We start from the raw sequence: 144,179 nt of genomic DNA on the forward strand, positions 1-144,179 counted from the left end.
TAGAGTCGGTTAGAGTGTAAGGCCGACATAAAGTAAATAACAAGACAGGTTTTTATGGATGTTCGAAGATAAAACTCCTACGTCACCCCTTCCCCTCGAAACCGCGAGAAGGATATTCACTAATGAATACACAAAAATACAATCCGATCGAGACTTATTTTCTGCTCGATAACACCCGTACAATTTTAACCGAAATTGTAATCTTACTTCAAATAAACACTTGAGCTCTTTTTGACCTTAGAGAGATAAACTTGTAATAACTCTTAAAGCTTGTGGTTGGTGGAACTTAGTAACTCTTGTAACTTGTTGCTCGAACTCTTTTTCTAGGACTACATTTATTCCTCTTTAACTTCTTCTTTTATAGGTGAAATGTGTCAACGGTCACATTTCATCACCTTGAATCTGATTGGTTTAGCAGAGGTTCAGTGATTTAGACCTGACGGTCTAGACTTCCAGTGTATAGGTCAAACCAGCTAGGTTTGTCTTTTACTTAGTATGGCAACTGTCGGTTGGACAGTTACTTGTACATGGAGGATTGCGTCTCTGATTTATCCCGGAGTGGAAAGATCCTGTCGGACGATCTTCTGCAGCCTGCAGATTGTTCTCAGACTTGTATGAATATGACAATACTAAGATCTGTCCTTTGGTATCATCTTTGACAGATACTCAAAGTATCTATTTGCACCGATAGGTTGTTTAGGTTAACCGGATGACTTCCGGTTTTGGTCTTTTCTTCTGACCGGTCTTGTCTTCCTGATCGGTTAGGTTTTTGGTCGGTTGAGTTACTTGACCGGTTGAATTATTTGACCGGTTGGATTCTTTAACCGTTCCTGCACAGGAAGTTTGTTTTTGTTAAGTTCTATTTAACCGGTCTAATTTTATCTAACAATTTATCCCTTTTTGATTATTTTACTTGAAATATTCAAAACCATGTAAGAATTAAAATGTAGGCCGGTTGTTTTACAAGTTTATTTGGCCGGATTTTTGGAAAATGATTTAGAAGAATTTTTCGAAAAATTTTGAAAAATTTTGAGAAAGAGAAATTTTTTATATTTTATCTTATCAATTTCTCCCTTTTTGATTATTTTATTTAAAATATTCAAAACCATGTAAGAATGCAAATGTAGACCGGTTTCCAAAAATACTTGATATATATATATATAATTATACTAAGGTAAACATAGGTAATATAAGTAAAGAAAGCCTCTATTTCTTCTTTTTGGGAAAGTATTTTTCCAGCATTTCTGCAGTCATCGTTCTCGTGCCCGGATTGCGAGGATCGACGCCAGGTCTGGAGGATGATCCTTGACCGCCTGAAGTGCCGGTGAAAGGTGACCGCCTGCAACTTTGAAATTGCCGCCCTCTTGGTAGGAGCCTTTCTTTTTCTTGTAGTCGGTCCGGAAGGGGAAGCAACAACTTTGGACTTCTTATGAGCCTCGGCGAACTCATTGTATGCTGACTGTTGGCCGATTAGTCGAGTCGCATCTTCATTTTGCTGAACCGCTATGGCCGGTGCAATGTTTTCTATTGTTTGCATATGTCCGACCAGGTTCGCATCCGCCTCTACCGTTTCCTTTTGAAGCTGGGCTTGTTCGTCCAAGGCATCTTGAATCTTCTGAACCGCAAGCGCATTTGCTTCCTCAAGTGCTTTGTCGGCTGCCAGCTTTGCCGCTATCATCTTCGCCAGCTATTCGGTGACCGCCTTTAGATCGGCCTCGGTCTTGGCATGCTTCTCCTCAAGCATTGCCACTCTCTCAAGTGTAGAACCGGCCTAGATACCGGATTGAGACAGGTCCCCTTCAATTTTGTTTAGCCTTTGATCGGTTGTTATTTGGTTTAATTCTTCCAAACCGACTTTTTGGCTGGTAAGAGCGAGATCGGCCTCCAACTTCTTAGTTACGGTCTCCAATGCCTTAGTTCTGTCAGTTGTGTCACTGAACAAAAGGTCGGTAAGGCCGTATTTGTCTTCAATGGACGTGATCCGTCCAACCGCGGTTTCCAGCTGTTTGTTGGTGGACTCAATCATCTCGATGGATTTAGTCGCGGTTTCTTTTATCTTCTTTTGCCACGGTAGAATAGCGGCATTGACAAATTCCTCGATTAGATCCTTTACTCTTTCTTCTGTTACAGCCGCTACTGATTCATTATCGGTTTGAAGAGATACGTGTTGATCTGTGGGAGGTGTACCCGTCCCGAGTTCGGTATCGTTGATTACGGGTTCCTGTTCAAGGGAGATATGCTCGGTTTCAGCCGGATTCGGACCGCCATCATCCTCTGGTGGAGATTTGGAGAAGTGCGACGCCTCCTGGTGCTCGGGTTCCGCTTCCAACCGTGCCATCTCATCGGTTAGTTCCCGTTATTTGAACGCTAGCATATCCAACACCAAGAGATCGAACTGAGATTCCGCTGTCCTAGGGATGTGCTTTTCTCGAAGAAGTTGGATATGTTCGGTGAGCCCCAGTAACCGGGCATGCGGTTCGACCATCTTACTTCTTCGAAGAGCGGTCAAGACGCTCTGAGCCTTTGTGAGGTTGATGACTTCCGCTTCCATCTCAACCAGTTTTTCGTATCTTTGGTCAGCGGGATGTTCCGGTAGCATGTTGGTGTAGAAGATTTCCTCCCGGTTCAGGGCACATTGAAAGTAGACGTCGCTTGCAGCGTGAGCCTGAATGTGAATTTCATTCATGATTTGTTTGACGAGGTCCTCGCCCATTTGCCGAATGCTTTCATCCGCGGTTTCTGGTTGCCCAGTCGGACCGGATTCCACATTGTCAGTTCTGGCCGATTGTTCTTCGACCACCAGCTCTTTCCCTTTGCGAGTTCGATTCTCCTTAGTGTGGTGTGAAATAGTCCGGCAAGAGCTAGAGGCCGAATTTTCCGTATGGATGGTGTCGGACTATGGATTAGCCGATCCGGTCGGTTGCTGATCTGCCTTGCTTCCGGATTTTTCTTTGGCCGAAGCCTTTTTCTTTCTAGCTTGTGTCTTCTTTCGGCCGCTCGTATTTCCGGAGACCTTCTTTTTGCCATGTTTCTCTTCCGGTCTAATAAATTGATGGGATTTTATGATTTTGCTGGGCGGAAGAAAAACATCGGGGCCGGTGTCAGCGTTGAAATGACGCATCAGCTTACCGAGTGGGACGGCGTATCCCCATGACCGTTTGGATGTCGGATCCACCATCTCACATAAGTTGGAGAAGATTACCTTTGCCCAGTTAACTTTAGTGACGTTGACTAAACCGGCAATCATATCGATCTTCATTCGGGTGAGGCTATCATAGTTGCCTCCCCGTGCTTGAACCGACTTAGATAGAATTTCGCATAGCAGTCTAAGTTTCGGTTTGAGTGAAGTTTTCTTACCGGATACTTCTATTGGTACCACAATATCCGAAACATCCCGGTAAACTGCTTGGAATGTAACCTCGTCTGTAACCACCGAGAAGTCGCTCCCCTCGGTTGGTAGATGGAGTACCTCAGCAACCGACTCCTTGATGAGTTTGAACGGTTTTCCGCCTACTTTTGCGGTTATCGTTCCTTCGGTGAGTGCGGCGGTTTGAAAGAACTCGGTAACCGCCTCTTGATACAAGATGAACGGTCCGTTCAAGAAGTGTTCAAGACCGGACTCAAAGATTTGGGTTAACACCCGTTTTGCTTCCGCCGATCCATTTGCCCGAATTTCATCGAAGTCGACTTGGACGATGTGATTGAAAAGCACAGATTCGCGACCCATTGTAGGTTGAAGAGACCGAAAGATCGAGAGGTTGATAGATTTGAGAGATTTAAGAGAGTTGAAATCTAGAGAGAGAAAGTCGTTTCGCGTAAGAATGAAAGAAAATGACTAAGGACCATATTTATAGTCGCGGGTTGGAATTTCAACCGCCGCGAACTGTCACGTCAAGTTTGGGCGGGAATTTTCCCTCCAAAAGGCTTTGGGCGGCAAACGATAGGCGGGAAGTTTGAGCGGGCTTTTGGTGCGGTTATTTAACCGGCGATGAAGCGGTTATATAATGTAAATGTTTTGTTCATGAGACGGTTATTTAACTGGGATGACTCGGTTTACGATTAACCGGTTGAACTTTTAGACGGATTATCAATTTTGCGATTCGGAACCGAATTTTGATTTTATCGAATTTTGAACTCATTGGTTTAAATAATCATTTGATTAAAAAGAAAGGACATAATAGATACCGATACACGATCGGTTTATAGTACACAAGATAACAGAATTATAAATTATGTAACGATCATTTTAGAGAGTCTGTCCTTCACCATTTCCTCGTGGAGAACACTTGAGAAGCACACCGGGGTACCCGGTCCAAGATTTGGATGATGTGTACGAAGGAGCCGGCTAATACGAGGGGCATAGCCGAAACCTTTCTTTGTCTCGATCATTGTCTTTAGGTTATTGAAGATGACCGATGACCAGTTGATGGAGGTGTTGCTGATGATGTAGGTCATCATGTCGAAGACTTTCTTAGAATAGTGTTGGTTTCGAGATTGGCAGATGATAGATCGGTTGACGATCTCGTGAAGAAGTTGGATGTGACGGGCGAGGCGAGTTTTTAGACCGTAGTTCTCAACCGGCACTTGGGTTCCGGAGAATAGTTCTGCATAGTCGACCGCTGCACTCCCCACTCGGGATGGGAAATCGGAGAACCCTTCGCGAAATTCGGAAATTCGCTTTCGCGAAGAACAAAGTGGTGATTTTTCACAATGGAAGTAATGGCATCACCGGATATGGCTGCATTATTGAAGAATTCCATTACCTCTGGAATGAAGACAGGTCCAACTTCTCCGAGAAAGACACTAAGGCCGGTGTCGATGAGGGATTCGAAGAGGAGTTCCTTTACTTCAATATCCTCAATCTGGAGGACGGAGTTGAAATCGATGCATAGATAATTTCTTAGTGTACGGTTAGACATTCTTTCAAATCTAAGAGAGAGAGAGAGTTTAAAAAATTAAAAGTTGTTTGGATGTATACTCAATGGATGAAGGGGATTCCTTATATATATATTTGAGATTGGAGGGAAAATATGGGCATTTAATGTTGATATTCCGTTTTGTCTTATTAGTGTTGAGAATATTTATGTTTCCAAAACTCCTTGGGAAGGAGTTACTTTTGAACGGTTGCGAAGCTCGAGGTGGAGGGTCTAGTTAGAAAGTAACTAAGTTTGTGTAATTTCCCATGTAGTTGGAAATTAAAAGTTACTTTTCATTAATGAAGATGGGGTTACAACAAACCGAAAGAAACACAAAGATAAACCGAAAAGATCATAATGGAGTAGGATGACAATATAACCGATATGTACAGCAAGATGACCAGTTGTAGGAAGGAGTGACTTAATTGCCGGAGGAGTTAAGGTGTCGGTTCTTCCTTTTCCAGGCCTTCTCGAACCGCTCATAGAATGAGTCGGCAACTTCCTTGGTGATGACCTGGGCCTGATTCAGTCATTCGCCCGGACAGAGTGGAATCCCGAGTTCCATGAGTAGGCAGCTGATCTGGGGGATGAGGCCGGTTTGGCGAATGGTGATCATCCAGATCAGGACATCGAATAACACCCCAGACTAGTTGACCGGCGTATCTGTTGTGATAGCGGTCATCATATTGAAAATTGTAGCACAATAGGTATTGGTCACATCCTTACCTAGGATGCCCCTACCGATGATATCATTGAGAAGCTAATATTTAGCCCTCAATGATGACCTAGCACCGTGGTCACTGACCGGATGATTAGACCGAGAGAAGCTCAAGGAAATTTTGGCCTATAGTCCGGTCGGGACGTTCAGATCAGTGATCCCTTGCTTTGGAAGATCGAAGCATCTGGCGAAGTCACTCTCCGAGAAATCAAACACGGTCCCTCCGACCCTAGATTGAATGAGGGTGTCGAAATGAGGGGTACCCCGGAAAACCCTGGCGTTATAGAAGAACTCTAGGACGGTTTCAAGGAAGATGACATGTTTGTCATCTAGAAAGGATTTTAGACTGGTGTCTTCAAGCGACTTGATCATTTTGAAGATTTCATAATGCTCTGTACTTTGAGCTGAGTCGAAATCAACTTGGAGGATGTTTGGAAACTGAGACATTTTTGTCTTAGTGAGAGGATAATCTGATGCTTGTGAATGTTTTGTCTGATGTTTGCCTAACTTATATATTAGTGGAGGGATGATTGTATTATCCAGTGAATAGAAGGTGATCGGATCTATTAACCATAAGATAAAACATATTGCATGAAATAAGCATGTCTACAACCTAGGATGTGAGTCATAGGCCTGGACGTTGAGAGATATCATATCTTCACGTCTTTTGAGGTATGACCATTTTGCTTTGAAAAGGTATCTTTTCAGAACAGATACATTTAAACACAGATAATTGTTCCACTTTTGTTCGGAAGCCAAATAATCCGGAGTACATTATTTCCAAACCAGTCGGTTTTCAGTCATTGGTCCCGATGCGGTTAATTAGTGTAAGCACTAAGTAACCGGTCGGTTTACTGTAACTGATAGACAAATCGGTTCTTCAATAGGTACCTTGGTGAATTCGGTTTCCAACAATTTAGGAAGAACTACCGGTTTTGTCTATTCGAACCGATTTTCCTTTTAGACATTTTAAGAGATGAGTTGATTAATATCGGTTAAACCGAGTATGTTTCTGAAGTAAGAAAACTTAGCTTCCTGTAGAGGCTTTGTGAATATATCGGCTACTTGTTGTTCTGTTGATACGTATTCCAACCGGATATGCTTCAGCATAACATGTTCTCGGATAAAGTGGTGTCTTATGTCGATGTGCTTGGTTCTAGAGTGTAAGACCGGATTGTATGTGATTGCTATGGTACTTGTGTTATCACAGAATATGGGAGACTCTTCGGCTGTGATACCGAAATCCTTCAGTTGTTGTTGGATCCACAGGAGTTGTGAACATCAACTTCCAGCTTCCAGATATTCAGCTTCTGCGGTTGATGTGGCAACCGATGTCTGTTTCTTGCTGTGCCATGAAACAAGCCGATCATCTAGGAATTGGCATGTTCCGCTGGTACTTCTTCTGTCAACTTTGCAACCTGCATAATCTGCATCCGAGTAACTTGTGAGGTTAAAGGATGAGTCCTTTGGATACCATAGACCGACTTCAGGGGTTCCCTTTAGGTATTTCAAGATTCGCTTTGCGACTGTGTAGTGAGACTGTTTTGGATTAGCTTGGAATCTTACACACACACCGACCGCAAATAGTATATCCGGTCTACTTGCTATCAGGTATAAGAGAGAACCGATGATTCCTCGGTAGGCTGTCAGGTCTACTGCCTGTCCAATTTGTGTATTTAGGTTGACTGATGAAAGTTCCTCCTTCGAGTTGCTTAACCTGAAGGCTAGGAAGAAGCTTAACTCTCCCATCATACTCATTTCAAATTTGTTAGTCATCAATGTTGAGAATTTATCACATAACTTAGGATCGGTTGATCCGAAAATGATATCGTTCACATATATTTGAAAAAGTAGGATGTGTCCCTTTTTCTCAAATTTAAATAGTGTTTTGTCCACTGAACCTATGGTGAAATCATATTTTAACAGAAATGCAGTTAGTGTATCATACCAAGCTCTATGAGCTTGCTTTAGACCGTACAGTGCTTTGTTTAAGCGGTATACATGATTAGGTAGGTCAGCATTTTTAAATCCGGGTGGTTGCTCACCATATACTTCCTCACGTAGGTCACCATTCAAAAATGCACTTTTAACATCCATTTGAAAAACCTTAAAGTTTTTTAAAGCACCAAAGGCTAGAAAAATCCTAATAGCTTCAATCCTAGTTATAGGGGCAAATAATTCTTCAAAATCAATACCTTCTTCCTGTTTGTATCCTTATGCCACTAATCTGGCTTTGTTCCTCATGACCAAACCGTCTTCATTGAGTTTATTTCTAAATACCCATCTTGTTCCTATGACCGGTTGATCTTTCGGTCTAGGGACTAGGTACCAGACTTTATTACTCTCAAATTGGTTTAACTCTTCTTGCATTTCCAAGATCCAATCCGGATCTGACAGTGCTTCATCCACTCTTTTCGGCTCAATCTGGGATATAAAAGCGGAATTAAAGTATTCCTCTAGAATTTGTCGCCTAGTTCGAACGGGTTTTGAAGGATCACCTATAATTAGCTCAGGAGGATGATTTGTGTTCCTTTTGAGAATCGGTTCAGGAGTGTCTACCAAATCACCGTTTACTTGATCAAGGCTAGACATATCGGTAGGTTGAACAATGATGTCAGACCGACCGATTTCCTCACTTTGAACCGAGGTGTCAGCTTCCTGCTGTGTGACAGCTTGATCCGGCTGGGTTTCATCATCACCCATTTGGTCATGGAAAAACCGTCTGAAAACCGGAATCTCGTTTTCACTATCAGAGTGGATATTATTGTTTTCCAATCTGTTGTGTAGATCAAAGGATGATGCAGTGTTACTTTTAACCGATTCATCGAATACAACATGAAGAGATTCCTCCACGGTTAAAGTTCTAGTGTTATACACTCTATATGCTTTACTAACTGCTGAGTAACCTAGCATGATCCCAATGTCGGATTTTACATCAAAAGCAGATAGGTAATTTTTGCCATTTATATAAATGTAACATTTACAACCAAAAATTTTAAGATACCTAATGTTGGGATTCCTATCAAAGTATATTTCATACGGTGTTTTGTTGTGAAACTTGTTGATCAAAGACCGGTTTTGCATGTAAAATGTAGTACTAATAGCTTCAGCCCAGAATTTTTGAGCAACACCCGAATCAGCTATCATGGACCTTACGGCTTCCTTGAGAGTTTGGTTTCTTCTCTCGGCCAGGCCGTTCTGTTGAGGAGTCCTAGCACTAGACAACTTGTGTCTAATACCGTATTCATCAAGGAATGCATTTAGAGTATTATTTGTAAATTCGGTTCCTCTATCACTCCTAATGTTGTTGATGCGTGTTGATTTTTCATTTTGTAAACGTTTAAGCAATGTAATTAAATTTGATGCGGTTTCACGTTTGGATGCCAAAAATATTACCCATGTATACCTAGAATAATCATCAACAACTACCATAGTGTAGAGCATGCCACCTAGGCTGACGACCCTAATCGGTCCAAATAAATCCATGTGTAGGAGATCTAAGCATCGGTTAGACTGAATGTGTCCTTTACTCTTAAAGGTTGACTTAGTTTGTTTACCCATTTGACATGCTGAACAGACCTTATCCTTATTGAATACTATATCAGGAATTCCTTCAACCAACTTTTTACCACGGATATAGTTTAAAGTTTTCAGGTTTAGATGATTTAGCCTTTTATGCCATAGCCAGGTTTGATCGGTTTTAGCTACCATGCAAACAGGGTGTTCTACTTTATTTTTTCAATCTACCTTGTATATGTTTCCTAACCTATTTCCGGTTAGTAGTATGTTTCCCTGGGAGTTTTTAACTAAGCATGCATGTTTCAGAAATTCTACAGTGTATCCAGCATCACACATTTGGCTAATGCTCAGCAAGTTAAAGTGTAGGTTTTCAACTAAAAGTACATTATCAATTGTTAAATTACCATGGACAATCTTACCCTTCCCCACAGTTCTACCTCTTGAATTATCACCGAAGACAATCATTGCACCGGTTTCTATTCTGATGTCGGTTAGAAGGTTGTTGTTTCCAGTCATGTGTCTGGAACAACCGTTGTCCAGGTACCATTCATAGTTTCCTAGCCGTTTCTTCATGTCCTGCAAAATATACATATTTACAACTATTTGGTACCCACATTTACTTGGGTATACAAGTGATTAGTCCCTTAGGTATCCAGACTTTAATAAGTCGGACAACTTTCCCGGTTATCATTCTAACTAGTTTTCCTGTACTCGGTTTGGCGTCTTTCTGTTTTCCTAAGAGTGCCTTACTCGGAGGTGGCGTTTGATCTATTCTATGTGGTTGTGGATCAGCTTGCTTACCTTTGGGCCGGTTGGCTTTCCTTTTCTCAGGATGAAGCCATTTTCCGGAATCAGTTGGACCTACATAGGTTAGTTCGTTTTCCGAATATGAGGCACTTTGTTCCTCATTGTCGGTTGAGGAGCTCTTGATAAAACTTACAAAGGGAAGGTTATCTTTTGTAAGCTTCACTTTGTCGGAATGGTTCCGGTTGCTGGATCTGTTGTTTTTGTATCCAAGCCCAAACATGCATTTGGGATGTCTATTGTATCTAGATAATCGGTTCACCATTTCCCTAGATCTCTTCCATGCGGCTATTCGATACTGGGTTCGGGCATCTTCCTCCTTGGTCAACTCTTGAACTGACTCCTTGAGCTGTTCGGTCTCAGAGGATAGTTCAGGTGCTGCCTTGGTTTCTAAGATTTTGTTAGATTGAGTATTATTGGTGTTAGGTTCGAACAGGGCTGGTTCTATGGGGTCGGTTCTAAAGTTGAGTTGGGTTGGTATTAGTGTTAATAGGTTCTTATATTCTACTACCATATCATTTAGTGCATTAAATAACTCATCTTTAGTAAATTCTTCACAAGGAGAGTCAAATACATGTTCCTCGTTTGCCATGAGACATGTGATTTCATCATCACTGTCACTGTGTGCCCATAAGCTTCCTCCATCATCGGCTATCAGTACTTTCTGAACTTCACTTCCTTCACCAGTTTGTGGATAGTTATTTCGGTGGTTCTGATCGTCCGGTTTCCGGTCATCCCACCTCGGTTTCTACATTCCCACCTGAAATGTCCCAAACACTTGCAATTATAACATCTAACATTAGATTTATCACCGTAGTTATAGTTTTTGTTGATTGTCGGTTGGCTTCTCTTCATGAATCTACCAAAATTCTATGCAAGCATTGCCATGGCATCCTCGGTAAACTGTTCAGCGGTTCTGATCGGTGCAGGAGCAACCGGTTCTATGGATGTGACTAGTGCTTTTGTGGAGGTTGAGGCGGAAACTTCATCTTCAATCCTAGATCTCATTTCAAACTCACATGCCTTAAGATCTTCGAACACATCGTGTAACTTCATCTTGCTTAGACAGTTTGATTCCCTCATCACCATTGTCTTTATATCCCATGCACTTGGGAGAGATCTTAGCGCTTTCATGATGATTTTCTTGTTGTCATACTTCTTTCCAAGAGTTGATAGCTCATCTATCACATCTGTGAACCGGTCACTGTACTCCCTCATTGTTTCTCCCGGTTTCATCTCAATGTTTTCGAACTTCTGGGTAGCCACCATGATCTTGTTTTCCTTGGTTCTTTCGTTTCCCTCATGAATTTGAATCACCATATCCCATATTTCCTTTACGGTTTTGCAATCTCTGACCTTGCAAAAAGTGTTCCTGTCCAAGACGTTGATGATACGGCCTCTAGCATGATTGTCCAGATTGTTTCTTCTCCTATCATCAGTTGTCCAATCTTTTGTCTTTATCAATCTTTACCGGTCCTTCAGTCAGAATGAACTGCATCTCGCCATCCATGGTAATTAGGTGCAGGTGCATGCGTACCTTCTAGTTGGCGAAATCGTCACCTTTTAGTATTGGGGGCCTATCAAAAGACATGCTTGCTTGAGTATTGAAACGAACTGCTCTGATACCAATTGTTAGGATCTAGGTTGGGGATGGCGGACCGGGGTCTGGCCGGTTAGCGCATTTCACTCAACGGTTAGTGTTTAATCCGGCTAGAGATTAACACCGAGGTTTCAATACTACATAAACTGTCACAAACCCTTGAACCGAGTTCAAGTGCGGTAGTGGTTTGTTTCAGGTTGAAGCAGCACACACACAGGATGGACAGAACCGGATTTGGATGAGGTCGATTTGAAGTATGGTGGGTCGATTTGGGATTCAGTAAGTCAGTTTAAGTAGAGTCGGTTAGAGTGTAAGGCCGACAGAAAGTAAATAACAAGACAGGTTTTTATGGATGTTCGGAGATAAAACTCCTACGTCACCCTTTCCTCTCGAAACCGCGAGAAGGATATTCACTAATGAATACACAAACACAATCCGATCGAGACTTATTTTCTGCTCGATAACACCCGTACAATTTTAACTGAAATTGTAATCTTACTTCAAATAAACACTTGAGCTCTTTTTGACCTTAGAGAGATAAACTTGTAATAACTCTTAAAGCTTGTGGTTGGTGGAACTTAGTAACTCTTGTAACTTGTTGCTCGAACTCTTTTTCTAGGACTACATTTATTCCTCTTGTACTTCTTCTTTTATAGGTGAAATGTGCCAACGGTCACATTTCATCACCTTGAATCTGATTGGTTGAGCAGAAGTTCAGTGATTCAGACCTGGCGGTCTAAACTTCCAGTGTATAGGTCAAACCGGCTAGGTTTGTCTTTTACTTAGTATGGAAACTGTCGGTTGGATAGTTACCTGTACCTAGAGGATTGCGTCTCTGATTTATCACAGAGTGGAAAGATCCTGTCGGACGATCTTCTGCAGCCTGCAGATTGTCCTCAGACTTGTATGAATATGGCAATACTAAGATCTGTCCTTTGGTATCATCTCTAACAAATACTCAAATTATCTATTTACACCGATAGGTTGTTTAGGTTAACCAGATGACATTCGGTTTTGGTCTTTTCTTCTGACCGGTCTTGTCTTCCTGATCGGTTAGGTTTTTGGTCGGTTGGGTTGCTTGACCGGTTGAATGATTTGACCGGTTGGATTCTTTAACCGTTCCTGCACAGGAAGTTTGTTTTTGTTAAGTTCTATTTAACCGGTCTAATTTTATCTAACAACAAATGATACTTGATCAAATTTGCTCATGAGTTTGGTCAAGTGGGCGTGGTAGAGTTTCAAGTTTTCCCCTTTCACTTTCCATGTACCATTGACTTGGGATATAACCAGGTTAGAGTCGTCGACGACTTCTAGCTTGGTTGCCCCCTTTTTTATATGCTAGTTTGAGACCCAAGAGGCATGCCTTGTATTCAGCCTCATTATTGGTGATGGGATATTTGGTTGTACGTCCCTTACATGTCAACTAACAAGATCTCAATTTCGTTACCCCACTTTTTGGAATCTCCGTCAAATGTTAGTTTCTATGTGTCTGATGTTATGCTCATAATTCCCTCATTGGGGAATTCGAGTTCGTCTTTTGACTCAACAATGATGGGTTGGTCAGCAAGGAAGTCCGCAACAATGCTTCCTTTGACAAACTTCTGTATTGTATATGTTATGTCGTATTCGGATAACATCGTCATCCATTTGGCTAGCCTAGGTGATAGAAAGGTTCGTTGAAACAAGATATGGATCGGGTCCAATCTTGATACCAATTTAATGGGGGGTATTAGCATGTAGTGTCTCAATCTTTAGGTGACCCTTGTTAAGGTCGAACATATTTTCTCAACTAGAGTGTAATTAAGTTCACACTTAGTCATCCTTTTACTAATGTAGTACATAGCCATTTCGAGTTTATCTCTTGAGCCAACAGGCTTCTCATGACTATGTCTGTTACAGTAAGGTATAGGATGAAAGGAATGTCGGCTCTAGGCGCAATGAGTATGGAGGGGATTTTAGATAATCATTGATTCTATCAAATGCTTATTGACAGTCTTCATCCCATACGCATTTTATATATTTTTTCAGCAGCTTAAACAACGAATTGCATGTCATAATAATCGTGTTGATTATTCTGCTAATGTATTGGATTTTACTCAAAAATCACCGGACCTCTCTTTCATTTCGAGGGACTAGCATAGTTGTGATTGCTTCAATCTTAGAGGGATCAACTTCGATGCCCCTCTATTTGATTAAGAAGCCTAGTATTTTACTAGTTGTGACTCCAAAAGTGCATTTCTTCAGGTTGAATCGTAAATGATATTTCTTGATTCGTTATAGGAATTTTTCGAGGTTTAGGACATGACCTTCTCGATCCTTTGATTTGACAATCATGTCATCGACATATACTTTCAGTTCATTGTGGATCATGTCATGAAGAATCATGGTGGTTTCCCTTTGATAAGTGGTTCCCGCGTTTTTAAGACCAAGATGCATGACCCTATAACAGAAGGTTCCAACCTCTATTATAAACATGGTCTTTTCCTTGTCTTACCGGTCCATTAGGATTTGTTTGTATCCTAAAAATTCGTACATGAATGATAACAGTTCATGATCGGCAGCATGATCGACTAGTATTTCGATGTATGGTAGCGGAAGTGATATTTAGGGTTGGCCTTGTTCAGATCTCGATAATCTACACACACACACGTAATCTCACGTCTTTCTTCAGGACATGAATTATGTTGGCTATCTAGGTAGGATATTCCACTACCTCAAGAAATCTAGCATCGTGCTTTCGGACTTCTTTTCATATTTTGTTCACGACTTCCTCTTTCATCTATTTGAGATTTTGCTTCACAAGCTTAACGTTAGGATATAGAAGAATATGATATCGTGTGATCCTTAGATCAATGCCTGGCATGTCTTTGTATGACTTGGAGAGACGTCTTTGTTAGCTTTCAGTAGTTCAAGAGTTTCCTAACATTCTTGATGGTTTAAAGTTTGACCGAACAGTACCATCTGAAGATCGTCGGTCGTGTTTAAATTGATTTCGATTGTCTTTTCCGTAGCAGAAACATTCTCATCCTCGGTTTCTATGAAGTGTTTGATTTCGAAGTTTAAGTCAGAGTAAAATGAAAGATCATTTTTACTCATAGATTTGAAATTTACTTCCTTTATTACATCGAAGGATTTATTACATGTAAGAGAAGATGATCCAACAAGATCATTATTCATAGGTTTCTTAAAATGTACAATATTTAATATCTCTCTACACATGATAGGAGAAAGAGTTCTACTTTCATCAATCATAATATCGTGGATGAAAGGGAGTCGGTTTCTTGAGAACCGAGATAACTTGATTCTTGAGCTAGAGCAGCTGTCTTGTGAATCCAAGCCAAGTTTTGCAGGGCGTCGTGCCAATAGTTCATTCTTTTCCTAATCACAAAAACATAAGGGTTAGGATTATAAGGATAATCTGAAAAGATTCCAAGACCTATAAAACATCTCTATAAATCTGGGTTGGTAAAGGGTTTGGAGAAGTCAAAGTATAAGGTGCTTTGTCCATCACGGATGAACTTTCCATTCAAAGTTGGTGGAACAGCTATGTGTCATTTGGATATCATTTTCTTTCGATTTCTTAAAATCTTGTAAGGATGTATCCTATACTCTATTGATCCATGTTACAACATGGTTGTAGGAATGATGTCACGCCTTTTGGCGTTTGGGCCTAAGCCCATGCCCAAGAAATATCCCATTTGACGCATCATTCTGATGGATGAGAGGCTAAATGTACTAAAATATGGGTGTTTTAATGAGTCTCAACCTTCTGAAAGGAATGGATATATCTCAAACCCGCTTAGTTCAATCTTAAGGGTGTTCATGTGGGTAGACCTTATGATTGATGTGGTTTCAGTTGCGTCGTTGATTGTGATGACTTGGTCGTTGGCGATGAACATTAACTTTGGGTGTAAAGTAGAGGCTAAATCCTTAGCTTGATGAAGCCATGATCTTCCTAAGATCAAGTTATAGTAAGGTTGAATGTTGTTGACACAAAATTCAACCTGTAAGGGGATGATGACGACTTGAACAACGCACTTGAAGCAACCCATTATCTGACGGCGAGAGCTTTTGAAACCTCTAACACACAGGTCAGATGGTATGATCTTCTCTCGGATTACACCTATCTTCTTAAGAGTCCTCAAAGGACATATGTTGAGAGTGGATCCATTGTCTATTAAGACCATTGGAATGGTGTTTCCCTCCATTTGCATAGAAATGTAAATGGCTTTGTCATTATTTGGTTCGGCTGATGGAAGATCATTGTCTTCAAAGCCTATCATGTTGTGTTGTGAACTGGAAGATATTATCCCTACTAGTTTTTTAGGGTTGGTGTTGGTAGGGCCATTAGTCTGAATTAATTCATTAAGGAATACTTTAGTTTGATTGATAGAGTACATCAGAATTTCCTAGATGGAAATGTTACCAGTTTGTCCTCTTTAGGTGATTAAGGAGGCTATCTAAATTGGTTGAGAGCTCTAGACTCATTTTCCCTTATATTTCCCACAAGAAGCTAGGAAGGAGATGGCACGTTTGACGATTTGGTTTTTATGAAACTGGGTAGAAAATTTGTTCCACCACGTGTTGTCGCGATATATTTTGGGGCATAGATGTGGGTAGTGGTTTTCGATGTCCACCTTTCAGAAGTCTCGCTGGAGTGGGCTTTGGACTTCTTTTTGGGCCAGGGATCGATCATGTTGATCTCTAGCTCGGTGTTATGAATCCAGTAACACATTAGAGTCAAGGGATGCTTCATCAGTGGTGAGCATGTTGACTTTATGATCTAGTAGCGAATTCTTTGTTGTTTCCAGCTTGGCGATCACATTCTGATTAATCAAGTCCTATAACAGGTGTTTGAGGGCACTACAATTGTTGGTAGTGTGCACCTTTGCTTGGTAATAGTCACACCAAGCGTTTTCGTACTATCCCAAGAAATGTTTGTATGTTCTTCGGGAAAAGGGTTTGACGAGATTCTTTTCCTAGAGGATCTTCATCACTTCACTTAAAGGCATCCCAAGGTTGTCAACGACTTATGGGGGTTTAGGTTCCTTTGGAGGTGTTCCCTTGGTAAGAGTAGTTGTATCTACTTTGGGCTATGGAGACTTACTTGGGCTCGCCTTTTGAGGCGATTGCTCTTCCCAAGCAACGGTTACATGGTGTTCTTGAGTCTTTTCCTTTCTCGGAAAGCTACTTAAAGGTGGAGTAGCTTTGACTGATTTTCTCTCTTTTCCTTCATCTCGATAGCGTCATCAAGGTTAATGCTAGTTTTTAGTAATTTCTTCATTATTTGGAATGTTTTGACAGCGAGTCCAACAAAATATCGGTCGTTAATGTTTTCCAAAATCATATTGATTTGACGATGTTCACTCGGGAGGGAGTGAATTTCCTCAACCATAGCTTTCCATCGTTCAATAAACACGGAGAATTTCTCATTTTCTCCATTTTTGATTTTCTTCAACCTCTTTTCTGGTCGTTCGAGGTTGAGATGTATTAAGAAGCGTTCTATGAACGTTGCAACCAGTTCTTCTATACTCTGTAGATATACTATATTTTATTGGTGATACCAGCGCAGAGCAGCAGCATCATCAAGATACTAAGAGAATAAGTGTAGAATAACTGGTTCTCCAAGTCACAATGGGGTCATTGCAGAAGCGTACATTTTGAAAAAGACGGATGAATTGCTTTTTCCTATGTACTTAGACATTGTTGGAAGTTTGACGCTTACCGGAATAAGTTCTCATTCAGCAGTTTCATAGCGTCTTTCCAATCATTATGTTCTTCAGTGCTTTTGCCCTTAGCTAACTTGTTTAGATGAGCTTGCATCTTTGCTTGCATGGCTTGAATTTGAGCCATTTGGCGTTCATATTTCGTTAGTGGCGTCAGCCTTTATAATTTGTTTTTCATGTGAATCTAGGGGATTGATTACTTCCTCATGTCGTACCCGTGTAGTTAAGGTGTTATTCTCTTTGGAGTCTTCGTAGTGAGAGACTTCTTCTTGAGATTTTGACCAGTAGGACTGGGGTTAATGGGAGTGAACAAAACCAGGATTGTCTAGTTAAGAAAAACAAGGAGAAGGAGGTATGTTATGGGATGTACACGAAATTTGTTGATTAGTAAAAGAAGTTGTGATCAACGCGAGTTGCTCCGTTACATGTTGTGGAGTTTCCTTCATTTCTCTAAATTCGTTCGTAGAGACCAATTCGGGTATAGAGGGTTCTTTGGTCATATGGTGGCGTATAAAACGTCCAATTTTTTTATCTCTCTTTTTTGGGGGGCCGTGTTGGTTTTTCGTAGTCATGGACTGTTGCAATGAGAAAGAGAGGAGGGTTTGCAGATGTAACAAAGTACAAGTGCAAATTCATATACATGTAAAATAAATCACAGAGAGTGAGCATCTCTTTTTGTGATTCAATTTAAACAAACATAGAGTTGTATATAAACATACTCACAAAGTTTGTTACAGATAGGACTCTCTTGTTGAAAGCATTGTGCCATTTCTCGAGGTACCTCGTATATGGCGATGACCTTTCCCGTATAAGGGGTATGAAATCACGACCAAACTATTTACAGAGGTTGTGAGTGTAGTAGAATGTGATCCATTCTAGGCCCATGAGCATGATCATGGGTATGTCATCCATCATGTATGTCATTCTCTTGAAAGGGTATCATGGGAGTAAATCCCTGATTTCGTCACTATTTTCTACAATGGGTCTTAGTGACGCTTTTCTCATTCTTTGGTATTGAAGAGAAGGAGACTAGATTTCTCTGGGACATACTGACGGTAGGTGCTCGAGTTTATCCAACAGCCAGATGTAGAGGACTAGAGGTGAGTCTCTTTTACTCATAGAAGAGGTTAAGAACAATTCATTCAAACCCATTAGAGTTTCAGCCAAGATGATACATGAGGGGTCTTTGTTTTCCATATGCATGTGATATGATACTTCTAGGATTTTGGAAGATGACTTATCATCCGATAGAGCCATGAAGAAATGGACCAATAGGATTGTCATTGTTATTAGGGAGTACCCCATCGTTAAGGGAACTTGTCCATTCATAATTTCCATTTTCGTCCATTTCTGGAAGTCAATGAGATTGTTCTTGAGGATTGTTTTGGAGGTTGTTTTAGTATATCTGAATTCCTCTTGCAAGAGATTTTTTGGAGACATCGATTCTACACACGGCATGAGGTGTAGACCGTTTTTATTGTCCATCATTAGGATAGCTCTAAGCACTTCTATGGTTGGGCATATGGGTCTTTCTCCCACATAATATACTCGTCCAGTGTGGACCCATCTCCTTTGCATTTGCATCATGAAGGTGAAGTTTATTTTGAAGTTTGTAAACTTCATGATGGGGGTTAGCTCGTAAATCCCATGGTTCCACGTTTTCGTGGAAGTTTTCAACCCATGGGATCAGCTCAACATCCGTCAAGATGGACATTGTCTGTGATTGGAAATTCAAAACATTTAAAAACATGCGTCTGTTTTGAAAGGAAAGAACATGCTAAAAATGCTCACTTCGACTATATATACTTACACATAATACACATATAGTAGTCACATAAGGGATTGTAGTGACGAGGTATTTTTGGTTGTCAGGGCACGACAAACAACCGGCTTGGTGATAGTAGCCAAGTTTTTTATTCTAAAGGTCAAATGGGTAAAAGAGTCTCATTCACCGATGGTAGAAGTGGTAAACCCTCGCCATAAACTAGGGAATATCAACTTAATTGGGAATTTACCCCAACCTCCACAAAGCATGCGTCCTATCGAACGACTCATCGCCAAAGGGTGGGTCGTTCCCGGTTTCTTAGTTTTCTCTCGCAACATCACTCGGTTTATAACAAGTTGTCATTCCACATTGACAATCTTTGCACATAAGTGTAGAAGTGACAATCTCGGTCGAGTACTTCTTTGCAAGAAGAGAGTGATGTACCATTTACACATAAAGGATAAAGGCATTTAAAATAGAGTAAACCATATGCAGTCTTAAAGGTGGTGTACCTTGTAAGACAACACTTTTAAGTGTTTGAAAACATGATACAGTTGTTTTAAAATTCTAGTTTATGATTTTTATGTTAAGCATTTAATCCCCAGTAGAGTCGCCAAAAAAGTTGTAACCCTTGGGAATCTCGTAGCTTAGCACGTGTCGTGGACACGTGGCAATACGGGCCCAGAGTGGCTTGAGGTTCGATAATTTCAACATTGGTTTGCGTGCTATATATCTTTTTAAAATAAAATATTATTATAAAAGATTTTGATAGTACCCATCAGCTTTTTAAAATTAATTATGTAAAAATAATTAATTTTTATTCAAATTTTATTAATATGGGGCTTTGTTTATAATCAAATGACAATATAATTTTTTTTATGAAATCCAATTTCAATTAATTAAACATAATTAATTTAAGAAAAAGATTATTTATTTGAAGATAGAGTCGCCAATTGATTTTGGAAAATCAATAAAAAAAAAATGGTGTACGTGTATAAATGTATTTTACACTAAAGTTTCATTTTGGTTCAAAGTTTGGTGATACTCAGAAACGGTTTTTGTGCTATGTCCTCCGTACCCGTCAAAAAAGGTCTTTACTTTATAAGCTTGGCTTTGGAAAATCGATTATATAACGTTTTGAGTTTTTAACCGTGTAATCTTCCAGTCCTAGTCATGCTTTTAGGTTTAGCGTTATTTAAAGTATTGAAACATCAATATTTAAATGTTGGTACCTGTTGCGGATAACAACTAGGATGGAAATACCGAATATCAGTCAATTTTAAAGGCGTTAGGTTTAGAAATAAACACCAAACAAGTCCTTATTGAAATATTTTTGTGGAAACATCCCAAAAATATTTAAAATATATTTTCTAATTTTTCGAGATTTTAGAAAATTATTTTAAGTCCCAAAATAAAATAAAAAATGAATTTTTAAAATGGAACCAAATAGGCCTTATGACTAAAGTCCTAAGTCTTGGGTCCGATTTTATGGGTCGGGTTCCGAAGACCCTCGGTATGGGCTCAAGAGCTCTCATCTAAGTAATAGAGTCTCTCGGTCAGGGTGCTAAGGACTCTTAGTCCTTGGCTGATCTTACTAGTCTAAGTGTAAAAACCTATCGGTTTTGGACTAGTCTAGGGCTAGGTTTATCAGTCAAGGTGTATAAACCTCTTGGTTCAGAGCTAATTCAGGGCTAAGTTCCTTGGTCCTAGGCTTGGGGGCTCTCGGTCCCAGGTTTGGATTTCTCGGTTGTGAGTCTTGGGAGTCTCGATCCCATGTTAGACCTCTCGATCACAGGTCCAAATTTCATCGGTCCTGGGTGAGAATCCTCGGTAGGATGTCTCAGTCATAACTCAAGAACATCGGTCCTAGCTCTCGATCCTAACTCAAGAACATCGATCTTAGGTCTCGGTCCCGGTTTATTTTTTATAGATCCTTGGTCTCGGTCCGGACCAAGGATCCTTGGTCGGATCTCTCGGTCCTAGGCTCATAGGCTTCGGTCCTCAAGAACACAAGAACTCATTTTTTAAAATAAGTTTTTTATCTCTAATTTTTTGATCTAAGAGCTTGGGTAGCTTCAAAAGCTCCTAGGAATATGTTGATTATCATCTCAAGGTATGAATTCACCTAGATGATGATGAATTTGTTCAAAACAGCTTGTGATCAAAATTTGGAATTTTTGAATTAAAAGTTATTTTGAAGTGAAAGGAGTTATCCAATAGCTTCCTTATATGACAAATACTTGATTGTACCAAAATAAGAACCATAGCTATTCGTTTTGACCAATTCTAGAAATCAAAATTTTATTTTATTCTTTAAAATTTGATTTTGATCAAACATCATCGGGATGGATCAAACATAATTCAAATAGTTGCCCAAGATCATTACAATCATGTTGGGAAGCTTTCTAGGTTGTGATTCGATCGAATTAACCCAAGAACAACAAACCTATTATTTTAAATTCAAATTAGGATTTTTGTTATTTAGATCGATTGATGGTTCTATCATATCCAGATAGTTCATAAATCATCTAGGGATAAATTTTCAACCATAAAACACCATAAAAGGTAAGCCTAAAAGCTTATGCAATTTGAAATATAAAAATTTCAAATTCAAACTGTAAATATGAATTAGAGATTTATTGGAATCTTACCAAGGATTGGAGAACACTCCTTGATCATAAGGGAAGTTTTCTGGATGCACATATCCATGCTTGAAGGCCTTAAACGAAAAATCCAAAAAATCCGAAGCTTTGAAGCTTTAGTGGTGAATTTTGGTTTTTCTTGATTTGAGGCTTCTGTGTTGGTAAGTTACCTTCGGATTGATTTATGGGGGGTATTTATACTCCTCATAGGTTGGTTAGGAAAGTCTAGTGGCTTGAATCGACCAAAATACATTTATTGTATTTTGGTTGTTCTTCAGTCAACTCGTTGGAGTAGGCAATGACGATGCCTACAGTTGTAGGAAGAATGAACACCATCGTAGGGTGATCATTATGGTTTTGAATTAGTCAAAACCATCAAAAAATGGCTGAGTTCCAAAAAGCCAAAATCGATTTGTGTTCTTCATCCTTATCATTGCGGTGTCGCGATGAAGAAGAAGACCAAAGCCAAAAACGACATCGTTTGGTGCCTATTATGGCATTCCGTCTACATTTCGTCCAGCATCATTGGCGTTTGGGCATTTTCGACTAACGGGGTTGACGTCTTGTTAGTTGATCTGGTGCTCCTCGGTGCGAGCTTCCTTCCGCTATAGCAGGCTACATAGATTTCTTTGATGCATTGGATTGAATTCGAGCATCCATCCGATGGATGCGGTTCCTGCTGCACCGAATTCGTAAATTTTCAACTACACCATATTACAGATTTTTGTTTTTATTTAGAACCTTAAGGGTTTATTTGAAATTGATTTTTCTTTCACCCATTTGACTTTAAATTTGATTATTTTCAAATACACAAAATATTAAAATAAATTTGGCAAATATTTTACCAATTTATTTTATTTTTTTAATATTTTATTGTTTAAATAAATAATTCTTTTAGATGAAATGTCATCATAAATTATTTATTTTTGTCACTTAATTTTTTCTAAAAATATTTAAAATGAATACAATATTTATCTGAAATAATTTTATTTTTATTATTTTGACCATTTTATTTAATTAATTATGTTTTAATTATCATAATAATTAGCCAAATTAATTATTTTAATTGTTTTTTTTGTCCATGGAGTTAATTATTTTGACTTTATTTATTTAAAAATAAGTCAAAATAAATATTTTATTATCATAAATTGGAGTGTAGATTTTTAGTGCTTACAATTGTTTTTTAAAATCAATAAAAGTTGGCATACTTATACAAACGTATTGACTAGAGTTTTCATTTATTTCGTAGTTTGGTGATACTCGGGAAAGGACTTTCGCACTTCATCCTCCGTACCCATTTTTAAAACGGTGTCTACTTATAAAGTTGACTTTTGAAAATCAATTGTATAACGTTTGAGTTTTAACTGATTATTCTTCCAGTCCTTATCATGCTTCTAGGTATTAACATTATTAAAAATATTGAAACAACAATATTTAAAATGTTAATACTTGTTGCTGATGATAACTAGGGAGGAAATACCTAAGGAATATCAGTCATTTTTAAAGGCATTAGGGTTTAGAATTAAACACCAAACAAGGCCTTGTTGAAATATTTTTATGAAAATTTCTCAAATAATATTTAAAATGCATTTTCTAATTATTTGGATTTTTAGAAAATGTTTTGGGTTCCAAAATTACAAAAATAATTTTGGATTTTGAAAAGTGAAACTAAACAGGCCTAGGACCAGAGTCCTAAGCCTATGGTTCATTTTTATCAATCAAGGCAAAAGATCCTCGGTCCGGGTCGAGGTTCAAGATCTTCGGTCTCGGTAGCGAAGTCCCTTGGTTGAGGTGCTAAGGACTCTCGTCCTTGGTTGATCTTACGGGTCTAGTTGTAAATACCTACTAATCCTAGGCTAGCTTGGATTAGGTTTCTCGGTCGAAGTGTATAAACTTTTTGGTCTTAGGCTAGCTCTAGGCTAAGTCCCTAAGTCTTAGGTGCGGGAGCTCTCGGTCCCAAGCCTAGGATTCTTTGTCCCAAGGTCAGACCTATCGGTTCTAAGGTTTGGGATTCTTAGTCCCAATGTTAGAACTTTCGGTCCTAAGTGAGAATTCTTGATCGGATCTATTGGTCTAGCTCAAGAACATCGGTCGGACCTCTTGGTCCTAACTCGAGAACATCGTCCTAGGTTAAGAACACCGGTCCAGGATCTTGGTCATAGGTTGATTTTATCGCTCCTAGGTTTTGATTCGGACCGAGGATCTTCGGTCGGATCTCTTAGTCCTAGGCTAATAAGCCTCAGTCCTTAAGAAAATTAAAAGTTCATTTTTTAATTTCGTTTTTAACTTGAATTCTTTGATCAAATGGTTTGGGTAACTTCACAAAGCTCCCAGGAACATGTTGATCATCATATCAATGTATGAATTGGCCTGGATGATAATTAAATTTTCAAGGGTTTTTTATTTTAAGGATGTTTTGAAGTGTAAAGAGTTATCTAATAACTTTCTTATACTACATATATACTTGATTGGTAACAAAACAAGAACACTAGCTATTAGTTTTGACCAAATCAAGAACTAAAAAATTTCATTTATTTTTAAAATTTTGATTTTGATCCAACATGATTGAGATAGATCAAAAATTATCCAAACAGTTGACCAACATCATTACAATCATGTTGAAAATCTTTATGGGATGTGATTCAACAAAATTAACCCAAGAACAACTAGCCCGTTTTTTTTATTTTTTAAATTCAAATTTGGGTTTTTTATTTAGATCGATTTTATCCTATCAAGATAGTTTCTTAATTATCATAAGATAAGCTTCTATCCATAAAACATCATAAATAACAAGCATATAAGCTTATGCACTTTGAAATATAAAAGTTTCAAATTCAAACTGTAAATATGAATTAGAGAGTGATTGGAACCTTACCAAAGATTGGAAATTACTCATTGATCCTTAAGGAAGCTTTTGGGTTGCACAGACCCAAGCTTTAAGTCCTCAAACGGATTTTCAAAAAATCCAGAAGCTTTGACTTCAATGGCGATTTTTTGTAAAATCATGTTTTGAGAGGGGAGATTGGATTCTATGCTTTGGAAATGTCTTGGGGGCTATTTATAGCTGATCTATGTCAGTTGGAGACTTCAATTGGCCTGAATCGGCCAAAAGTCTGTTCTTGGCTCAAATTGTCGGAATAGGGATGATTCATCCATATTTTGATAGGTAGAAGTGATCAGCATCGTAGTGTGATTATTTCAGGCTTTAAATGAGCTGAAATGGTGGACTAACAGATGAGTTCCAAGTTGGAGAAATCATCCACGGTTCTTCATCCTTATCCAGACGGCGTTGCAATGAAGAAGGAGATCGGAGGCCAAAACGACGTCGTTTAAGGCGCGTTTAGGTGTTCCGTAAAGCGTCGTTGGCATTTGGGCGGTCCGTTAACGATTTTGCTAACGGTCGTCTTTCGATTCGCTATGACCCTTGAGCGTGGTGCTCTGGCTACAACCGGCTTCGCGTAGCGCTCTGAAGCGTTTGATGCAATTACAGCGTCCATCCGATGAACGCGGTTCTTGCTGTAGTCAACTCTCTCATTTTCGGCCACACTAGATTACGATTTATTTTTATTTTAATACATTAAGGGTTTGTTTGAAATTAATTTTTTTTTTATCATTTTGGCTTTAATTTTGATCTGTTTAAATACACAAAATATTAAAATAAATATGGAAAACATTTTACCAATTATTTTTTTTTAATATATTTTTAAGATTAAATAAATAATTGTTTTAAATGAAATGATACAAGAATTCATTCTAAATTATTTATTTTTGTTCTTTAATTTTTTTAAAATTATTTTAAAATAAATGAGTACAATATTTATTTCAAATAATTTTATTTTAATTATTTTGACCATTTTCTTTAATTATTTAGGCTTTAATTATCACAATAATTTGTCCAATTAATTGTTTTAATTGGTTTTTAGCCATTAATTAATTATTTTGATTTTATTTATTTATAAATAAAAATAATTATTTTAATATTATAAATTGGGATATAAATTTTTAGTGCTTACAATATATATATCATTTTATCTTAAAGACAAACAATAAAATATAATTAAAATTTTAACCTACAAACAAACAAGAAATTTGTCTTTCTTTTATAACCGCATTCTATTTTATTGACACACAAATCATAGCATATCTCTCACTTCTTTGTTAAGGTATTTTTTAAAATTTATTCATAAACTTTAACTCATCTTTCTTGTCTAAAAATCAATAAATAAATCATTTTATCCTATGGACAAACATTAAATAATAATTAGATTTTACCCTATAAACAAATAAAAATTCGTTATTATTTTATAACCATATTTTTCCTCCTAAAAATATAATGATTTTGACACACAAATAAATCATAACATATCTCTTTTCTTTGTTGATTTATATTTTAAAACTTTATTCTTAAATCATAACATATCTCTCTTTTAAACAACAATAAATACATCATCATTTTATCCTATAACAATAAATAATAATTGAAATTGTACTCTATAAGCAAACAAGAAATCCGTCTTTCTTTTATAAACATATTTTTTCTCTTTAAAATAAAATAGTTTGACACACAAATTATAACATACCTATATTTTCTTTGTTATTTTATGTTTATAAAAAATTCATTCATAAATTATAGCACATCTATCTCTTATATACAACAAACAACAAATAATAATTGAGATTTTGCCCTATAAATAAACAATTTATTTGTCTATTTTTTATAACCATATTTTCCTTCTTGTGACAAATAAATCATTACACATTTCTTTCTTATTTGTTGGTTTGTTATTTTTGAATTCATTAATAAATCATAATACGTCTATCTCTTTTAAACAATAAACAATAATAAATACTTACTCATTTTATCATATGCACAAACAACAGATAATAATTAATATTTTACCATATAAACATACAAGAAATCATTCTTTATTTTATAACCATATTTTTCTCCTATAAATATAATAGTTCTGGCACACAAATCATAACACATTTCTCTTATTTGTTAGTTTATTTGTTTTAAATTCAAATATAAATCATAATACTTATCTCTTTTAAAACTAACAACAATAAGTACTGTAACATAATTTTATTACATGGACAAACAATAATTAATGTTATATACCCTATAAATAAACAAAAACCCGTATTTCTTTTATAACTATATTTTTAACTCCTATAAATAAAATAGTATTGATACACAAATCATAACACACATCTCTCTTATTTGTTGGTTTATTTCTTTTAAAATTCAATTATAAATCATAATACATAGGTCTCTTTTAAACATGTTGAGATGTCTTGAATTGATGATGCAAGTAAAGATAATATTGAACAAAAGAAAAATATATCTTTTTGGTGTGTAATCTTTATTTAAGGAAATAAGATTAACACAAAAGGAAATGTGATATTTTGTTATGGTAATATAATTAGGAAAGTATTGTGATAATATTTTGGAGATTATTTGCCAAAATATTAGTGTTGACCTAGTTAAAGCTTATTTAAAGGTGTAGTCGGTCACTTTAGAAAGTTGAAGACTTTGCCTTGAGAGCATCGTTTCTAGTCCCAGTTTTGTATCTGTTAGGGTTTCAGAGGACCGAGTGTTTTATAAACTCGTGTCATAACCCTATTCTATCTTGCTGCAATTTGTATTCTGATATCCTAATAATACTCTTTCTTTCTGGTGGACATAGCCAAGTTTTATCTTGGTGAACCACGTTAAAATATGTGTCATTCTTTATTGCTTACGTCATCTCACGCATTTCGTTACAACAAACTGGTATTAGAGTTTTCAGTTTATTCGATTGTTTGTTCTTTTAATTGAGATGATAGTTGTAAGAATCAAGACGACATGTATAAGAGAGAAGGCAATGTGGCAAATCAATATGCGGACTCTGCTGAAACAACATGGCTTATGGGGGCGTTAAAGTTGTCGACAAGAGCAGAAATAACTATTGAGATTGTCATTCTGGAGGAGAAGATAATGTGACAGATCAAGATACGGGCTCTACTAAAATGACAAGGCTTATGGGGTTACTGAAGTTAATTATAAGAGCAAAACAACAGTTGAGATTGTCATTATAAAGGAGAAAATAATGTAACATATCAAGATGAGGATTCTACTAAAACGACATGGCTTATGGGGATGCTGAAGTTATCGATAGGAGCATAACAACCGTTGAGATTATCATTCTGAAGGAGAAGATAATGTAGAAGATCAAGATGCGGGCTCTACTAAAAAGACAATGCTTATTGGGTTGTTGAAATTATCGTTAGGAGCAGAACAACCGCTAAGATTGTCATTCTAGAGGAGAAAATAATATGATAGATCAAGATGCGGTCTCTACTACAACGACGTGATTTATGGTGTTGCTGAAGTTATCGGTAGAAGTAGAACAACCGTTGAGATTGTCATTCTGGAGGAGAAGATAATGTGACAGATCAAGATGCAGGCTCTACTAAAATGACAGGGCTTATTATGTTGCTGAAGTTATCTGTAGGAGCAGAACAACCGTTTAGATTGTCATGCTGGAGGAGAAGATAATGTGGTAGATTAATATGCGGTCTCTATTAAAATGACAGGGCTTATGGGGTTGCTGAAGTTATCGATAAGAGCAGAACAACCGTTGAGATTGTCATTCTGGAGGAGGTGAATACATCAAAACCATTCACCTACAAAGAAACTATATTCGGTTATGAAGTTGCACAATGGTTTGCAGCAATGGGAGTATTCAAGTCAAGGGGGAGATTTACTAAGTCGACTTGAATATTTCAATTAACAAATGAGTTGTTAAGTTATCTTGGAAACAACTCTGAATCTAGAATAGAGAGACGGTAGATCATCTAGGCCACCACTAGCATTGACCCATGCATCCAGGTCATCTCTAGTATTGACTAATACATCTAGGTCATCGCTGGCATTGACTAATGCATATGGGCTACATCTAACATTGACTAATGTATTTGGGCCATCTCTGGCATTGACTAATGCATTTGGGTCATCTCTGGTGTTGACTAATGCAATTGGGCCACATCTGACATTGATTAATGTATTTGGACCATCTTTGACATTGACTAATGCATTTGGGCTATCTCTAGCATTGACTAATGTATATGGGCCACATCTGACATTGACTAATGTATTTGAGTCATCTATGGCATTGACTAATACATCTAGGCCATCTCTGATATTGACTAATACATTTGGGCTACATCAGATATTGACTAATGTATTTGGGTCATCTCTAGCATTGACTAATGTATTTAGGCCATCTCTAGCATTGACTAATTCATTTGGGCCACATCTGACATTGACTAATGTATTTGGGCCATCTCTGGTATTGACTAATGCATCTAGGCCATCTAGGATTGACTAATGAATCTGGCCATATTTGACAATTATTAATGTATTTGGGTCATCTTTGACATTAACTAATGCATCTGAGCCACATCTGACATTGATTAATATATTTGGGTCATCTTTGGTATTGACAAATACATTTAGGCCACCTCTAGCATTGATTAATGCGTATGTGCTAAAATAGTTTACAACAATGGTAGTATTCAAGTCAAGGTGGAAATTTGCTGAGTAGACTTGAATATTTAGGCTACTTAAGAAGTTATTAAGATGTCTTGAAGACAACTCTATATATAGAAGAGAGAGACAATATATCGTTAGGACTATCATTGGCATTGACTAATGCATCTAGTCCACCTCTTGGTATTGACTAATGCATCTAAGTCACCTCTAGCATTGACTAATGCGTCTGGGCCATTCTTGACATTGACTAATGCATCTAGGTCACCTTTTATCATTGATTAATGCATATGGGCCACCTTTAGCATTGACTAATGTGTCTGAGCTATCCTTGATATTGACTAATGAATCTAGGTCACTTTTAGCATTGACTAGTGCGTCTAGGACCACATCTGGAATTGACTTATGCATATGGGCCACATCTGACACCAGCGAGTGCATTTGGTCCATCAAGCATCGACGAGTGCATCTAGGCCATCTGGCATTGGCGTGTGAATCTAGGTCATCTGACACCGGTGAGTGCATTTGGGTCATCCGGCACCTATGAGTGCATCTGGGTCATCAGGCACCGGCAAGTGCTTTTGGGTCATCCGGCATCGACAAGTGCATCTGGGCCATCCGACACCAGCGAGTGCATCTTGGCTATCAAACACCGGCAAGTCGAGTGCATTTGGGTCATCCGACACCAGTGAGTGCTTCTGGGCCATCCAGCACCGACGAGTGTTTCTGGCCCATCCGGCATCAACGAGTGCATCTAGGCCATCCAACATCAGCGAGTGCATCTGGGCCATCCGACACCAGCGAGTGCATCTGGGCCATCTGGCATTGACGAATACATCTGTTAAGCTATCTTATGACAACTCTGGATTAGAGAGAGAAGATAAAATATGTGGTCATTGATTAATGCATTTGGGGTATATGAGGGAATTCAAGTCAAGGTGGAGATTTGTTGAGATGTCTTGAATTGATGATGCAAGGAAAAAGAATATTTAACAAAAGGAAAATATATCTTTTTGGTGTGTAATATTTATTTAAGGAAATAAGATTAACACAAAAGGAAATGTGATATTTTGTTATGGTAATATAATTAGGAAAGTATTGTGATAATAATTTAGAGATTATTTGCTAAAATACTAGTGTTGACCTAGTTGAAGCTTATTTAAAGGTGTAGTTGGTCACTTTAGAAAGTTGAAGTTTTTGCCTTGAGAGCATCGTTTATAGTCCCAATTTTATATCTGTTAGGGTTTCAAGGGACCGAGTGTTTTATAAACTCGTGTCATAACCCTAGTCTATTTTGTTGTAATCTGTATTTTGATATCCTAATAATACTCTCTCTTTCTGGTGGACGTAGCCAAATTTTATCTGGGTGAACTACGTTAAAATATGTTTCTTCTTTTGTAACCATATTTTTCTGTTTATAAATAGAATACATTTTATTTGGTTTGTTTCTTTAAAAATCCATTCATAAAATGTACTATATTTGTCTTTTTAAAAAAAACAAACAATAAATACTATATCATTTTATTCTATGGACAAAAAAAAAATAATCAAAATTTTACCCTATAACAAAACCATAAATCACTCTATCTTTTATAACCATATTTTTCTTATATAAAGATAATAGTGTTGACACATAAATCAAAACACATATTTTTCTTCTATGTTGGTTTGTTTCTTTAAAAATTCATTCATAAAAATTATAACACATATGTCTCTTTTAAATAATAAACAACTATAAGTACAATCGTCATTTTATCCTATGAACAAACAACAAATAATAATTGAGATTTTACCCTATAAACAATCAAGAAATTCATTTTTCTTTTATAACCATATTTTCCTCCTATAAATTGAATAGTTTTGACACACAATTCATAACACTCTCTTATTTGTTGGTTTGTTTTATAAAATTTCATTCATAAATCATAACACATTTGTCTCTTTTAAACAACAAATTAACAACAAAAGTACATATATTATTTTTATCTTAGTGCAAATAAAAATTGAGATTTCACCCATTAAACAGATAAGAAATCCATATTTCTTTTATAACCATATTTTCTTCCTATAAATAGAATAGTTTTGACACAAATCATAACAAATCTCTGTCTTCTTTGTAGGTTTGTTTGTTTAACAATTCATTAATAAATCGTAATACATTTGTCTGTTTTAAACAACAAACAACAGTAAATAAATACTATCATATGAACAAACAACATGTAATAAATAAGAATTTACCCTATAAACAAACAACAAATCCGTCTTTATTTTACAACAAGATATTTTCTCCTATAAATAGAATAATTTTGACACGCAAATCATAACACATCTCTTCTTTTTTGGTTTATTTATTTAAAAATTAATTCATAAATCATAATACTTTTTTTCTCTTAAATAAAAAACAACAATGAGTATATATATATATCATTTTATCATACACACAAAAATACAAATAATAATTGAGATTATACCCTATAAACAAACAAAAACGTTACTTTCTTTTATAACCATATTTTCTATTATAAATAGAATAGTTTTCACACAAATCATAACACATCTATCTACTTTGTTAGTTCGTGTCTTTAAAAATTCAGTAATAAATCACAGCACATTTGTCATTTTTATAACAATAAGTACAAACATCTGTTTATCCCCTGAATAAACAACAAATAATAATTGTGATTACCCTATAAACAAAAACAAAATCCGTCTTTCTTTTATAACCATATTTTCCTATATAAATAGAATAATTTTGACACACAAATCATATCATATCTCTCTTTTTATTGGTTTGTTTATTAAAAACTCATATCATATATGTCTCTTTTAAACAACATTATGTTCATACAGCATTTTATCTTTTGTACAAACAACAAATTATAATTGAGATTTTACCCTATAAACAAACAAGAAATCCTATTTCTTTTCTAGCCATATTTTTCTCTTATAAATAGAATAATTTTGACACACATATCATAACACGCCTCTCTTTTCTTTTCTTTTCTTTGTTGGTTTGTTTTTATAAAAATTCATTCATAAATCATAATAAATCTCTCTTTTAAATATTTTAGGTCTTACTCTTAATTATTATTATTTATATGTTGTTTTATAAAATTTGAAAGAATGAATAATTTAGATGAAACATTAACACTTTATTTGTAATTTTTTTTTTTAACTATTTGGACACAATTTGTTTAACAACCTTTGTAGATCATTATTTATTGAAAGAACAAGTCAGTGTTTGTTTAAAGATCTTTCATCTTGCGGTGCTGAAATTGTTCATGTCTTAATGAATTTTTATAATCATGTTTTCGAGTTGTAAGATTGAAATGTGAATGTGATAGATGGGTGATAAAATGTTGTGTATCACATCACAATTTAGTTGCTAGACGTAAAATTTCAATTAAAGATAAAATATTAATGATTTTAGTATATTTTTTTCATGGTGGAAGAATGGGAGAGATGACCATTTTTTTGTTCATTCAAAATCTACATAATATCAAAAGTGTTGAAATAATTAATAAAAACTATACACAGATGAGATGCAACACATTGATCAAACACAAGTACTGTTGGGTCAGCTCATTTGGCAGTTGGGCCTAACAAATTAATAAAGTCCATTAGGACATATTTAATTAAGGAAAAAAAACACAGCAGTTTTTGGGGTTAGTTTTTCTCTCTCTCTCTTCCAGCAGTTCTTCCTCCATTGAAGCAGTTCTTCCTCCATTGAAGCAGCAGGTTCTTCTTCTGATTTCCTTTATCTCTTCTCCATTTGGTTAGCCATCTTTAATGATGATGATAGTGTATGTGAATGACAATTTAGGATGAGGTCAATTGATAACTTTTGTTAGATTAACTCTAGGCTTGTATTAAACAACATTGTATATCCATTTGATATAGTGGATGATTTAAGTGGCCAAAGTGTCCCGTGGTTTTTACCTAATTTGGGTTTTCCACGTAAAATCTTGGTGTCCTGCTCTCTGTTTTTTGATTGTTTGATGCTCAATTGTTTTGGCTGCCTATTTGATTACACAAAAGGGAAAAAGAATTATTAGGCCTTGTTGTAGCTTGTTTATTTCTGAATTGTTAAACAGGTGCTATTATTCGATTTCTTCAACAAGTGGTATCAGAGCTGAGTTCGTTTGGTGGTGATTCTTGTATAATTCAAATGGAAGAATCGTTGAGCAGTAATGGAACGATGATCAAACTCACAGCTACCAATTACACAATCTGGAAGTCACGGATGGAGGACTTATTGTGTAATTATGATTATGAAGACACTATTTTGGGTGATAAAGGCAAACCAGAGGCTATGACAGATGGAGATTGGAAGAAGCTGAACAGAAAGGCAGTTGGTAAAATCAGGCAATGGGTTGGCAACAGTGTGTACCAGCATGTGGCTACTGAAGTTAATGCTTATAAGGTGTGGACTATTTTGAGTGAACTGTATGAGAAGAACAACACTCAAAACAGAGCATTTCTATTTAGGAAGCTTTGCTCGTTGAAATATCAAGATGGGTCTTCTATGTCTGAGCATCTAAATGCTTTTCAGGGGATTCTAAATGAGTTGGCTGCGATAGGAATGAAATTTGATGATGAGCTACATGATATGTGTTTGATTAATTCTCTGCCTGATAGTTGGGAAACACTTGTGGTTTCAATTACCAATTCTGTTCCACAAGGTAAGCTCACTTTGAAAATGATGAAAGAGAGCGTGCTGAATGAAGAGGCTAGAAGAAAAGAACATGGCTTCTCGACTCCAAGTCAGGTGTTCGTGACTGAGAAAAGGGGTAGAAGTAAAAGTAAAACTCCAAAGAATCGCAGTGGCAGTTCAGACAGGTCACGGGGAACATCCAGCTCGAGAAAAGAGATTACATGTTATCATTGTGGTAAGCCAGGACACAAGAAGTATCAGTGCAGATCTTTGAAGCGGGAACAAAAGGAGAATAAACAAAATGGAAGTAGTAAGGTTGCAGATGTGGGTGGTAACGACATCGATATTGTTTACGACAATGATAGTATCAACCTTGTTTCTCAAGATACACAATGGGTGGTAGACTCAGGTGCTTCTTATCATGTCACCAATCGTTGTGATATATTTGCTTCTTACACTAGTGGACAGTTTGGTTCAGTGACGTTGGGAAACCATGTTACGTGTAAGATTGTTGGAAAAGGAGATGTCTGTTTGGATACTAACACTTCGTGCAAGCTACTTTTGAAGAATGTTCGACATGTTCCTGATATTCGGATGAATTTGATCTCTACTGGTATTCTTGATGATGAGGGCTATCATAGTTACTTTGGTGAAGGAAAATGGAAACTCACTAAGGGGTCTTTGGTGATAGCTAAAGGAAAGAAGGTCGGTTCTCTTTATGTGACAGAGACTAAGTCTTACGGGGGAGAAGCAAATGCAGTTAATGATTGTTCAACACAGCTTTGGCATAAGAGACTTGGTCACTTAAGTCAGAATGGCATGCAAATTCTCTCCAAGACAATCGATCTCCAGGGCTTAAAGTCCACAGATTTGAAGACATGCACAGATTGCTTAGTTGGTAAGCAACATAGAGTTTCCTTCAAAAGTTTCTCTCCATCTATGAAGCCCAATATCCTAGATATGGTTCACACAGACATATGTTTTATGGATTCCTTGACTTTAGGTGGTGCTCATTATTACATCACTTTTATCGATGATTGCTCAAGGAAGGTGTGGGCATATTGCTTGAAGACTAAGGATCAAGCATTGGATTACTTCAAGTTGTTTCATGCTGAAGTGGAGAGAGAAACTGGGAAGAAGTTGAAATGTGTTCGTTCGGACAATGGTGGCGAATACAGAGGACCATTTGTGGAATACTGTAAAAGTCATGGGATCAAGCTTTTGAAAACTGTGCCAAAAACACCTCAACAGAATGGAGTTGCAGAGAGGATGAACAGGTCTATCAATGAGAGAATTTTTTGTATGTTGTCTCATGCTAAGTTGCCAAAATCCTTTTGGGGAAAAGCAATGAAGACAACGGTTGATCTGATAAACCTTTCACCCTCAACTCCTTTAGATGGCGACATTCCAGAAAGAGTTTGGAGAGGTAAAGACGTCTCTTATGATCACTTGAGAGTTTTTGGTTGTAAAGTGTTTGTTCATGTTCCTCGAGATGATAGAGCTAAGCTTGATAGCAAGACGAGATAGTGTATCTTTATTGGGTATGGTCACGGAGAATTTGGGTACCGATGTTGGGATCCGGTTAACAAGAAACTCATTAGAAGCAGAGATGTGGTATTCTTTGAAGATCAGACCATTGAAGACTTTGAGAAAAAGGAAAAGCCGAAGTCTACAGAGAATGAATTGCCTGACAATGGTAGGATTCGTACACCACAATCACAGCCCAATGATGTGGAGAATGCCCAAGTTGAGGTTGATGAGACTCCTTTAGTTGATGCTGAGCCAACAGAGGAAGCTGAACAAGATGATGATAGTTCTCTAGAGCCACCTGATGATCAGCATATTAGAAGATCTAGTAGGCAGCGACAACCTTCTAGTAGGTATCCTCTCAATGAGTATGTGATGTTGACTGACGGGGGAGAACCAGAAACCTATCAAGAAGTATTGTCTCATGAAAACAAGAACAAGTGGTCGGTGGCAATGCAAGAAGAGATAAATTCCTTGCAAGATAACGAAACTTATGACTTGGTGAAACTTCCAAAAGGAAAAAAGACTTTAAAGAACAAGTGGGTATTCAAGTTGAAGCACCAAGAAAATAGCTCACAACCTCGATACAAAGCAAGGTTAGTTGTGAAGGGCTTTGGATAGAAAAAGGGGATTGATTTTGAAGAGATCTTCTCACCAGTTGTGAAGAGGTCATCCATCAGAGTTGTGTTGGCATTGGCTGCTAGTCAAGATTTGGAAATTGAACAACTGGATGTGAAGACTGCATTTCTCCATGGTGACTTGGAGGAAGAGATCTATATGGAACAACCTGAGGGTTTCAAAGTTAAAGGTAAAGTAGATCTTGTCTGCAGGTTGAGGAAAAACTTGTATGGGCTCAAGCAAGCGCCTAGACAATGGTACAAGAAATTTGACTCTTTCATGGAAGCAAATGGTTACAGTAAGACTACTTCTGATCATTGTGTTTTCATTAAGAGATACAGTGTTGATGATTATGTTATTCTTCTACTCTATGTTGATGATATGCTGATTGTTGGGCAAGATATTGCGAAAATTGAGAAGCTCAAAAGGGAGTTGAACAAGTCTTTTGCGATGAAAGATTTGGGTTCAGTGAAGCAGATCCTAGGCATGGAAATCACAAGAGACAGAAAGAACAGAACACTTTGGCTATCACAGGAGAAGTACATTGAGAAGGTACTTGAGAGGTTTGCAATGAAAACTGCAAAACCGGTTTCAGTTCCACTTGCAGGTCATTTCAAGTTAAGTTCTAAACAATGTCCTACAAGTGAGAAAGATAAAGATGAAATGAAGAATGTACCTTATGCCTCTGCAGTTGGTAGTCTTATGTATGCCATGGTATGTACAAGACCGGACATAGCACACGCAGTTGGTGTTGTTAGTCGGTATCTCTCCAACCCGGGAGAAGAATATTGGTTGGCTGTTAAGTGGATTCTTAGATATCTTCGAGGTTCTTCGAAAGCACGTTTATGTTTCGGAAGTGGTACTCCTATTTTGGAAGGTTTTACAAATTCTGATATGGCGGGTGATGTTGATTCAAGAAAATCTATATCAGGTTTTTTGGTTACCTTTGCAGGCGGTGCTGTTTCGTGGCAGTCAAGGTTACAAAAGTGTGTTGCTTTGTCTACTACAGAAGCTGAGTATATTGCAGCTACTGAGGCATGTAAAGAGGTGTTATGGATGAAGAAGTTCCTACAAGAGTTGGGTCAAAAGCAAGAGAAGTTTACTTTGTTTTGCGACAGTCAAAGTGCCATTCATCTCTCAAAGAATTCAATTTTTCATTCGAGATCCAAACACATCGACGTGAGATATCATTGGATACGTGATGTGCTTGAGGCAAAAGAGCTGAACTTGGAGAAGATTCATACAAGTGAGAATGGTGCCGATATGTTTACGAAATCCTTACCTAAGGACAAGTTTGAAGATTGTCGGGAGAGAGAGGGTTTATTGGAGCCCGCGAAGTTTGAGATAAAATATTAATGATTTTAGTATATTTTTTTCATGGTGGAAGAATGGGAGAGATGACCATTTTTTTGTTCATTCAAAATCTACATAATATCAAAAGTGTTGAAATAATTAATAAAAACTATACACAGATGAGATGCAACACATTGATCAAACACAAGTACTGTTGGGTCAGCTCATTTGGCAGCTGGGCCTAACAAATTAATAAAGCCCATTAGGGCATATTTAATTAAGGAAAAAAAACACAGCAGTTTTTGGGGTTAGTTTTTCTCTCTCTCTTCCAGCAGTTCTTCCTCCATTGAAGCAGTTCTTCCTCCATTGAAGCAGCAGGTTCTTCTTCTGATTTCCTTTATCTCTTCTCCATTTGGTTAGCCATCTTTAATGATGATGATAATGTATGTGAATGACAAGTTAGGATGAGGTCAATTGATAACTTTTGTTAGATTAACTCTAGGCTTGTATTGAACTACATTGTATACCCATTTGATATAGTGGATGATTTAAGTGGCCGATGTGTCCCGTGGTTTTTATCTAATTTGGGTTTTCCACGTAAAATCTTGGTGTCCTGCTCTCTGTTTTTTGATTGTTTGATGCTCAATTGTTTTGGCTGCCTATTTGATTACACAAAAGGGAAAAAGAATTGTTAGGCCTTGTTGTAGCTTGTTTATTTCTGATTTGCTAAACATGTGCTATTATTCGATTTCTTCAACAAGTACTTATGTTGACCGCAACTAACATTTTATATTTTATATATTATTAGTATTATATTATGACTTGTCTTTAATAGGATTGTATTGGTGTTATTAATGACACTCGTGTACAATTACATCATAAGACAAACGAGTCACTAAAATGATGTGGTCGGATTAGTTATACAACTACAAACATCACAGAGGTACGTGACCACAATATGATATTTACATATTTTTTGGTTGATGTTGAGGGGTTTATGTACGATTCATCGGTCTTTGACAAAGTTTAGAACAATATATGGTTTTTCGCATCCAATACCACGTGTGTGTTATTCACTTCATTGTTTCGATTATGAAATAAATTATGCAACAAAAACTTATATATTGTTTGTGTATATAAATATTACTTAGTATACATATTATAAAAATATGACTAGTTATATGGCACAATATCGCCATACCCCATATCACCTGATCATTTTTGTCACAACAATAACCATCCAACGTAAAAAAGATGTTCAATAAACCATACTCGTCATCGATCTATGATTGAGATGACTTTTTGAATTTGGAAAAGCAAATGGCATATAAAATTTTACTTGGGTTCTCTTCGGGAGTTTCAATTGAAAAATAATTGATACTATTAGTACAACTACGAGATTGCATGATTTTATCTAAAGTAATATGATAAAGAAATTATCATTAATTATAATAGATAACTGAATGAATGAAGAATTAAGACTGAAATGATTAATAGATGATGAGGAAGATTAATGATATATTAAATTGAATACCATGAATATTTTTGGAGATGAAATTGTCACACAAATTTATTGTTGTATTAATGAATTTTAATTTCTTGTAATGTTTTTGTAAAGTATTATTCTCGTACTTACAATAAAAAAATAAAATAAACAATGTGCTATTAAAAAAATATGTAAAAACTAAAAATAAAAACAAAATTAATTGGATATAATAAATAAAACTATTTATTTAACTCAAAAAATAATTAATTACTTTAATAAATAAAATTAAAGTGTTACTATTACTTAAAATGATTCTTATAAGATCTGGTTTGATTTTGAATTTATTTAGTAAATACATATTTACTAAATAAAATATAATATATATAAAAACACTAAATACGTTATTTATAAAAAAAAAATTGTTAAAATAATAAATATAGTAAAATATAAAATAAATTAGGCCTAAAAACAAAATGGAATTAAAATAAATTTTTTCAATCATAATTTAATATTAAAATTTTTATTATATAAATAACAAATAAAAAAGAAATTTAGTATTTTAGAAATTTATTTACTGAAGTGATTGATGATAGGAGAGGGTAGATAAGAAATTTGATTTTGAATAGATTAATTAAAAACCCAAAGCTGAACAATCAAAGGTTTTCCATCCTATGCAGAATTGATCACTGACTAATTAAATTGAGACAAATAAAAACATGGTAATTATCACTTTTTTGACATGGCCAAAGATAAGACATAATTGATCATGAAAGAATCTCTCCCATTAACGTGCAGTGGTCCTCCAACTTTGTTGATTATCAAAACAAATTTGGTCAATTCTCCACGTTTTTTTTTTTCAAGTTAATATTATAAAATGTCAATCTTTGTGGGTTCGTGTACATTTCAAAAATAAAAATCATTATTGTTGGTTTGTTGTAATTACCAACCTAAAATAAATTAATTTTCAAATATAATTAAAGATAAGGATAAACTCCATGTCAGCATTATTAATTAATTAATTAGGAGATATTAATTTTAAATGAAACATACAAACAACATCTTACTTTTATAACAGACTGGGTTTACTGGTCAAACAATTCATTTGTTTTAATAATATTTAATTTGTGTTTATGATTGTCAAACTTGTGAACAGTGACATTGGCCTACAGGTTCTGAATCAAATGGTTTTTCAAGCTTTATATCTTTATTGAAGTTTCCTTGAAGGGTTCAAGTTCTCTCTATATAAAGCATGCAATATCATGCCATGCAATGCAATCCTACAAACAACCATATTTAGATATATATAATTAAGCCGTCGGTGAGAAAGTGCATTTTAAATAATTATATATAATTTTTTCTTGCAAGGATAATTAGTGTGACGGAGAAGATGGAGAATTGGAAGGTTTTGAGCGGGGATCAGGATTGGGAAGGCCTACTTGAGCCATTGGATTACGATCTCCGTCGTTATCTAATTCACTATGGAGAAATGGCTGAGGCGACTTACGACACATTCAATAACAACAAGACATCAAAATATGCGGGATTCAGTCGTTACTCTAAAGACGAACTTTTCTCCAAAGTTGGCCTAGGCAAAGGAAAGGCCGAGAAGAAGTATACCGTGACGAAATTCCTGTACGCGACGTCCTCTAGTTTGGTTCCAGATGGGTTCCTCTTAAAATCCTTATCAAGAGAGGACAAGAATATTGAGTCGAATTGGATAGGTTTTGTGGCGGTGGCCACCGACGAAGGGGTGCGTGAAATGGGAAGGAGGGATATTGTGGTCGCATGGAGAGGAACTATAGAGTCAATGGAATGGGTAAATGACATTCAACTTGGCTTAGTTGAGGCAACTAAAATATTTGGAACGGGAGATGACCACGAGGAGAAAGACGTCCCCAAGGTTCATCAAGGGTTTTACTCTTTGTACACTTCAGTTGATCCTGGATCAATATATAACAAGACCAGTGCAAGGGATCAGGTAATAAATATTAAAGATATTGTAAATAGTTCATTGATTGGATTAGATATATAAATTTCATCTATAAGCCTTATCTCAACTTTTCTTTGGATTATAATTTAGGTCCTCGAAGAGATCAAGAAACTAGTGAATACCTATGAAAATGAGGAACTAAGTATTACCGTGACAGGCCATAGTCTTGGAGCAGCGATCACAACTCTAAATGCGATAGACATAGCGAGGAATGTTGCTGGAAACTACCTAGTCACTGCTTTCCCTTTTGCTTGCCCGCGTGTGGGAAACTCCAAGCTAAGGACAACGGCATCCGGCCTACATAACCTTCGCGTTCTTCGTATCGAGAACATTCCAGACGTTGTTCCAGACCACCCAATAAACATTGTGGGCTATGATGTTGTGGGGAATGTTTTAAAAGTGGATAGCGAAAAATCTCCTTACTTGAAAAATGGGAAACCGGGGATCATGTCTTTCCTGACGAGGGCTCACAACTTGGAGGTGTATATGCATATGGTGGCCGGAACTCAAGGAAGTAAGGCGTCAGAGTTCAAGTTGGTGATCGAGAGGGATATTGCTCTAGTGAACAAAGGGTTGGATGGGCTTAAGGAAGAGTATAGTGTGCCAACTTCATGGTGGGTGCAAGCTAACCAGGGCATGGTTCAACTTCCTAATGGTTCGTGGCAGTTAATGGATGTTGGGTATTAAAAATGTTATTTTATAATTTTATTGTATATTTGTTTATTAATTATGCATGAACAACTTGGTATACATTTCAATAATTTATTGTATTATATTTGTTTTTTGTTATATAGATGAAGTATAATGTTTTTTAATAATTATGTATGAAAACTTGTTATCATTTTTTAATAATACTTTTTATTCGTTTATGTGTAATTGTAATCCTGGTATGTTACTATTCTATCCCTAGACTATGTTTTTGATTTCAACCTAACCATATTAAAGGTGGTATATGTATGAAAAATATGTTTTACAATGCATGAAAAAAAATACAACAAAATATGTTACTTATGAAATGTGAACAATAAACTATCTCTTAGAAAAACAACAACTGAAAACCAAGTTGACAATTGATGATATATTATTGTCATGGTTAAAGTTTTCTCAAAATAGAAAAAACCAATTTAAGGGCAATTATGGTTGGTCAGGAGGATTGGTTCCTTGTCTTGGTTAGAGCTTGTTCTTACATGGTTACAAAAAAAAAATAGTTCCTTATTATTGTCTAAAGTAACCAATAAGGTAAACTACTATCTTTACTAATTCCCATTTGCATGTTGATTTCAGAGATGGGGACCACTTTTAGATTACTTTTCAATTTCTTGACGATCTTCTCAATTGTATAACCGGTGTTTGCTGATTTGCCTCAGGGGTCACGTTCTCAACGATTTCATCTTCAACAACACATTAGTCTTCATCGACAATCGGTATATATTTAGCTAAAAAACCTCTTGAATCGACTGTACAGTTTCTTCCAACTTGGAATCACTATTTAATGTCTTCCCAACACAATCTGTGTAAAGGCTTATTCATTGAAGATAACAATTCTATTACGAATGATCTTCCGATTTTGATTATCCCATAAATGATATTCAAACTTGATATCACCATAACCAATAAAAAACATTTATTAGACTTTGGATCAAACGTGCTCTTATCACATTCATTAATATGCACATATGATCAATAACCAAACACTTTCAAATAAGAAATGTTTACCTTTTTATTACTCCAAACCACTTCTGGAATTCTGAATTCAAGAGGAACAAAGTGTCATTTGTTTATCAAGTAGGAAATAGTGTTGATAGTTTTTGCCCAGAATGTTTTAGGTAGCCCAACATGCAATCTCGTGCTTCTAGCACGCTCGTTCAATGTTCGATCCATCCGTTCAGCTACTCCATTCTCTTGAGGTGTTCGGGGAATAGTTTTTACCATACTGATTTCATTCACATCACAATATTCTCTGAAATCTGAATTGATGTATTCACCTTCATTGTTGAATCTCATGTACTTAACCTTCTGATTTGTTTCATTTTCAACCAAAGTCTTCCACTTCTTGAAAATAACAAATACTTCAGACTTGTGCTTCATAAAATAAATCCATACTTTTTTTGTCCAATCATCTATAAACGCCACATAGTATTATGATCCGCCAATAGAACAAATAGGTGCAGATCCCCATACATTAGTGTGTATCAACTCTAGTCTTACTTTCTTGAGCTCATTCTCAATATTTAACAAACTAACACATTTCTGTTTACCAAGAATGTAGTTTTCACATAACTGAAGCTCAACAGACTTCAGTTCTAAAATCTGATCATTCTTCAAAATAATTTTCATTCATTTTCGCTAATATGGCATAACCTGCAATGTCATAGTTCATTGTTATTTGATTGAAAACATTTGTTGAATATTTAATTTATCTTGTTTTGTTGAATTTTAATATAGATACTGATTCGATATTTGTTTGTATTTCTATTATTCCATCATGTTAGGAAGATATTTTTTATGACTAAGGATTGTTTGTTCCCAAATTCCCCTTCACTCGAGGAGGACAAAAGTGTAATTAATATTTTATTTTATTTTTGTAAAAGGACTGTTTTGCCCCTTCCTATTCGTGAAAATAGTGGGGTAGGGACATTTGAAAGAAGAGGATCCTGTCCCATTTTTTATGCCATACATATTTATTTTTCAATACTTTAATAAAAATATATTGTTTAAATAATTTTTACATAAAGAAAATATTAATTAAAATGAATCATGAAAGACAAGCTTAGGTAAATCAACCTCATGCTAAGTCAAGTTTTTATAAAAACAAATGATCAAAAATTACTTTTATTACTCTTAAATAGAATATATAATAATATATTTGTTTGTTTTATAAAACATAATTAAAAAATGTAAAAAATTATAAGTGGTTATTTGAGAGAGCAGGGGTTAATAGTTCTCTTAAAATAATGTTAGATGTAATTAATTTGTGATTTGCTTTAATATGACAATTGTTATGAAACTAAGCAACAAACTAGCTCTCAAGTCTTAGCCAAACAAAACCAAAAAGGATATTATCAAAACAAAAAAGGTGTTTAATTAGGGATTGGCAAATATGGTGGTTCAGTTCGAATTATCATCCCATCCCGAATCTATCCAATATCCTGACACGGTTTTAAATATAAATCATTTCCGTTTCGATAGGAGGATAACCGAAAAAAAAAAATTAAATATAAATAATAAAATAAAACAATTTATATATTTATATTTATAAATTATTTTAAATAAAAATAATATTCCATAACAATAATCTTAAAATATTAAATACCTAAACAAATAAATATTGAATAATAATTTTTTTTAAGGTAACATAAATTTTTAATAATTACATTAAATAAAAAGAGAGAATAATTTTTTTAATGAATAGAAAAGGAAAATATTAATAGTATTAAATAAGTATATATTGATTATTTAAAATTATTATTATTAAAAAAAAATTACAATTTTTTTAAGGTATGCAAATACAATTACCGTCCTGAAACCCGATTAATATATTTTGGGTTTTTTCCAATCCGTTCCGATCCCGGATTAAAGCAGGATAAAATCACACCAATCGGTTCTGTTCGAATACTAAAGGACTAATATTTAAACGGAGGTCATGACTATATAGACTTGCCTTAATGGTAATTAAATGATCCATTATTAAAAAAAAAATTAGGGTCAATTTGAATGAGAATAAAGTTGAGGAGTCATTTTAAAACAAAACAAAAAAGAAGAAGATGAAAATTTTCATTCTTTTTCAAACATTTGGGGATTTGGGTTCTAATTTTCGTTTTCATCTAACAAGAGCGGCACTTAGAAAACATTTGAAATTTGCAGACATGGCGGCTTCTCTGGCAACACGCCTTCTTATTCACCCAGGCAAAACACAGGCCATATCATCATCTCCTTCTTCATCGTCTTCGCTTCCCCTGATCTATCTTCTTCTTCTAGGAAGAATCAGTCATATAGGGCATCGGGGTGAGAGAGAAATTAGGTATGACTGTCAAAGTAAACTCAGTGAGTGTTACTCGCTTCGGGAAGAAGAGGACAGCCGACGCAATGGTCGGACAGGATTCTCATCTGCAGCATTCCCCCGCCAAGAAGAGATCCCCTCTCGATGGGATTTCCAATTTAATTAGTACTCATACGGCTGTACATGAAATTGAAGCAGCAGCCTCCAAGTTTGATGATTCTGAGATGTGCGATGGTTATGTAACTGAAATCTACGATTATCTTCATAACATGGAGAAAGAGGCAAAGAGAAGGCCGCTGCAAGACTATATCGACAAGGTGCAGAAGGATGTGACTGCAAACATGAGAGGGGTTTTGGTGGATTGGTTGGTGGAGGTCGCAGAAGAATACAAGCTTCAATCTGATACCCTTTATCTCTCAATCACTTACATTGACAGATTCTTGTCTCTTATTCCTCTCAATAAGCAGAGGCTGCAGTTGCTTGGCGTTTCTTCAATGCTGATTGCATCAAAGTTTCAAGAGATTAATCCTCCAACACTTGATGACTTCTGCTACATTACAGATAACACTTACAAAAAGGAAGATGTGGTGAAGATGGAAGCAGATATACTTAAGTCTCTTCAATTCGAAGTCAGCAGTCCAACCATTAATACCTTCTTGAGAAGATTCTCCAGGATTTCTGAACACGATCGCAAATATCCTGATTTGGAGTTTGAGTTATTGGGATGCTACTTGGCAGAGTTGAGTTTGCTGGACTATGGCTGTGTCAAGTTCTTGCCATCCATGATTGCTTCTTCTGTTGTATTCCTTTCCAGGTTTATGTTCCACCCTGATAAACATCCATGGAATGCAAACCTTGAAAGGTTTTCAGGATACAAACCTGCTGATTTACAGGAATGTGTTCTTCTTATACAAGACTTCCAGTTGAGTAAAAGAGGAGGCTCATTAGTGTCAGTCAGAGACAAATACAACCAGCATAAGTTCAAATATGTTGGCTTGATGAAGGGCCCTCTTCAAATACCCAATTTGTACTTTGAAGGTTGAAGAATGGTTGATTCTTGTCTTCCCCAAATTGGATTTATCTATCTGTGTATCCGGTATCAACCCGAATGACCCATGATCAGACAATCCCTTTCAAGGAAAACTGTAGGTGTTCAATTGATGTTTTGTTCAAAACTTCTAATTTTTTTTTGTAATGTCTTAAGTTTGTTCATATTACTCTATAAAGATTCATTCAAATACAACGCAATTTTTTGGTATAAGTGATGGCTCTTCATGTTTTTATTTAATTTTATGATGAGATCACGTTTGATATTAGGCACTTGATTACGTTTAAACTAGGATGAATATGTTTACGATGATATGTTTGAAAGTGCATAAACAGTTTGTAATTGAAGAATAAATTGATTGAGATATTGTGATTTTGATGAATACTTGAACTATAATTTACTTTGAATGGGGTAGAGTTAGTTTCCAACCATATTTATGTCCAAAGTTTATGAGGTGTTAATTCAAATTGATTTGGTTGGAATTGGAAAGAAGTGTCGAACTTTAATTTATAAAACTTATTTAAAACAAATAGAGATTTTGTTATTTGACATTGATTCAAACTTATTATAAAATTTTATAAATACTAATAATTGAAATTGAAATGACAAGTCGTTGTAGTATAGTGGTAAGTATTCCTGCTTTCATGTGGGTGACCCGAGTTTGATCTTGGGCAATTGCGTCATTTTTTTTGGCCGGGCATATGTTCTTTCAGTTCTAGTAACTTCCCATATGTCTATCCATTCTTACACCTTTTCTTTCAGTTCTAGTAACTTCCCATATGTCTATCCATTCTTACACCTTTTAGATGAGTGAGCAACTGAGCATACATGATACATATGTAGTTATTTTACAAGCTTATATGTGTATTCTAAGCTTGTTACTCAAGTGTGTATACAATAAAAAGATGTGGGAAAAATGATTACTTGTGTTAAATGTCATGTGATGTAGAAAAAACAACATAATTCTTTTTATCAATGTTTGATTTGAATAGCAACATGTGTGTTTCTTCTGAATCCTAGTTCAACTGAGCTATCATTGACAATGTGGTAATAAGTCATCAATGCAATTTAGAAAAAGAGACAATATTAGATTGATAATAACCACATCCATTAGATCAGTTTCAAACACCAACATTGCTAATAGTCTCTTTTTATTGTCATTGAAGCTTTTCTCCCTTGTTTGAAAAATAAATAAAAAAACAACATTAGATCAGTTTCAAACACCAACATTGCTAATAGTCTCTTTTTATTGTCAATTTGTCATTGAAGCTTTTCTCCCTCCACCGGGAATTGAAGTACTATTCTAGCACTAGAGCACGGTTATGTTGCTTAAGTTATCTAATTATCCGTAGTTATCAATAAACCTCAATTTTTTAGGACATTTCCAATCCAAGGTTATTTAAAAACCCAAACCGAACATGGTTGACTTGGGTTATGAAATGAGATGTTGGAAAAAAATCTTGTTTGATTTGTCATTGAAGATTGTAACTCCGACAAATAATTTGAAAAAATGAGAGAAAAAATTATAACAGAGGAATAAGGGTCGAACTACCCAACAAACTTGACTGTCCAATCCAACCCTTTAACCAAAATCTATCTCAGAGCTTATCCATGGCAGCTCAGAAAACTCAAGTTGTCTTGGTTAATCGAAGCCACCAATAGATTCTCAGTCGCGAGTTTAATCGGAAGCTGCGAATTCAGTTAAGTCTTCAAGGTAACGCTGAAAGAAGGTTCATCATGGGAATTGCATCCTTCCTCCTTCGTCGGAGCAGAAAAATTAAACCTTTGTCTTCTTCTTCCTCCCTCGTCGAAGCAGAAGTAACCCAGAGTACAGAAATGAAAAAATAACCCTAATTTAAACTCTACTTTTTCAGTAAAAATAAATATCTTCTCGTTTTTCCCGCGCGTGTTCTTCACAACACCAACCAGTAAACATGGCGTCCAATAGAAAGTCTCATCTGGCTTGTCCTGTCCTGCGATCAGATTCATCTCCCTTTCACTCTCCTGTCCTGTTTCCCCAATAGAAGAGAGATAGAGAGAGAAAAGATCAACCTTGGATCACAGATTCACAGATCAACCATGGCGTCCTCCAAAGAACGTGAGAATCTCGTCTACATAGCCAGACTCGCCGAACAAGCTGAGCGCTACGATGGTTAGTTCTCATCTATCCCACCCTCTATCCAGATCTGCAATTATATTCACTAAACAGTTCAATTTAATTCTCATATTATGCAGAAATGGTGGAAACGATGAAGAAAGTGGCGAAGCTAGATATAGAGTTAACCGTTGAAGAAAGGAATTTGCTGTCTGTCGGCTACAAGAACGTGGTTGGATCTCGTAGGGCTTCTTGGCGTATCCTTTCATCGATCGAACAGAGAGAAGAAGCAAGAGGCAACGAGATCAATGTCAAACGGATCAAGGAATACAGACAGATAGTTGAATCAGAACTCTCTACCATTTGTAGTGATATCATGACTATCATTGATGAACATCTGATTCCTTCTTCTAGCTCCGGTGAATCATCAGTGTTCTTCTATAAGATGTAACTTTAAATATGCCTTTTTTTCTGATTCAGGTTGGACCCAAGACTTTTTCTTACTTTTTTTCTGATTAAATTTCTTGTTTGTTATAGGAAAGGCGACTACTACCGCTATCTGGCTGAGTTTAAGGTCGACGAGGATAAAAAAGATGCAGCTGATCAGTCCCTTCAGGCATATCAGGTTTGATTAACTCTTTTAAGTCTAGTAACTGATACTAGATGCAGGACAATATACTAGGGAATGAACTTTGATGAAGGACTTATGTCCATTAGTTGATCTTTTCTGCATCTGGTTATATATAGTTTGTCCTTTCCTGGATATATCTCTGTAAAAAGATCCATTGATGCAACTAGATTTCTTATAGATTTTGCCATTTGGACAAGAAGTGTGACTTGGGTATTTTGAGATAAGGAAAATTGATGGTTTTAAATAATAGTTGTCAGTTAAAGGTTCTAAATGACACAAGTTTCCTGTCATGATGCTATTCAATTCAAGCTTCTTCTGGACACAAATTTCTTACTGTCACAAATAGGGTACAAGTTTGATTTTGATTATTTGAGATTAATTTCAAAAAGGGCTTGTTTAATCTTGGGTTTTTTAGGATTGTATGGGTTTTTATTTAATTTTAAATATTGTTGGATAAACTTTAGGTTATTTGGTATTTTGTAGAAAGAATTACCAAATAAGTCTAAATTATATTTATATGTAATTATTTCAATTTTTTTAAAACTTAAAGGAAAACAAAAGGAGCTTCAAAATCAAATGACCTCTTAGACTCATCATCCAATCAATAATCAACTAAATTAACCCTCTATTTAAAAATACATAAATTATTATTAATTTATACTTCTATTGTATTTTTAGTCATATAACCTAATTTTCAATAACTTACATAAACAACGTTATTTGGAAATACTCACTTGGTTACTAAAAATTCCAAGATCATTCAAGTTAGGAGTTTTCGATGCCAATTTGAGCTTCTTTAATGACATTGTATATGGAATTTTCCATTCTCACTCTATCCTGAAGCTTATACACTCCACCATTATCTTGTAAACTTGCTTGCAGTCTGCTACCACAGCAGCGGAGTCTGGCTTGTCTCCTACACATCCTATACGACTTGGTCTGGCATTGAATTTCTCTGTTTTCTACTATGAGATCTTGAATTCTCCTGAAAGGTATATAGTATGTGGCAATGAAATGATTTTAGTTATATTTTTAAAGGAAGAAAGGCTAAGAAAACAACTTCATTATTTAATTTACAGAGCTTGTCACCTGGCGAAGCAAGCTTTTGATGAAGCTATCTCGGAGTTGGATAGTCTGAGTGAGGAATCTTACAAAGACAGTACATTAATCATGCAACTCTTGAGAGACAATCTTACTTTATGGAATTCTGACATTCCAGAGGATGGAGGTAAGTTATGAGAAAACAACTTTTTGCTTTAGAAGAAACTTTTAGAAAAAAGTATTCACTTGGACCTTTTTTTCTTTCTTTAGCTGCACTTTTAAAGAACAGTTTTATATTTGGAAAAGTATTCACTTAGTATTGCATTTCTTTAGGCTGTTGGGCATTTCCTGCATGTCTTGTGTTTGTTTTATAACAAACACACCACTATTTGAAAACTTGTATTTTGTCATAATCTGTGTTAGAATGGTAAATCATCAAAGTTAAAAATTGAGAGTTTATTTTGTTTGGTATAATTTTTTTCTGGATCATAATACAAATTATAGTGTATTGTTTGCACACAAATTGAGACTGGAACCGATAATCCAAAAGAGATCTAGTTACCCCTCCTCTAAAGGAAGGTTTTTTTTGTCATGTTTCTTTATTTTCAATAATTATGGTCTTCATTAATCCCTCAAATCTTCATTGCAGAAGAAGGTCAGAAGGCTGATGGGAGCTCTAAACCAAATGGAAAAGATGTTGAGGTGATTATTAAAACCTATTATTTTACCTTTTGCAGATTCTTCAAACGACTTTCATTGACTTGTTACTTGAAAATTGTGCAGTAATGGGCAAAAACAACCCCACTCCTGGTTAGTCCTTGAAGACATGAACACTGGATCTCTATTTGCAGGTCTTTTTTTTTTTTTTTTTTTTGAGAATTACTATCATATAATTTGCTACTCATAAGCAGGCAGTATGCTTCCGTTGCTTGATCTAATTGTGACATTTATTTGGGGCCTTGTGATGCCAATATAAGTGTGATTTATGTTATGTTTCCTTTGTATTCCCACCTGTCATCGTCTATTACTAAACATATGCCATCATTTTTTTCTCCAAAGAATGTCAACTTTATAATATTCAAAATTGGCACAAAGTAGGTTCTTTTTTTTTACATTTCAGCCATATTTAGATAACTCGAAAAAATCCCCCTATTGTGCATATTTTTCTTTCTAATTGATTAAATTATTCTTTGTTTATAACAATTATTTTAAGAGAAATGATTGGGGTAAAAGATTGAAAGAGGAAATTACGCGAGTAATGTGAAAAAATAATTAATTTTCTCTTTCACTCTTTAGTCTTTTATCATTTTTTTAGGTATTGATAGTGATGTGGTGATATATAATTTCTCTCTCAAATTTTCTCGAATAAATTAATTTATTAATTAATTTAAAGTATTTCAAACTTATTTGATTTAAGTTTATTAAAAATTATTAAATTATTTTCAATAATTTCAAATTAAACTTATCAAAGCATAGGAAGCTCTTTAAGACCATCTTCAACCTGCAAACCTATTTTCAAACCTAAAATGCAGTAAACGTCACATCAAACAGTAATTCATCTCCAACACAAAAACCCATTTTCAAACCCAAAATGCAGTCTCTATAATGAATTTCAACGTTAGTGATTCATCTTCTTCAAAATATTCTTTTGGGTTTGAAAATGAGTTTTTAGGTTGGAGATGAATTACTGTTTGATGTGATGTTTACTGCATTTTGGGTTTGAGAATGGGTTTGTGGGTTGGAGATGGTCTTATTCTCCATATTTGAATTTTTTTCTAACAAAATATGGTACTTAAAAGGTTAGATAAATGAATTTCTCATAAGCACTTGGTCTAGTGGTAGAATAGTACTAGGTGCAAGATATGTTTTTATTTTTTGTGTGCAAAAGAAATTGTTAGTAAGCTTATGTTGATGTTTGAAACGTATCTAGGGATGTGATTATTCAATCCAATATTGTGGAATCTAAGGAATGGTGTTATGATTGAGACTATGTTCTTTGAAAATAAAATCTAGTTCCATTGGAATAGTTATATGCAACATATACATACAATTGAAATAATTTTCATGGTTTTAGCTACAAACACAAAACAGAGAGTACTATTATTGTCCATATATAATGTTTTATAACAAGTTTTCATGCATAATTATATATCATCCATATCGGGTGGTGCCCGCCCATTTGTAGATCATATTTCATAAGTTGTTAACTTGGGGCGGCATTAAATGACTTTGAAAAGAAGAAGAATCACCCCATTCGAAATATAAGAACAAAAAAATATATTGTTGTTGCCTTAGATCAAATCCGAGTCACCTGGGTAACAGACGGGAATACTCACCATTATATTATAACGACATGTGATTTCTAATTCAAGTATTAATAAATATATAACTAAATAGAAAGTTGTTGGAGTCAAGTGAATCAAATAAAGAATCAAAAGTATACTTATAATTATTGTATAAAGCCCTAACATGATTGCATCTTTATGTTTCAACTTCTTTTCGTGAGGAAATAGACTTTTAGTTCTTCTACTAAAAACATTGGAAATGGTAAAAAAAAATATATTGTGTATGTCAAGACAAAATAAATCTCAGTTGTAACAATTTAAAATTAAACATACATTATAATCAATCAAATTACATCAAAATATAAGAAACAGTAACATAGAGAACTAATCCTCCTAACCATACTTGCCCAATGTAACTTGGTATTTTATACTTTGAGAATTTATATCTTCAATTATCTGCTTGTCTATGTATATCGTTTTCTTTTGTTTGTTGTATTTTTCTTTTTCATGTATTGTAAAACACTTATTTTCATATTTAGTACAACATTTACATGAATAAGTTTGAATCAACCAAAATTAATGGCGGTATTGTGCTACAATATTACTCTACACGGTGGATATATATATATAGCCGGATTACAATCATATAATCGAAATTATTATCTAATTGTGTAAACATAAATTATTATCTAAAATGGCAAGTTGTTTCGCAGGAAAGATTTTGAACGGACGTGTCGGCCATAATGCTGTCGTCTTTTCCACCCATAACCAAACATCGAAACTAAAAGATTTTTAAAACTTTTCTTTCCTAATTTTTAATAAAAATAAACTAGGTGACGACCTTTTTTAGCCAAGAACATCATTTTGAGGATAAAATTCGGACACATAAGGCTTATCTTTAAAATCTCTCATCCTTGCACGCGGGAATTGAGAGGAAAGTTAGGCATGAAGCCCAAATTTGTCTCGAACGAATTTCTCGGGATGTGGTGTTTTTTTAAACACGTTACAGAAATTAAAACGTTTTGGATTTTGTTTGGGAAGAACACAAAAAATAAATCTTTCATAAAACTCAATTTTGGTTATTTCATAAACCTTATTGGAGAAGTCAACTGAAAATTCATTTTAACTGTAACTTGATATGAAATTCTTACACGACTTAGATGACTTGCATATCTGTAACATTATGCAAACACATTTGTGTCAATTTTAATTCTATGTAGGTCATATGGAGCCAAGACAATAATGTTTATAAATTAAGAATTTTTTGATATTTTCTGTCACACCTTGGTAGACTGTCAACATATATCTATCACTTTTATATGTATGTCTCCAATTGAGAAAAGTAAGACTTATGATGCTTAAATAGTGAGTTCAAAATTTTGGTAACATATTTGGTGACATATTTTTGTAAAAGCCATAAAAATTTGAATACTGCTCCAAATGGTTTGATCTATATACAGAAATTGATTCATCCAATTTCGAATAAGCACACATAATTAAATGAAATAAAGCATGTTGAGGTTCCCTCGGGTCCGTTCCTGGGTTGTGAGTTAGGGAACATCCGAACGATCTTATAGAGGAAAGAGAATGCCCCAAAGACAGTCAGTGTTGTGGTACGTGAATCACATCTCAATGTCTCAATAAAGAGAAACTAACCGCCCCAAAGTTGGTTTAATACTGCTAACTGTTATAGGAGGATGTCGTCCCCTCAGGACTATCACGGGGATAAGTATAGTTTTATCTCTTAAAATGGCAGTTGTGGTTGTATTAACTGCAAGAGGATTTACGAATCTAACTAATTTATACTACTAACTATATCTCAACTACTTGACTTTAGACGACACCTGAAAAAAAGTAAATAGCATATCTCAACTACTTGACTTTAGTCCCAATACTGAAAGACGCGTTTGAACGAGTTTCCCTGATAAAATAGCAAGGCAACATGTCATTTTCTTACTTTCTTCGTAAAAAAGACTTTCACTTGCTAGAGCTAGAGGTATTATCTTTCTTACTCATACTCGAGTTACGTTTCGGTCACCGAGGGACCGAGACGGGCTTTAGAATCTTATACCCCTTGATGTCGAAGGCATCCTTAGGGTGAGCTCATAATTCCTACGGGGTGGAGTAGTAAAAATGAACTATAAAAACGATTACTCTAAAATCTGATCTGCTTGAAACGATCTATAAAAACGCAAGAAAAATTAACACACGAAGACACAAATTTATAGTGGTTCACTCAAATGAGCTATGTTCAATTCAGTTACAACCAAATTTCACTATAAAGAAGAATAAGGAATACAAAGTTTTTGACCCACACTTTATCTCTCTAGAATTTTGTCTCACCAATGCAAACCCTTAATAATAACATATATTATAGGATAAACATTTAGGTAATAAAACCTAAATAACTATTGGTCAGACCCAAGTCCAAACCCAATAAACTCTAATTAACTATTGTAGAGTTTATTATAAGTGTAGGCTTCATAATTCAACAATCTCCAACTTGAAGACTAACTTCATCATCATTCGATCGGTAGCGGCTTCCAACCGGTGTCTTAACGAAGAAGACCAACTGAAGTTGCACACAATTTCAGTTTCTCATTTGTCACATATTTCGTCAGTATATCAGCTAGATTCTCACTCCTTGGAATCTTCTTAAGAGCTAACACTCCATCTTCTAAATCTGATCAGATGAAATGATAACGAACATGTACATTCTTCGTCCTTCCATGATAAACTTAATTCTTTACCAAATGAATGATACTTTGATTGTCGCATCACAATAAACTTCTCTTATAGTCTTGACCCAATTCTTGTAAAAAAGTTTGCAGCCACATCATTTCCTTATCAGTCTCTATCACAACAACATACTCTGCCTCACAACTAGAAAGAGCAACAATCTTTTGCACTTTTGAAACTCAACTAATTGCAGTACCTCTTAGAGTATAAATGTACCTTGTTGTTCTCTTCTTACTATCAACATCACCAACAATTTCAGCATTAACATATCCTTCCAAACTCATATTAGAATTTCAAAAACACAAAGAAAAACTCATGCTTCCTCTTAAGTATCGTAGTATCCACTTTATTGCTTCCCAATGTTGTCTATCTGGGCTACTCATGAATTTGCTAACAACTCCCACTGTTTGTGCTATGTCTGGTTGTGTGTAAACCATCACATACATAATACAACCAATGGTAGAGGCATACAGAATAATGTCCATGTAATTTTTTTTATCCTATGTTGAAGGTGATTGATCTTTAGATAGTTTGAAGTGACTAGATAATGGGGTAGTAACTAGTTTTAGATCGTACAAGTTGAATCTACTAATAACTTTCTTCACATATTTTTCTTGTGAAAATTTGAAAATTTCTTTATCACTGAAAATTCTCATCCCAAGGATTTATTTTGCAGCACCCAAATCCTTCATTGCAAACTTTTCAGAAAAGTCTATCTTTAGCTTATTAATCTCAAACAAGCTTGCTCCAACAATCAACATGTCATCAACGTAGAGGAGCAGAATAATGTATGATTTATCAAACATCTTGATATTGCAATAATGATCAATTTCACACCTTAAAAATTATTACTTTTTATGAAGCTATCAAACTTCTTGTACCATTATCTTGGAGCATGTTTAAAACCATACAGACTCTTCTGAAGCTTACACACAATATTACATTTTCCTTTGATTTCAAATCCTTGTGATTGTCGCATTTAAATCTCTTCATCCAAATCACCATGAAAAAAAAAGAAGTTTTGACATTCATTTGTTGAAAATAAAGGTCTTCTTTCATAACAAAATTCAAAATAGTTTTGATTGTCATCAATTTGCCCCCTAAAGAGAAGATCTCATTATAGTTAATACCTTCTTTCTGTTGAAATCTTTTTACCACCAATCTTGCCTTGTTCCTCATGGTTTTATCATGTTCTTCTTTAATCTTAAAGATCCATTTGTTGTGAAGTGTTTTCTTTTCCTTTGGTAGCTTAGTGAGTTCTCAAGTTTGATTCGACGTCAAATAGTTCATCTCATCTTTCATTGCAGAGTCCCACTTAACTGATTCATCAAATTGTATTGCTTCTTTGTAGCATTCATGTTCGCCTCTATCTTTCAACAAGATATAATTCAGAGATGGGGAACACCTCTCGACTAGTTTTCGATTTTTTGACGATTTTCTCAACTATATAAACGATGATTGTTGATTTGCCTCTAGGGCCACATTCTCAACGATTTCATTTTCAACAATACATTGGTCTACTTCGACAGCCGATATATATTTAGTTGAAAAATCTTTCAAATCGACCGTACCATCCTCTTTCAACTTGGAATCACCATCTAATGTCTTCCTAACACAATCTTTGTTGATAACTTGTTCATTGAAGGTAACGTTCCTACTACAAATAATCTTTTAATTTTCATTATCACATAAACGATAACAAAACTTAATATCTCCATAACCAATAAAAAATATTTATTAGACTTTGGATTAAGTTTGCTCATAGCACATTCATTAATATGAATGTATGATAAACAACCAAACACTTTCAAATAAGAAGGTTTAACCTTTTATTGCTCCACACTTTTTCAGGAATTCTGAATTCAAAAGGAACATAGGGTCCTCTGTATATTAAGTAGGCAGGAGTGTTGATAGATTATGCCCAGAAGGTTTTAAGCAGCTCAACATTCAATCTCATGCTTCTAACACGTTCGTTCAATGTTCGATTCATTTGTTTAACTACTACATTCTTTTGAGGTGTTTGGGGAACAATCTTTACCATAATGATCATATTCACAACACAATACTCTCTGAAATCTAAATTGATATTCATATTTGTTGTCGGATCTCAAACATTTAACCTTCTAATTTGTTTTATTTTCAATCGAAGTCTTCCACTTTTTGAAAATAACAAATACTTCATACATGTGTTTCATAAAATAAACTCATACTTTTCTTGTCAAATCATCTATAAAAGTCATGTAGTAGTATGATCTGCCAATAGAAAAAACATGTGCAGGTCCCCACACATCTGTGTGTACCAACTTTAGCCTTTCTTTCTTGAGCTCTTTCCTAATCTTTAATAAACTCACCCGTTTCTGTTTTACAAGAATGTAGTATTCATATCACTGATGTTCAATAGACTTCAGTTATGGAATTTGATCATTCTTCAAAATAATTTTTATCCTTTTTTCACTCATATGACCCAACTTCCAATGCCATAGCTCACTGTTCTTCGAGTCATCAACTTTAGCAGCAATTGTTTCTCTACATGTTGAACTCATGTATAACGTTCTAATTTTGTGACCACGAGCAACAACTAGTGATCTTTTAATCACTTTCCATGCACCATTTTCACAACTAAAACTGCGACCTTTATCATCAAGTTGTGTAACATAGATCAAATTGCGCATTAAACGTGAAATGTGTCTCACCTTATTAATCTTCCAAACAAAACCGTTTACCATCTTCAATTTGATATCCCCATGCCTACAATATCTAGTGGCTCACCATATGCGAGATAAACTTTCCCACAGTTTCTAGCCACATAATTCTCCATTAATTCTTTATGGGTAGTGGTGTGGAAAGATATTCCCTAGTCTAAAACCCACGAGTCTATCAAACTATCAACTGATAGAAGCAACGCATTAATATCATTTTCTATAACAACGTTGACTACATCATTTTTATCAATGCTGTTCTCTTCGGTGCTTTGTAGTTCATCTTCAAATGACCATGCTTACCACAATTCCATCAATCAAATATTTGCCCAAACTTGGATTGACTCCTCCTAATCCTCGATATAGATCTTCTCTTACCTCAATTGAAATTTCTATCATTACATTTACCCCTATTTTCAACATTCAGAGCAAAATCTTTGAACGTTTCACTAGAATCAATATTACGAACCACTTCAGCAAGAATACGATCTCTAACTTCAATCAATTTTATTTTAGCATTTCTAGCTGAATTACTAAGTGGTGCCCTCATAGGTTCCCAACTATTTGGCAGAGATGCTAATAAAATTAAGGCACTAACTTCATCCCAAAATCAATCTCAACAGATAACAATTGAATTACAATTGTATGAATTCGTTCAAATGAGTAGTGACAAAAGTACCATCAACCATTTTTAAGTAAAATAGTGTTTTCATTAAATGTACCTTGTTGTTAGCTGATGATTTCTCATAAATATCAGATAGAGCTTTCATCAAACCCATGATGATGTTCTCCTTTGCTACGTTGTGAGCAATAGTCTTTGCTAACGTTAATAAGTCAACTCTAAAACCTGTCTATCAATGAGTTTTCATTCATCTTCATCCATCTTCTCTGGTTTCCCACTCAAAGGAACATGAAACTTCTTTCCATATAGACAATCCTTAATCTGCATCCTCCATAATGCATAATCTATTCTATCAAATCTTTCATCTCATTTCCTATATTGTTCTTGTTTGCCATCATTTTTTCAATGCTCTGATCTAGTCCATCAACTCTGATACTAGTTGTTAGGATTTGAATCCCTAAATCTGACATGCTTGAAACGATATATATATATATATATATATATATAAAAAGAACACAAGAAGACAAAAATTTATAGTGGTTCACTCAAATGAGATATCTCCACTTTAACCACCACCAAATTTCACTATAAAAAAGAAGGAATATAGAGTTTTTGCCTCACACTTTATCTCTCTAGAATTCAGTATCACAAATATAAACTCTTAATAATAACTATTTAAATGGTAAACATTAAGGTAATAAAACCTAAATAGCTCTTGGTCAGGCCCAAGCCAAACTAAAATACAAACCCAATAAAATCTAATTAACTATTGTATAGTTTATTATAAGTATAGGCTCCATAACTCAACACTAATAGCCCAAAAAAAAGCATATAGGTAGACGAGCCTTAAAACCCCTCGCTTCTTGGACATTTTGGCATAGTCTTTTTCTTTTCGTGAAATAACCGAAATGAAAACTACTCATATTAGTGTTCAAAAAAGACCTATATAACTGCCTAAAATTGAAGTCTAAATAATTTTAATTGGTCTTTTGAATTCATTTTCAATCAAAAATAACTCTAAGATTTTTACAAAATTCCAAATAATTTAAAATGACTTAGAATAATTTTTTTTGCATATAATGAAATAAAAACATCATTAATTGGGGTAGTAAGAATAATTTTTATCATTCTCCTTACCTATCTTGCTGTGTGCATAACTTGCAAGGAAATTTCTTGGATGATCATGAAATTATTTATGATATTTCGGTATATTAACCAAACTTTTTGGATGCATTATAGGGTTTGACTACTTTTTCACGGGTGTCATTAATAGATAATCTACTTGGTTTAGTGTCCACACTATTTATGTATCAAATTTCTCATTACTTGTTCAATTGTCAATAAAATGGCCTAAGCACACGACTATAAACAAAATGGGCATGGTCACCTAAATTCTATGTCAGGGCATATGTAAAATCCATAGCCACATGAGGTAGGTTCAAATGATTTAATACAATCAAAATTGTGCAAATTTCATATGTTATCTAAAATGCTAAGTTGTTTCGAAGTAGAGACCGTATTTTGAATAGGCATGTGGGCGGGCTATTTCTCACACGTAACCAAGCACCGAACCTAAAATAAATTTTCTACATTTTCTTTCCTAATTTCTAATAAGAGTAAACTAGGTGGCGACTTTTTTGAACCAAGAACATCCTTTTGAGGTAAAACTCGGACAAATAAGACTTACCATTAAAATCCCCATCCATGCACGCAAGAATTAAGAGGAAGGTTAGGAATGGAGTCGAAATGTGTCTCGAACGAATTTCTCGAGATGAGTCATTTTTTTAAACATGATGGAGAAACTGGTGACTTTTTTTTGAAGGTCTTGTTCTAACTCCTTACAGGGCATTTTTTTAGAAAAATGCATCACAATTTTAAATAAAACTTTTTCGAATAAAACGAGGGGCATTTTTAATGATAAAAAATAATTAACCATAAAATCACCAAAAAAAAGTGTGTTAATAAAAAAAAGACGAAAGAGGGAAATTTTCGTCAATTATTTATAATAGTACAAACTTGTCATTAGAAGAATCTTGACTTGGGGAAATAATAAAAAATAAGAAAATTAACATGATATACGTTCATAAAAGAATCTTGACCTATGAAGAGCGATCAAGAATTGATTGACGAAAAAGAAATTAATTTGGAATCTTCTATTTGTTAAAAGCAAACAAAGAACAAAATTAATATAATAAACATTAAATAAATAATCTTGACATGTGAAGAGTGGTAAAAAATTGATTAACGAAAAGACGTTAATTTGGAATCTTTGGTCTGTCCAAAGCGGCAAAGTATTTTTTTTAACATAATAAACGTTAATAAAGGAATCTTGACCTATGAAGAGCGGTCAAGAGTTGATTGACGTAAAACACATCAATTTGGAATATTTGATTTATAAAAACACATCAATTTAGAATATTTGATTTATGAAAAGCGGACAGTGAACAAAATTAACGTGATAAACGTTAATAAAGGAATCTTGACATGTGAAGAGAGATCAATAATTGATTTATGTAAATGACGTCAATGTTGAACATTTATTCATTTTGGTTTCTCATGTGGAGTTATAGAAGGAATTCAATCACTACTAATGGATCTCTTTATGCATCAATAATTATAGATATTTATATGAAGAGCAGGCAAAGTGATTGACGTAAAAAACATCCATTACAATTCTTGAACCGCAAAAAATAATTAAGAATGCATTCACGTGAATAACGTTAATAGAAGAATATTGACTTATGAAAACAATCAAGAGGTGATTGACGTAAAAAAACGTTAATTACAAATTTTCAACTAAAAAAAGTAGTCAAGAATGCATTAATGTGAAAAACGTTAAAGGAAAAATCGTAACTTGTGAAAAATAATCAAGATATGATTGATATTAATAACACCAATTATAAATTTTCGAGATAATTTTATAATATTTTTTAAAGATCCTATTTGTTCTACAATTTTACTTGAAAATTTATTTAATGTATAAGGAAGAGACAAAAAGTAAGTTATAAAATCAGTTTGTTAAAATCAATTTATAAACTAAGATTTGTAAAATATTTTTTTCTCAAAATTAATTAAGTATTTTGTTTAAAAAATCTTAAGTATAATAATAGCTCAAATTATTTCAATATGAACTATTATCACCTTATTGTTATTTTTTTTTATTAAAAATCTGAAATCAACTATTTTTGGAACCTGATAAACATATCAATGACTTCAAAGATAATTGTTCATTTAATAATTCGTGCAATGAGCTCTATAAATTATAAAATTGGGGAGTGAAAAATGAGTGTATACAGTAGTAATTAGTTTGTCGATAACATTGGAATTCATTGTTAGTTTACTGAGGGATAAGAAGTCAATTCAGGTCGGTGGTTTTTTGAGGGATAAGAGAGGCGTGTGAAAGTGTGATTAAAATTGGTGGTTAGTTTTCCAAGAGATAAAAGACGTGTGAAAGTGTGATGTCACGAGATTGGAGGTTCATTGGATTCGATGGTTCGGTTGGTGAAAATAATGAGGTCACGAGATAAGAGGTCAATTGAAATTGGTGGTTAGTTTTCCGAAGGATAAGAGACCGTTAACAAAGGATCGTAAGGTCACGATATTAGAGGTCAATTGTGATTGGTAGTTGTTTTTTCGAGGGATTAGAAGCATGTGAAAGTACGAGGTCTTGAGATGAGAGATCGAGGAGATTAGTGGCTAGTTTTCCAAGGGATAAGAGGCCGATAAAATTGAGATTGGTGGTTGGTTTCTAAAGAATAAAAGACCGGTGAAAAAGGATCGTAAGATCACGAGATTAGAGGTCAATTGTGATTGGTGGTTAAAAATACATGTAAATGAGATGTTGATTGACCAAAATGTGAGGTCACGATATTAGAGATCGATTGAGATTTGTGGTTGATTTGTCGAAAGATAAGAGGCGTCGGAAAGTGTGAGGTCATGAGTTGGAGATGTCAATTAGGATTTTGATGGTTTGTTTGGTGAGGGATAAGAGACGTGTGAAAGTGTGTGAGGTCACAATATTAAAAATGAGAGTTTTCCATTGAGAAAAAGAATATTGGTGGTTAAATGTGTGACTAAGATGGTTAGTTGACCGAAGTATGAAAGTGAGGTCACAAGATAAAAGGTCAATTGTATTGTTGGTTGGTTTGTTGAAGTGAATTTAAAGAGGTCATGGTATTGAAATGAGATGGTTGAGGTACAAAATACTCGAAGTGAGGTCACGAGATTAATACTAAGATGTTCATTAGAGAACAAAAAATATGAGTGGTTTAAATATATTAATGAATTTGTTAGTTTATCGAAGAAGTGAGGGTAAAGAGGTTAGTGATATGATGAGATGAGATGGTTGGTTTGTCGCAAATGATGGTAAAAGATGGGTATTTTTGAGTTGATTAATTTCAGAAGTGAGGTCACGAGATTAGTTATGTTGGTATTCCACTCTCGTCAAAACAATTCCAAATCTCTCATTACAGGCCATTGATTGAAAAGGTTAAGAACTCTATAATGGGATGACCCGGGGTTCCCCTAAATAAGGAGGTGTCACGGTAACTACAAAATCAGGTTACAAAGAGATTATCTTATGCGGGACGGATTGAATTAGTCATGAGAGTTGCTATTGGCATCATCGGATATTGGGCGCAACATATTGTCCTCCAAGAAAAGTAAGTCCGAGAAATTTTTTAAATCGAGTGTCACAAATTAGTGTTTATTGGTCAAACTTAGACACATGTTTTACTAAATAGAAGTGTCATATTCAAACTTCATTTAAGAGAGATATTCTGTAGACACCCATTTTTAACACCCGAATTTATAACTTTTAAAATATAATGATTCAATTTAAAAATATTTTTAAAAATTCATAAAAGGACTCGTTGTAAGAGATTCAAAATAAATAATTAATTTGGAAATGATGTCGTATTAGTCAAAATCTAAAAATTAATTAAGACCCGGACATAAAAACTAAAATGGTCAAAATAAATAAATTCAGAAAATGGACATTTTTCACAACGAGTATGACTAGATGATCGTGCCCAATCAGTGAGTCAATTAGTCCATTTTAAGAAAGAAAGACTCAATATAACTTAAAAAAATCCAAATAAAATATTAGGTGGCTGATTAATATTAAAAGGAGAAACCTAGGGCCCTTTTGGGCATTGCTTGAAGAAATAAAGAGGTTCAATAGAAATGCTTTGTTAATGTAGTTTCCGTTGATGATTGATATCTCAGTTCTAGGTTTGAATTTGTATTTTAAAATTATATGCCGATCATTTATACTATTTTAGGTTAAATTTTTCTTGTTTGTTGGTTGCTATTGCTTTAGTTAACAAACATAGTTTTTTTTGTTGGCTGCGTATGTAAAAAAATGAAAGAAATAAGATGGCAGTTATATGTCTAAACCCTAAATAGAAAACGATTTGTATCTTGACCAAAGTTTCCTAGTTAGATGCTCCTAAAACTATCAGTTCCTTGGTCGGGATGTTCCCGTGGCTTCCTCCCTTTACCGAGCCAAAGGCGGCTCCCGACTGAACACTTTTCGTGAGCGACCGTTTTTGGACCGAGCAAGCCATTCTATTGATTCGTCACACAATGACTCCATTTATTTTTATTTTAGTTGCTCGTTACTGCAATATTATTACATTATTTAAATTAAATTAAATAATAAAAACAATAAAAGTTATGATACTCATACTTATAATAAATAACCATATAACATGTTAGAATTTTGAGGTTTAGAGTCTTTGGTGATGTGGATGCATATATAAATATATATCGAATGATCAAATTAGGACTCCTTATTTGTAGTCTTTAAGATTTTAGACCTCGTCTTTTAATATTAGAATTTAAGACTTCTTATTATAAAGTTATACCAAACGAGATTTTGTTTTAACAATTTAAAACGCGATTATTTTATTATTTACATGACATTTATAAATAAATAAATAAAATTCATGTCACTAATTTAATCATTTTTAAATATATATCGATATCCACTGCAATGGCCATATATGAATATCCTCCAATCAAAAACTCATTAGAACGAACGGTTCACTCTAGGGTTTCACTCCCACTGAGTTTTTTTAGGAAACAACCTAGTGTCATTTCTTTAAAAAACCCAAATAAAGGGAAAAAATGGAAAGTCATAAAACTCTAAACTTGATTTTAAAAGGCATAAAACAACAATGAAGAACGTATTACAGCAATTCAAACAACAACCACAATTACAAAAAAAAAATTACGCCATTTTAAAATTGTTTAAAATAGTGACTTCATCATAACCAATACTCCATCTTTTGACAAATCAACCAATTTCTTTTACAAGTGGGAATTCGCCTCCACGTTTGGATAAGTGAGTTACAATAAAAAATGATATCCCTCCAAACATGCACAATATCATTTCGAACTCTTAAAAAAAATTCTAGCATTCTGCTCCATTTAAATGTGATAAACAATATTGACAAAGAAACACCTAAAGAAGTTTGAAGTGAAATATTTACCCTTAGTCTTGGTGAGAGCGACTTCTTTAATATCCATCCAATCGTTTGAAAAACTAAGAATACTCGTAGATTTGGAAAATTTATATTAGAAATAATCCCCTAATAAAATCTCGTCCTCAAAATAAAATCTTTAGGTTGTTGAGCATTTCAGGGATATTTTGTGTTTATTTTATAATAAAAACATCACTATTTGGAAACTTGTATTTTGTCATGTTAGAACAAACTTGTATTTTGTCATATTGGGTTAAAACAGTAAATAGTCAAAGTTAAAATTGAGATTGATTTATTTTGATTGTTATAATTTTTGACTTTGTGACCAGAATTGATAACCCAAAAGTGATATAGTAACCCCTGATAACCCTAAAGTGATCTAGTAACCCCTCCTCTGAAGGAAGGAGTTTTTATCATGTTTCTTTATTTTCAATAATAATGGTCTTCATTAATACTTCAATTTTTCATTGCATAAGATGGTAAGAAGACTGATGGGAGCTCTAGAGGTGATTAGTAAAACCTATTATTTTACCATTTTGGAGATTCTTCAAACACCATTCATTAACTTGTTACTTAATTTTGCAGTAAGGAGAAAAAACAACCCCACTCCTGGTTTTCTTGAAGATATGAACACTAGATCTCTATTTGTAGGTCATCTTTTTATTTAGTTTTATTTTTTTTAGAATTACAATCATATAATTTTCTTGTGAGTAACAAGCAGGCAGGATGCTTCCTTTGCTTGGCCTAATTTGTGACATTTATTTGGGGCTTTATGAAGGCCAATATAAGTGTGTGATTTATGATTTATGTTATGTTTCCTTTGGCATTTCCTAGTCATCATCTATTACTAAACACGATGCACCACCTCTTTTCTTCAAAGAATGTCAACTTTATAACATTCAAAATTAAAATTAATTAGGTTCATTTTTTTTTACAAATAATGCATATTCAGATCAACTCGAAAAAATACCACTTCCCTTGTGTGCATATTTTTGTTTCTAATTGATTAAATTATTCCTTTATTTTAACAATTTTTTAAAATTAGTTTGTTTTTGTATAATGTTTTCTTTAAATAGTATTTATAATGGATAAAATAATTTATTTATTAATTTAAAGTATTTCAAACTTATTTGATTTAAGTTTATTAAAATTATTAAATTATTTTCAATCACTTCAAATTAAGTAACTAGCCAAGGATATGAAGCTAATTAAATTTGTTGTGGAAAACCAATTTTATCAAGATATTATTTTTTACTTTTTTTTTTTTTAATGAATGATGCAAACATAATCCCCATAGTCATGACATACATTTCAACTTAAGGTGTTCCATGTGGAATATTAAGATATTTTAATAAAACTAGTATTTATCCCATGAATTTGCACGAATAATAATATACAAAACCGTGAAAAAAATATTACAGTAAAAATGTGATAGCATTTTTAATTTTATTTTTAACCGTTTTAAGTTTATGGGCAGGTGAACCCACAATCCGACTCAAGTATCCATTTACTCTCACATTGCAGAACGATCTCTAAAACAATTGATACAATTTGATTCCTCAACTCATTTAGTTTCATCTCTAGAGTCCACTTCTTCCCTATACTACGAATGAAATGAAAAATATAAAGACTACCATTAAAGTAGCCCGGACGAGACTTGCTATATCCATATGAATTATGTCTTCTATCTCTATAAATTTGACGGAATTCTTTCATTATTGCTCACTAATAATAGTGAAATATATAGCGCAGAGTCAAAAGAGAATTATGATTGATTAAAAACTATTGATGAACTACCACATTCATCAAATTTGGTGTTGAATTTAAAATAAAAAGTGTTATTAGCCTAATTGGTTAAAATGTTGTATTTGTTTTGTTAGGTTGCAAGTTCAAACCATACCTAAAAGATTTTTAATTTTATTTTTAACCATTTTAAGTTTATGGGCGGGTCAACCCACAATCCGACCAAAGTATCCATTTAATATCACATATATATTCAAATTAACCACAACTCTCGATCCGGAAATCCGAACACTTTAAAAATTAAGTATCATTATATATATAGATTATTACATTGTTTAAAACTAAAAAAAGAAAATATATGAAGCGATAGCCAAACCTTGCTAAAGGGGCATTTTGTTAGAAAAATGCATCGCAATTTTAAATAAAACTCTTTCAAATAAAACGATGGGCATTTTAAATGATAATATAATAATTAACCCTGAAATCACCAAAACAATGTGTTAATAAAAAACGAACGAAAGAGGCAAATTTTTGTCAACTATTTTTAATAGTACAAACTTGTCATTACAAGAATCATGACTAGGAGAAATAGTAAAAAAAAAACAAAAAAAAAATGAGGAAATTAACGAATAAATGAATCTGGCCTATGAGGAGCGGTTAAGAATTAATTGAATCTTTGATCTGTGAAAAGCGGATAACGAACAAATTTAACATGATAAACATTAATAAAGAATTTTAGACATGTAATTGATTTATGTAAATGATGTCAATGTGAAACTTTCATTGGAACCATAGAAGAAATTCAATCACTACTAATTGTTCTATTTACTTATGCATTAATGACGATAGATATTTATATAATTAAGAACAAACAAATTGATTAATAATTGATTTATGTAAATGATGTCAATGTGAAACCTTCATTCGTACTGGTTCCCATGTGGAACTAGAAGAAACTCAATCACTACTAATTGGTCTCTTTACTTATGCATCAATGACGATGGATGTTTATATAATTAAGAACAAACAAAGTGATTGACGTAAAAAACATCCATTACACTTCTTGAACCGCAAAAAGTAGTAAAAAATGTATTAACGTGAATAACGTTAATAGAAGAGTATTGACTTATGAAAACAGACAAGAGGTGATTGACATAAAAAAAAACGTTAATTACAAATCTTGAACTAAAAAAAGTAGTCAAGAATGCATTAATGTGAAAAACGTTAAAGGAAGAATCGTGACTTGTGAAAAAATGATTAACAGAAAAGCCTAATTAAAAAAACAAATAAAATGATTAACGTGAAAAATGTTAATTAATAAAAATAAAATAATTAACGTAAACAACGTTAATATAAAATAAATAAATGAAAAATGAAAAAAATAAAAAGAAATAGACTACCTCTCATGATAAAATATAAGATTCAAATCTTCACAAGAATAAAGATTAACTCAAAACCTAGATAGCGTAAAAGGTTATCATAAACTCTAATAGAGTAAAAAGTGACATTGGTCCTAATAACTACCATAGGTAAGAGAGTTTTGTTTTTTTTATAATATTTGAATTAAATAGAAGTTAGGAATGATAAATGAGTTCATTAATTACTTAATTGGAAGTACTTAAAACTGATTTGATATGTTTATTTAAAAATTATTAAATTATTTTGAATAACTGGGAAATTAAACTAAAGAGTCAAGGTTAGTAATCTAATTAAATTTGCTATGCAAAAGAGCAATTTTATGCAGATATTTTAATGAAATTACTAAATTGTTTAAAATTAAAGAAAAAAAAGAAAGAAAAGGAAAATATTAGGCTACTTTTATTTGGCACACTTAAAATCTATTATTTAGAATATATGTTGTAAGACAATTATTTAATCTTATGTTTTTTTAACGAAATTACGAGGAATGAACTAAATAATATAAATGTTAATCACAAAGCACCAGTGGTCTAGTGGTAGAATAGTACCCTGCCACGGTACAGACCCGGGTTCAATTCCCGGCTGGTGCAATTTATCTTTTTGTTCTCAAACAATGGAGAATATGTAAGGAATATTGACCTCCAAGCTACACTTTTGGAATCCCAAAAGCGGGTTCATCCAATTACAGCCTTATGCAACATATATTCTATAAGGAACAATTTATATACATTTTTCTTCATCAGATGGCATTAAATGGGTAATCATTGCTCTCACATATCTTTATTGTCTACACACTTTAGTAACAAGTTTAGAATACACATCTGAAGTCCTTCCAACTGAACTTATGAGTTAGACATCTATATGCCCCGGCACTTGCAGAGCATCTTTTGGGGACTGCAATAAAATAAAAGCAAAATATATATGACGCCGTTGCCGGGGATGGAACCCGGGTCATCCGCGTGACAGGCGGGAATACTTACCACTATACTACAACGACTTGTGATTTCAAATTCAATTATTAATTTAAATATAAATAAATAATAATTGTAAGTATATAATAAGTGTTTTAAAAAAGAGTACGTTAATAAACAAATATACAATAAAACTGCATAAAACTATGTTAATACCCAACATCCATTAACTGCCATGAGCCATTAGGAAGTTGAACCATGCCCTGGTTAGCTTGCACCCACCATGAAGTTGGCACACTATACTCTTCCTTAAGCCCATCCAGCCCTTTGTTCACTAGAGCAATATCCCTCTCGATCACCAACTTGAACTCCAACGCCTTACTTCCCTGAGTTCCGGCCACCATATGCATATACACCTCCAAGTTGTGAGCCCTCGAAAGGAAAGACATGATCCCCGGTTGCCCATTTTTCAAGTAAGGAGATTTTTGGCTATCCACTTTTAAAACCTTCCCCACAACATCATAGCCCACAATGTTTATTGGGTGGTCTGGAACAACGTCTGGAATGTTCTCGATACGGAGGACGCGGAGGTTATGTAGGTCGGATGCCGTTGTCCTTAGCTTGGAGTTTCCCACACGCGGGCAGGCAAATGGGAAAGCAGTGACTAGGTGGTTTCCAGCAACGTTCCTCGCTATGTCTATCGCATTTAGAGTTGTGATCGCTGCTCCAAGGCTATGGCCTGTTACGGTAATACTAAGCTCCTCATTTTCATAGGTATTCACTAGTTTCTTGACCTCTTCGAGGACCTAAATTATAATGAAAAAGAAAAGTTGGTTAAGATAAATAAAAAAGAGGTAAGGGCTCTCAGATGTAACTCATATAATCCAAAGTATCCATTCATTGAGCTATTAATTACTATATCTTTAATATTACCTGGTCCCTTGCACTAGTCTTGTTATATATTGATCCAGAATCAATTGAAGTGTACAAAGAGTAAAACCCTTGATGAACCTTGGGGACGTCTTTCTCCTTGTGGTCATCTCCCGTTTTGAATATCTTAGTTGCCTCAACTAAGCCAAGTTGAATGTCATTTACCCATTCCATTGACTGATAGAGATTAATCCCATCGTTATTATTGATAAACAATGTTACAATATATACTAGTCAAAAGACTCTTAATAAGGTAAACCACTAATCTAGGAATCTAAACAAGGTAACCCACTAATCTAGGAATCTAAACAAGGTAACAAGATATATACAATATACTAATACACCCCCGCAGTCGAAACGGGAGATTCTCGGACGCTGAGACTGTCTCTGAAATCTTCAAATAGTATGCGCGGAAGTCCTTTGGTGAATATGTCAGCGATTTGAAAACGAGAAGGCATATGAAGAATGCGAACTTTACCTCTATCTACTTTTTCCCTTACAAAGTGTATGTCCATTTCGATGTGTTTGGTACGTTGATGTTGGACCGGATTTTGGGAGAGATAAATCGCACTTATGTTGTCGCAGTAGACCAGTGTGGCTTTGTCCAATGAGATACGAAGTTCTAACAATAAATTGCGAAGCCAACAGGATTCGGAGACAACATTGGCAACTCCTCTATATTCAGCTTCAGCACTAGAACGAGAAAGTGTGGATTGCCGTTTTGACGACCAAGACAGAAGATTATCGCCTAGGAAGACGCAATAGCCAGATGTAGAGCGACGGGTATCTGGACATCCTCCCCAGTCTGCATCAGTATATGAAACGAGTGTAGACAGTGAGGATTTGTAAAGATGAAGGCCATAGTGCTTTGTACCCTGTAAGTATCGAATGATTCTGTGTAAGGCAGCCAAGTGAGCCTCTTTCGGATCATGCATGTGGAGGCAAATTTGCTGGACTGCATATGAAATATCAGGACGTGTGAAAGTAAGATACTGTAGTGCTCCGGCTAAACTTCTGTAATGAGTGGGGTCAGAGACTGGTGGACTAGTTGATTTTCCAAGTTTGCCATTTGTATCGACCGGCGTTTGTGTTGATTTGCAAGTAGACATTCCAGCACGATCAATAATTTCTTCAGCATATTTCTTCTGACTAAGACAAAGTCCATCCTTAGTATACGATACAGCAACTCCCAAGAAATAGCTTAATTTACCTAAATCCTTCATAGCAAATTCTGCGCCTAAGCTTTTCATGAGAGTCTGACGTAACTGATCAGACGAAGCCGTAATGATAATGTCATCAACATACAAGAGTAGATAGGCAATTTCGGACCCATGTTGATAGATAAAAAGCGAATGATCAGTCGTGCTGTGTGTAAAACCGATTGTAGAGACAAAATCTGCAAACCTTTGATACCAAGCACGAGGAGCTTGTTTTAAGCCGTATAAAGATTTGCGCAATAAACAAACATGGTCGGGAAAGATTTTGTCTCTAAAACCGAAAGGCTGATGCATGTAAACTGTTTCGTTGAGATTACCATGTAAAAATGCATTCTTGACGTCCATTTGGTGAATGGACCAAGACTTCGATAAAGCAATGCTCAGAACAGTTCGTATGGTGGCTGGTTTGACAACAGGACTAAAGGTTTCTTCACAATTGATTCCAATCTGCTGAGACCTGCCATCACCAACAAGACGGGCTTTATGCCTCTCAAAAGAGCCGTCAGAGTTAGTTTTATGCTTAAAAATCCACATGCATCGTATAATATCAACACCCTGAGGACGCGGAACCAAGTCCCAAGTCTTATTACTAATTAAAGCGTTAAACTCATCGTCCATGGCGGCTTTCCAATTCGGGTCTGATAAAGCTAACTTTGGGTTTTTGGGAATAGGCGATGGAGATGTGAGTGTGTTTAGATTGAAAATGCGTTTTGGACAGACAATCCCATCCATTGCGCGGGTTCGTATTGTCCGTGTTGGATTGATGATGGTTGGTGAATGATTTGGACGGTTTGGTCTTGTGGACGGGCTGGTCGTGTTTGGGTTTGGGCCTGGTGAAGTGGTGATGGGTGATGGTGGGTTTGGTGGAGTGTGTTGAGTTGATAATGGGCTCGGTAATGGAGTGTTGTTTGGTGGGGAAATGGACTCGGTGATGGGCGGGGTTTGGATGTGTATTGGGATGGTTATTGGTTCGGATTGAGATGGGTGAGTTGAGTTTGGGTTTTGGACAAGAGAAAAGGGAAATTTTGTTTCGTCAAAAATGACGTGACGAGAGATGATAAATCTTTTTGAGGCTGGGTCGTAGCATTTGTAGCCGCGATGATTAGAGGGGTATCCTAAAAAGACACAAGGGGTAGAGCGTTTATGAAGTTTGTGAATAGTGGTTGGAGGAAGAAGAGGATAGCAAAGACAACCGAAAATTTTTAGGTGAGAGTAAGAAGGAGTTCGGTTATATAGAAGTTGAGTGGGTGAGAAATTTCGAATTTGTTTATTTGGAAGAATATTTAGGAGATAAGTGGTCATTTCGAGGGCGTGATGCCAAAAATTTAACGGGAGAGAAGCATGAGTAAGCAATGTTCGAATCATGTTATTTATGGTGCGTATTTTTCTTTCTGCTTTACCATTTTGAGGAGAAGTATAGGGGCAAGAGAGGCGAAATTGTAGACCATTTTTGTCACAAAATGTACGAAATTGACTGTTGTTATATTCAGTTCCGTTGTCACATTGGATTGTTTTAATGGGCTTTTGAAATTGTGTTTGAATTTGATTTTGAAGTGTAGAGAAGACGGAGAATACTTGGGATTTGTTTCCAATTGGAAAAGTCCAAAGGAAATTTGTGTAATCATCAAGAAACAGAATATAGTATTTATGTCCATTTGTACTTAGCACAGGCGACGTCCACAAATCACTATGAATAATATCGAATGGGGAAGTAGTATAAGAGACAGAATTGGTAAATGGTAACTTAACTTGTTTACCAAAGATGCAAGACTCACAGAGTTTAGACCCTAAAACGGGCTTACAAGAAATAGAATTTGATTTATTGAGAGAATGCAAAATATCGACACCGGGGTGTCCTAATCTATTATGCCATAAATTTGACGAAATTGCAGTAAACGAAGAATTAGTTGGGGTTTTTTGGCTTTGGCTCGACAGAGAGAGTGGGTAGAGATCCCCCGAGCTATTGTTCCTCATGATAACCTTCCCCGTCTGGAAATCCTTTACAGAAAAACCAAGTGAGTCAAATTCTACAGAGACGTTGTTATCACGAGTAAACCGACGAATAGATATAAGATTTTTAATGAGTTTGGGAGCATGTAGAACATTGTTCAGAAGTAAGGGTGGTAAGGGTGGTTTTAAGTTAGTTTTACCAATACCGCGAATCGGGATTTCCTGTCCACTCCCAACAATGATATTTTTAACACAATTTAAATTAGAATAAGGCGAGAGACTACCTGAGTTGGGTGTCATGTGTGAAGTTGCTCCCGAATCCATGTACCAAGTATCGTCAGGCGGAGTAAGGGATAAAGTGTGCATCGCCTGATTGATATCGGTTGCAACGTAACTTTGGGGCTGCTGCTGGCTCGTTTCAGCCATGTAGGCCTGCTGTGGCCGAGAACCGAGTACGCCTGCTCCTGCTGTCCGAGTGTGTTGCTGCTGATAGCCAGAACCGCGCCAGGAGGCGCCTTGTTGCTGTTGACCAGATGCGTGCCAGGGGGCGCTTTGCTGCTGCGGCCAGATCTGTTGTGTCGGGTAGGGACAAGGGGGTGCTGTCCAGCCCGCAGGCGCCCACTGTGCCCATTGCTGTTGGCCAGGAGGTGCCCAGAATTGCTGCTGCTGGTGGTATGTGCGGCTGGTGTTGCGACCGCGTCCTCTGCCGCGCTGGCTGCGTCCTCGGCCCTGGCCGGCCTGTTCCTGCGCGCTAGAGGTGCCCTGCTGCTGCTGCTGGCCGGTAGCACGGGCTGATTGGCTAGAGTTGTTTCCGCGGCCTTGGCTACGATCGTCCGAGGCAATAAAAGAGGTGTTTGTGTGGACGAATTCATCCTTCCTTGTTTCAACAAGGAGCAAATCAGATCTAGCATCGTAGAAAGATGGGAGAGGCTTCTTTTGACCTATTATGGTGGCGATTGTTTCGTAGTTTTCATTCAAACCCCCAAGTAGACGCAACACCAGTCGATTTTCAGAAACGGGGCAATCAACATTAGCAAGTTGATCCGCAATCATCTTCAATTCAGTGCAATAAGCACTCATGTTTGGGAAATCATTGAGACGAATTTGAGAAAACCTATTTTCAAGATACATAGCGCGAGAACCTGTGTTATCTTGAAATATATTCGCTAAACGTTCCCAAGCCTGAGCAGCCGTCATACCAGGTTTTTGGATCGTGTTTAGTAGATCCTTGGATATTGTTCCAAATATCCATTGCTTGACAAGGGCGTCAAGGCGTTTCCACAGAAGAGAGTCGGTCTCGGAAGATGTTGAAGGTGTTTCGGAGGCGTTGGGAGTTTTTGGTTTGAGATGTTCGTAAACATTGTGAATCAAGCAGTGGTTTTCGAGAAGGTCTGCCCAAGAGAGATATTCCTCGCTACCCATCTCTAGGGTGATAGGAATTATGGAGCGGAGATTGTTAACAGAGAAAGCAGAGTGGTATTGAGAAACAGACATGGTGGTGGGCGTCTGACTTTGATTGGAGGAGGAGTCTGAATTAGTAGGTGGGACAGACATTAGAAGTTTGTGCGTGAGGCAGCAAGGTGGGAGGAAGAGAAAAAAAAATTCGATTGATGATCTTGAGAGGATCTTTACTCTGATACCATGATAGAGATTAATCCCATCGTTATTATTGATAAACAAGGTAACAAGATATATACAATATACTAATATTGACTCTATAGTTCCTCTCCATGCGACCACAATATCCCTCCTTCCCATTTCACGCACCCCTTCGTCGGTGGCCACCGCCACAAAACCTATCCAATTCGACTCACTATTCTTGTCCTCTCTTGATAAGGATTTTAAGAGGAACCCATCTGGAACCAAACTAGAGGATGTCGCGTACAAGAATTTCGTCACAGTATACTTCTTCTCGGCCTTTCCTTTGCCTAGGCCAACTTTGGAGAAAAGTTCGTCTTTAGAGTAACGACTGAATCCCGCATACTTTGATGTCCTGTTGTTATTGAACGCGTCGTAAGTCGCCTCAGCCATTTCTCCATAGTGAATTAGATATCGACGGAGATCGTAATCCAATGGCTCAAGTAGGCCTTCCCATTCTTGATCCCCGCTCAAAACCTTCCAATTCTCCATCTTCTCTGTCACACTAGTAATTCCCTTTGCAAGACAAAATAATATATAGTTATTCAAAACGCACTTTCTCACCGATGACTTAATTATCTAAAAATGGTTGTTTTGTAGGGTTGCATTGCATGGCATGGCATGCTTTATATAGAGAGAGCTAGCTTGAACCATTTTAAGGAAACTTCAATAAAGATTGAATGTTTGAATAATTATTTGATATTGTATTCCTGAATATGCATATAATAACTCATATAATTCATATAAAATAATAATTTTAATTTGAAAAAAGTATATATATATATATATATATATAATAAATTCCAAATAATTTAAAAATATAATTGACAGCGATGTAGAGCTAATTTGCACAAATAACTCTTGAAATATATATATATATATATATATATATATATATAATAAAAATAATAATAATTAATAATAATAATGCTTAATTTGAATTTATTTGAATTTTCGGGCTGAGGGTTGTGATTGTAAATGAATACTTGAGTCGGATCATGAGTTAAACTGCCCATAATCTTAAAATCGTTAAAAGTAAAATAAAAAATATTATATGTATATTTCAAACTTACAACCTAACAACTACAACTCTTAAATCAAGTGTGATTGAGATGCGGTTTGTCGATGGATAATATGTTGGTAACACATAAGAGTAGTTAATAATATGAATAAAATATTTAATTGACCAAAGTGTGAAGTCACGAGGTTAAATGTCGATTGAGATTGGTGGTTTGTTTTCTTAAGGATAAGAGACGCGTGAAAGTGTGATTGAGATGTGGTTTGTCGAGAAATAAGAGGTCGGTAACAAAGGATCGCGAGTCGATTGAGATTGGTGGATAATGTTTTTAAAGGATAATAGGCATGTGAAACTATGATTGAGATTGGTGATTTGTTTTCCGAGAAATAAGAAGCGTTTGAAAATGTGATTGAAATTGGTGGTTGGTTTATTGAGGGATAAAAAGCGTGTGAAAGTGTGATTAAGATTGATGGTTGATTTGTTGAGGGATATGAGACTTGTGAAAGTGTGATTGAAACGTGGTTTGTCAATGAACCAGTAATAAAGGATCATGATGTGACGAGATTAGAGGTCGATTGAGATTGATGGTTGGTTTGTCGAGGGATAAGAGGCATGTGAAAGTGTGATTGAGATTGGTGGTTGAGTTTCCAAGAAATAAGAGGCATGTGAAAGTGTGATTTTGATTCGTGATTGGTTGGTTTGCGATGGATAAGAGGTCGATAATATTAGGATTCGTGGTTAGTTTGCCAAGGGGTAAAAAGATCGGTAATAAATGATCGTAAAGTCAGGAGATTAGAGGTCGATTGAGATTTGTTGTTAGTTTTCCGAGGATTCGAGGCATCTAAGTGTGAGGCTACGAGATGAGAGGTCGATTGGTAATTGTACGCGACAAAAACCGCCAGTTCGATATTTGGAGCTTACACCGATTTTTCTTTTTGTTTAACATAAAGAAATTTAATTCTTGCATGCTCAGATTTTAATAATTGTGAGGAGAATCAGTTTGTTCAATGATCAGAAAAATTAAAGTGAAAGTTAGGCTTTGTAGACGACTCCATATCTTACTATTACGAATGTCTCTTTCACCCCGAAGGTCACTTCTATTTAATCTTGGCCATTTTTTAAAACACATCTCTTTACATTTTAAATTTTATTTTAATGCTAGCCTAGGATCCAGAAAGGCACAAACTATATCAAAAGAGCCCAACAAAACCGAGATAAAAGCAAGCAAAATAGAAGAAGAAATAAATAATGAAAATTGGTCAAAAATCAAGCTATTGCTTAGTCGCGGGCCTGAAATGATGCATTTCCTTGGTCGCGGTCGAAGCCTGCAGATCCTCGGTCGAAATATATGTCATCGGTTGGTCAACAGCAAGAAACAACTTCAATTCCTCGATATTGGCTTCAGTTCCTCGGCCGCAATGGATGCCATCGGTCGGGTGCGAACAACGGATTTCAATCCTCAGTCGCAAGTGTCAGCAAAGTTAGTCGTGGCCTTGGGCGTGGCTTGATTCCACGGTTGGACGCTGAGCAGACTGTTGGAGCGGAAGAGGCGCCTCTACAGGCGCCAGGCTGAAGAACAAGTGCCGGCAATTGAATAACAAGTGTCACTTGCTGAAGAACAGGCCCAATTCGTTTATCTAGTTCTGGGTGACTACACCCCTAAATTTAACTTTTGTAGCTCTAAATGGATGCTTTTTCAAATATTGTTGGACTGGAATTTTATTACTCATAGTATTATCATATTATAAAAGAAAAGCTATATCATTCTGTTGAGAAATACTCTCTGAGATCAACACAATATTCTAATGTAAACCAGAAATCCAAACGTAAAACAAGACGAATAAGAAGAAGACGCAAGATTTGATATCGGAGTTCAGCCCAAATCGGACCTACGTCTCCGTCAAGCTCAGCTTGGAGCTTGATTCCACTATAAAGAAAAAGTATCAGATTACAATCACTCACACTATCTTTCTTTTTCTTACACACCTTTATTTGCAAGAATTATTCATCAAAATCTCTCAAGAAAAGTAATCTCACTCAAGAAAAGAAAAAACAGAATACTCTAAAGACTTAACCACCTATCTTCTTATATCAACATAAAATGAATGACCCGGTTTTTATAATTAATTAAACCGGACCCAAAAACAGCTAACAAAAAAAACGGTTCAACCCAAAATCAATAATCTCCACATTGGGTTGTTTGATCATTCTTCAACTTCTAGTGGAATCAAAAAACTCATATTTGCATCATTGCTTGAAGCCACCCACAGTTCAAGTTACTTCAACTCTAAGTAGTTTTAAACAATGTTTAAATTTGCTTAAAGTTAACACTTTTGTTCCAACATCAGTAGGATTATCTTCTGTTCCAATTTTACCAAATGAAACTACACCTTGTGCTATCTTTTCCCGAATGAAATGATATTTTATGTCCACATGTTTTGTTCTATCATAAAACACAGGGTTCTTGCACAAATGAAGAACACTTTGGCTATCAGTGTAGATAGTAGCAGGCCCTTAAACAGCTTGAGTTCCTTAAGTAGACCTTGAATCCACATGGCCTCTTTTACAGCCTCTATTGCTTCTATGTACTCAACTTCAGTGGTTGATAATGCTACCACTGATTGTAGTTGGCTTTTCCAGCTGATGCAATTTCCATTTATCAGAAAATGGAAAGCAATAGTAGATCTTCTAGTGTCTTTGTCACCTGCAAAGTCTGAATCCACATACCCGATGACTGTTACTTCAGGAGTATTCTTTTTCTTGTAGCATATACCTGTATCGGTTGTAGAGGCAATATATCTTAATAGCCATTTCATAGCCAGCCAATGATCCCTACCTGGATTTGCCATAAACCTGCTTAAGGTCCTGATCCCATAAGCTAAATCTGGTCTGGTGCAAACCATGGAGTACATGATTGATCCAACAGCACTAGAATAAGGAACTTTTTCCATATATGCTTGATCTGAACTGGTTTTCGAAGAACTTGTAGCTGTCAAAGGAAACTGATTTGTAATAGGCATTTTAGCTAGTTTGGCTCCTCTGATCCCAAACTTGTCTATTACCTTTTCAAGATAACCCTTTTGACTGAGAGTCATTAAGCCTTTCACTCTGTCTCTTACTAACCTTATACCCAGAATTTTTCCAACACTGCCTAAGTCCTTCATATCAAATTCTGAATTAAGGACTGTCTTCAAATTCTTTATTCTTGAGAATTCTTTGCTAATCAGTAGCATATCATCTACATAGAGTAGAAGATAGTCAGCATCTTGGATTTTCGATCCTCTGAAATACAGGCATGTATCATAGCTGCTTCGGATAAACCCTTGCTGAGAAATGAAGGCATCAAATCTCAAGTACCACTGTCTTGGAGATTGCTTGAGACCATACAATGATTTTTGTAACAGACATACCATATCTTTACCTTTTTGTAATTCGAAACCCTATGGCTGCTCCATGGAGATGGTTTCCTCCGGATTTCCATGGAGGAATGCTGTTTTGACGTCCATCTGCTCCAGTTCTAAATCAAAATGTGTTACTAGTGATAGCATAATCGGAATAGTCTTGTACTTGACAACAGGTGAGAAAATCTCATTATAATCAATCCCTTCTTTCTGAGAGAAACCATTGGCCACCAACCGAGCTTTGTATTTGACCCCTTCTTTTATAGTATTTCCTTCCTTGATCTTATAGATCCATTTGGATTTAATCACTGACTGTTTTGACGGTCTTGGAACAAGTATTCATGTCTGGTTAATATGTAGTGAATTCATCTCTTCTTGCATAGCATCAATCCACTTCAGCTTATCCTATGAGTTTAGTGCTTGCTTATAGTCTTCTGGCTCCACCTTACCTATTTCAACTGCATAAACAAACGCATAAGCTAATAAATCAGTATAAGCAGAAAAACCATACCTTTGTGTGGGCTTAATTTGTCTCCTTTCCCGATCCCTTGTGAGTTGATAGTCGGTATCAGGTTGCCTTACTTTATCACTTTGTTCATCTGCTAACTCTGTTTCAGTGGTAGCTATTTTTGAATCATGAACTAAGACTGGTGACTCTACTTGATCCATGTTGCCATAATTCTCCTCCACTGAATCAGTAACTACCTAGTAACTACCTGTTGTTGAGCCATCATAGGAACATAGTCAACACTTGATCCTTGCTTTCTTGTATCAGAACCCCTTTGGGTGGTGTTAGATATTTCTTGAGTAAGGCACACAAATTCTTCCTCATTGAATATTACATCTCGGCTTATTATAGTTTTAAAACCACCTGACTGTTTTAACCAAATTCTGTAACCTTTCACCCCTTGAGGATAACCAAGAAACACACCCTTTATACTTCTAGGCTCTAGTTTTCCTTCTTTTTGATGTGCATATATAGTACATCCAAAAGGTCTGAGATGGGATAAGTCTGGTGGATTTCTATACCACATTTCTTCAAGAGTTTTAAAGTCAATTGCTGTAGAGGGGCACCTATTCACCAGATAGGCTGCTGTCATTACAGCTTCTCCCCATAATGTCTTAGGCAATCCTGCCCCAAACAACATTAAACGTGACTTGTCCATCAAGGTTCGATTCATGCGCTCGGCAACACCATTCTGCTGGGGTGTGTGTCGAACTGTCCGATGTCTCTGAATTCCTTGCTCACGACAATAGCTATCAAATACTTCATTGCAAAATTCTAACCCGTTGTTGTTAGGATTTGTATCTCCCAAATCCGACCTGCTTGAAAACAATCTGTAAAAAACACAAGAAAGAAGAACACAAGAACACACAGATTTATAGTGGTTCACTCAAATTGAGCTACATCCACTTCAGCCACCACCAGATTTCACTATGAAGAAGAAGAAGGAATACAGAGTTTTTGCCTCACACTTTATCTCTCTAGAATTCTGTCTACAACAATGTAAACCCTTAATAATCATATATTTATAGGGTAAACATTCAGGTAATAAACCTAAATAACTTTGGTCTGGCCCAAGCCCAAAACCAAAAAGAAAACTCAATAAATTCTAATTAACAATGTAGAGTTTATTATAAGTGTAGGCCCCATAACTCAACAATCTCCCACTGGGAGACTAACTTCATCATCTCTCGATCGGTAGTGGCTTTCCATTCGGTGTCTTAACGAAGAAGACCAACTGAAGTTGCACACAACTTCAGTTTCTCATTTGTCACAGCTTTCGTCAACATATCAGCTGGAATCTCACTCCCGGGAATCTTCTCAAGAGCTAATACTCCATCTTCTAAAGCTGACCGGATGAAATGATAACGAACCTGTATATGCTTCGTCCTGCCATGATAAACAGGATTCTTTGACAAATGAATGACACTCTGACTGTCGCATCGCAACACACTTCCCTCGTAGTCTTGACCCAATTCTCGCAAAAAGGGTTGTAACCACATGATTTCCTTAGCAGCTTCTGTCACAGCAACATACTATGCCTCACAACTAGAAAGAGCAACAATCTTCTGTAATTTTAAAACTCAACTGATTGCAATACCTCCCAGAGTATAAATGTACCCTGTTGTGCTCTTCCTACTATCAACATCACCACTATTGTCAGCATCAACATATCTTTCCAAACCCATATTAGACTTTCGAAAACACAAAGCGAGACCCGTACTTCCTCTTAAGTATCGTAGTATCCACTTTACTACTTCTCAATATTGTCTACCCGGGTTGCTCATGAATCTACTAACAACTCCCATTGCATGTGCTATGTCTGGTCTTATGCAAACCATCGCATACATAATACAACCAATGGCAGAGGCATACGGAACAGTGGCCATGTAATTTTTCTCCTCCTCTATTGAAAGCGACTGATCTTTAGATAGTCTGAAGTGACTAGCTAAGGGGGTAGTAACTGGTTTTGCATCATACAAGTTGAACCTGCTAAGAACTTTCTTCACATATTCTTCTTGTGAAAGCTTGAGAACTTCTTCATCCCTGAAAATTCTCATCCCAAAGATTTGTTTTGCAACACCCAAATCCTTCATTGCAAACTTTTCAGACAACTCTTTCTTAAGCTTGTTAATCTCATACAAGCTTGCTTCAGCAATCAACATGTCATCAACGTAGAGAAGAATAATAATGTACGATTTATCAAACCTCTTGATATAGCAGCAATGATCAGCTTCATACCTCAAAAAATTGTTACTTTTCATGAAGCTATCAAACTTCTTGTACCATTGCCTTGGAGCCTATTTCAAACCATACAGATTCTTCTGAAGCTTACACACAAGCTCATCTTTTCCTTTGATTTCAAATCCTTCTAGTTGTCGCATATAAATTTCTTCATCTAGATCACCATGAAGAAAAGCAATTTTGACATCCATTTGTTGAAGATAAAGGTCTTCTTTCACAACCAAACTCAAAATAGTTCTAATTGTCATCAATTTAACTACTAGAGAGAAGATATCATTGTAGTCAATACCTTCTTTCTATTGAAATCCTTTCACAACCAACCTTGCTTTGTACCTCATGGTTTTATCATGTTCTTCTTTAATCCTGAAGATCCATTTGTTGTGAAGTGCTTTCTTTCCCTTTGGTAGCTCAGTGAGCTCCCAAGTCTGATTCAACATCAAAGAGTCCATCTCATCTTTCATCGCAGACTCCCACTTAACCGATTCATCAGATTGTATTGCTTCCTCATAGCATTCAGGTTCACCTCTATCTGTCAACAAGATATAGTTCAGAGATGGAGACCACCTCTCAACTGGTTTTCGATTTCTTGACGATCTTCTCAATTGTATAACCGGTGTTTGCTGATTTACCTCTAGAGCCACGTTCTCAACGATTTCATCTTCAACAACACATTGTTCTTCTTCGACAGTCGGTATATATTCAGCTGAAAAATCTCTTAAATCTACTATACTAGTCTCTTTCAACTTGGAATCACCATCTGATGTCTTCCCAACACAATCTTTGTAGAGAACCTGTTCATTGAAGATAACATTTCTGCTACGAATGATCTTTTGATTTTGATTATCCCAGAAACGATAACCAAACTCGATATCACCATAACCAATGAAAAAACATTTATTAGACTTTGGATCATGCTTGCTCCTATCACATTCATTAATATGAACATATGATAAACAACCAAACACTTTCAAATAAGAAAGGTTTATCTTTTTATTGCTCCAGGCTTCTTCAGGAATTCTGAATTCAAGAGGAACAGAGGGTCCCCTGTTTATCAAATAGGCAGCAGTATTTATAGCTTCTGCCCAGAAGGTTTTAGGCAGCCCTGCATGCAATCTCATGCTTCTAGCACGCTCGTTTAATGTTAGATTCATTCGTTCAGCTACTCCATTCTCTTGAGGCGTTCGGGGAACAATCTTCACCATACTGATCCCATTCACAGCACAATACTCTTTGAAATCTGAATTGATATATTCACCTCCGTTGTCGGATCTCAATCACTTAACTTTCTGATTTGTTTCATTTTCAACCAAAGCCTTCCACTTCTTGAAAATAACAAATACTTCAAACTTGTGCTTCATAAAATAAACCCATACTTTTCTTGTTGAATCATCTATAAAAGTCACATAGTAGTATGATCCGCCAATAGAAGAAACATGTGCAGGTCCCTACACATCAGTGTGTACCAACTCTAGTTTTTCTTTCTTGAGCTCCTTCCCAATCTTTAAGAAACTCACCCGTTTCTGTTTTCCAAGAATGCAGTTTTCACATAACTGATGTTCAACAGACTTCAGTTCTGGAATCTGTCCATTTTTCAAAAGAATTTTCATCCCTTTTTCGCTCATATGGCCTAACCTGCAATGCCACAATTCACTGTTCTTCGAGTCATCAACTACAGCAGCAACTGTTTCTCTGCAAGTTGAAGTCATGTATAACGTTCCAGTTTTGTGACCTCGAGCAACAACAATTGCTCCTTTAGTCACCTTCTATGCACCATTTCCACAACTAAAATTGTGACCTTCTTCATCAAGTTGTGTAATAGAGATCAAATTGCGCATTAAACTTGGAATGTGTCTCACCTTATTAATCTTCCAAACAGAACCATTTGCCATCTTCAATTTGATGTCCCCCATGCCAACAATATTCAGTGGCTCACCATCTGCAAGATATACTTTCCCACAGTTTCTAGTCACATAATTCTCTATTAATTCTTTGTGAGTAGTGGTGTGGAAAGACACTCCTGAGTCCAAAACCCATGAATCTATCGGGCTATCAACAGACAGAAGTAACGCATCAGTGACAGATTCTGAAATAACGTTGGCTTCATCATTTTTATCATCACCATTTTTCTTCGGTGCTTTGCAGTTCCTCTTTAAATGACCCTGTTTATCACAATTCCAGCACTCAAATATCCGCCCAGACTTTGACTGACTCCTCCTGCTCCTTGACATAGATCTGCTCTTACCTCGGTTGAAAGTTCTATCATTACCTCTTCCCCTGTTTTCCACATTCAGAGCAGAACCTTTGAATGTTTCACCAGAATCAATTTTATGAACCTCTTCAGCAAGAATACGATCTCTAACTTCAACAAATTTCAGTTTAGCATTTCCAACTGAATTACTAATTGCTGCCCTCAGAGGTTCCCAACTATTTGGTAGAGATGCTAACAAAATCAGGGCACTAACTTCATCCCCAAAATCAATCTCAACAGATAGCAATTGATTCACAATATTATTGAATTCATTCAAATGAGTAGTGACAGAAGTACCATCAACCATTCTTAAGTAAAAGAGTCTTTTCATTAAGTGTACCTTATTGTTAGCAGATGGTTTCTCATACATATCAGAAAAAGCTTTCATCAGACCCATGATGGTCTTCTCCTTTGCTACATTATGAGCAACCATCTTGGCTAGCGTCAATCAGACAACTCTCAAAACCTGTCTATCAAGGAGTTTCCATTCAGTTTCATCCATCTTCTCTGGTTTCTCACTCAAAGGAACATGAAGCTTCTTTCCATAAAGATAATCTTCAATCTGCATTCTCCAGAAGGCATAATCTGTCCCATCAAATCTTCTAATCTCATGTCCTATACTGTTCTCACTTGCCATCATTTCCAATGCTCAGATCTAGCTTAGTTGCTCTGATACCAGATGTTAGGATTTGTATCTCCCAAATCCAACCTGCTTGAAAAAAATCTGTAAAAAACAACAGAAAGAAGAACACAAGAACACACAGATTTATAGTGGTTCACTCAAATTGAGCTACATCCACTTCAGCCACCACCAGATTTCACTATGAAGAAGAAGAAGAAATACAGAGTTTTTGCCTCACACTTTATCTCTCTTGAATTCTGTATACAACAATGTAAACCCTTCATAATCACATATTTATAGGGTAAAAATTCAGGTAATAAACCTAAATAACTTTGGTCAGGCCCAAGCCCAAAACCAAAAAGAAAACTCAATAAACTCTAATTAACAATGTAGAGTTTATTATAAGTGTAGGCTCCATAACTCAATAGTCAGTTCTCAATGTCTTCACCTTTTTATCTGTAAGATTTTCGACTAGAGTCTGCCAAACTTTGAATTTCTCAAATGCATCACTTTTATGTTTTAAAAGATATACCCAAACCTTGCGAGAATAATCATCCACAATTGAAAGGAAGTATGAGTTACCTCCTTGTGTGGGTGTTCTCTCAGGCCCCCATAAATCTAAATGAACATATTCCAACACTCCCTTGGATTTGTGAATTCCGGTCTTGAAAGATTGTCGATGTTGTTTTCCTAATACACAATGCTCGCAGAAATTCAACTTAGTCGCCTTGTCTGAACCAAGCAGATTGTTTTTACTGAGTATATGTAATCCCTTTTCACTAATATGTCCAAGCCTACGATGCCACTTTGTTGTAGTCTTGTCTTCATTTGTGACAACAAATGCAGATTGTTTTGACACTGTCTCACCAATCAAATGATATAAGCCCCCTTTCTTGATGTCCTGTATCACAACCTTGTTCTCTTTCATAATTCTCATCTTCCTTGAACCAGTTTGATAATTGTATCCCAAATCATCAAGCACCCCGAGAGAAATCAGATTCTGTGTAAGTTGAGGCACAAACCTTACATGTCTCAATGTCCTCACAACACCATCAAACATCTTGATGCTGATATCTCCAATGCCCTCTACTCAACATGTATTACTATTTCCCATCAGAACCGTGCCCCCATTTTTATCCTGGAAGTTTGATATCCAATCCTTGCAGTGAGTCATGTGGAAGGTGCATCCAGAATCAAGAATCCATTCGCAATTTGCAGATTCCATTGAGGCCATTAGAACCTCTCCATAATCATGTCCATCACCATAGTTCGCTGATTCTTTGACATGTACTTGTATTGAATTACCCCCTTGTTTCTTCTTTGATTCCCTTTGCCACAAATAGCAATTGACCTTTAGATGACCTAATTTTCCACAATGAAAACATTTTCTGGATTCCATTGATTTAGACTGGAGTGTTCTAGTATTTGGCTCCTTTGAATTGTTGTGGCTAGGACGATGTTTAGACTTCTTGGAACTGTTCCCTTTAGCCTTATAGTTTTCCCCGTTTGAGCTGATCTTCTTGTCAGTTTTTAACTCCAACTCTCTCGACTTTAGGGAAGATATTACCTTTTCAAGTGTAATATTAGTTCGACCATATTTGATTGCATTCTTGACCTCCTTATATGATTCTGGAAGAGAATTGAGAATGATTATGGCCTGATTCTCATTTCTCATTCCTTCATTTTCTCCAAAATTGGACAACTCAATATTGAGCTTCAAGAATTCATCAAGATTCTGTGTAAGAGTCTTATTCGGCATCATCTTATAGCTGAATAGTCTCTCCTTCAAGTAAATCTTGTTGGTCAGAGACTTGGATTGAAACAACTCATCCAGACGTTTCCACATTGAAGCAGGATTCTTTTCATTATCTATCATCCTAATAACAGAATCTGATAAATGATTGTACCTATTGCCGATTCGATCATTTCATCCTTTTGATCCTCACTGATCTCAGGTGGCAAGACAATTGGTTCTTCTAGGGTACACACAAGTCTCTGCTGTGCAAGAAGTGCCCTAATCTTCCGCTGCCAAATTCGAAAATCGTCGTTTCCATCGAACTTGTCGATATCTATCTTCATCGTCGTAGTTGGTTTCCAAAGAAATACCTTGTTTACGGAATCCTTCGTTGAGTTCTTACTTGACTCTTGTTGAACCTTGTCAACACAATCTTCACTTTCGCTGGAGCTGGAATCACCCTATTCCCAATCACTCGCCAGCATTGAAGATCTTCACGAAATCCTCAATTGATCTGTTTCTTGCCCTAACTCAGGCTCTAATACCACTATTGAGAAATACTCTCTGAGATCAACACAATATTCCAATGTAAACCAGAAATCCAAACGTAAAACAAGACGAATAAGAAGAAGACGCAAGATTTGATATCGGAGTTCAGCCCAAATCGGACCTACGTCTCCGTCAAGCTCAGCTTGGAGCTTGATTCCACTATAAAGAAAAAGTATCAGATTACAATCACTCACACTATCTTTCCTTTTCTTACACACCTTTCTTTGCAAGAATTCTTCACCAAAATCTCTCAAGAAAAGTAATCTCACTCAAGAAAAGAAAAAACAGAATACTCTAATGACTTAACCACCTATCTTATATCAACATAAAATGAATGACCCGGTTTTTACAATTAATTAAACCGGACCCAAAAACAGCTAACAAAAAAAACTGGTTTAACCCAAAATCAACACATTCAGATCAAAATCAAATAAGTTAGAAATCAAAACACAAAGTTTATTTATTTCAATTATTTTAGTCGATTTTTGTTTTTTAATTCAATTTTCAGTCAAGGTTATTTGTTTTGTGATTTGAAATGTTTTGTTCAAGCTTAAATTTTTTATTTACAAAATAATAGATAAGAGTGCAAGGAAATTTTAGTTTTAATTCGTGTACAACGAAAAAGACAGAAAGAGACCAAGTGTTTCCCTTTTTCAATCACCCTTAATCAAAGGTTATTCACCCAACATTAAACCAAGCTGTTTTGGGGTTCAATGGTCTAAAATTCTTTTTAAACACATTGCACCCTAAAATTACCCGGATTGAAACAAGGTTGTGAATTTTAATCGAAAATGACCGAAATTGGATCATTTAGGATCAATCTTGGCATCCAATTGTTTTGATTTTAGGTTTTTTTTATAATTATTTACAAGGAATGCCTATACTACATATTTACATTATTGAATGAAGAAATATTAAATCAAAATGAAAAAGAAAACCATGCAAACATGTGATGGAAAATAGAAAGATAAATGTATTTTTATATATGTAGTAAGACAAAGACAAACAATTTAAAGAAAGATCAAGAAAGCTTACAAATGTTTTTCTTTCTTGATCTTAATGTAGAGGCTACAACTGGAAGGTCCTAAGTAACACTTGTGACACAACTTGACAAGAGTTTGTGTTTGCTTAGGAGGTGAAAAGAGACAGTTTAAGGGTGTGTGAATGGAAAAAATCAAGATTTCTTTTTGGGCAGCCTAGGGACGTTAAAGGTAAGAATTCTATGTGTGGTTGTTTTTTTTCTTTTATGTATGTGTTTTTTTTGTCTTTGGTCTTTTTTCTTTGTGTCCCTTCTTCACATCCCTTGTCCTCCTCTTATACTCATAATAGTCATTAATTTAGGGTAGCTAGGATTAGACTAGTTCAATTTGCTCCCTTTTGACTTACTCCTTTTTTTTTCAAGAAAAGTGAAACCTCCAAAATCAAATATATTAGTCATAAATCAATTATTTCATAATTAATTATAACTAATCATATATGTTCATTCCAAAAATAACTTAGTATTCTTTCCGGGACAATTTTATAATATTTTTCAAAGATCCTAGTTGTTCTACAATTTGACTTAAAATTATTTAATGAATAAGAAAGAGACAAAGTCAATATTAGTTAAAAAATCAGTTTGTTAAAACCAATTTATAAACTAAAATCTATTTTAAAATATTAAATTAATTTTGAAGTTTAATTGTAAAATAATTTTTCTCAAAACTAATTAAGTATTTTGTTTTAAGAAAATTGAAGTATAATAATAGCCCAAATTATTTAAATATGAACTATTATCACCTTATTATTATTTTTTTAATTAAAAAATTGAAATCAACTATTTTCGGAACCCGATAAACATATCAATGACTCCAAAGGTAATTGTTCATTTAATAATTCGTGCAATGAGCTCGAATATGGATTTTGTATAACAATAGGCTCATAATTTATTAAAAATATAAACTATAAAATTGGGGAGTGAAAAATGAGTGCATACAGTAGTAATTTGTTTGCCAATAACATTGGAATTGATTGTAGTTTACTGAGGGATAAGAGGTCGATTCAAGTCGGTGATGTTGGAAAAAAACGTATATTATATTCCCTACTTGATTGAAAAACTTAAGAGAAAATAAAGCACAAGTAAAAGCGGAAATAAATAACACAATGCACACACGAAATTTTTTCGTGGAAAACCTTCTCAAATCAAGGAGTAAAAATCACGAGACTTTACGTCCAGTTCAAGTTTCACTAAAATTAAAGTCGGGAATACAAACAAGGTATAACAACTTTTTAATACCGCATAAAGATAAAAGGGCATACCCAAAAAGATACAACTTTTTGGTCCCAAACAAGTCAAATAAAAACTTAAATTATGAAGAACTTTTAAACCCTAGAAAAACTCTGTTTGAATCTCCGATCGTGAGTTTGATGAACCTACGCGGCTGTAGGTGAAAATCTACTATAAGATTTTCTCTTTCTTCTTCTCTTTTAATTTTTGACTTCTGCTTCTTAATGACGGCTGTCGCTCTTTAAATACTAGATCAATTAGGTTATAACATAACCCTTTAAATATTATAATACCCTTAATGAATTAAAAGTGAACTTGAACCCTATTGGGCCTTTTTCATAGTTGGGAGCCCAAACAAAACCCAAAAAAATTCTCCCTCACAACTATGAGAAAGATGTTGTCAACCCGGTAGTTGAACAACAAAACTTGAACTTGCTTAGTGGTAGTGCCTTAGTAATCATATCGGCGCCATTATCGTTTGTATGCACCTTTTCTAAAATCAACAACTTTTCATCCTATTGCAACTGATTTTTTGTTGAATGAGGTGATTCAGATAATTGAACTAGATTTGAATCTATCCAATCACCTTTTTCCTTTAACTTACTAATTTTAGCTTTATCAATGTTTTCAATAGTCTCATCTTCATAAAAGATTACATCACGACTTCTAACAAGCTTCTTTGCAACTAGATCGTATAATCTGTAACCAAATTGATCTTGGTCATAACCCAAGAAAATGTATTCTCGAATCTTCACATCCAACTTTGATCTTTCATCCTTTGGAATATGAACAGAGCACCTGCATCCAAATACTCGTAAATGATCATACGAAATATTTTTACGAGTCCATACCTTATTTGGAACTTCACCGTCCAAAGGGACTGTAGACTCAAATTAATAACATGTACTACTGTGAGTAATGTTTCACCCTAAAACGTTTGAGATAACTTTGCTTCAGAAAGCAAACATCTAATCCTCTCAACAATTGTTATGTTCATCCTTTCTGAAAGATAATTCAACTAAGGAGTCTTTGGAGGTGTTTTCTGATGTCTAATCCCTTATTGTCTGCAGTATGCATCAAATGGACCACAATATTTACCACCATTATCACTACGAATGCACTTGATCTTCTTCTCGGTCTCTCTTTCAACAAGAGCATGGAACTCTTTGAACTTGTCTAAAACCTCGTCTTTAGACTTCAAAACATATATCCAAAGCTTCCTGGAATGATCATCAATAAATGTTACAAAATAAAGAGCACCACTAATAGTTCGTACCTTTAAAGGACCACAAACGTCTGAATGCACCAACTCTAAGACTTTTGACTTTCTTGAAGGAAGATTATGCTTGAACGATACTTTAGTTTGTTTTCCAGCAACACAATGAGAACATTTCTCCAAATCGGTCTCACTCAAACCAGAAATAGCACTTTTCTTAACCAACATATTCAATCCCTTTTCACTAATGTGACCAAGTCTTCTGTGCCATAATTTAGAATCATCTTTACTCCGTAGAACATTCACACTATCCTTGCATATCGAAGTTTGCATCAAATATAAATTAGAATATTTCTCTCCTCGAGCTATAATCAAGTTACCTTTAGAAAGTTTCAATTTTCCAGAATCAAAACTACTCGTGAAACCATCATCATCAAGTTTTCCAGTTGATATTAAATTCAGCCTAATATCTGAAGCATGTCGAACATCCTTAAGTAATAATTTTGACACATTAACAGAATCTAAGCAAACGTCACCAATACCAATAACCTTACTTAAGATGTCGTTACCCATCTTCAATACTCCAAAATCACCTGAAGTATAAGACATAAAATAGTCTTTCCTTGGCGTAACATGCACGGAAGCTCTGGTGTCAAACACCCAACTCGACTCATTACATACAAGGTTAATTGTATTCTCATCGTGGACAGTTACAAGATCATTTGAAGTCGCTATTGACACGCGATCTTCACCAGCATCTTTATTTTGATTAGATCCGCTCATTTCGCGTTTCAACTTAAAGTAGTCTTTCTTAATGTGCCCCCTTTTACCGCAATGATAACATTCAGCTGACTTGTACTTGGATTTGGACTTACTTCGACTCTTATGTCTCGTATTGTCTTTTCCACCCCGTTCATCTGTCTCCCCTTATTTTCAGTAGCCAACACATTTGAATTTATCGAAGACCCTTGATATTTTCTTCTTAATTTCTCATTCATGACGCCACCTTTGGCCATCTGTAGAGTTAATGCACCATTAGCAACAGAATTACAAAGAGAAACCATAAATGTTTCCTACGAATCAGGTAGAGTAGTTAATAACCAAAGTCCTTGAACATCATCTTCAAACTTAATTCCCATGCCTGACATCTGATCAACAATACCCTGAAACTCATTTAAATGATCAGCCATAGAAGCACTATCATTATATCTCAAATGAATTAATTTCTGAAGCAAGAATAATTTATTACTTCCAGTCTTTGAAGCATATAAAATTTCAAGTTTATTCCATAAAGATTGTGCATTTGTCTAATGTTGGATGTGGTTGTAAACATTCTCTTCAACAAACTGACGAATAAAACCACATACCTGTTCATGCTCAAAATTCCATTCCTCGTCAGATTTGGATGTAGGTTTCTCACTACCAAAAACGGGTAAGTGTAAAGCCTTGATAAATAACAAATCCTTCATCTTCCCTTTCCAAATTTGATAATTTGAACCATTGAGCAAAATCATCCTACTTGTGTTTATCTCCATAATTCAATCAAGTCCGAAATAGCTAACCAAGCTCGGATACCACTTGTTGGGAAAAAACGTATATTCTATTCCCTACTTGATTGAAAAACTTAAGAGTAAATAAAGCACAAGTAAAAGCGAAAATAAATAACACAATGCACACATGGAATTTTTATGTGGAAAACCTTCTCAAATCAAGGAGTAAAAACCACGGGACTTTACATCCAGTTCAGGCTTCACTAAAATCAGAGTCGGGAATACAAACAAGGTATAACAACCTTTTAATACAGTAGAAGGATAAAAGGGCATACCCGAAAAGATACAACTTTTTGGTCCCAAATAAAAACTTAAATTAGGAAGAACCTTTAAGCCCCAGAAAAACTTCGTTTGAATCTCCGATCGTGAGTTTGATGAACCTGTGCGGCTGTAGGCGAAAATCTGCTACAAGATTTTCTCTTTCTTCTTCTCTTTTAATTTTTGACTTTTGCTTCTTAATGACGGCTACCGCTCTTTAAATATTAGAGCAATTAGGTTATAACATAACCTTTAAATACTATAATACCCTTAATGAATTAAAAGTGAACTTGAACCCTATTAGGCCTTTTTCATAGTTGGGAGCCCAAACAAAACCTTATAGGTGATTGGTGTTCCGAGGGATAAGAGAGGTGTGTGAAAGTGTGATTAAGATATGTGGTTAGTTTGCCGAGAGATAAAAGACATGTGAAAATGTGATGTTATGAGATCGGAGATTCATTGGAATCGTTGGTTTGTTTTGTGAGAGATAAGAGGTGTGTGAAAGTAATGAGGTCACGAGATAATAGGTCGATTGAAATTGGTGGTTGGTTTTCCGAAGGATAAGAGACCGATAACAAAGGATCGTAAGGTCACGATATTAGAGGTCAATTGTGATTGGTAGTTGGTTTTTTGAGGGATTAGAAACATGTGAAAGTACGAGGTCATGAGATGAGAGATCGAGGAGATTAGTGTTTGGTTTTCCAAGGGATAATAGGCCAATAAGATTGAGATTGGTGGTTAGTTTGCTAAAGAATAAAAGACTGGTAAAAAAGGATCGTAAGATCACGAGATTAGAGATCAATTGTGATTGGTGGTTAAAATTATATATAAATGAGATGTTGATTTACCAAATTGTGAGGTCATGATATTAGAGATTGATTGGGATTTGTGGTTAATTTGTTGAAGGATAAGAGGCATCGGAAAGTTTGAGGCCACGAGTTGGAGATATCAATTGAGATTTTGATGGTTGGTTTGGTGAGGGACAAGAGACGTGTGAAAGTGTGTGAGGTCACAATATTAATAATGAGAGTTTTCCATTGAGAAAAAGAATATTGGTGGTTAAATGTGTGACTGAGATGGTTGTTTGACCAAAATGTGAAAGTGATGTCACAAGATTAGAGATCAATTGGATTGTTGGTTGGTTTGCTGAAGTGAAGATAAAGAGGTCATGGTATTGAAATGAGATAGTTGAGGTACAAAATACTCAAAGTGAGGTCACGAGATTAGTACTAAGATGTTCATTAAAGAATAAAAAAATATGGGTGGTTAAATATATAAATAAATTTGTTAGTTTATCGAAGAGGTGAGGGTAAAGAGGTTAGTGATATGATGAGATGAGATTGTTGGTTTGTCGAAAATGATGGTAAAAGATGTTGGTATTATTGAGATAATTGAGTTCAGAAGTGAGGTCACGAGATTAGTTATGTTGGTATCCCACTCTCGTCAAAATAACTCCAAATCTCTCATTGCAGGAATTTGATTGAAAAGGTGAAGAACTCTATAATGGGATGACCTGGGGTTCCCCTAAATAAGAAGGGGCCATTGTAAATACAGAATCGGACTACAAAGAGATTATCTTATGTGGAACGGATTGAATTAGTCATGAGATTTGCTATTGACATCACCAGATATTGGGCACAATATATGGTCCTCCAAAAATAGTAAGTTCGAGAAAAATTTTAAATCGTGTATCACCAATTAGTGTTTATTGATCAAACTTAGACATGTGTTTTCCTAAATAGAAGTGTCTTATTCAAACTTGATCTAAGAGACACATTCTGTAGACACTCATTTTTAACACCCGAATTTATAACTTTTAAAATATAACGAGCCAGTTTAAAAATATTTTTCAAAATTTATAATATGGCTCATTGCAAGAGATTCAAAATAAATAGTTAATTTGGAAACGATGTCATGTCAGTCGAAATCCAAAAAATAATTAAGACCCGAACATTCTATAAAAACTAAAATGACCAAAATAAATAAATTCAGAAAATGGACATTTTGCACAACGAGCGTGGACTAGATGATCGTGCCCAAACCATGAGTCAATTAGTCCATTTTAATAAAGAAAGACTCAAGATAACTTCAGGAAAAAAAATCCAAATAAAATATTAGGTGACTGATTTAAATTAAAAGGAGAAGCCTAGGGCCCTTTGGGGTCATTGAAGAAATAAAGAGGCTCAATAGAAATGCTTTGTTAATGTAGTTTCAGTTGATGATTGATATTTCGATTTTCGGTTTGAATTTGAATTTTAAAATTATATGCCGATCACTTATACTATTTTAGGTCAAATTTCTCTTGTTTGTTGGTTGTTAATGCTTTAGTTAAAAAACATAGTTTTTTTTTGTTGGCTGCGTAGATAAGAAAAGGAAAAAATTAAGATGGCAGTTATACGTGTAAACCCTAAATAGAAAACGGTTTGTATCTTGACCAAAGTTTCATAGTTAGATGCTCCCAAAACTACCAGTTCCTAGTTCCTTGGTTGGGACGTTCCCGTGGCTTCCTCCATTGGCCAAGCCAAAGGCCCGATCGAACACTTTTCGTGAGCGACCGTTTTTCGACCAAGCAAGTCATTCTATTGATTCGTCACACAATCACTTCATTTATTTCAGTTGCTCGTTACTGCAATATTATTACATTATTTAAATTATATAAAATAATAAAATTAATAAAAGTTATGATACTCATACTTATCAATAAATAACCATATATCATGTTAGAATTTTGAGGTTTAGAGTCTTTAGTGATGTGAATGCATATATAAATATATCGAATGATCAAATTAGGACTCCTTATTGGTAGTCTTTAAGATTTTAGACCTCATCTTTTAATATTAGAATTTAAGACTTTTTATTATTAAAGTTATACCAAACGAGATTTTGTTTTAACAATTTGAAACGCGATTATTTTATTATTTACCTGACATTTATAAATAAATAAATAAAATTCATGTCACTAATTTAATATTTTTTAAATATATATCGATATTCGCTGCAATGTCCATATATTAATATCCACCAATCAAAATCTCATTAGAACTAACGGTTCACTCTAGGGTTTCACTCCCACTGAGTTTTTTAAGGAAACAACCTAGTATCATTTCTTTTAAAAAATAATAATAAAGGAAAAAACGGACCAAAGTTATTTAAATCACGTTAAACAAACTCTAAACTTGATTTTAAAAGGCACAAAACAACAATGAAGAACGGATTACAACAATTCAAACAACAACCATAACCACAATTAAAAAAAAATTATGCCATTTTAAAATGGTTTAAAATAGTGACTTCATCATAACCAATACTCCATCTTTGACAAATCAACCAATTTCTTTTGCAAGTGGGAATTCGCCTCCACGTTCGGATAAGTGAGTTACAATAAAAATGATATCCCTCCAAACATGTATAATATCATTTCGAACTCTTAAAAAACTCTAGCATTCCGCTCCATCTAAATGTGATAAACAATATTGGCAAAGAAACACTTAAAGAAGTTTGAAGTGAAATATTTACCCTTAGTCTTGGTGAAAGCGACTTCTTTAATATCCATCCAATCGCTTGGAAAACTAATAAGACTTGTAGATTTAGAAAACTTGTATTAGAAATAATTCCCTAATAAAATCTTGTCCTCAAAATAAAATCTTTAGGTTGTTGGGTATTTCATGGATATTTTGTGTTTATTTTATAATAAAAACACCACTATTTGGAAACTTGTATTTTGTCAAATTGTGTTAGAACAAACTTGTATTTTGTCCTATTGTGTTAAAACAGTAAATAGTCAAAGTTAAAATTGAGATTGATTTATTTTGATTGTTATAATTTTTGACTTTGTGACCAGAATTGATAACCCAAAAGTGATCTAGTAACCCCTGATAACCCTAAAGTGATCTAGTAACCCCTCCTCTGAAGGAAGGAGTTTTTATCATGTTTCTTTATTTTCAATAATAATGGTCTTCATTAATACTTCAATTTTTCATTGCATAAGATGGTAAGAAGACTGATGGGAGCTCTAGAGGTGATGAGTAAAACCTATTATTTTACCATTTTGGCGATTCTTCAAACAACATTCATTGACTTGTTACTTAATTTTGCAGTAATGAGCAAAAACAACCTCACTCCTGGTTTTCTTGAAGATATGAACACTAGATCTTTATCCGTAGATCATTTTTTATTTTTTTTTTTATTTTTCTTTTAGAATTACAATCATATAATTTTCTTGTGAGTAACAAACAGGCAGGACCTAATTTGTGACATTAATTTGGGGCTTTATGAAGGCCAATATAAGTGTGTGATTTATGTTATGTAATTTCCTTTGGCATTTCGACTAGTCATCCTCTATTACTAAACATTATGCACCACCTCTTTCCTTTAAAGAATGTCAACTCTATAACATTCAAAATTAAAACGAATTAGGTTCATTTTTTTACAAATAATACATATTCAGATCAACTCGAAAAAATATCACTTCCCTTCCCTTGTGTGCATATTTTTCTTTCTAATTGATTAAATCATTCCTTTATTTTAACATTTTTTTTAAAATTAGTTTGTTTTTGTATAATGTTTGCTTTAAATAGTTATAAGGATAAAATATTTTATTAATTAATTTAAAGTATTTCAAACTTATTTGATTTAAGTTTATTAAAATTATTAAATTATTTTCAATCACTTCAAATTAACTAACTAACCAAGGATAGGAAGCTAATTAAATTTGTTGTGGAAAATCAATTTTATCAAGATACTTTTTTTTTTATGAATGATATTTTAATAAAATTATTACATTGTTTAAAACTAAAAAAAGGAAAATATATGAAGCCATAGCTAAACCCTTCTGAAGGGGCGTTTTGTTAGAAAAATGCATCGCGATGGACATTTTAAATGATAAAATAATAATTAACCCTAAAATCACCAAAAATAATGTGTTAATAAAAAAAATGAACGAAAGAGGCAAATTTTTGTCAACTATTTTTAATAGTACAAACTTGTCATTACAAGAATCTTGACTAGGGGAAATAGTAAAAAAAATTAGGAAATTAACATGATAACCGTTAATAAATGAATCTTGGCCTATGAAGAGCGGTCAAGAATTAATTGACATAAAGCACATCAATTTGAAATCTTTGATCTGTGAAAAGCGGATAACGAACAAATTTAACGTGATAAACATTAATAAAGGAATTTAGACATGTGAAGAGCGGTCAATAATTGATTTATGTAAATGATGTCAATGTGAAACCTTCATTCGTACTGGTTCCCATGTGAAACTAGAAGAAACTCAATCACTACTAATTGGTCTCTTTACTTATGCATCAATGACGATGGATGTTTATATAATTAAGAACAAACAAAGTGATTGACGTAAAAAACATCCATTACACTTCTTGAATCGCAAAAAGTAGTAAAAAATGTATTAACGTGAATAACGTTAATAGAAGAGTATTGACTTATGAAAACAGACAGACAAGAGGTGATTGACATAAAAAAAACGTTAATTACAAATCTTGAACTAAAAAAAGTAGTCAAGAATGCATTAATGTGAAAAACGTTAAAGGAAGAATCGTGACTTGTGAAAAAATGATTAACAGAAAAGCCTAATTAAAAAAACAAATAAAATGATTAACGTGAAAAATGTTAATTAATAAAAATAAAATAATTAACGTAAACAACGTTAATATAAAATAAATAAATGAAAAATGAAAAAAATAAAAAGAAATAGACTACCTCTCATGATAAAATATAAGATTCAAATCTTCACAAGAATAAAGATTAACTCAAAACCTAGATAGCGTAAAAGGTTATCATAAACTCTAATAGAGTAAAAAGTGACATTGGTCCTAATAACTACCATAGGTAAGAGAGTTTTGTTTTTTTTATAATATTTGAATTAAATAGAAGTTAGGAATGATAAATGAGTTCATTAATTACTTAATTGGAAGTACTTAAAACTGATTTGATATGTTTATTTAAAAATTATTAAATTATTTTGAATAACTGGGAAATTAAACTAAAGAGTCAAGGTTAGTAATCTAATTAAATTTGCTATGCAAAAGAGCAATTTTATGCAGATATTTTAATGAAATTACTAAATTGTTTAAAATTAAAGAAAAAAAAGAAAGAAAAGGAAAATATTAGGCTACTTTTATTTGGCACACTTAAAATCTATTATTTAGAATATATGTTGTAAGACAATTATTTAATCTTATGTTTTTTTAACGAAATTACGAGGAATGAACTAAATAATATAAATGTTAATCACAAAGCACCAGTGGTCTAGTGGTAGAATAGTACCCTGCCACGGTACAGACCCGGGTTCAATTCCCGGCTGGTGCAATTTATCTTTTTGTTCTCAAACAATGGAGAATATGTAAGGAATATTGACCTCCAAGCTACACTTTTGGAATCCCAAAAGCGGGTTCATCCAATTACAGCCTTATGCAACATATATTCTATAAGGAACAATTTATATACATTTTTCTTCATCAGATGGCATTAAATGGGTAATCATTGCTCTCACATATCTTTATTGTCTACACACTTTAGTAACAAGTTTAGAATACACATCTGAAGTCCTTCCAACTGAACTTATGAGTTAGACATCTATATGCCCCGGCACTTGCAGAGCATCTTTTGGGGACTGCAATAAAATAAAAGCAAAATATATATGACGCCGTTGCCGGGGATGGAACCCGGGTCATCCGCGTGACAGGCGGGAATACTTACCACTATACTACAACGACTTGTGATTTCAAATTCAATTATTAATTTAAATATAAATAAATAATAATTGTAAGTATATAATAAGTGTTTTAAAAAAGAGTACGTTAATAAACAAATATACAATAAAACTGCATAAAACTATGTTAATACCCAACATCCATTAACTGCCATGAGCCATTAGGAAGTTGAACCATGCCCTGGTTAGCTTGCACCCACCATGAAGTTGGCACACTATACTCTTCCTTAAGCCCATCCAGCCCTTTGTTCACTAGAGCAATATCCCTCTCGATCACCAACTTGAACTCCAACGCCTTACTTCCCTGAGTTCCGGCCACCATATGCATATACACCTCCAAGTTGTGAGCCCTCGAAAGGAAAGACATGATCCCCGGTTGCCCATTTTTCAAGTAAGGAGATTTTTGGCTATCCACTTTTAAAACCTTCCCCACAACATCATAGCCCACAATGTTTATTGGGTGGTCTGGAACAACGTCTGGAATGTTCTCGATACGGAGGACGCGGAGGTTATGTAGGTCGGATGCCGTTGTCCTTAGCTTGGAGTTTCCCACACGCGGGCAGGCAAATGGGAAAGCAGTGACTAGGTGGTTTCCAGCAACGTTCCTCGCTATGTCTATCGCATTTAGAGTTGTGATCGCTGCTCCAAGGCTATGGCCTGTTACGGTAATACTAAGCTCCTCATTTTCATAGGTATTCACTAGTTTCTTGACCTCTTCGAGGACCTAAATTATAATGAAAAAGAAAAGTTGGTTAAGATAAATAAAAAAGAGGTAAGGGCTCTCAGATGTAACTCATATAATCCAAAGTATCCATTCATTGAGCTATTAATTACTATATCTTTAATATTACCTGGTCCCTTGCACTAGTCTTGTTATATATTGATCCAGAATCAATTGAAGTGTACAAAGAGTAAAACCCTTGATGAACCTTGGGGACGTCTTTCTCCTTGTGGTCATCTCCCGTTTTGAATATCTTAGTTGCCTCAACTAAGCCAAGTTGAATGTCATTTACCCATTCCATTGACTCTATAGTTCCTCTCCATGCGACCACAATATCCCTCCTTCCCATTTCACGCACCCCTTCGTCGGTGGCCACCGCCACAAAACCTATCCAATTCGACTCACTATTCTTGTCCTCTCTTGATAAGGATTTTAAGAGGAACCCATCTGGAACCAAACTAGAGGATGTCGCGTACAAGAATTTCGTCACAGTATACTTCTTCTCGGCCTTTCCTTTGCCTAGGCCAACTTTGGAGAAAAGTTCGTCTTTAGAGTAACGACTGAATCCCGCATACTTTGATGTCCTGTTGTTATTGAACGCGTCGTAAGTCGCCTCAGCCATTTCTCCATAGTGAATTAGATATCGACGGAGATCGTAATCCAATGGCTCAAGTAGGCCTTCCCATTCTTGATCCCCGCTCAAAACCTTCCAATTCTCCATCTTCTCTGTCACACTAGTAATTCCCTTTGCAAGACAAAATAATATATAGTTATTCAAAACGCACTTTCTCACCGATGACTTAATTATCTAAAAATGGTTGTTTTGTAGGGTTGCATTGCATGGCCTGGCATGCTTTATATAGAGAGAGCTAGCTTGAACCATTTTAAGGAAACTTCAATAAAGATTGAATGTTTGAATAATTATTTGATATTGTCAAGTTTGACAGTCATAAACACAATTTAAATATTATTAAAACAAATGAATTGTTTGACCAGTGAGTCAGTTATAAAAGTAAGATGATGTTTGTATGTTTCATTTTAAATTAATAATGCTGACATGGAGTTTATCCTTGTCCTTAATTATATTAGAAAATTAATTTAATTTTTTTTTTGGTAATTAAAACAAACCAGCAATTATTTTTATTTATTTTTATTTTTGAAAAGTACACGAACCTACAAAGATTGACATTTTATAATATTAACTTGAAAAAAACGTGACCACATTTGTTTTGATAATCATCCACAAGTTGGAGGACCAACTTAATGGGAGAGATTCTTTCATCATCAATATGTCCAATTGATAATTACCATGTTTTTATTTGTCTCATTTTAATGAGCTGTGGTCAATTCTCCAAGACATCGGCCATTGCCACATTCGTGAATATTTCAAACATGGTATGCTTTGAATTTTTTCTGTGGATCCATGTTCAACATTTAACCCTTGATTAGTGAGATTCTTTATTATTAATTTAAGGTAAAGATGGAAACTCCTAAACTTAAATAAAAAATAACTTTTATAATTTATTTTCTTTATTTAAATATTATATATTTCGTCTCTTTTCTATATTTAGAAATTTTTTTAGAAAACTTGTAAAGTCATACTTTTATGACGTTTCTGATGGTTTTCTAATATTGCAGTGCCTTGTTTTTTCTTTTCACCACTCAAATTTGAGTTGGTGTTGTATTTTGTTTGATAAGACTTTCTATTTAGTTGGATCAAAGTTGTAGTCTTGAATTTTTATAATCCGAATAATAATCTTAATATTTATTGGATCGTCTGTTGTTTATAATCACCAATCATATTCATGGTCTTTCCTCGAGTTCGTATTTGTTTCCTTTTTGCACAAATGAGATGGTGTTATCAAATTTGGAGTTATTTTTTATTTTTTAATATTTTTTTTAGAATTTGTCTTTCATCTATAGGTCATTTTACATGTATCCTATAATAATTTATAGGGAAATTTGATCAAATGACCTTAAAACTAACCCTCATCTCAAAATTAACCCTACAAGTATAAGTTCGAGTTTGGAAGTCAACTTGAAAATCATGTTCACCGTCATTCACATGAAACTCGAATAGGTTAAGTGGATTAATGTTGTAGAATCTGGCATTCTTGGCTTGTTCACGTAAGAACTTTTCATAATATGGAGATAAATGTTCTGTGTGGTTGGAAGATTTTTCTCTTCTATTATAAAACCATTCTTGTAGTGTGAATCTTAAATACTCAGCTAATGTTGTTATAGGATATTTCTTAGCTTCCTTACTTTGACTATTAAAACTCTCAGCGTAATTGCTTGTCATTTGATTGTATTGCGAACCAGTTAAAAAGGCACGACTCCATCTCTCTAGTCATATTTATTCCAGATATGTAACAATCTGAGGGTCCTTAGCCTTGATCTTGTCAAAATGCTGATGGAACTGCGACACTATGTATACGCGTGAAGCCATATCAAACTCAACGTGGCAGTTATCGGTTTTAAATTTGGCCATAATATTCATTTTGATGTGGTATGTGCATGCACTGTGATATGTTTCTAGAAAAACCGCGGACAAGGCATTGGCAATACTTGGGTGTCTATCAGATACAAAGACGATATCTGGGACTACTCTAATTGTCACTCTTAGTTGTTGCATGAAACATGTCCAAGAGTTATTATTCTACAAATCAACGACGCCAAAAGCAACAGGATATAGTTGTTCATTCGCATCCAATACAATCGCAACCAATAGTTGACCTCCAACCTTGTGTTTAAGAAAACTGGCATCGACGCACAATACAAGACGGCAACAGTTTCTAAAACCCCTAATTGAGACGCCTAGAGACATGAACATATACCTGAAGTGACCATGCTCATATGTCTGGATGTCAGTTATGGTACCTGGGTTATTCTTCGCCAACATGAACATGTATGATGGCAATTTTCCATAGGACTCCTCCATAGTCCTCGCATCGCCATTAAGGCATTTTCTCTGGACCTCCATGCCTTATTATAGTCCCGCTTAAACCTATAGCTTGTCTGGATGTTTTCCATTATTTTCTTAGGCATGTGGACATGGTGATGGTCCATATACGTATATTTGATGCACTCCCTAATTACTCATGATGGTGCTTTCTTCACATTCTCTTGTCTGGTCAAAATTGAGCATGCGTGTTCTTTTAATAATTTTCGAATCTCAAACATTTCTAGGAATTCTTCTTTCACAGCATACAATCTCCACCTACAGTTCTCATTCACACATTTCACAAACCAAAGATCTTTTGTTGACTTAACCATTTTGAATTCAAAATGATTAGTCATCGCATGTTTATGCACCCTCAATTGAAGTTCTTTTTTATCCAAAAAAAATGTACCTACTTCTAATCCGATTTCAAGGGTTAATTGAGCATGTGTTTCAACCTCGATTGGTTCAAATGAATCAATATGGCTGGATGTTTTCTGATATGGGAAGTGATGGATTGTCAGGGTGTAAAAGAATGAGGGATACCAACAACCAATTCACTCGGACGCAAACATTTGACTTATTGTCCTTTGTCTGCATGGTGTATGTCATTTTAACTTTGTAAGACATCCTACTCAAATATAGGGAATTCGGGAACTTCCTCTCCTGGTATTTTGCTTTCATTAGTTGAGTATGAAGGTAGTGACTTCTCTACTAAAGAAACACACAGAGGAGTGTGAAGCTGGTGGGGTGAAGTCGAAATTTCTTTTACATAGAACATCACATCTCTATCATATTGGATAACAGCAGGAGGAGCAGTTTTCAAAACCAAATTATACTTGACTTTGAACACTAAATCATCATCTCAATTTGTCTACATGAATAGCATCGTATGTCAGTTAATTCGTCATATGTAGTATTTAGGGATAGAGTCACACATACGCATAAAATTGAGACACAAGAACTAACACCATCATCATTTTTTCACTCTCCATCATAGAGGAGAAAACAACTAACAAATAATCAATTCGAGAATGACACACATTAACCAATTTTCGGGTTAATTAAATATTGGACATTGGCCAAAGTGAATAAAAAAATATACCAAAAAAAACTAAATGGAATAGGTTTATTTGATTTTGGTATTACTGATTTTATTTATTTTTAAAGGAATAAAAAAATCAAACGGACATAAACAACCATATTTAATCTAGTCAACTAGGCAAACAAGAGCAGGATCCAAACGAACCTAAGGGAGTATTCAAACAAGGTCAAATGGTGTCCAACCACCATTAGATCACTTTAATCTAATGTACAAGGGCTAAGGGATTCATACGCTCCATCCAAGGGACGAGGGACTTTTATGTGCTCAGCATTGGATGTGTTGAGTTATGGAGCCTACACTTATAATAAACTCTACATTATTAATTAGAGTTTATTGGGTTTATCTTTTTTTGGTTTTGGGCTTAGGCCTGACCAAAGTTATTTAGGTTTATTACTTGAATGTTTACCCTATAAATATGTAATTATTAAGGGTTTACATTGGAGAGACAGAATTCTAGAGAGATAAAGTGTGAGGCAAAAACTTTGTATTCCTTCTTCTTCTTCAGAGTAAATCTAGTGGTGGCTGAAGTGGATGTAGCTCAATTTGAGTGAACCACTATAAATCTGTGTGTTCTTGTGTTCTTCTTTCTTGTGTTTTTACAGATTGTTTTCAAGCAGGTCGGATTTGGGAGATACAAATCCTAACAACTGGTATCAGAACAGTTAGGCTAGATCTGAGCATTGGAAATAATGGCAAGTGAGAACAGTATAGGACATGGGATTGGAAGATTTGATGGGACAGATTATGCCTTCTGGAGAATGCAGATTGAAGATTATCTCTATGGAAAGAAGCTTCATGTTCCTTTGAGTGAGAAACTAGAGAAGATGGATGAAGCTGAATGCAAACTCCTTGATAGACAGGTTTTGGGAGTTGTCCGATTGAAGCTAGCCAAGACGGTTGCTCACAATGTAGTAAAGGAGAAGACCACAATGGGTCTGATGAAAGCTCTTTCTGATATGTATGAGAAATCATCTACTAACAACAAGGTACACTTATTGAAAAGACTCTTTTACTGAAGAATGGTTGATGGTACTTCTGTCATTACTCATTTGAATGAATTCAATACAATTGTGAATCAATTGCTATCTGTTGAGATTGATTTTGGAGATGAAGTTAGTGCCCTGATTTTGTTAGCATCTCTACCAAATAGTTGGGAACCTATGAGGGCAGCAATTAGTAATTCGGTTGGAAATGTTAAACTGAAATTTGTTGAAGTTAGAGATCGTATTCTTGCTGAAAAGATTCGTAAAATTGATTCTGGTGAAACATTCAAAGGTTCTACTCTGAATGTGAAAAACAGGGGAAGAGGTAATGATAGAAATTTCAACTGAGGTAAGAGCAGATCTATGTCAAGGAGTAGGAGGAGTCAGTCCAAGTCTGGGAGGACATTTGAGTGCTGGAATTGTGGTAAACAGGGTCATCTGAAGAGGAACTACAAAGCACCGAAGAAAAATGGTGATGATAAAAATGATGCAGCCAACGTTGTTACAGAATCTGTCACCGATGCGTTACTTCTGTTTGTTGATAGCCCGATAGATTCATGGGTTTTGGACTCAGGAGCGTCTTTCCACACCACTGCTCACAAAGAATTAATGGAGAATTATGTGGCTAGAAACTGTGGGAAAGTTTATCTCGCAGATGGTGAGCCACTAGATATTGTTGGCATTGGTGACATCAAATTGAATATGGCAAATGGTTCTGTTTGGAAGATTAATAAGGTGAGACACATTCCAGGTTTAATGCGCAATCTGATTTCTGTTACACAACTTGATGAAGAATGTCACAATTTTAGTTGTGGAAATGGTGCGTGGAAGGTGACTAAAGGAGCAATTGTTGTTGCTCGAGGTCATAAAACTGGAACGTTATACACGACTTCAACTTGCAGAGAAACAGTTGTTGCTGTAGTTGATGACTCGAAGAACAGTTAGTTGTGGCATTGCAGGTTGGGTCATATGAGTGAAAAGGGATGAAAATTCTTTTGAAGAATGGACAGATTCCAAAAGTGAAGTCTGTTGAACATCAGTTATGTGAAAACTGCATTCTTGGAAAACAGAAACGTGTGAGTTTCTTAAAGATTGGGAAGGAGCTCAAGAAAGAAAGACTAGAGTTGGTACACACTGATGTGTGGGGACCTGCACTTGTTTCTTCTATTGGTGGATCATACTACTATGTGACTTTTATAGATGGTTCAACAAGAAAAGTATGGGTTTACTTTATGAAGCACAAGTCTGTAGTATTTTCTATTTGCAAGAAGTGGAAGGCTTTGGTTGTAAATAAAACAAATCAGAAAGTTAAGTGCTTGAGATCCGACAATGGAGGTGAATATATCAATCTAGATTTCAAAGAATATTGTGCTGTGAATGGGATCAGTATGGTGAAGATTGTTCCCCGAACGCCTCAAGAGAATGGAGTAGCTGAACGAAAGAATCGAACATTGAACGAGCGTGCTAGAAGTATGAGATTGCATGCAGGGCTGCCTAAAACCTTCTGGGCAGAAGCTATTAATACTACTGCCTATTTGATAAACAGGGGACCCTCTGTTCCTCTTGAATTCAGAATTCCTGAAGAAGCTTGGAGCAATAAAAAGGTAAATCTTTCTTATTTGAAAGTGTTTGGTTGTTTATCATATGTTCATATTAATGAATGTGATAGGAGCAAGCTTGATCCAAAGTCTAATAAATGTTTTTTCATTGGTTTTGGTGATATCGAGTTTGGTTATCGTTTATGGGATAATCAAAATCGGAAGATCATTCGTAGCAGAAATGTTATCTTCAATGAACAGGTTCTCTACAAAAATTGTGTTGGGAAGACATCAGATGGTGATTCCAAGTTAGAAGAGACTGGTACAGTCGATTTGAGACAATTTTCAGCTGAATATATACCGGTTGTCGAAGAAGAACAATGTGTTGTTGAAGATGAAATCGTTGAGAACGTGACCCCAGAGGTAAATCAGCAAACACCGGTTATACAGTTGAAAAGATCATCAAGGAATCGAAAACCAGTTGAGAGGTGGTCTCCATCTCTGAACTATATCTTGTTGACAGATAGAGGTGAACCTGAATGTTATGAGGAAGCAATACAATCTGATGAATCAATTAAGTGGGAGTCTGCTATGAAAGATGAGATGGACTCTTTGATGTTGAATCAGACTTGGGAGCTCACTGAGCTACCAAAGGGAAAGAAAGCACTTCACAACAAATGGATCTTCAGGATTAAAGAAGAACATGATAAAACCATGAGGTACAAGGCAAGGTTGGTTGTGAAAGGATTTCAACAGAAAGAAGGTATTGACTACAATGAGATCTTTTCTCCAGTAGTTAAATTGATGACAATCAGAACTATTTTGAGTTTGGTTGTGAAAGAAGACCTTCATCTTCAACAAATGGATGTCAAAACTGTTTTTCTTCATGGTGATTTAGATGAAGAGATTTATATGCGACAACCAGAAGGATTTGAAATCAAAGGAAAAGATGAGCTTGTGTGTAAGCTTCAGAAGAGTCTGTATGGTTTGAAACAGGCTCCAAGGCAATGGTACAAGAAGTTCGATAGCTTCATGAAAAGTAACAATTTTTTGAGGTGTGAAGCTGATCATTGCTGCTATATCAAGAGGTTTGATAAATCGTACATTATTTTTCTTCTTTACGTTGATGACATGTTGATTGCTGGAGCAAGCTTGTATGAGATTAACAAGCTCAAGAAAGAGTTGTCTGAAAAGTTTCCAATTAAGGATTTGGGTGCTGCTAAACAAATCCTTGGGATGAGAATTTTCAGGGATGAAGAAGTTCTCAAGCTTTCACAAGAAGAATATGTGAAGAAAGTTCTTAGCATGTTCAACTTGTATGATGCAAAACCAGTTACTACCCCCTTAGCTAGTCACTTCAAACTATCTAAAGATCAGTCGCCTTCAATAGAGGAGGAGAAAAATTACATGGCCATTGTTCCGTATGCCTCTGCCATTGGTTGTATTATGTATGCGATGGTTTGCACAAGACCAGACATAGCACATGCAGTGGGAGTTGTTAGCAGATTCATGAGCAACCCGGGTAGACAACATTGGGAAGCAGTAAAGTGGATACTACGATACTTAAGAGGAAGTACGGGTCTCGCTTTGTGCTTTCGAAAGTCTAATATGGGTTTAGAAGGATATGTTGATGCTAACAATGGTGGTGATGTTGATAGTAGGAAGAGCACAACAGGGTACATTTATACTTTGGGAGGTACTGCAATCAGTTGGGTATCAAAATTGCAGAAGATTGTTGCTCTTTCTAGTTGTGAAGCAGAGTATGTTGTTGTGACAGAAGCTGCTAAGGAGATGATGTGGTTACAACCCTTTTTGCGAGAATTGGGTCAAGACTACGAGGGAAGTGTGTTGCGATGCGACAGTCAGAGTGTCATTCATTTGGCAAAGAATCCTGTTTATCATGGCAGGACGAAGCATATACAGGTTCGTTATCATTTCACCCGGTCAGCTTTAGAAGATGGAGTATTAGCTCTTGAGAAGATTCCCGGGAGTGAGAATCTAGCTGATATGTTGACGAAAACTGTGACAAATAAGAAACTGAAGTTGTGTGCAACTTCAGTTGGTCTTCTTCATTAAGAAACCAAATGGAAAGCCACTACCGATCGAGAGATGATGAAGTTAGTCTCCAAGTGGGAGATTGTTGAGTTATGGAGCCTACACTTATAATAAACTTTACATTGTTAATTAGAGTTTATTGGGTTTATCTTTTTTGGTTTTGGGCTTGGGCCTGACCAAAGTTATTTAGGTTTATTACTTGAATATTTACCCTATAAATATGTAATTATTAAGGGTTTACATTGGAGAGACAGAATTCTAGAGAGATAAAGTGTGAGACAAAAACTCTGTATTCCTTCTTCTTCTTCAGAGTAAATCTGGTGGTGGCTGAAGTGGATGTAGCTCAATTTGAGTGAACCACTATAAATCTGTGTGTTCTTGTGTTCTTCTTTCTTGTGTTTTTACAGATTGTTTTCAAGCAGGTCGGATTTGGGAGATACAAATCCTAACAGGATGATCTAGGGGGCACAGGGCTCTCCAGCGCAGCATTAGTCGGACCAACTAATGGTCCAGGCATGGAAGTTGATCGAACCCAGATGGAACGCTTGAACGCGGACGGAACATTCGAAACCCTAACTCCAAGACTGTTAAAATTTTGAGTTAATTCTTAAAATCTTTAAATTTTATGATTGTAAAGAAGGATAACGAGTCTGATTTTAAGTAAATTTTTACGATTTTAAATTTATTATAATAAGATTTTACGAGTTATAAATAATTCGATTTTACATTAAGAAAAATCAATTTATAGATTTAAAAAAAATTATTATTTATTCAAATAAATAAATTTGTATAATTAATTTTATAAATTTAATTTTTTTTATAATGTTATTTAATTATTATTATTTTTAATTAATTTATATTTAAAGAAATAAATTTTATAATTATATAGGCATAAAATACTTAATTATATATATATATATATATATTCTCAGCTTCCCTAAGATCCTGAGTTCGAGTCCGTTAGGCAACAAGTTTTGTGTCTAGTTAAATGGTTAAGTGTTTACGGGTTATGTGTTTAATTCGTTGTCCCATTTATTCTCTCTTCTAGCCTAGCAATAACAAGAGGTGGATATTCTCAACCTGCATAAGATTCTAAGTTCGAGCACGTCAGACGAAAAATTTTGCGCCTGGTTAAATTGTTAAATATGTTTGCGGGCTATGTGCTTAACCCGTTGTCCAATTTTTTTTTATAATTATAATATATAACTGATATTTTGGTAAATTAAATTCTTACAATTTTATCTAAATTCTAGATTTTACGGGTTTACAATTAAACAACGATTTTATATAAATTTTCGATTTTGACCGCCTTAGACAGAACGCCTCGCGCGCGTGAGGTCATTTTCTTCCACCAGTCCACGCCCAGACAAGTTTAAATCGATCGATGACCGTCGACGACAACCTACATCTTGAACCTTCGAAATCACCAAATTGACTCCCCAAAATTAGAACTTGTTCGAGAGTTAACAAGGATCATTTAAGGAACCTCTTAGAAGATGATTAACGCTCGAACACCTTCAATTTGTGCGGGAAATATTTGGGGCCTTTTGGGGAATTCTTCAAATTCTCAATGCTTCGGTCAAATTAGGTATAAATAGGTCTTGAGTTAGTCTTCCCTAGGGTTGTTAGCCTTTTGTTTAAACTATGAACTAGCGCTAGAGACCGCTTGTAACCGAATCTTCCATGATCAAAAGCTTCAAGTCAAATTTTTCAACCTCTCCATCACAGCCCTTTAGTGCATCCTCACTTAGTAGAAAGCTTCCTATCATCCTTAGGAATCTTCTCAACGTTATTGTAAGTCGTAATTCTCTTCTTAATACAAGTTATAATCAATTTTGATTTTCTTTCTATTCTTGTTTTAGTTTGTTTATTTCTTGTACTAATTTTAATTGCTTAGTTGAGTTATAAATTCCTAAAGTGAACTTTTTAGTTAATTGAAACAACCTAATAGACTAGAATAATAAACGCTCAAATTTCATTTAGAATTTGAAATAACTGAATTGTCCCTGGGATGTTTGTAATGTTAGACAGGGTCGGCCATGAGGTAAGGCAACCAATGCACTTGCATAGGCCCCACTCTTATAGGGCCCCATTTTTTTATATTTAATAATATTATATTATTAATATTATTTTTTCCTCTTTTTTCTCCTTTAATATTAAATATATATTATAAAAATAATTTTTTTATCTCCTTTTTAGTCTGGTATTATAATATATTAATTATTTATATTTTATTTTATTAATTAAAATTAAAAAAAAATTACTATTCTAGGGGCCCCAAAATTTAAATTTGCATAGGGTCCCCAAAATGTTAAGGCTTCTCAGGGCGGGCCTGATGTTAGGCATCTACCTGAAGTGAAAATGAATTTAATCTTGTTAGGTACTTTACATAAAATTGGGTATTCTCATAAAAACGGACGAGTATCGAAAAACCATTATAATTCGTAAAGGTGCATTAATTATTATAAAAGGAAAGAGAATCAAAGACAATATCTAGTTGGGTACAATTATAGGTGGAGTCCATTCTATTGAGTCAAATTATGATAGCACAAAATTATGACATATGCGTCTTAAGCATATGAACAAACATGGAATAGTTGAATTAAATAAAAGAGATTTATTGAGAGGTATAAAGAGTTAAAAAGGAATGGAGTTTTGACATTTGAATCAAACATTTTCTTTTTAAAAAATGATTGATTTTATAAGTTACAAAACTCACATCACTTTGTTTTTTTAGAATTACCTTGAATAAATTAAATAATTGTGGAATGATTTTCATTAAAATTTTAATATTTATAAATATATATTATTTAATAATTTTTATTTTTTCTCATTAACAAATTAATATTTTATTTGTAACTCTTTTTATTTGATTTAATAATAATTAATTATTATCAAAAAAAAGTCATATATATAATTTATATTTATTTATATGATTAAATATAATACTATTCACCTTCTTTATTATTACTTATTTTAAAAATATATATATAATAAAATATTTAATTCAAATAAAATATATATTTAAAAAAATAATAGATAACAAACAATAATAGAGAGAGAAAAAATATTTAATGAAAATGAAAAAGAGAAACAATTATTGGAAAGGAAAGAGATAGTAGACAATGAGTGAGTTATCATTGTTCATATCTTATTTAGTTAGGATAATTCCTGCCGGATATTTTTATATCATTTTTTTAAAATTTTATGATAAAATTATAAAAAAAAAAAATTATATAATATATTAAAAATTCATACTATTCTAAACAAAATAACTTAAAACTTTTATAAAAATATGAAAAATAAATAATATTATACATTTAGTTGTGTTTATTATTAGTGTTCGGACGGAAGATACGAATATCATCCATGCTGTTCCATAAGACACATTGTTAAATGAAAAGGTTGCTTAATTACAATATAAGGACTCATTTGATTTAGTAAATTTCATACAAGAATCATATACAAGATACAAGATACAAGATGAAGATATTATGATCCTTCAAAAGGAGGGAGAAGGAAGCTGATCCCTAGATCACAAAATAAATGGCTGCCTTTATGCATGCAAAGATTACAAGGCAAAGTCAATCGCTCGCTAGTGTGTAGTTTACATAATGAAACTTAAAGGCAAACATGGCCCTAGCTGCTGCCCTATCAGCTACTACAACACAAAGAAAAAATACCCATACAATTTTAATTACAAAAGAACTTTGGATTATTGTTATTTCCATGTACACAAAATAAAAAAAAGGCTCCCTACTCCCCCCAACTAAAAAAATAACTTCAAATTTTTAAGAGGAATGAATGGTTATTCTCATCATAGGATTTTGTCGATCGTGTTAACAAAACAAGAATCATACATCACTCCAAGTATCGTCATCATCACTTCCGACGACCTAAATGTTAATTTACCATTCAACCGTTTCAGGTCACATACTAAATTTTCATTCTAAAAGAAATATGTTTAAAAGGGAAAAACAAAATTGTGTACCTGACGAATTGCATTAGCCTTCTCCAAAATTGCATTCACTTTAGAAGTTGTAGTTGAGAGTGCAGGTTGAACTGTATTATTCCTCGTTGTGGTTGTTCGCCTCAAGTTGAAAGACTGAAAAATAATCCGGATCTCAAAAAAATAAAAGAAATATAACATCTTATACTTCAAGCTTAATCTTCTTTTTTATTAATTTCAAAATAAAACAGTCCATTTTAGGCATTCCATTTAATAAGCATTATCCTTTCTCCATATACCTCCTAAGTCCTACCTCATTCTAAGACTTAAAGTACACCAAGAGATCAATATACCACATAATCCAGACACATTGATACTTTCTCTACAGCAGTTCATAAACAAAGTATAAATGGAATGGATGCAGAACAAAACAAAACAGATACATAGGCCTTTTTTTTGCGTTAAGCACATAGTCAATTAACTAGGTGAGCAGAACTTGCCTAACGGGTCGAACCTAGGATCTCAAGAAGGCTAGGAATATTCATCTTTTGTTGTCGATAGGCTAGAAGAAGGGATTGCATAGGCCTCTTGATAAAAGATTATTTGTATTTAATCTAAATAACCCCTTATCCTCTCATCAGCTAAAATATCCTTTTTACTTATTTTTTATAATATTTTGAATACAAAGAATATTTTGGTCATATAACCTAAATAATATACTTTTTCATACACAAGATTTTATATTTTCCAAAAAGTTGGATATTTAAAAAAAGAAATCAAACAATCTCTTAAAGAAAAAAGAAAGAAAGAAAGAAAAGAGATACATAGCTACTCACTTTGGTTCTAATTTGTTCGAGAAAATCATCCTGCTCATTTGTAATTGTACCCCTGAAACTTGCTGTGTGATTGATTTCTTTCCTCTGGAATTGTGCCTGTGAAATCACAAACTACTGTGATTAGTCATTCCTTTCAAATAAGCAATTGAACTTTCATAATTCTTCTGATTATTATACCTTGTCAGTCTTAAGCAAGAGGTGGTCATCAGGCTGTAGTTGAACCGGGAATGGTTTAGTTGTCACAAAGATAGTACCTAGTGATGATGTCACCTCATCTTCATAATCAACAGCTTCAGATACAGAATCTTCTTTTCCTATGCTCGTGTTAGTTTTCATCACACGCCACTCCATTGGGGGGAGTGGAGGAGGCAGTGGTGAAGGCTCCTCAATAGACTCTGACTGCCCTTTTCTCATATCTTGCTCAAATAAAGGGTTCAAAGTGTTGAGACATGGAAGCTCAAAAGAAGGAATAAAGTGTAAATGTTCCTCACGACTTTCAACATTTGGGTTTTGAAGTTCATTTTCTTTTTTTGGTAGAAATCTTGCAATGCCTGTTTCAGAATCCTCATGAGAAGTTGAAATAGATTCAGTTAATGAGATTCTACGTAAAGCATCATACAACTCATTGTCCTTGTCTTGACTAGCAGTATCAGATACCCACTGCTCAGAGTTGGACTCATCAGATTGATGGCTATTACAATAGTCAGAATTATAAGGAGATGATCTACAAAACGTGTCATCATCAGAATCCAAACTGATGTCATTATGACGAGTTCTAGGCTCCGGGACCAACTGAAACGAAGGCATGATATCACTTCCATTGTCATGAAACTGATTCGCATCAGGAAATTTTAATTTTAGCTTTGATATCTCAAAGCCAACCGGAGGCTGAAAAGATATCTTCATATGTTGAATTGGAGGGGAAGATGGAGGTGAATTTTCTTCTAGGGACCCATTTCTGGATAGGCTGTTGAGGTTTTTACCATGTTCTTTAGTCTTCAGCTCAGGAAGACCAATTTTAGTGGCAGTTGGGGCTTCAGACTTCTCATCATGCAAACTTAATACTTTCCTCTGCAAACTATTAGAAAACAATCTATTAGCAAGTCCAACCGTCTGCTGAGCATTTCCACCATTCCTATGACTGGAAACAGTTGGAAAACCTCCAGCATCAGTAGAATGCACCAGTTTAGCTCTCTCATTCACGAATTCATAAATTCTCCTATTAGTGTCAAAAGAAGTTGGTGAAAATCTCTGAAATGTGTTGTTTAAAATAGCCTCATCGTCGTTAGAACTATAATCTTGCTGAATAATCTCAGAAATTTTGACTGGCTTGTGCTGCTTTGAAAATCGGTTTGATGGACCAACAACCCCTTGACCGGGTGAGTTATCCTTATCTTGGGTTGCAGAACCCTGAACTTCAGGACTCAAACCACTGAAAACCGGAGGTTTGGATGGTTCCAGTCCTAGCAAACCTCCATTTGTCCAAAATTGTACAGACTGAGTGCTAGCAAATTTTGCAGGAAGCTTCTGAGGCTTATCGTTCACTGGGGATTGCAGATCAAGTTCTCTAGAGTTCAAACTTGATAAATCCAAGCTACTAGATCTGACATTGGAATAATCGTCTTGAGGACTCTCAATCTCACTGGAGCTGTCCAAGATATGGCCACCTGTTGGAGGTGGTGAAGAGATCTTATTCTGGTCAACATCTTCTTTGTGAGGCGACTCTAAAGTGATAGTGTCAAGTGAATTAGGTTTAGGTATATCAAAGGACATTTCTTTCTTTGTGGAACCAGATTCAGAGTTCAACAGATCAGGTTCTGTAACTTCATGCTCCAATTCTCGTTTTGTTTGAAAATCTAAATCAGCTTCAGACTCAGATTCTATAGTGTTAAGCGCATCCACGAAGTTATCCGGTTCACTTTCAATATCGTCGGGCTGGTTTACATGAGCGAAGGTTGAACCTTTTTCATCTTCTCCATTATGGAACTGAAAGTCAGTTTCATATTTACTCGCCAAATGTGACAATTCTGAATCCTGAGTTTCTACATCAAATTTTGGGGGAAGAACCTCCATAGCTTCGTCAGGAATACAAGGATTTGTCGGCTCTGTTATTTCTGTTTTCTCATCCCATGTAACACATGATGATCGGTGACCAGCATTTTCCATGGACAAGTTATGTTCTTCAAAATAATCATCTTCAGCCAAGATTTGTTCCTCAAGAGAAGTTGAATCAAGCATGTCACTTTGTTGAATTTCTATACCAGATATAGATGGCTCAACAGAACCTTGTTCTTCAGGGTTAAAGGTGAATGTTGGCTGGAAAACACATTCTATGTAGCCTGACCCTAATCTTGAATCAAAAGAGTTTGACTGGTCTTCCAATTCGGAATTTTTCATGAAATCAAATGTAGAGATATTTCTTGAAGAAGAAATTTGTTCATCAACAGAGTGTGGAGCAAATTTATTTCTGCACCATGAGCAAAGAACTAAGTAAAAGGAAGGCAAACATGTTACATTATCAAATGACAAATTAACCTACAAGATATGAAGTGATGATAAAGCACCTGGAATATTGATCACGTATTGACAAGCCACTGTTAGAGACCTCCCCATTTGTCTGCCATGCTCTCTTTTTCTGTAGATTTATTTTGTTCTTTGTTATACCACAATTTCAAAAGGACATATGCAGTATTAATCCGCAGTTTATCAAACATGAATCAATATCGATTATTCCAAGGGAAGCACGACATATACAAACCTAGTCCTATGAAATCACAGAAAGAGAATGAGTAATCTCCTTAACCTATTTTTGTTTTATATGCCAGTATGTTTTTTGAAAGGGTAGAACCTAATGTTTTCTTTGCCAGTATGTTAACAAGATAGAAGGAGAATTCCTACAAGATTTGAAGCTACAAGACATTAATAAAATGTGTATGGACTAGAAAATTGTGCTGGTCTCAAACTACATAATGCAAAAGTCCTACTAGGGGAATAAGTATCATATTTAAGTTTGAGACCAGCACAATTTCTAGTCCATAATGATACTACAAATCATGTGATGTTACAGTTTTGAACTACATAATCCCATCATGTGATGTTACAGTTTTGATGGGATTACAGTTTTGAACTACATAATCCACAATTTTCTTCTTTAAACTACATAATCCCATCATGTGATGTTACAGTTTTGACAGTATTTAAAATCCTTCTTTAAATGACAAAAGTACCCTTGATCATTTAAACTTTTTCGTCTTTAAATAAGGGAAAAACTGTCATATTCACGTTTGTTTTCAGCTTTTCCAAATAATCTGAAATTTAAAAAATCAAACGAATTATAATCTATACCCATAAATCTAAATCCAATAAGACAAACTAAAATAAATGGCATAATAGTCTACATCAAGGAAACACAAATCCATCTTCAATAGTTAGATGGAAGATACCTTCCTCCTGTGGGCCTTCCTATGCTTTGAAGCTTTTCCCAAGTTTGTTTCAGAAGAGATACCAGATGCTCTTCGGAAAAAGGTAGGATCTGAATATCTCTTTAAGCAGGACCCGGGGCCTCCAGCATCAAATCTAGGATGAAATATGCGCTATTAAGAATACAGAATCCTTTTACAGGAGAATAATCTCAATTTTGAAATGCACCTATCAAGCAACTGGAGGCGTGGAGGTCTAGAACATTCTTCATAAGAATCCATTACGAACTGTGGCAAGTCATCATATATAAAAAGATTTTTTTCAGTTTTTACACGAGCGCGCCAGTGAGTACCTGTAAAATAACTTCTTTACATGAAGAGTTGGAAAAAAGTGGAAATAAAACAAAGGAAAAATTAATAAATCCTTAGAGCAACAATTAGCAGCCTCTTTTTATTTATTTTGTTAGAGTAACTGAATATTTACTCTGATTAATAATATTGGGGAATAAGTATCATATTTAAGAAGTAAAGCAAAGTGGAAAGGAAGTACAAAGTTGAGTGCTATAAAGTCTCACACTTGTATTTGTCAGATTGTGGAGAAAATCATCAACTAAATATACACTTACAAGAGTCTCTACAACAAGAAATGAGGAAGTCATATTTTACTATGTGTAGTACTTATAGAAAGATTGAGGTGAGGAAATAGGATGACCTAAGCCCTTAGATGAGAAACAAGGAGAAAACAAAGATGAGAGGCCAAAACCTAATTCTTCTTTCAGTTCATTGATTGATCTTCATTTACAGCTAGTGCTTCTATTTATTTATAAGCATAGAAGCTGTGACATATTATAACAGACTAACAGCTGTTCTAACTTACATAACAACTTGGGTAATAATTTTTTCTGAAAAAGAAACTTGGGTAATAATAACTAACAAGTAAACTAAGGGACCTCTTACTATTTCATGCCCTAGCTACTAACCTACCCTACTGATATGTAGCACATTTCTCTTCTCTCAGCATACAAAATTAGCAGTGTAAAATATGCAAGATTAGCTATTTATAATTGTCAAGGAGCAGTTACGAGCAGCACTCATCTATTACAAGATCAAAATGTACTTTTAAGGAGTTCTGATAGTTGGATGGGAAATTTTTTATCTTATTGGCATTTAAAATTCTTCTATTGCTATTTTATTTTCTTGCTTTGTTTTTCCCCATCCCCTTTGTTACGTTTGAACGCTTCTTGCGTTCTTTCTAATAAAAAAGTTTACCTTTTTCAAAAAAAATATAATTGCAAGTTGCAACAAAAGACCAGATGAGGTCAAGATCTAGATGCATACCAAGTAATGGGACATGTACATCATTGAATTTTAAACAGTTATTAACTCTTAAGATTACAGCACAAAACAAGTGAAAAAGATTAGCTAACGATTGCATAAGTTCCTATTATTGTTCCTACAGATTCTGTTTTCACAATTTTTTTCGAGAAAGAAATATGTTTTCACGATTCAAACATCAAGTTCTACAACTCCTGTGTTTCATTACTCCAGAGTCGCATGCCTTATTAGTCACCAAATATTGGAATAGATAGGTATAAACCCATTCAAGAAGACAAATGTTACCACACGCAAAAATAAGTTGGTAGAGGAATTTAGGCATTAGCATCTAATACCAATATATGTTGCTACATTCATGGACCTCTGACCTTAATAATTTCTCAACTGAATGGAAATAGAGACATCACCGTAGATGAGCCATACCAGAGGTGTAAGCAAAATGCAGGTGGCTCTTTTGGGACCATATGGCCTTCTCAAGTGGAGAAAGTGATGCTTCAATGTGTTGTGTACGAGCCACTAATTTCTGGCTCCTAGAGGAAGTGACCATCACCTGCTCTTGCAGGCCATGAAAGACTTCTGCTGCAAATCTACAATGGAAAAATTATAATTATTAGTTGACGAAATGTTAGCATGAAAATTCACTTAGTAACTTGGAGTTCATATTCAGAATTCGCTACTATAAATAGCTGGTCCTCAACATTTTTTTAATTACGTTGAACTTGGAAGCTACCTAAAAAACATAAATTGAAAGACAAACTATCAAAAGTATACAAGTCATGATATAATAGACACAAAATATGACTTTTCAATTGCCATAAAAATATTATGCAACAAATTTAAATTCCAAACTATGCACAAAAATTAACTTGACATGGCAACAAGTAAAATTTGTTGATAGGAACCAAAGAAGGGGCTGTCTAGAGTTGATTTTGTCATCAAGATGGAGTCAGTTCCACAATTCTTGGCTATCCCACAAATTTATCTTCTTGGCACTCGCTCGTGGAAAATCTCTAGCTATGCTGTCTAACTTTTAAAATTGATAAGATACAATGATTCAGTAAAATGCTACTTAACAATGATATCTGAATGTTTAATATGATTTATATTTGCATGGTGTATAACTCAATGTAGGTTGTCCTATCACAAGAATTTATGTAGTATCAACAACTGTCCATTTGGGTTCAACAGATTCTTCCCTTTAACACTACATGCAAATTTTAATTTTTTTAATTTTATCATAGCAAGATCCACAATTCTTGGCTGTCAGACCACAAATTCAATGTATTTTAGTTTTTCTCATGTCATTATTTGTTTCGTCGTGCTTAAACAACTCCCGCTTTCAATGTTTCATGGACCTTTTTTTAAAAAAAATACTAACATGGAAATTCATAAACTTCAGGAAGGTTAAATTAGGTCCATCACCCCATTTGTCATCCCAGATATTTTCATATCTTGACTTCATATAGACCTAAAAGTTGTTCAAAGAAAAACAACTCAAAATATCCATTTTACTACTTCATATCAATGCTATTAGTCAAAACTATCCTAATGAAATCCAAACCATCAAAAGCTCAAAGCAACAGACTGAATATCATTTACACGCAAACATATAATCTATATATAAAAAAACCAAGTCCTATTCTAATACTCTCATTTATCAAACACAAATTCCATTTCACAGAAGGAAAAAAAAACACATCGAGCTAACATCATCAAAAACTTAGTAACCGCATTACTCAAATACTCAATAAGCTATATAAAACACAAAAGTATCTAGAGAGAAAGAAAGGTAACAATACTCTGCAAGATCGCCTAATTGACGCAAGATCCCAACAAGTCCAGCTACCGCAACGCCTTCAAGTACAGCTTTTGGATCTTCTTTATCTACATCCTTGTACAGTTCCGGCTGCCCCAAGCTATACTCATTCCTCAGCTGAAAATGAACCAGAGGCATCTCAATCCGCTTCAATCTCGCTCCAGATTCAGCAAAAACAGTAGAAGAAGATGAGAAGATCAATGCAGTTAGCAAAATGATTCAATTAGGTGAGAAGATTGAAGCTTGTTAACTGCTGTACTTTCAATTTAGCGCTAAAACAGAGAGATGGAGCTAATCGAGAAGAAGGACATTGCCAACTCTTGAAGTCATTTCTGGGACTGTATCATTAATTTGTTTCTTCATTTGGAGATATTAAATTTACCCAAATACCCTTGGATTAGGAATTAATTGGCATTTCTGACCTCCCGGAATTAATGCACCTTTATATCAGAAAATTGTCCTTCACCTTCTTCTAGCTTTATTAATTTCTGATACTAAAATTAAATTATTTCCATATTTATTATTTAGAGCTGGTTTCATATTAGGTTTGTTTTGAAATCTTTATTTGAAAACTTATTATTTTTAAAAAAAAAAATTAAGTTATACAAATATTTTATCCAAAACCCAGATAAAATAAAAAACTCCTAAAGCTGATTTGATATGAGTATTTTTTTTAATTTTAATTAGTTATTTAGTAACCTATAATGTTTCCAAATAAGTTAGAGCTCTTTTAGTTATTTTTTATCTGAATTTTATCCATTTACTTTTTTTTTTTCTAATTTATTCAGATTAAATTACATTTAAATTTGAAAAAGTAGATTACTATTGAAAAGTCATGTTTTGGTAGGTAGATGTGACAAAATATCTTACAATTTTGTTTGTTTGTTAAAAGTAATTTAAAAATTGATAAATTGTAATTCTAAATTTCACTTTGGTTGTATTTGAGATGTTAAAAAAAGAAATTTGGAGAGGAAATGATGAGGTTATTTGTTGGGAAAAAATATTGTTTTTTCAGTCAATTAAATTGTATCATATTATTTTTAATGTACTTTTTTTTAAATTTTCTCTTCCAATCATTTCTTTTTTCAATAATTTTTTTATGTGTGATTTATTTTGTATTATAACGAGACACCTCTCTAATATTTGTTTATATAAAATTATGATAATTATGATTATACATGATTAAATAGTTTTATTATTAAAAATTTATGAAATTTTACAACATATGTAACCTTGTGAGTCTTGTAATATAAAAAACTAGTATTTTTTTAAGAAAAAAATAATAATTCATTTTCCGAATAAATTATATTTAGCAAAATGAAATTACTTTTTTAATGTTTATTGTATGATTCAATAAGGAATTATAAATGAAAATATGAATATGTGCTTCAATCAATCTAGTTTTATGTGATTTTATTTTAAATGTTGTCATTTAGATTCAAATTGAGATGAAACATTTTATATATAAATGTGTTGGGTTATGCTATATCTTTCTAGAAATCAAATCGATGCAAATCAGTTTCGAAATCGTCTATGACAAACAACAGATTTACCAAAACTGAAATAACATAAAATAATAACAACACAATATATGTGCTTCGGTCAAAATCGACCAACGTACACTAGAGGGATAAGTTTAACTAAATTAAAGAATTTTCAAATTTATAAAACTTAAATGGTTTATAAATGGCCTGCTCTCAAATGAAAAAATAATTATGATTGAAATACTCCACAATTCTCTCTCATCAGCCAAATAAATGAACTAAAAAAAATTAAATTTATTTATTCTTTCTTATTCTTACTATGTCTTAAGAGATAAAAAAAATGTAATTATACCCTAACTTAACTCGTTTTTATAATAAAAAACTCTGACTCTTTACTTACCCATAACAATAAATATCTCAACAAAATGTTGCCAAATGAATTCAAATATGTGGCAAAAGTCAAACATGTATATACATATATATTAATTTGACATCGAAGAACAGTTTGATTAATGTCATGATTAGAATATATATATATTCAAAAACAAAGATCATGAGTGATTAAATATGTATAGTATATAGTATTGCAGATCTAGAGATGAATTAAAATATGTAAATATTATTGGAACTGCTACTCTAAATTTGTAGAGAGACAGCCAATGCATCTTTTTTTCTCATTCTTAATTTCAAATTAATCTTTATCAATCATTTTTTAAATCTTAATTTTATTATTTAATACCATCTTAAAATGTTAAATATTAAGAGTTATTTGATTATTTATAATTCAAATAAATATTTTTTGATTAATTATAAACAATCCATTATCCTATCAAATATGACATATTATTCTTATAATTTAAATTATAAACTCAAATATAATTAAAATATCTTTCATTTAAATTATAAATATATCAAACATGATTTAATTATTTTTCAAATAGTTTACACTCTTCTAAATATGGAAGGTCAAACAAGCTCTGCAACTTACGTCATTCAGTGCCTATTTTTAATTTTTATAAAAAAAATTATAAATTTATTTTAAACAAATATTAAGTATTTGATTAAATATTAATTTATATAAGATAATAATATTTTAAAATATATTTTAATAAATTTAATAATATTTTTTTTAATGTAAAAACATATATATTTTAATAACAAAAAAGAAAAGGTAAAGAGTTGACTCATGATAGCTGTCTATTTGACTTGATTTCAGTTTTGGGAAATGGGATCTGATCAGTTATAGCTTTTCGATCATTAAATGATCTCTTTTATTTTTTCTACAAGTTAATTGGACTTTTTCTTTTTTTTTTCTTGCTACAAATTAAATGATCTCACTTACAAACAAAGTAAATTCATTATTAAATGGTAACTAATTAATTAGAGTGTTACTTAAACATATATGGATTATAATGTATATATAATTATTAGAGTTAATATTAATATTTCATCTCATTTTTTTATACTTTATTTAATCAAAAATATAAAATATTATTATTTATATCATAATTTTTTTTAAATAAAATAAATATTGAATTATGTCATACTTTAATAAAATAATAGAGATATAAATACTTAATATTAATTGGTCATACTAGTTACATTTTTTAAAAATAATAATAATAAACAAAAGAGTTTAATTGTCTCAAAACTTTTACACTGCCGTTACAAGTTTCTCAATAATAATTTTGGTAGAATTACAATTAAAATAATTCTAAATAAATATAAATAATAATAAAAAAAGTCTTAAAATGTTATATATATATTATTTTAATTTTTGCATCCTCACCTCAATCCACCAATTATTCTCCTTATTTTAATTAAACAAAATAATTGTCTGAGTTCAAAATAATCTGAAGAGAAAAGCTGTCAAACTTATGAACATAATTAAAGTATTTTGTTTGGAAACATTTATATTTAAAACTATATGGTTTAAACAAATTAAAAGGCTAATAAATTTATAGTTAATTATCGATTTATTATTTATTCGAAAATTATTTTGGATTAAATAATATTTTAGAATACATCTTAATTATTTATATTTTAATAATAAAATACTTAAACATAGTTTCCCTATAATAACGACAAGTATTTTAAAAAAGAGTATAGCGTTTAAAAAGACAATTTATTTATTTATTATTATTGTCGATTCGACGCTAAACGCTCAGATGTCGTGAGTTCGAATCCCTAGCCTCGCGTGTATTCTTCCTTTGATTCTTTTCCCACGCGCAAGAACATTTTCCTTGGTCAACAACCAATATGAATAATATTCAAGATTCTCAGTTGGGCATCTCACTTTAGTGTTATCTTTTGGTTGGTCATTTCCATTCTCGGTCGTGATATCAAAACAATCCGAGAACAACTCATTCTTCCATTAGTTATTTTAGGCAAATAAAAAAATTGAAAGTTCAGTGTCCTATCCTAAATCCCAAAACCAAATCCATAAATTGACTCTTTAATTAAATATTTTAGAATCAATATATGTCATCCTCGTATCGTCATTCAATTAGAGGAGAATCAAAATGTTCACCAGAAAAAAAACAAATTAGGAATACAAAGCATCAAAACGAATTCAAAGACTATCAGGATGCTCCTTAGATCACTTAAAATTTATCCAAATCAATCTAAACAAGTCATTCAAGCCCCAGTAATTTTTAGAAAACTTTTTTTTTTTTTTAATATTTTCTTAAGTTCTAGAAGCCTATTAAAACTTGAATACAATTAGCCCAATTCAAGCCTAATCTATTCTACAAAAATATATGAATAATTAATGGATCATCACCCTCTAGTAGCGCGAGGGCTTGAGAATGATGATCCAATCATTTCATATTTCAGTTTGAAAAATGTATAATTCCAATACAAGGCGAATCATTTAGTTTTAATCCACTAGGAAGTTAGAAAATCACATTTAGAACAAAATGACATACCCAAATCAAATAATTACACGAAAAATAGAATAACATGAACTCAAGTAGCTGAAAATTAATATGAGTTCGTAATTTGTAATATGTCGTGAATTGGGACTCGCAAACACTTCAATAGAACTCCTAGATAACTAGACGAGAATACGATTTAGAAGACTTCTCCGATAATTTTAGAATTTCATAAGATTCCAGCTCCAATGACAGATTTTGATTTTAAGAGTTTTTTCTTCTAATTCTTTCTCTAAAGCCTTCTCTATAGATTTGCCGACCCTAAAACAATAAGCTAAAGTTTCAATTTATAGTCGGGACCCTTAAATTTTGAGTTACCAATATTAATTCATTCTCTCCATTTTCTAGATTTTAAATTAGGACGCTCCACCCCGCTCCTCAAAGGTTCTGGATCATGTGATGTGAGGGAGGAATTAATAATCTCGAGATCATATATTAATACATGTGTGTTAACTAAAATGATGAGTGATTAAACAAATTTCATATCATGGGCAATGTGGTAATTTACGAAACTATGAGGGACCATTCATGATTTGTTTTCAACATATATGGATACATATTTGTCATTTGCATAATTGACAATAGAAATAGAATCTAAATAATAATAATAATAATAATAATAATTTAATTAAGCATGTCTTTGGGCCATGTATTTATTACCCCGCTCTTGCCCCCTCCTAATTGTCTGGTTATGCAAAAATAAGGAACCAATTCTTGTTCTACCCACCTTTCAAATAATTTTTCCTAAATTACTCACCTTTTCATTCACATTCCCAAACTACCCACATTTCTCTCTCTAAATCATTAATCAACCTTTTAATTACACATCTTCCGCATTAAATTCACTAATTACTTTATTTTATAAATACAAATATATATAATTAAAATTAATAATATATATTATATAAATATTAAAATAACACATATATTTTATTTCTACTTAATTTTATAAATATAATATATATAATTAAAACTAAACCTACTAAATTAAATATCAAAATAAATATTATAAACTAAAATTAAATAAATAACATAAACCTTAAATAAAATAAAAATAAACTAAACCTTAAAATAAACTACCTAAATCTTAAAATATTTATAGAAGTATTAATTTAAAAAAACTTTAAAATATACATGTTATTTTAATATTTATGTAATATATGTATTATTTTAATATTTATATAATATAATATAATATATTTTATTTTATTTTAATAAATAATATAATATTAAAATTTTATGTAATGTAATTTATTTTAGTGTATAATATTTTATTTTAGTTTATAATATTTATTTGAATTATATTTATAATGTTTAATTTTAATTATATATATTAATATATATATATATATTTGTATTTATAAAATAAAGTAATTAGTGAATTTAATATGAAAGATGGGTAATTAAAAAGTTGATTAATGATTTAGAGAGAGAAAGGTGGGTAGTTTAGGAATGTGAATGAAAAGATAGGTAGTTTGGGAAAAATTGTTTGTAAGATGGGTAGGACAGGAATTGGTTCCAAAAATAAGCCTATGCTGACTCATATATTTGTAAACTTTTTTCATTCCTAAATATATATATATATTTTTTATTGATATTGGGTTTTGAGAGGTCATATTTTATTAAAATTTATATATTGGATTGAGTTTTAAGTTTTTTAATGGGTTTAGAAATAGATTAAACATTGTAATATAGGGTTATTTGGATTATTGTTTCATAAAAATCTATAGAATGTACGACTTTCCAAGAATGCAGTAATTTGTTAATCGAACCTCGTTATATCTTGTGTTCATTATTCTTTATCTATATTTTTATATCTTCATTTATCGTATGCTTAGATCAAAATCTTTTATTTATCGTATGCTTAGATTAAAATCTTTTATAATTATCTTATTAAGTATCTATGAGAATTATATGTCACTAAAGCCTAATTCACTAACTTTTTTTTATAAGACTGAAAGATAGAAAACATAAACTTAGAAGATGAAATATTAAAATTCGACCAATGAACATAAGTGAACTTGGCAACAAGTCGATAATTGAATAACAAATCGCTATTGACCGCAACCGGTCGTCGAGGGTCAACCTTTTCGGAAGGAGCTAGAAGAAGAAGAGTAAAAACAAGTTGGGAAGAAGAAAAGTTTTTGCTTCAATTTTGATTTTTTTTAGCTTCAATTTATGATTATATATCCTGATTTAATTAATATAAATAAATAAATATCTTATTAACATTAATAATATAAGATAAATGAGTCAATATTTAATAATCATTATAAACTTTTACGGTTTATAATTTTATATATATATATATATATATATATATATTATTTAAATATTGAATATATTTAAGAAAAATAAGGCTAGCATTTTTTTAATTCTGAAACAGTCAACTTCTTATTCTATTCTCCTCATTTGTATGCTTGTCACGTAGCCCGTAGGTGTCTTAAAATAATGAATTTAAAGTTTTTTTTAAGAAAACAATATTAATTCAAAAAATATTTAATAATATTTTTTTTTAGGTTTATTTATTTAAGAAATTAATAATATTTTTTTTTAGGTTTATTTATTTAAGAAATTAAAGGTATCATTGTGTGTTGGAGGGTGTTGTCAAGGTCTTGATTAACCTTTTTATTAGATTTAACGTTCAAATATGTTCAGTTTTCTTGATTATCATGTGTTTGGTGATGTATTTTGGTCATTTATTTCCATTGGTGACTCATGATTTTAACGGATTTTTAAATTATTTTTTTTGTTAGAGATATATTTTTTCAAAAGTACTATTTATATTTAAAGAACCAATTAAAGTCATAAAAGATGTAAATTTACAACAAAGTATAAATATAAGGAAAAATAAATAATTTAAAAAAAGAAAGAAAAAAAACACAAAGAGAATTAAGGTGAATGAAACCATTTATAATAAAGAATAAAAAGTTATTATTATTAATTTTTATATTTGTGCAATCCACATAACATTTTCAACTTCAAAACTACACAAGGCATACGTACAAAATAATCATGGTATTTGTATTCCAAGTTTATGTCCTAAATTCACATTGAATCATCATTTGCAACAAATGAAACATGCATGAAGTAAATAAAGCTGTACAAATTTATTTAATTTTTTTTTTAAGTTAACATTATCTCACAATCATAATTTATTTAGGTGCCTTTTCAATCTAATATTACACTTTCCCTTTTGATTTTATATTTGCAGCTGCTCACGGAAGACTATTATGAATTTTAAATTAAAGATATGTATGAATTTTAAATTAAAGATATGTCTGGATAATAATGAATTAGTTATAGAATTTATTCAAATCTATATATATAATGATGCATAATTTTTAAAGTGTCTGGATTGTCAGATCGAGAGCTGTGATTAATTGGATATATATGTGAGAGTAAATGAATACTTGAGTCGAATTATGGGTTGAATTAGTTCAAAAATATATGGTTAATAATAACCCTGGTTTTAATTCAATTGCTTACTGCATATCCACATGTTTATTTACAAATAATATTTGTTCCGTACTATATAACACGGCCCATTGGCCACCCTTGATTTCCAATGTGACCCTTCTTGTTAATGGTCGCTATCACAGTCAGCACCGAAGTTTGATAACGATGGGCCTTTTGTAAATTAGTTGAATAATTAATTATCTCTTATAATCTTAATTATTATAGTTGATAAGTTTGAAACTTGAGAAATATATACATATATTTTTAAGTGGGTTGGATATAGGGTCGGCTCTGATCATTACAAAGAATACTTGAGTGAAATCTAAAGGAGTGAGGGTAGTAGAAGTTTTCGGGTGCGAAACATTTTACAAAATCATATAATGAGGCGATGCTAATAGGGTTGGGGTGTCATAAACAAAGAAAAAAAATTATTCTTATTTTTTATTTTACTAATTATATTTTGTAGTTTTGTTGAATAAATATAATTTTGTATTATCATTAATAAAATTAATTTAGTTTAGTTGGTTAAATATTATTTTAATCTATATGGGATGCGCACAATTCACACAAATTGGGAAATTGAAAACTGAATCTGGTAACTTTTTGGTTAACCGGTTGTATTAGTTCAGTTAATCGATTTCTTACCGGTTAAGCCCGATCGATTTTCACCTTTTTGATTCAGATGTTTTCTACTGATTTAACAGAATTAATTATATATTTATATATAATTGATACTAGTTATTTTGTACAACTCACATTATTCATATGTAGTTAACACAAATATGACATTTTGTAACATATTATCATGAACACACTTATTTGCATAAATTGCATTTTAGCATATTGTCTTACTCGATCTCACTTCCCGTTCCTTAGGTTGAGAAGAAGGTCAAACCATCTGCCGGTTAAGATGGAGGTCGGTCGACAAACCGAATTTGGACCTTTGCTGATGGAGTGAGATCTGGACTATCGCCGCTTTTGCTGGACCCAGATGTTTTGTCGACGAAGGTTGGAAGAGATGTCGGCGAAGAGGGCAGACGAGAGTTTTGAGATCCTGGTGAGGGGAGTGACCATGGATAAAATGTTTGAGTACAAATCAATTTATTAATTTAAAAACTCATGACATATGAGTATTCGGTTAGACCTCGGTATAGAACCGATATAAATACTGATCGGTTCACCAGTTATTAATATAAATGATAAAAACCGGAATTAATTGAAACCGATAATATACATATGCATGGGTCATGAGATCATGAATATAATGGAGTTGGGCCAATTAAGCTAATGGATTACAGAGAAGGGCTTTTTCTATAGAGAAGAGTCCTCAAAATGTTTGATGGTCCCTAAATTGGGCACATAGTTAGAATGTGAAAATATAATTACCTCTAATTATAGCGCCTACCAAATAATAATTAATAAATAATGATTGCGATCAATTTCTTATTGTTGGAGCACTTTCACTACTCAATTCAAACTTTCTAAAAATTCGACAACATTTAAAAAAAAAGAAAAAAGAAAAACATGTAACTTTAACTAAGATACCGAAGGAACAAGATACACCAAATGATCTTATATGTTTAATATTTTTTTTTGTATAAGAATTAGTTGGATAGATTTGAGGGTTAGGTGCTTAACCCACGTTGATTAATCGCATTTCAAAGTAGAAACGAATTTAACATTCTAAAAAAATTTAGAATAAAAAAATACACCAAAGGAAATTTTGATGCAAATGTCAAATCTTTATGATTCATGTGCTTCAGTATTTTCAAAACTTGAATCACAACATATTTATCTCATAAGTGTCGATTTCACTTTTTTTTAAATATAAGAATATATTAACTAACAATTTTCTTTTATTAATATAAATTAAAATGACAATACATTAATTCACTCTAAAATCTTATCTATAACTGTTATAAATTGTTTTGGAAGGATAATAAGGCCTTAATTAATGACATTATTTGAGTATAATTATATAAACTAGTATTTGCATTTGTCCGAGTAATAATATAAAAATATGTGAAAAAAATATTACGGTAAAAATGTGATAACATTTTTAATTTTATTTTTAACCGTTTTAAATGTATGAGCGTGTCAACCCACAATCCGACTCAAGTATCCATTTACTCTCACATTAAAAAAACGATCTCTAAAACAATTGATACAGTTTGATTCCTCAACTCATTTAGTTTCACTTCTTCCCCATAATACGAGTGAAAAGAAAAATGTAAAGACTATCATTAAAGTAGCCCTGACGAGACTTACTATATCCATATAAATTATGTCCTCTATCTCTATAAATATGACGGAATTCTTCCATTATTGCTCACTGATAATAGTGAAATCTATAGCGCAGAGTCAAAAGAGAATTACGACGGATTAAAAACTATTGATGAACTACACCGTTCATCAAATTTGGTGTTAGATTTAAAATATAAATTGTTATTAGTCTAGTTGGTTAAAAGGTTGTACTTATTTTGTTATGTTGCAAGTTTAAACCATACCTATAGCATTTTTAATTTTATTTTTAACCGTTTTAAGTTTATGGGCGGGTCAACCCATAATCCGACTCAGGTATCAATTTACTCTCACATATATATATCCAAATTAATCACAGCTCTCGACCCGGCAATCCGAACACTTTAAAAATTAAGCATTAATATATATATATATATATATATATATTAATTAATTAAAAAGTTGAACTTATATTGAAAATGTCTCGCATTCATCAAATTTGGTGTTGAATTTAAAATATAAAGTGTTATTAGTCTAGTTGGTTAAATGGTTGTACTTGTTTTGTTAGGTTGCAAGTTTGAACCATACCTATAACATTTTTAATTTTATTTTTAACCGTTTTAAGTTTATGGGCGGGTCAACCCACAATCCGACCCAAGTATCCATTAACTCTTACATATATATCCAAATTAACCACAACTCTCAACCCAACAATCCGAACACTTTAAAAATTAAGCATCATATTTATATATATATATATATATATATATATATATATATATATATTCTAGACAAAATTTGTTTGGATGATCAACTTTTCATTTTTTATTTTTCTTGTGAATCTTATCTAACCAACAATTTTTATAATCTTGTGTTGGTTTAAAATTTCAAATAATTTTTTATACATAAAAAAATCACTTACAAATAATTAAATAACATTTAGAAAATAAAAAAAATAGAAAATATATTTAACAAGTTCTTTTAATTTATAGAAAAAAAATAAGTAGTTAAAAGACAATAAATATTAAAAATTCAAATGAGAAGATTCAGTATTGTTTTAGATCAATATTTGAGTTTCATAAACAACAATTTATGAAATAAAAAAAGTTTAACGAACTAATAAAAAAGTCTCAAAAAATTTCTACCTGAAGATAATGTGCAACTTGAATCATAATCATGAAAGAATATAGGTAAGATATTTTCAATTTGGTCAAATAAAAAACAATTACAGATCCAAACACTAGATCACTAGATTTACGTTGCTTAAAAAAAAAAAAAAAAAGTAAACACATTCTCGAGATTAGATCACCATCAGATCGAATGAAGAAAACGGCAGACATCAAGTATGTACATATTTTGGAAAAGAAAAAAAAAAAAAAAAAGCAATGCCAATTTTTTTTTGCCTTAATATAAAACCAATTAAGAAAGTTTATTTAATTTTGGGAGGTACTTTTTCTACTCTCTCTTATATTCTTGCCCCCATCTTCCTCTTCGTTCTTCAATTAACTCCCAAATTACTTATTTATTTATATCATTTTTATATATTTACATTTCTTATTTTATTTAATTTACTTATTTTATTTTATTTAATTATTAATTTTTTTATTAAATATAATTAATTAATTTTTAATATGTTTTTTTAAATTTATTTATTTAATTAAAAATACAAATATTATTAATTTTATATTATAATTATTTAAAATATATTAAATATTAAAATATGTACTAATTTAATAAAATATAAATATTTAATATTTTATTATATTAATTATATATATATATTTTAAAATACTTATAAAAATCAATTTTTTTATAAATAAAATTATATAACAAATAAATAAAATAAAATCTTAAATATATTATATATTAATAATTAGTCAAATTAAATATAACGTTTATTTAATAATATAAACGATAACATTTGCATAATATTTTTAATAATATTTTTTATTAAAATATTTCATATTTAACTTTTTAAAATATTTATTTTATATAAAATTATTATTTTATTTTAATTAATTTATTATAATTTTATTATTAATATATAATATTTAAAATTAATTATATATCTTTTAAATTTTTTATCTTCTAATTAGAAAAAATATTAAAAATTAATTAATTAATTATATTTCATGATAAAAAACTTAATAATTAAATAAAATAAAATAAGTAAAATAAATAAGATGAAAGGTAAATATATAAAATTAATAGGGATAAATAAGTAATTTTTGAGTTAATTAAAGAGTGAGATGGGGGCCGGAAATATGAGAGGGGTGAAAAAAGCAATTTGCTTAATTTTTTGGTTATTAGGATAAAAATTCAGTTTTTATCTCAAAATTCAAATATTTTATCAACAATCTAATAATCAATTTTATCAATTTAAATATTTAAACTATTCTTTCTCCCTCTATGTCACCTTATATTTTTTTTCTTTAATCCACAATTCTCACACATTCATCATGTCCTTTCAACCCAGAGATAAATTGGTCTTAAAATTTTAAAAAACAAATTTTTTCTTTATTTTTATCAAACAAAAGTTAAAAAAAAAAAACTCTATAAAATTCAAAAACCCACTTCCTCGGACAAGCACGTCATAAAGAAGATGACTATTGGAAGAATTAAGCTGTTTTTGTAAAGAGAATGGAGTTGCAAAATATATCATATACAAAATTCTGTTCAAGGGCCATTTAATTTGACAAATTAATAAGTTATCTCAAAATTAATTGAACAAGGCCTTGTGATCTGTCACAGAAAAGTCTTCCATCTAGTCATTTCAATCAGTTCAAAGTTTGCATTGAATTGAATCATTCGATCAATAAAATAACATTTTAGTAAATTTTAGATAATTTATCTTGGAAAAACATATATTTTTTTATTTAATAAATAAGTATGGTTGACTTTACCGTTTAATTCTTAACGGAATTAAATTTCAATATACTAATAAAACTTTTTTATCCGAATTTATTATTGCGAGTTACTATTATAATTCTATAGTCATTACTTCTATTTAATTAAAGTATTCTTAGTAAGAATTAAAAAAAAATAAAGGATTTTTGATAACTTAAATAAGATTTTTTTTCAATTGAATTGAGTTAGTATGATTTAAGTGGATTGGACTAAACAACACATTTTCTTTAAACAACAATGTAAATAAAATAATACATATATGATTAATTATAATATCATTAAATGTAAATGTTGTGAGTTATATTTTTATTTTATTTTTAATTTCACCCATACAAATGTTATGAACTGCATTTAACAATGAATCTTCTAGTTATAATAATGCAATTTTTTCAAGTCAATTATGATTATTAATTTTTTTTATCTTAAAATAAATAATTATAATATCATTAATAACATAGGATCTTATAATAATAAATAAAAAAAGTTACCACGGTTTTGGGGAGGCTACCCTTCCCACATCCCAACAAAAAAAGTGCACCAGATCAAAATACACATTAATATGACATTTAACGGAATACACATTAATATGACATTTAACGGGCTAATTTAGTATTTTTCCGTTAATTCTATTACAAACTATAATATTTAATAAATATAACTAAATATACATAGACAAATAAAATATAAAAATAATTTATTTATTTTTGTTTAGGGTACCCGAAAGGCCGAAACATTGTCACTACTATTAAGACCACTTTTGATTAGTGATCGGCAGTGGGCGCCCCGACACGTTCACAACTCATTTTTGGCATGACCCGGTGAATTTTGACGGGCCACGAGTCAGCACGATAACATATCATGAGTTGAGCTAGGTTTGATTTTTTTAGTCCATAGGTTCGGCCCGGTCCGGCCCGCTAATAGTCCATGGCACGACCCAACCCACAGCCCGACACGGCACGTTAGTAAATATAAAGACAAAAAAATGGTAACAAAAAACGATAACATTTATAGAAAAAGACAAAAATCAAGGTTCGATGCAGAGATTAATGAACAATATCAAAGTTGTATGCAAGAAATTGAAGGCACATCTGATACCGATTCTGACGAAGGTGTAGGAGACAACTGATTATAAAACATTTCAGATTTAATCTAATGTAAGTTAGAACTACGTGAGGGTCTGATTTTTACAAATTTGAAATATACAAATTTGTAAGATACGTAGGCAACTCGAAAGGGTGTGACCCCATATTTTTAAAATTATTTTTTTAGAAGGCTAGCAAGGTTGTTATACGGTCTGGTCCAGTCCGTTGGCACGACACGACACAGAACGACTCGGCACGGAAAACACGGAAAGCATGGCACGGCTCGGCATAGGAAGCACGACACGACTCGACACGACATGGGCCAACAAGCCGGTCTGGGCCGAGATATTTTACTGTTAGGCACGACACGAGCACGACACGATTAACAGGATGGTTTCCCAAAATAACATTTTTTGACGTTCATTTTTCCAAACTAACCTAATTTACTATTCAAACTCAATTTATTTATTTTTTTACATTTAAAATTTATTATATATAAAATAAATTATTTATATTTTGATATATATTTTAAATTATTATTTATATAAATTATATTATTTATATTTTGATATATATTTAAAATTATTATTTTTATAAATTTGATTATTTATATTTTGATATATATTTTAAATTATTATTTTTATAAATTTAATTATTTATATTTTAATATATAATTTAAATTTAATTATTTATATTTTAATATATATATATATATTTATCAATTATTATTTATATAGTGTAATAAATATTCCCTTTAGCATTTTAATAAATAATTGATAAATACTAATAAATTTAAAATATTTTAACATAACAATATAATATTCATAAAAATATTTTTAATTATCCATTATTTATTAAATATAATAACAAGATTACCATATTTTAACCATAGAAATATGACAATCTTGTTATTATATTTAATAAATAATTGATAAATTTAAAAACTAGTTTTTATGAATATTTAATTATTATATTGTTATGGTTAAAATATTTTAAATTTATTAGTATTTATCAATTATTTATTATTTAATATTTATTACATTATATAAATAATAATTGATATATATATATATATATATATATTAAAATATAAATAATCAAACTTATAAAATATAATTAAATTTAAATTATATATCAAAATATAAATAATCAAATTTATAAAAATAATAATTTAAAATATATATCAACATATAAATAATTTAGTTTATATAAATAATAATTTAAAATATATATCAAAATATAAATAATTTAATTTATATATAATGAATTTTAATGGTAAAAAAAAGAAATAAAAAAATAACTGAATTTGAATAGTAAAATAAGTTAGTTTAAGAATGAATGAACAAACTAGGTTAGTTTGGAAAAATGAACGTCAAATCAGGTTACTTTGAAAAACTATCCGATTAACATGAGACACGGCATGACACGACACGTATCACTGTTTGGCATGACAGGCTGGGCTGGGCTGGGCCGGGCCGGGCCGGGCCAGCCCAGCCCCGCCCAGCCCAGCCTAGCCCGATGCCGACCTCTACTTTTGATCTAATCTTAGATAATTTTAATTTTCACCTTGAGTTAACTTAGTCGGTTGTTCAAATATTAATTAATATTTTCCAAGTTTCAACCTATGATATTCAATAATGGCAGATTGTAAAAATCCTTTGTGATTGTAATGTTGAAGATATATCAAATGCTTCCCACATTCATGTATCCAATCTGTAACTTATTTTTCATCATTAATTTAAAAGAGATAATTTCCAAGATCTATTAAATTATCCAATCTTAGAATATTAGCCCCCTTTAACTAGCTAGCCAGGTTACATATGAGTGCAATTGAAGACAAATTTAACATATATGGGCCCATTCACGTGAAATGAAAAGACTTGTGGAATTAGTTGCATTGAGAGAGTGACATTTTAACTGTTTTAAATGAATTTTAGAAATTAGTGTTGTCATTATTGATTGATAATCTTCATTTAATTCAATTAAACCTGTTAACTTACGTAAGACATGGAGATTGGTCTTATTATGTTTCTAGAATTTTATATTGAATGTGATCAATACCAAATTTGATTTGATTTGAGTTAATAGCTTGAAATTTAAAATGTTGAATATTAAATTGAATAATGAATCTTATTCAATCCAAATTAATTTTGAACAATCTCTTGAAATTTGTGAATTTATTTATTTGTTTATTTCCGGGACTTCATTTTATTAACGACACCAACGATCAGATCAAATGAAGTAAAATAGAGAAGAAAATGTAAGAGACCAAAATTTTATTTTTTAACCATTTTAGTTAAGGAAAAGAAATGTAATCAAATGAGCTCATAAATTACCCATAAACACAAAAGCATGAGAACAAAAGTAAATATATATATTATTTTGGTTTGAACTCTTTTAGTAAATTTATAGGACGTAACATTATTTCGTCAAAAGTTATAAGAATACAACTTTTCTTGTGATCATCAAAATAGAATATTATCACAAGACTACGCGATATCTTTTCTTGAGTGTTCTAACCTTTTTCATTTCCATATTTTATGCTCACAAATTATCGTTCATAAAACATAAATCTCAACATTGCAATGGATGATTAATTCATCATAAATTGTACTATGTACTTATTAAACTTCTTATAAGCTCTTATTAAATTTCTTATAGGCTAATGCCATTTTCATATTAGATGATTATTTGAATCAATCTAATTAAATCTATTTTGAAACAACATTTGTCAGCTACATTTGTTTAAGGAAATCATACACTGAAATGGAATTGAGATTTAATTTCACATTCCTATAATTGAAAAATTAATCAAATTGATACCTACACATTTTTTGGCACCCTATTCTATTTGCATCCACTGAAATTACAATTTTAGTATTTATTTTCAAACATACCCTTTGAATTCTATCTAGTAATATATAGGGAGGTACTAATTATACACTAATCACTTCCATTATTTGATTTCCCTGCCTCATTTTTTTTTCTTCCAAATATTTAATTTTTAGAAATATTAGATGTTACTTTGAATTTTAAATTTTATGATTAGTTGGGAACTAGAATGTTTTATATTATATTTGATTTCCTTGACTCATTTATTTTTCATAGAGTTACTTTGCCTTTTAAATTTTATGAATTTGTTGCGAACTAGAATGTTTTATATATAGATTAAATAAGTATTTTTCTTCTATTTTTTTTTTGTTAAAAAATGTCGATAACAAGCGACATGTACACTAGGTGTATATACAAAATTTCATATGTTTTACCTGTTTAAACCTAAATGTAATTAGAAAAGATAAATATACATTTTGAAGAGTAATCTCCCTACTTTAAGTTGACATAAAGTTTTATTTGAAGTAGAATAAATTACATTGTTACACCCGAGAAAGGAGAAGATGGGTCAATTTATCGGATTTGAGTCTAATTAGGGTAAGTTAGATTTGTATTCGACGGGTTGTGTTCGAAATGTTTTGGCGTGGTTCCCGACCTTTGAATGCGATGATTTTTGTGCAGTTTGAATTTTATTGTAAGGAGGAATATTCCGATATTTTTGGTTACGACAAGGGTACTCAACTAACTATTTAACTAGTAGAATTCTAATGATGTTTTTGAAAGATTTTGTAACATTGATTAAGGAGATTTAATGTGATAAAATTGCATCTTGGAGCTCTTACATTAAAATAAGTATTTTTAAAATTCTCAAACAATATTAGATTTTGTAAATTGGAAAACCAATTAGAAAGAAAATTTAATAGAGTACGTAACAAATGCTATTTAAAATTTAAAAGCAATATAACCACATTTAAAATTTAACTTTGTGATAAACTTAGAATATATTTATAATTGTTTTGTATATATTATCTCTTTTCATTAAGTTAGTAAATTGAGACAATCCTTGGGAGACTTCCTGAGTTCAGCTTCAGCTTCTAACCCAACACATCATGCAACAATTCGAATCGATTTTAGCCAGAAGAATATTGCATGCATTTGTGGCCTGCCTAGAGATTTAAATCACTTCAGTATGGACTGACCATACGGGACAACAACTCCGAAAACATTCATTTTCAATCACATGAGTCGTCAAAACTGAATATGTTGAATCCTTCATAGAAAGTCCCCACAAGGAAAATTTGAGAAGGGTGACCCCATGCGAGACGAATCAGATCATTTTGAAGGTTGATAAAATATTTTTCCATAAGACTTTCTAACGAGAACATTTTGTTGGAAGAATGATGCATGAGTATAAAATAGAGGATCCAACTCTTCAAAATAATATTGTTTTTAGAACTTTTTATTGGAAGAATGATGCATGAGTATGTAATAGAGGATCCAACCAGCTCTCCAAAATAGGATTGTTTTGAGAACTTTTTGTTGGAAGAATGACGCATGAAGAAGATCCAACTCTTCAAAATATATAGAATTGTGATCGAGTAATTACACGAGAATTGGACAACAACGCCGACATCCATCAGATAAGGAAAATGAGGAAGGTTCTACACATGAATCATTATTTACATGTGTTACAAGCGATAACTACAAAATTCAAGCTCCAAAGATATTTAAACAAACATTTAACGACACCAACTATGACGGGAAATGAAACAAAGAACCATCAAGCACATGCTATCAAGAGTGTTAAGTTGAATGTCTTGATATCAAATCCACTAATATTGAGCTTTGAGCATTTTCATGGCACTCTTTCCATTGCTGATAATTTTCATTAATCATGATGTATTTTGATTTATTAATTTATTACAATTTATTTTTTCCACATTAGATGCAACTTTTGTGATTACTTTGAATTAATTTTTTGAAGAAAAATTACTTTGAATTAATAAAAAAATAACATCTTTTAAAAACTATCAATGTATGTTAGTCATCCATTTGAAAGGAAATTACTTTTCCATTGCTAACATAAATTATATTTCTGTGAGTACTCCATTCCAAAACTTCCTTTGACCATATAGACCCTAAAGAGGTAGTCAAGATATCGAATAGGGAACTTTCCAACTTTGAAACCAAGAATCCTGTTAAAATTTCATCAATCCTAGGTTTTTTAGAAGTTGATCATTAAATTATCAAATTAATTTCCATACCAACAAACCAAAAAGGATCAAAATCCTTATAAAGGTCCTTACATAATTGAGAGTAGCCAAGTATAATCAATATTAAAAATCTAATTAATTAGGCGTTGAGTGGGTAATATAGGGATCGGTTATGGGATTTTGGAAGGTGTGGCTAGAATCCTCTAAAGTGAAGAAGATATGAACTCTAATTCCAATTAGTAAACAATTGGTTGAAAAACAAATAACAAAAAACTCACCTTAAAGTATATATTGATGGGCATGACTTTAGCATATATATGTATGTATGTAGGCTTTGATGGGCGATAAATTCTATATAATAGAGCTAGAGAGAGAATAAACAAAAGCACTTGCGTTTGGGCCCATGTCATGTCGCTCTCAATAGACTCCAAGAAATGATCTTCATGTCTTTTCTCCCATATCGAACTACCTCAATTCTCTCTCTCCTCCTTCATCTTTCCTAGCTCTCCAATTCTCTCATGTCCATGACAAGTCAAAATCCAGCGCCGGAGTCATCCACCCCCGACCACCACCACAACTCGCCGCCGCCGCCGCCACCACCACCCAGCCGTTACGAGTCCCAAAAACGGCGTGACTGGAACACCTTCGGTCACTACCTCAAGAACCAACGTCCTCCAATCTCACTCTCCGACTTCAACTTCAACCACGTCCTCGAATTCCTCCGTTACCTTGATCAGTTCGGAAAAACTAAGGTTCACCTCCACGGCTGTGTCTTCTTCGGGCAGCCCGAACCGCCCGCATCTTGCACCTGTCCGCTCCGGCAGGCCTGGGGGAGCCTTGACGCGTTGATTGGCCGTCTCCGAGCAGCCTATGAGGAGAACGGAGGCTCACCCGGGTCGAACCCGTTTGGGGATGGGGCGATCCGGGTTCATCTGAGGGAGGTCAAACTTTGTCAAGCAAAAGCCAGGGGGATTCCTTACAAGAAGAAGAAGAAGAAGATGATCAAGTTGAAGTGAAACCCTAATTCAAATTGGGTTCATGAAGGAAAAGAAAACACGCATGCTTTTGAAGAATGGTAAATTATAATTAATTACTTAAATTTTCTATGAAATAAATATCTATGTTTTTTACTTTTATGCTCATGACTCAAAGATAATCGTTTAGAAATTTATTTGGTAGGTAGAATGTCTACATATATGTGGGACTATATAACTGCTATGAAGAGCTAGCCTAGCTTTATATATAGCATTTGACTAGCTTGCTAGATTAATGATCTAAAAAAGAAACCCTAACCTATTCTTGATGCCTCCTAAACCCTAATTTTCATATTTGTTAAAGCAAAAAGTAAAATTTATTCGTTGATTGAGAAACCCACTAATGGTAAAGGATCCATGGTCTATCTCTCTCCTGAAATTGAAAAAAATAATTATTAATGTTTATGAACTTCGATGGTTTCATTAAAAATAATACTTGTTTTGGATGGTGTCGGATTCAATATTTGTTGGTTACATAAGGAGAGCCTTTTTTTTTTGCATTGGCCCCTTTGGGATCCGGAATGATTTTGTGCCCCCTTATGTAGTTTTGACACTATTCATAATACCACGCTTTAAATTTACTAATTCAGCAATAATTATTATTGGGTCCAAATCAACAAGATTTAAAATTTTAAATGTTTTTTTAATAGAAAGTTCTATTGAATTTCATCTCATTGGAACACAATCAGCAGTGGAACAATTACTTGATTTTTTCCCTCTAATTCTTAATATTATGTTTTACCATTATAAGTTAATTAATTACTTAATTGTTAGTGTCTTCAGAAATAATATTGATCAACCTAATTTTAGCTTCTCTTTTGCCCATTGATTTGTCAACTTGTTTCCTTAGTCTTCTTCATGCATTGATTCATATTTTTTAAATAAGATGTTTTTATTTTATTTATCCTCGCCTTGTGAAGATCACAAGTATCGAGGAAAAAATTTATCGTTTCAACAAATTTTATTTTTTTCAAATAAAGCAAAAACAAAAACATCAAATTCAAAGTAAGAAAAGAAACAAAATCAAAACATGTCAAGAGACCTAAGTTATAACTTTTTTTTGTATTCGATCTTTAGAGTACTTCATAGTTCACATCAGTGTGAAGTATATGCATTCCTTCACTTATAAGATTCATTCTTCATACTGCTAGCTAGCACTTTCCCTTGAAAACGTTTTTGAAGTCAAGAGTTGCATCCTACCAAAAATCTTCACTTTTCTTTTGTGTACATTAGACATCAATGGAAATGTCATTCCATTGATGGAGTTGTATTAGATGATTGAGATGTCATTCCACATTCAAACTCAATCTCTAAAGCTATTTGGAAATCTCTCAAATTCACTTTATTGCTTTAAAGGAAAGAATATGAGAGAATGGTTTTGCAATGAATATGGTTGTTGGTATCAATAAGTATTATATTGATTGTTGTCACGGTTAGTTTTACTCTTTAGCTCCTCGAAATGTTGTCAAGGGATGCACGGGTAAGGTTTCGTTAGCCAAGAGAGCCCTCTAAGGCCTCATACGAAGTCCTGCAGAGAAGGACACCAAACACGCAAGGAGTCCCTACTCAGAAGTTTGAGGACCTTCCTATTGAAGATATGAACATATCATTCTTCTTTGTTTGCTGAGATTACTTACTCACTCAATCCACGTGGAGAAACAAAACTCCCATATTCTAAAATATGGACGAATCTATATAATGGTTGTACTGAGTTTAACCCAAAAAAAATCTATTAAACATTTAAATCTCCAAATCTTTAAAACTTATAATAAATTAGTAGTACAAGGGATTTTTAAGATAAATGATGTATATGCCCTAAGAAAAAAACGATCAACTTAGGCCATGCATGGAAGAGTTACATGCATAAGCTATACACATAAATGTTTTGTTTCATTTAATTAATCACCTGAATATTTATTTAATTTAGTTACATCATTTTCAATGATTTACTGGAAGTTCCCTTTTAAACTGGTATTTATGGTGTGTCGTGTTTTTCTCAACTATGTGATTAATAAAATGGTTTTATCTTTGCAATCAATATAATAATATGCAAGCTAGCTAATCAGTTATTGAAAATGTAAAATTAGTCAAAAAGATCAAACTAAATAGGAACTAGCAATGTTTCGTGAAAAGTCAATTGGAGTATGCATGCAATTGTTTTCCTTGCAAAATCTAGACTAACCATATGTATGTAACACGTATGATAATATTATTGCACTTTTTGTTGATTCAAAATTATAAAAATAAAAAGGCCTCTAACTTGCCAACATTAACATCATTAAAGGCCCTCATTACTTCTCAGTCTTTTGAGGCAGAAATAAGTAAGACTTATGCGGAATTTTGTTGCCCAAGAAAATTATTAATTTATTTGTCTTCTTTTCTTTTCATGTTTTATTTTAGATATTGTAGCAATTTTGTTCTTATTTTGTAGGTAAATGTATAAGTATAATTCGTTGATTAATTGTACGTGTCGAAACGTTATTTACAAAATATATATACATACAAAAACAAATATAAATATAATTCATTAATTACAAGTGACCTAATAGTTAAATTGTTTATATCCAACTTCGAGATTTAAGATGAAGAAGAAATGATGAACGTTGGGTGCAAAATTAAGAAAGGTATGGTGATTTTTGTTTTGAATTGTTATATATCTATGCAAATTTGATAGAACTAGGAGAACCAATCTTTATTATACTTAAAAAAGGAGTTCAACATTTGATATAGAGTTGAGTCGAAATCTTAATTTTATTACTCAAACAAATTTGTTCGATCTAAAACTGAAAAATCAAAATAGATACATTATAATTATACTGACAAATAAATCATATTGTTAAATAATAAGTTTTCAAATAAATCATATTGTTAAATAATAAGTTTTCTAAGTTTTTTTTATAAAAATTTGTGTGTTTGACGTATTTAAAAAAATAATATAAGTGTTAACCTAATCTTTCATCTTTTATTTGAAAAGATTGTAAACTGCTCTCGATAATAATTTTACATCCAATTGCGATAATTTTTCTAATTGTAAATTATTATCACGTTAATATTAACTTATTTTAATCTGGTAACACATTTATATTATTATAATAATTTATAATATTAATTTTATAATTTGAGGTGATACCGAATTTTTATTTTTATTTATCTTAAAACACTTTAAGCAACTGACAATTTATTTAGTATCAATCGTAATAATTGTACCGCAATTGGATTCCTATTATTGTATTATTTGAAATGAGTGTAACATTATCTTGTTTTAATATTAAGAAGGAATTATTGTAGTATATAATGTTCTGTTTTGAAGCATGCAAGTGCATAAAGTAGCTAAAAAATTATAATTTAAATCTGAAGTGAATCCAACATGTAACCTTCTAATTGGGAGGAGAAGAGAGGAAATCCATTTTTTAAATCCTAATATATAAAACAAAACATTTAATATTATTATATAACAGATATTTAGTATAAAACAAAGCTTAGTTTAAAAATGGATTTAAAATATTATAAAACAAATGTTGCTAAAAGATTAGTTTAAATCTCAAATTTATATTATTCTTCGATAAGAAAAATGTATTTTTAAGAATTTAAACATTGCAACTATAAAAACAACATTATCTTGAATCAATGTTAAAAATTATATCGTTAAAAATTTAAATATATTTTTGATTTTATTTTATTTCAAAGTTTTACCAACTCAAAATTTTGCGATAATATAATTACAACATAACATATAATATAGGTTGAAAAATATGTTGATAAAGTCTAATTATTTATCTTAAAAAAACAATTTATCATTTTTGTACAACAAAATATAATTTATTTATAATATAATATATTTTTACAGTAAAATTATAAATTATGTTCCTAAAATTTTAAAAATTAAAAACTTGATTATAATTTCTAACACTTTTTACAATTAAAATATATATTAATTCATTAACTACATACAAATAAATATAGATAGTACAATAAGTTGCACACTGATACACATTTTAGTTTTTAGTTTTAAATTCACTAAAAAAGGAAAAATAAAGCATAAATTTTTTAATCAATTTATAATTGATTTAACAACAAAATTATATTATATATACTGTACATATTGGACTATTATATACTTATAAAATATAATTATTTACAACTCACTTTTGTAACTTAAATATAAAAAGAAAATTTATAACTTATTCTCCAACATTGATAAAAATTAAATTGCAAACTTACATGCAAATTCATAACATAAAAGGTAAAAAATTTTGAGCTCTCGAGTGAAAACAACATGTTTCACATGTTTTTAAAATTATTTTACAACTCCTTTGACAACATAATATTACACAAAAGTTACAAAATAAGTTGAAAGGTGGTTTAGTATATTGTAAAATATGTTATAAATTCAAACTCTAAAAAATGTCCAAACTTAAACTATCATTCTCTTCACCTAATACAATTGAAAATTATTCAAACGTCATTTCACTATATAAAAAAATGTTGATAATGCAATACATGTCAACCATAATTTGCATTTATAAATTGAAATGTCTATTCATAAATTGCAATTAAAACATGTCATTAGATGAGTTATCCGATTCATCGTCATTTTCTATTGATGATTCATCATCATATTCACTTTCTCCTTTTACATTACTATCATCGAACTTATCATATTCACTTTCTCTCATTATGTTATTATCGTGGAGATCATCAATTTG

At 33.4% G+C, this 144,179-nt stretch overlaps 7 protein-coding genes and 4 non-coding genes across 13 annotated transcripts; 6 read left to right on the top strand and 5 right to left on the bottom strand.

The window, feature by feature from the left end:
- The first annotated feature begins 40,140 nt into the window (after positions 1–40,140).
- Positions 40,141–41,479, top strand: LOC124927955 (phospholipase A1-IIgamma-like). The gene is made up of 2 exons (XM_047468469.1): positions 40,141–40,780; positions 40,883–41,479. The coding sequence occupies exons 1-2, from the start codon at positions 40,190–40,192 to the stop codon at positions 41,477–41,479; spliced, it is 1,188 nt and encodes a 395-aa protein (XP_047324425.1). The 5' UTR covers positions 40,141–40,189.
- A 3,100-nt stretch (positions 41,480–44,579) lies between these two features.
- LOC124933919 (cyclin-A3-2-like) lies at positions 44,580–45,853 on the top strand. Its single transcript, XM_047474366.1, has one exon. It carries the CDS (start codon positions 44,816–44,818, stop codon positions 45,833–45,835), a length of 1,020 nt encoding a protein of 339 aa, XP_047330322.1. The 5' UTR covers positions 44,580–44,815; the 3' UTR covers positions 45,836–45,853.
- Positions 45,854–47,801: 1,948 nt separating this feature from the next.
- On the top strand, positions 47,802–95,973 carry LOC124933930 (14-3-3-like protein B). 3 transcript variants are annotated; one of them, XM_047474387.1, is made up of 7 exons: positions 47,802–47,992; positions 48,076–48,382; positions 48,473–48,560; positions 49,449–49,558; positions 49,646–49,794; positions 50,257–50,309; positions 95,955–95,973. In XM_047474387.1, the coding sequence occupies exons 1-7, from the start codon at positions 47,920–47,922 to the stop codon at positions 95,955–95,957; spliced, it is 783 nt and encodes a 260-aa protein (XP_047330343.1). In that variant the 5' UTR covers positions 47,802–47,919; the 3' UTR covers positions 95,958–95,973. The 3 variants fall into 3 exon arrangements, with proteins under 3 accessions (XP_047330343.1, XP_047330351.1, XP_047330334.1); XM_047474395.1 differs by lacking the exon at positions 95,955–95,973 and adding an exon at positions 50,391–50,611 and having other exon boundaries at positions 50,260–50,309; XM_047474378.1 differs by lacking the exon at positions 95,955–95,973 and adding an exon at positions 50,391–50,611 and having other exon boundaries at positions 47,803–47,992.
- Positions 68,119–68,189, top strand: TRNAG-GCC. Its single transcript has one exon. It is a non-coding gene; the product is annotated as a tRNA-Gly (tRNA).
- Positions 68,525–68,596, bottom strand: TRNAD-GUC. The gene has a single exon. It is a non-coding gene; the product is annotated as a tRNA-Asp (tRNA).
- LOC124933951 (phospholipase A1-IIgamma-like) lies at positions 68,720–74,743 on the bottom strand. The gene is made up of 3 exons (XM_047474406.1): positions 74,312–74,743; positions 69,444–69,617; positions 68,720–69,316 (listed from the first exon to the last, which is right to left on the bottom strand). Exons 1-3 carry the CDS (start codon positions 74,735–74,737, stop codon positions 68,720–68,722), a joined length of 1,197 nt encoding a protein of 398 aa, XP_047330362.1. The 5' UTR covers positions 74,738–74,743.
- Positions 95,974–98,116: 2,143 nt separating the features above from the next.
- TRNAG-GCC lies at positions 98,117–98,187 on the top strand. The gene has a single exon. It is a non-coding gene; the product is annotated as a tRNA-Gly (tRNA).
- A 335-nt stretch (positions 98,188–98,522) lies between these two features.
- TRNAD-GUC lies at positions 98,523–98,594 on the bottom strand. Its single transcript has one exon. It is a non-coding gene; the product is annotated as a tRNA-Asp (tRNA).
- Positions 98,595–98,717: 123 nt separating this feature from the next.
- Positions 98,718–100,038, bottom strand: LOC124922050 (phospholipase A1-IIgamma-like). The gene is made up of 2 exons (XM_047462775.1): positions 99,442–100,038; positions 98,718–99,314 (listed from the first exon to the last, which is right to left on the bottom strand). The coding sequence occupies exons 1-2, from the start codon at positions 100,030–100,032 to the stop codon at positions 98,718–98,720; spliced, it is 1,188 nt and encodes a 395-aa protein (XP_047318731.1). The 5' UTR covers positions 100,033–100,038.
- An 11,402-nt stretch (positions 100,039–111,440) lies between these two features.
- Positions 111,441–119,620, bottom strand: LOC124934064 (protein SCAR3-like). The gene is made up of 9 exons (XM_047474536.1): positions 119,272–119,620; positions 117,896–118,059; positions 116,367–116,490; positions 116,162–116,294; positions 115,283–115,353; positions 112,896–115,185; positions 112,719–112,814; positions 111,925–112,038; positions 111,441–111,829 (listed from the first exon to the last, which is right to left on the bottom strand). Exons 1-9 carry the CDS (start codon positions 119,424–119,426, stop codon positions 111,788–111,790), a joined length of 3,189 nt encoding a protein of 1,062 aa, XP_047330492.1. The 5' UTR covers positions 119,427–119,620; the 3' UTR covers positions 111,441–111,787.
- A 19,208-nt stretch (positions 119,621–138,828) lies between these two features.
- LOC124927966 (protein LIGHT-DEPENDENT SHORT HYPOCOTYLS 10-like) lies at positions 138,829–139,455 on the top strand. The gene has a single exon (XM_047468478.1). It carries the CDS (start codon positions 138,958–138,960, stop codon positions 139,453–139,455), a length of 498 nt encoding a protein of 165 aa, XP_047324434.1. The 5' UTR covers positions 138,829–138,957.
- Positions 139,456–144,179: the final 4,724 nt, after the last annotated feature.

The sequence above is a fragment of the Impatiens glandulifera genome, chromosome 1 (assembly GCF_907164915.1).
Source record: "Impatiens glandulifera chromosome 1, dImpGla2.1, whole genome shotgun sequence".
NCBI classification, from domain to species: Eukaryota; Viridiplantae; Streptophyta; class Magnoliopsida; order Ericales; family Balsaminaceae; genus Impatiens; species Impatiens glandulifera.

What these genes read in the sequence shown, in the direction of transcription:
- LOC124927955 (XM_047468469.1), top strand. Translation starts at nt 40,190, where the DNA reads ATGGAGAATTGGAAGGTTTTGAGCGGGGATCAGGATTGGGAAGGCCTA. An exon ending in AGACCAGTGCAAGGGATCAG is followed by an intron (nt 40,781 to 40,882) that starts GTAATAAATATT and finishes ATTATAATTTAG; the next exon opens with GTCCTCGAAGAGATCAAGAA.
- LOC124933930 (XM_047474387.1), top strand. Translation starts at nt 47,920, where the DNA reads ATGGCGTCCTCCAAAGAACGTGAGAATCTCGTCTACATAGCCAGACTC. An exon ending in AGTCCCTTCAGGCATATCAG is followed by an intron (nt 48,561 to 49,448) that starts GTTTGATTAACT and finishes ACTTGCTTGCAG; the next exon opens with TCTGCTACCACAGCAGCGGA. An exon ending in TGACATTCCAGAGGATGGAG is followed by an intron (nt 49,795 to 50,256) that starts GTAAGTTATGAG and finishes TCTTCATTGCAG; the next exon opens with AAGAAGGTCAGAAGGCTGAT.
- LOC124922050 (XM_047462775.1), bottom strand. Translation starts at nt 100,032, where the DNA reads ATGGAGAATTGGAAGGTTTTGAGCGGGGATCAAGAATGGGAAGGCCTA. An exon ending in AGACTAGTGCAAGGGACCAG is followed by an intron (nt 99,315 to 99,441) that starts GTAATATTAAAG and finishes ATTATAATTTAG; the next exon opens with GTCCTCGAAGAGGTCAAGAA.
- LOC124927966 (XM_047468478.1), top strand. Translation starts at nt 138,958, where the DNA reads ATGTCCATGACAAGTCAAAATCCAGCGCCGGAGTCATCCACCCCCGAC.
- LOC124933919 (XM_047474366.1), top strand. Translation starts at nt 44,816, where the DNA reads ATGACTGTCAAAGTAAACTCAGTGAGTGTTACTCGCTTCGGGAAGAAG.
- LOC124933951 (XM_047474406.1), bottom strand. Translation starts at nt 74,737, where the DNA reads ATGGAGAATTGGAAGGTTTTGAGCGGGGATCAAGAATGGGAAGGCCTA. An exon ending in GAACTATAGAGTCAATATTA is followed by an intron (nt 69,618 to 74,311) that starts GTATATTGTATA and finishes AATCTCTATCAG; the next exon opens with TCAATGGAATGGGTAAATGA. An exon ending in AGACTAGTGCAAGGGACCAG is followed by an intron (nt 69,317 to 69,443) that starts GTAATATTAAAG and finishes ATTATAATTTAG; the next exon opens with GTCCTCGAAGAGGTCAAGAA.
- LOC124934064 (XM_047474536.1), bottom strand. Translation starts at nt 119,426, where the DNA reads ATGCCTCTGGTTCATTTTCAGCTGAGGAATGAGTATAGCTTGGGGCAG. An exon ending in ATACGTGATCAATATTCCAG is followed by an intron (nt 115,186 to 115,282) that starts GTGCTTTATCAT and finishes CTCATGGTGCAG; the next exon opens with AAATAAATTTGCTCCACACT. An exon ending in AGGCTAATGCAATTCGTCAG is followed by an intron (nt 111,830 to 111,924) that starts GTACACAATTTT and finishes ATTAACATTTAG; the next exon opens with GTCGTCGGAAGTGATGATGA.